This window comes from Chiloscyllium plagiosum, unplaced genomic scaffold, assembly GCF_037043375.1.
Source record: "Chiloscyllium plagiosum isolate Xiang-an unplaced genomic scaffold, Cpla_swu_hap1 HiC_scaffold_4, whole genome shotgun sequence".
Classification (NCBI taxonomy): domain Eukaryota; kingdom Metazoa; phylum Chordata; class Chondrichthyes; order Orectolobiformes; family Hemiscylliidae; genus Chiloscyllium; species Chiloscyllium plagiosum.
Genome location: NW_028270142.1, coordinates 98,380,659 through 98,524,837, shown reverse-complemented (window position 1 = coordinate 98,524,837; position 144,179 = coordinate 98,380,659). Strand labels below are relative to the sequence as shown.

Genomic DNA, 144,179 nt, shown 5'->3' with positions numbered 1-144,179 from the left:
TTACATGATGTCAAGATGGAAAACTGAAACTGCATGGATGAATTGCATAACTTTGCTCAAAGTCAGAATCAGCAGAATCAGATTGACATATTGTAGTTTGGGAGATAAAAAAGATAAAAATTCAGAGAGACATTGTCAACAAATCTATCAATTATAGAGAAAGTTAAAAAGGATATGACAGAGCAACTGATCTTGGTAGCTCGTGTTGGAACTGAGATCTTTTTTAATTTTGACACCGTTAACTTTCTAAATCAATATTGGTGTAAACAAATTATCAGGTCACTGTATGATTCTGACTGCTTTTGTTTTGAAATGAAAATACAGTTTATTAAAACCATAAAAGACAAATTTTAAAAATGATTTTAAACACATTTTTGAAAGCAGTATCACAACAGAAATGGTTGATCTCAGCACTGAATGCAATAGATTACATTACAGCATGGAAACAGGCCCTTCGGCCCAACAAGTCCACACTGACCCATACATTTACCCCTTACCTAACACTACAGGCAATTTAGCATGGCCAATTCACCTGACCTGCAAATCTTTGGACAGTGGGAGGAAACCCACGCAGACACGGGGAGAACGTGCAAACTCCACACAGTCAGTCGCCTGAGGCGGGAATTGAGCCCGGGTCTCAGGCGCTGTGAGGCAGCAGTGCTAACCACTGTGCCACCGTGCCGCCCACATGTGAGGAAACTGACAACATGAGCAGAAGTGATCATTAGCCTTAAATGCTTTAGGGATCTTTTGTGGATAGTATTTCTATAGTATATTTCCAGTGGGGTTGTAATTTTAGCCCCAAAGCAAACCATTACAAAACTGGTGCCTACAATGGTGCAATTTTCTAGAATTCTGATAAATCAAGGGAAAGATCAAGAAAAGAATGAAGAACTATTACTTATGCCGGGATGGAAAACATTTCCTGTTGTCTACATGCAGCTAGAGATTTCCCTACTCATTACCAGCAATCATTGTCACAGTGTGATGAGGATAGGGTTCTATACCAGACTGATGATGGTACAGCCAAAGTAAACATTCCAAAATATTCTGCAGCCAACATTTCAGTATCTTGAGCATGTAATTATTACCAACAATCGAGAATGGTTATAAGGCTTGAAACTTTGTTTTATTCATATGGAAATTTAAGTGCTATGATAATTATTACCACCATCCATAAAACAATAGAAGACCTATTTTCTGTTGGAACCATGAACGAATATTTCCACAGTCTCTCTGTACTCTAAACAAATACTGAGGTTAATTTTATCTCAGTCGTTTCTAGCTGCACCTTGTTATGCACCAAACACAGAACAGAAAGCTCAACAACAACCCTTCCATTGGTGCCCACTTGGGAATTTCTTAGCGCATCTGTTCACTAAAATTGTGTTCAAAATTTACTGTAGTTATTGCAGGGAGACATTACCATTTATTATGTTGGTGAATACTGACTAGTCATGTCAATTATGTATTTTAATTCAACACTTTTATTTTGCTCTGTTTCCCTGACAGTTCTTCATGGCATCCTTCTTCTGTTAGGTTGAACTGGTCAATCAACTATTTCTGTCTTCTTGGTGCTCCCTGTATCATCCAGTGGTCTTGCTAAGTATTGTGCATTCACTTCCCTTTTTTTTGTCAACATGAAATGAAGGAATAAAAGGAATAATATTATTGAATTGGGTCTCTTCTGACAGAAGGTGTTGTTTGTGGTTTTTTAGAATTTTACATTCAACTGCAATGCATCATTTGCATATTAATTATTTTCATATAATATTACTACAAGATCTGCTTTTGAAAAATATAATTCTGAAAGTAGCAACAACGAGAATTTATTTTTTAAGTAACAAGTAAAATCCATCGATCATGATGGAACAATGCGCTTATGGTGAAACTCATTGACAGTGTGTAGTGGAATATAGCTTTGCTCTGTGATTCACACATGAAATATGACTAGAGGGAACAGTGTCCAAATGATCTAAAAAAGGAGGCACAGTTCAATAATTTGCAGACTAAATGAAAGTGTAAGGTGATTTTATGGGAAGATAAACTAAACAATGAAATGGCTTATGGAATTTAGTGCCAGAGAGTATGAGATGCTACATTTTTGTAAAAAAAAATTGTAAGTAATGGCTAGAGGAAATCTGGGCTATGTTGAGTTTCAGAGAAATTATGGATTTCAGATTTACAATAATTATAGTGAGTAATATAAAAGTACTGCAGATGCAGGAAATCTGAAACAAATAGAGCATGATGGAAAAACTCAGCAGGTCTGACAACATCTGTAGAGAGAGAAACAGAGTTCAAGTTTCAAGTCCAATATGAATGTTCTTCAGTTCTGAAGAACAGCCAAATTAAAGAAATACCTTTAAATAGCCAAGACCATAAAACAATCTAGTGGAGTACTGGATTTCATCACAAAATGCATAAGATTTAACAGTTGAGATGCAATGATGAATCTAGACAATACACTACTATAACAATTACTGGAATTCTTTGCATGTTTGTGGATCTCACACAATAGGAAGGATGTTGAGACACTAAGGGAATAAAACACAGATAAATTGGGATGCTCCCTGTGGAAATACAAATATGAATCAAATCTTGAAAAATTGATTCAAATTTTATTGGAAAATAGGAGGGAAAGGATGATTTGACAATGGTTTTGTGTTTCGTGATTCCCAGGAGATGAAAGGAAAATTGTTTTTAAACTCAATGGTGGAACTTGATAGAATATATTTTTCTGGTCTCCTTCCTATCAGAAGGACGTTGTGAAACTTGAAAGGATTCATAAAAGATTTACAAGGATATTGCCAGGGTTGGAGGAGTTGAGCTACAGGGAGAGGCTGAATAGGCTGGTGTTATTTTTCCTGGAGAGTCAGAGGCTGAGGGTTGACCTTATAGAGGTTTATAAAATCATGAACGGCATGGATAAAATAAATAGACAAAGTCTTTTCCATGGGGTGGGGGAGTCCAGAACTAGAAGACATAGATTTAGTGTGAGAGGAGAAATATATAAAGGGACCTAAGGGGCAACTTTCACGCAGTGGGTGGTATGTGTATGGAATGAGCTGCCAGATGAAGTGGTGGAGGCTAATACAATTGCAACATTTGAAAGGCATCTGGATAGGTATATGAATAGGAAGGGTTTGGAGGGATATGGGCCAGGTGCTGGCAGGTGAGACTAGATTAGGTTGGGATATCTGGTCGGCATGGATGAGTTGGACCAAAGGGTCTGTTTCCTTGCTGCACATCTCTATGACTCTATGTATGATGGTCAGATTGTCATTTTTGATAAGAAGACTATAGTGCAGCAGTGAATGATGTAGCATTCCGGATATAAAAACGTACATGAACACAACTATTTAAATATTTTTGAATAAAAGAACAATATAACAATAAATATTTAAAATTATGGAAGGTTGAACAAGGCAGACTGTTTCTGATGGTTGAGAAGTCTACTTCAAGGAAACATAGACATGACTGAATGAAAACCTTTTTTATCACAGAGAATTCTGAATTGATGTACTCTTTACTGATTAAGGGAGAGGCTAAACATTCATTTAAGAACAGCTTGGATAACAGGTTGAAGGAAAAGGGGGATAAATGGGAGATGAGACAGGCTGGAATGTGGAAATAGATTATTGCTCACATGAAGCATAAACACTAACAAGAGCTATTTATCTCCCAGCCTGTGACCATGCATAGTATACAGAAAATAAACAGTGGTAAACAGCATGGCTAAAAATATAAAATAACTTAGACAAGAAAGAAAAATAATGCTGAATCCCAACTAGAATTGGAAAGTATATTCAAATGAGGCTTCTGGCTGTCATTCAAAGTCACAATCTTTTACTTGAGAGTTAAATCATCTTGTAGAAACTACAGGCACACTCTTAAATAACTTGTTATTTATTCATTGCATTTAAACAATAAAAGGCGGAATATTATGTAGGCAAAGATCAAATTGAATGTTAGGTTGTATAGTTTTAAAGTCATTTTTATAGTCATTGTACTTCTAAAACAACACAGATGCTGCTTTGGCAGTTTATCTTATGTTGCAGACTTGGAGCTGGGACAAAACTGAAGTACATTTCTACAAGTTCAAAAACATTGCAAACAGACATCGCTGCCAACTTTAAAAGGTGATGCAGAGCTTGCGCTGTGTCAGGGTTGTTGGCGTTGATTTGGAAGGGAAATTATGCTGTTTCAAGGTCTCCTGTGCCAAAACCTTACATAATATTCAGCCTTTATTTTTCAAATACATACTTTTTGAAAAGTACTTTCTTCATATCAAGAACTGTATGCTACATTTTACTAAAAATTAGCTAAGTGTCAGCTTTGGAGAGTTCCATGGAAGGTTTTTCTCCATGAGCCCTAGCGATTTCTTTTATAGCCATATTTAAAGCTCAGCTGAGCAGCAGGTCAATTCCAACAAGCCAGGAACTGCAGAGTAGGCAGAAAGGACACCTGATTGAGGTGTACAAGTTCTGGGGGTATGGACAACATTTTGTCTTAGTTGAGGGGTCAATATCCAGATGGGACAGTTTTAAGATAAGGAGTAGGAGACTTCGAGGGGATTTGAGGAAGAAAAGTTACATCTAGAGGGTGGTGGGTATCTGGAATTCACTGCCTGAAAGGGTGGTAGAGGCAGGAACCATCAAGACATTTAAGAACCATTTAGATGAGCACTTGAAGCTATGGGCCAAGTGCTGGAAAATGGCATTGGGATAGATGGATACCTGATGATAAGCACGATTACAGACATAACATGATGGGCCAAAGGGCCCTTTCTATGCTGGAAAATCTCTATAGCTGCAGAGGTGTTGGAGGCATTACTTGAAATATTCCAGATCTCACTGAATTCTGGAGGAATAGAAAAATGTTAATGTTTCAGAAGGGTGGGAAACAGCAAACTATAGTCCTATTAGCCTAATATCTGTTGATGGGAAAATGCTTGAGTCCATTATTAAGGACAAAATGGTAGGATATTTAGAAAAGCTTAACATAATAAAACAGAGTTAACCTGCTTTTATGAAAGAAAAATCATGTTTGACAAATTTGCTATAATGCTTTGAGAATAAAACAGGCAGAGTTGATAAAGGGGGACTGGTGGATATAGATAAAGTAGAAAATACAGATGTGCAGAAGGCAGTTGATAAGGTGTCACATTAAACGTTATTGTACAGTCAAGAGCTCATGCTGCTAGTAGTAATGTAATACCATGGATTGAGGATTAGTCAATACGCAGAAGACAGAGTTAGGTCATGATCAGGTCAGAAAGACATACCTATTGGAGTGTCACAAGGATTAGACTTCGGACCTCAATTATTTATTACTAATGACTTGGAGGATGGGACATAGTGTAATATATCCAATTTTGTTGACAATACAATAATAGTAGAAGGGTATGTTGTGTTGAGAACATAAGGAATCTGCAAGGGCATATAGATAGGTTGAGTTGGCAAAAATGTGGCAGACAGAATTTAATGTAGGAAAATGTGAGGTCATGCAGTTTGTAGGAAGAACCAAAAGGCAGACTAATATTTAAATAGAGAGACACTCCTGAAAGGTTCAGCACAGAGGTATCTGGGGGCTCTTGTGCATGGAGCACAAATAGCTAACATCTATGTGTAGCAAGACGATAAATTGAATTTTTGCCTTTATTACTAAGGGGTTAGAGTTTTAAAAAAGTGAAGTCTTATTACAACTGTACAGGGCATTGGTGAGGCCACATTAGGAGCACTGTGTACATTATTAAAAAAAAGGATATCCTGGCATTAGAGACAGTTTAAAAAATCACTAGTTTCATTCCTGGGATGCAGGGATTGACTCATCAAAACTGACTGAACAGGTTAGGACTTTATTGAATAGAATTTAGTAAAATGAGGGCTGAATTGTTGAAACATACAAGATTCTGAGGGGGCTTAGGGTAGATGTTGAGAATAAAAGCAAAATACCACAGATGCTGAAAATCTGAACTAAAAACTAAGCACTGGAGACACTCAACAGGTCTGACAGCTTCTGTGTAGCGAGAAACAGTTAATGTTTTGAATTTGATAGGAATTGTTCTTCAGAAGAAGAGTCATACTGGACTTTTAGATGCTGAGAAGATGTTTCACTATTGGGAGAATCTCAAACTAGGGGCATAGTTACAAAATAAGGGAGACACTCATTTAAAAATGAGGTGTGAAGGAATTTCTTCTCCCAGAGGGTCGGGAATTCTCTACCCCAGAGAGTAGTGGAGTCCAGATCTCTGAAAGTATTTAAAAGATGATGTAGAAATGGCACAAAAGAGGAGCTGTGGCCTGGGACAAATCAGCCATGATCTTACAGAATGGTGGGGCAAGCTTGAACGACTGAATATTCTACTCTTGCTCCTCTTTCTTATGTTCTCATGTTATATTATAAAATAAATCTATCACTCTGAGAAAAATATTCAAAATGCAACATGAACAAAAGGATTGAGCCAGATTGCAATCTCATTTCGCTGAATTCATCCTGAGGTTTAGGCACAAACTCCAGCAATATTAGTGATAATTTTCAAGCAAAAATTTGAACATGATTCTATAAGTGAATGTTAGCTATTTTATGAAGCAGTCTTTTGGAGCTTGATGAATTTCTGATTTATCTTTGCATGTTTGTGCACCTTTATGTCAGAACTCAACAAAAAAACAAAGGGATGAGGTAGAATTTAACGATCCCCTGCAGTGGGATTAGAAGGGCAGCGTTTAATCTGCCTAGTGGGTGCTGGATTTGGGATCTGCTGCCTTGCCATCTCAGCCCCAAATATTCTGGAGTGGGTAGGCATGCTGGGCAGTCTTCCTGCCCTGCTTTGAACTGGTGCCCTTTAATGGGCAAGGCCTCAGAACATTGCAGTCAAGGGTGGGGAAGGCTGTTGTCGTTGCTGCTGACCCCACTTTCCCCTGACCTGACTCCACCCTGCAGTGCCCTTAGTGCTCTCACTTGACAGTAACCTGGTTTCTTTGACATACCTATGTCTCTGTCTGGGTGCATTGCTGGCAGCTGCTGCCTTTTCAGCCAATTCCTGCCTTCATTGGACAGCTGCTGTCTTTTGATTAGCTGGCAGATTTTGGTGGGCAAGATTTCTGCTCCCAGGGTCTTTTATAGCAAAGAAGGAGGTGCATTAATTAATACCACAATCTCACCACAGTGGGTAACGCTGCTGTCTTGCATGCAAGAACCCTGATGCCTGCATTAAATACTGCACCAGCTATGGCATTTTTGGCTTACGCTTACCAAACGGACTGCAGCATATCAAGACGACAGCTCACCACAGCTTTTTCTAGGAAAACTAAGCATGGGCAGTAAATGTTTTCCAGCAAGCAACATACACATTCCATGAATGAATAAATAAAAAGAAACAGCAAGGGAATGAAATATAAGAAATAAGCATGGATGCTGAGAGAACAGCAAGAGATGAACCTGAAGAAAGTGCAGAGAAAAAACAACACAATTAATTTAAAGAATGCTCTTCAAATAATTGGCACAGGCGTATGATAAAAATAAATCAGAGGAAAGGGAGAGAAAAAGGAAGATTTTTTTACAATGAATGAAAGAAGTAAGAGGCATGGGATACATTAATTGGTTTCCATACTAATGTGCAAGAACCATTAGTATCAATTTTCCATTTTTTTTTTACTGAATTCACATTATTGAAAACAATTACAACAAATAATCCACAGGGTCAAAAATGAAATAATTTTCCTAACTGAGTCTAATCAGTGAAACTGTTTTGGAAGGATTATATAAGAAAATTCCAATTAAATAATAAATACTCATAACTGTGAATTGAATGATATTGATGTGTATCCGACTTCGTTAACTGCACGCTTATCATTTTCCCTTGATGGATGTTGTGCAATCTGTCTCGGATTCAGGAAACAAAGAACAATTTAACATTAGTTCTACCACTTAGTACAGAGAGAAGGTAAAACCCTTTTGGCCTGAGTCATTTTAAAAAATGGGAGTCCAAAGCCATAACAAAGAGTACGGTAATATTTTCAGGGGCTGGCGAGCTCTCATAATCATAACTTGCAGACATAGAATATGAGAACATCAATGGTGGAAGTGGTGTGTTCTTGCACCCTAATCCAGCCTTAAATCTAACGCTCACCTTAAATTCTGCCATATGGGCTGAATGGTCACTAGTATCACCCACCAAAGCTTGTATCATTTGACTACTCCTTTCGAAAATGTCAAAGAAGGTTAGTAAACAAAATGGAAAAAAGGGGCTGCAAAATCACATTATATTCACTTGCTTTTGGAATAATTACTGGGGCTAACCCATAAAATATGGATCATATAATTTCATTGAGAGATGTGTGCCCATATGGGGGTGGGCGGCACGGTGGCACAGTGGTTAGCACTGCTGCCTCACAGCGCCGGAGACCCGGATTCAATTCCCGCCTCAGGCGACTGACTGTGTGGAGTTTGCACATTCTCCCCGTGTCTGCGTGGGTTTCCTCCGGGTGCTCCGGTTTCCTCCCACAGTCCAAAGATGTGCAGGTTAGGTGAATTGGCCATGCTAAATTGCCCGTAGTGTTAGGTAAGGGGTAAATGTAGGGGTATGGGTGGGTTGTGCTTCGGCGGGTCGGTGTGGACTTGTTGGGCCGAAGGGCCTGTTTCCACACTGTAATGTAATCTAATCTAATATGGTGACTTTCCATCAGGCAAATTTAAACTTTGAGGAGTACTGGACAACACTTTCAAACATTTTGATCTGAAAATGTTTGGGTTTTATGCAGCCAAATTTACACTGGCTATATTTGAAGCTCTCTGTCAGCAACATTAGTTCATCAATTAAGTTTCTAACTGCAATATACTTAATCCGGATGTCGGCAGTGAATTTGTTTCTGCAACCAAAAAACTTGATTTATTTTTCTTGGCAGGTTTGCATTCCAGTCATGGATACAAAACGTTGCATGAAGCATAGACCGAAACCAAAGGCAAAGTTTGATTGTTATCTCAAGACACCCAGCACACAACTCATTGATGTAACCAGAACAAACTCCAACTGATTTATCAAGTATATTCAATTTCATTATTATTGATTTGAGTGTCACTGCAAGGTTAGCATTTGCTGGCCATCCCTAATTACCCTTGAGAATGTGGTGGCAAGCCACTTTCTTGAAATATTATTAGATGACATCTGGTGTTAGGGAATGAGTTCCAGCATTTTCATTCAGTATCAGTGAAAGAATGGAGTCATAATTCCAAGTCAGGGTAGTGTGTATCTTGAAGAGTAACTTGGTGCTTCTATCCATCTGCTGCTCTTGGCCTTTTAGATGATAGAGATCACAGGTTTAGAAGGTGTTGTTCAAAGGAGTCTTGGCAGTTTGCTGCATGCATCTTGTATATGGTACAAGCTGCTGTGACTGTACATCAGTGGTGGAGAGAACGAATAATGAAAGTGGTTGATCAAGCAGCCTGCTTTGTCTTGGATGGTATCAAGCTTTTTGACTCAGCTGCTCAATGACCTACTTTGATCTATGCTTTGCCATTAAGAGCAGATTCAATCAGATAATTTTTCCATAGTCCTTGGATGAAATTTGTCTCTATGGTTTAAAATACTTATATTCTTGATCATTGAAGTGGTGGTTAATTTTAATTTAGCTAGCCTGGTGGAAACCTTATAGGTCAGACCAGATGCTTGTGAAAGAAGGTTTTAAACAAGAATCTTATGGCAATTGAAACCTTGAGAGGAAAATCAGGTTTTTTCTTCTTGCTGTAGAAAATCACTTTTTCATATTCTCACAATATCTTCTAATGTTTCTGCCACTGTCCACAATGATCAGATGCAGGGAAAATTCTGACTTAAAGTCAGATTCAGAGACATTTGAACAGGGTCTGGGAGTTGAGGTGTGGGAGGATGGGGGTGGGGAATGCAGGAAATAACCCGTCAGAAGTTGAAACTTCTTGGCCAATTCCTACATTATTCTGTGTGTCAGAGCTCCAATAGGGTCCAATAGGGTCCTATCACACACCTTCATTCTCCAATGATTTAGAGACCAGATGATTTTGCACAAGAGGCTCAGAGAACCTCACAGCGTCAATGCAATGTTTACCATCTAGAAAATACTCTGCAGCAACTCACTCTGCAAAAATCATTCCTATCTATAGTTGTCATGTATAATAAATAAGCACTCATGACAGTTCCGGGGCAAATTTGATTTACTTTCTGTTATTAATTGAGTCAATCCTTGTTGGTCTTTCTGTTAAGTGGCGTCTCTAGAATTTGATTTTTTTGTCATATTGCCAAGGTTATGAATTGCAGGGAATAAACCATCAGAAGTTGAAACTTCTTAGCAAATTCCTATATAAGTCTGTGAGTCAGGACTCTAATAGGGTCCCATCACACGTCTTCATTCTCTGATGATCTAAAGACCAGATGATTTTGCACAAAGAGGCTTTGAGAACCTCATAGGGTCAATGCAATGTTTATCATCTAGAAAATACTCAGCAGCAACTTGTCAAGCTTTCTTTGACATCACCTTCAAACCCCACAAGTTCTACCACCTAGAAAGACAAGGGCAAGAGACGAGTAGGAAAATCACCATCCGATTCCCTCTAATCCATCCTGACCTGGAACTATAATCACCATTCCTTCATTATTGCTGGATCAAGATTCTGGAATTTCCTTCCTAATAGCACAGTGGCTGTTGATATAACACAGACTGCAGCGGTTCAAGAAGGCAATTTATCACTATATTCTCAAGGCCTATTATGGATGATTTATAAATGCAGCCTTGCCAGTGATACTCACAATCCAAGAATGAACTAAAATTTGATGCTCACAAGCTTTTTCCTTGGATGGAGAAGGTATTAGAGCTGAATGGAACTCTGGGGAAACAGTCTCATGATAATTTGGTAGAGAGATAAAAATATTTTTTTTACTCAGAAGCTGGGAACCTCAAATTCTCCAAAATGTGCTGTCACTCAGTCATTGAGTGTATTCCATGCAAAGATATACAGAGTTTTGAACTCAAAGCTAATCCTGTGATATGGGGATCAGGTAGAAAAATGGAGTTGAGATGAAATCCCAACAGCTCAACTATAACCTTTTTGAACAGCAGAGTAATCACGAGGTGCAGTATGGCTTATTCCTGTTTCTATTTCTTATTTCTCATGTTCAGTATTGTCACCAGTAGAGACAATGCCTAATTTGGTCTGACAAAGGCAAGGACAGAAATAGCACAGGAATCATCTGAAAAACCTTACAGAAAACATGGAGCAACATTTCCAAGGGAGAATGTATTGCTTAGTTATTTTGTAATAATCATTCCTATCTGTAATCATATCATGCTAAATAAATAAGCACTCATAAGAGTTTTGGCAGAGGCAAATTTGATTTACTTTTCATAATTCATTGCATGAATCCTTTGTCAGTCTTTCTATTAAGTGTGCCTCTCGAATTTGATAATTTTGTGATATAGCCAAGGTTATTAATTGCACACTAGGATTGAGTTCAGAGTTGTGAATTGTGGAGTTTATGGTTACTAAAGCAATGTATAAATAATAATCCATATATAATTAGTGTTACTCTGAAAATTGGTCTCATGCCCATTGATTCATGAACCACAGCATTTGATTTGGCTGGAATTTTCATCGGAACATTTTTTGTTCCATTCTGAAGAGCGGGGATGATATTATTATTAACAGGCAAAACGAAATTAATGAAAGCATTCAGAAAATGGCGTAATACAATTTCAAAATGGCAAATGGATCCAACAGGCCAAGGTCAAATTCTTACTAAAATAAAACAAAGATCTGCAGATACTGAAGCTCTGAAACAAAAACAGCAAGTGCTGGAGAAACTCAGCAGATTTGGCAGCATCTGTGAAGACTCAGAACTCAGAGGAGAGGTCACTGGATTCAAATCATTAACTCTGCTTTGTCTCCACAGCTGCTGCCGGACCTGCTACGTTTCTGCAGCAATTTCAGTTTTTGTATGAAATTATTTCAGTTTTCTTCTCATCTATATAATTTATTTTATTCCAAAGAGATAATTAATTTTGTTAGAAGGGTAATCAGTAAGATATTGAATCCAAGACAACTACATTGCATATCCATGGCTATGAAGTCTAGTCAGATGAGAGACAGTGAAGCAAAGCACTGTGGCAGGATGCATCTAATTGAAGGAGCCATGACTGATGAATGATTGCATTAGGTAAACACAAATCAGATCTCAGCATAGTCATAATTCATGAGATTCAAACCACATCCATTGTGGCAGAATAGACCAAACTTTGCACAAGTGAATCAGTCAACATTCTGAAAGGAAATTACTTTCAAATGGGATGTAAGCCAAGATGAATCTAAAACAAAAAACTGTGGATGCTGAAAATCTGAAACACGTAAAAGCAGAAATTGCTGAAGAAACTCAGCAGGTCTGGCAGTAACTCTGTTTTCTGTCCACAGTTGACGTTTCAAGTCCAGTGATCGTTCTGAATTAATTCTGTTTTCTCTCTACAGATGCTGCCAGGCCCCAGGTATGCTGAGCTTCTACAGCAATCTATGTTTTTGTGTATACCAGGATAATTACGTCTGACATTCTGAGCAGATTGTCCAACTCACACAAAGAGCAAGATATTCCGTTTGAACTACAAAACTGAGAATATTCTCAATGTTGATCTGCTTTAGTTTGGCCAGGATCAATATAAAGGGTTGTAAACCACAATCGCCAAATTTGAGCAACTACAAAAATTGCTAAAGTCCATCATCCAGGGATGGCTTGACATTACTAAAGAAGGTTCTGAAATGGTTTGTTCATTTTGACCATACAGAAATTATTTTGATATATTACAAGTTATTTTCAAGGGTAAACAAGTCCTAATTCTAATGCATTCCATCAGGATATCATGTCCAAGTTATTTCAGTGATACATTGATATTGAATCACCAGAAAGCTAGCATGTGAATCTCTGTATTTGCCAATGATAAATCAGGGTATTCAATGATTCATGAATGAAAATGAGGCACACCAAACACATCAACTTCAGCAGGGAAGGAAGCCTCTACATCAACACAGTATTCCATCAACTCCTTGGACAAAACTAATAGAGCTGTTCACATTGCATGGGCAAGAGTACATAGTTGTGATTGATTACTTCTCCAAATTTCCATTGTTCAGTGACTTACCAACACAATGGCCATAACATCACTGATACGATGACCGCAATTGTCAGTTTATTCAGTATTCTAAATTAGATAGTGTCTGGCAACAGAATACAGTTCATTGATAAACCAGTTCAAGAAATATGTACTAAGTGAGCAATATCACATCATTCTTCTTGCACATGCTCAAGCACTTTAGCAGCAGTTATGATACATATGATGAAATCAATGATCATTAAGTATCAAGGAACACAATAAGACTCCTGCATCGTATTGCTGCCTTTTTAATGCAATACAAAAGGAAAATAAATTACTATTCCCAGCACAACCTGTGCTCAGAAGACAAATGTGGGCAACTTTTCCAGTAACCAATTAGCAAAACCCATATCATCCAATTGAAAGATGAAGTGCTGTTCCTCAGAGCTATGTTAACTGTCACTGGGATAGTGCAGCAGGCCAAGGAAAAAGGCACCAACATGAGAACAAGGGGGAAATTAAAATGACAAAGTGTCCAAAACCTGAGGTCATGCCTATGGATTGAGTAGAGGTCATCTGCAAATTGAAAATCTTATGTGTGTTTGTCTTGCCTGTAGAGTCACAGGTGAAGTTTCAACATATCCATCTGCTCTGAATGAACTCACTGGTGACTTCAAAGATTTCAACTTCTCCTTCGTCTATTATTCCAGTGTTCAATTTTAGTATCTCCACTGTTTTATGAAGGTTGTGAACTTCATGAATGTCTACTTCATGACATTGGTTGCTTCAATGACTTTATCAAATTTTATTTCATGAGAACGTAAGAAATAGGAGAAGGAGTAAGCTATCTGCCCTCTGGAGCCTCATCTACCATACAATAAGATCATGTCTGACCTTTTTTGTGGTCTTAGCTCCACTTACGCACTCGCCTAATTCCTTTACTGCTCAAAACTGTACTACCTTTGCCTGAACTGCTTCACTCAGCAAGGAATTCCACAGATACACAACCCTTTGAGAGAAGAAGTTCCTCCTCAGCTCTGTCATAAATCTGCTCCTCCTTAATTTGAGGCTATGCCCACTTATTCTAATTTCACCTGGTAGTGGAAACAACTTTTCTGCTTCTGTCTTATCTATTCCTTTCATAATTTAATACATTTCTATAAGATCCCTCTCATTCTTCTAAATTCCAATGAGTGTAGTCCCAATCTACTTAATCTCTTCACATAAGTCAACCCTGTCAATTCCAGGATCAGTGTAGTGAAGCTTGTCTCCACACCCTACTGTGCCAATACATCCTTTCTCAAGTATGGAGGCCAAAACTGCACACAGTACTCCAGGTGTGGCCTCATCAGCATACTATACAACTGCAGTAAATATCATTCCTTCAACAACTATCTGTTATATACAATTCCAAAATTTCCACTATGTGAAGAAATATACCGTAAGCTCTCTCTCCACCTTTGTTAGAAATAATCTGAAAAATCAATGATTTCTCATCATTACCATCCCTGTAAGGAGAAATAGTCTTTTCTTATTTATCTAAGCCTTTAATTATTTCAAGTGTCTTTTGAATTTTGAAGCATGCTTTGCTCCACAGAAAGTAATCCCAGTATCTCATACTGTACTCCTAACTATAGTTTCCTATCTCTGTCACTAGCAAATTCAAGGCATAAACTAGACGCAGGTAGATTGTAGGACTGAAAATGAATGTGTGAATGTTAATGACTCCTTTTAACTTACACATCAATGATTGATGTTTGTGTTTTTGAGTTGAATCTACTGTGTCCAATTGCTGAAGGAGCTGTAAATTGATTGATTACTTTGATTATTTTTGTCACATATACCTAAGAACAGTGAAAAGCATTTTTTTGCAAGCAGTACATAGTAAGCAAGGACATGTAGATCATAGTGTAAAAAAACTTGGACAGAGTGAGGAATTTGTACAAACTTAAAATACAGGTTAGAAGGGTAGAACAGTTATAAGAAATGTTAGAGTTAGATCTATTGTAGGGAGCTGGTAAGAAGTTGCCAGGTGTTGGTGCCATCTTTAATCATCTGTGAGCTGGATGTGAGGCTTGGAATGGAATAATTAATCCACCAAAAGCCAGAACATGGGATAATTTACACCCCAAAGGTTGGGGGAATTCAAGTAAATAAAACTAATGCATTAAGAAGTCAAGATTGCCATAATGACTTGAAACTATATTGCTGTTGCTTCATTGTCAAAGGCAAAATCTTAGGGTACCCTCATGAACAGCAAATACATTACTTACATCAAGTATACTGCAGCGGTTCAAAAAGCAGCTCACCAACATCTTCTCAAAGATGGTTAGGATGATCAATAAATGCCAGCCTTGCCAAAATACAAACATATCCTATGAATGAATAAAAACAAAGTGAAGACTGATGTAAATCACAAAGTTGCAAAGAAATACTAATTTACATTAGAATGTTCACCTTTATACATTTCTTCCTTTTTAATAATTCAGTTTTATTTTATAATTTTTACAAATTATTAGCAGACCAAAGATGAGATTGCCCAAGTGAGTATGTTAAAATCATAGAATCCCTACTGTGCAAAAAGAGGCTATTTGGCCCATCAAGTCCACTCTGACCCTAAGATGAGTATCCCACACAGACCTACTTACCCTGCCCACTATCCCTGCATGAGTTTTTTGACCATGGCCATCTCTGGACTGTGGGAGGAACAAAGAGAGCTCTGTGCTCAGCAGCCTGAAGGAAGAAGGCTCAGTAAAATCATCTCAGGCTGATATCATGAGGATCAGCAAATCCTTCTATGCCAGTCTGTATGACTTGAAGCCAACTGACAGAGCGGCCTCCCAGTCATTCCTGTCCTCTATCACTGAGATCTTAGATGACAGAACATCGGAGAGGCTGGACCAGCCGCTATGTCTGGATGAGCTGACCAAGGCCCTTGAGTCCTTCAAAAAGAATAAAACTCCCGGAAGCGATAGCTTACTGGTCGAGCTCTACTCTACTCTGTGAGACTTGATTGGCCAGAACCTGCTGGAAGTGTATGTCAGTATGCTTCTGGCAGGTACCATGAGCGAATCCATGAGGAAAGGCATCATTACCCTCATCTACAAGCAGAAAGGGGAGAGGGAGGAAATTAGAAATTGGAGACCAATCTCACTGTTAAATGTAGACTACAAAATCCTGGCAAAGGTCATTGCCAACTGGGTCAGGTCTGCTCTAGGGTCGGTGATTCACCCTGACCAAACCTGTGCTGTACCGGGCAGGAAGATCACTGAGAGTCTCGGACTCCTCAGGGATACGATCGCCTACGTGCAGGACGGGGGGGTGGACACCTGCCTCATCAGCCTGGACTAGGAGAAAGCCTTTGACAGCATATCGCATACATATATGAGGGATGTTCTCTCCAAAATGGGCTTTGCAGAGGGAATCTGCAATTGGATCCAACTGTTCTACACCAACATTGTCAGTGCTGTCTCAATCAATGGGTGGGAATCAGAAAGCTTCCAAATCAGATCTGGAGTCAAGCAGGGCTGCCCTGTCTCCCTGCCTTGTTTGTGTGTTGCATAGAGCCATTTGCTGAGTCCATCAGGAAGCATGCGAGCCTGAGAGGTGTAACTATTCCTGGCAGTCAGGCCTACAGGTTAAGGCCTCCCTGTACATGGATGACGTCGCTGTTTTCTGCTCGGATCCGCTGTCCGTGCACAGACTCATGTGCATCTGTGACCATTTTGAACGGGCCTCGGGGGCCAAGGTAAACTGAGGCAAGAACGAGGCCATGCTCTTCGGCAACTGGGCCGACCAATCCTCTATCCCCTTCACTGTCAGGACTGACCACCTGAAGGTGCTGGGTATTTGGTTAGGGGGGCTGGGGCGTGCGCCAAGTCTTGGGAGGAGTGTATCAGCAAAGTGAGGCAGAAACTGGGCAAATGGGAGCAACGGTTGCTCTCTATCGTAGGTAAAAACCTGGTCATCAGATGTGAGGTACTGTCATTGTTGTTATATGTGGCACATGTCTAGCCTATTCACAGAACCTGTGCCACCGCAGTTACCCAGGCCATCTTCCATTTTATGTGGAGATCAAAGATGGACCGGATCTGGAGGGACACAATGTATAAAGATCTGGGCAACAGGGGAAAAAAACATGCCCAATGCCACCCCCACACTGTGTGGCTGCATCAAGCTGTGTGTGGATCTCCAGTATGCAAACACCAAGTGTCACTACATACTGAGGTTCTACATGTCCCCGGTGTTGGGCCTGGCCTCGCTGCCGCGGAACGCTCCAAGTAGTTGGACTGTTCCATATCACCTATCCTTCATGGAGAAATTTATGAAAAAAACTCACCTTTGACCACATGTCTATCAGGAAGTGGTCAGCGCGTAGTGTCCTTGAGACCCTTTGGGAAAAGGAGAGGGCGGATCCTATCGAGTGGTTCCCTGAGCAGACTGTCAAAGTCATTTAGCAGAATGCCTCATCGCCAGAACTTTCCAACACGCACCAAGATATGGCTTGGCTGATGGCAAGAAGGGCTCTGCTGGTGAGATCCTTCATGCACGCCCAGACTCTCTGCTGCACCGCATGCTGCCCTCGAAGCGGCTGCAGAGGGGACGAGACTGTCACACATCTCCTTCTGGAATGTGCCTTTGCAAAGGAAGTCTGGAGAGGAATGCAGTGGTGTTTGTCGAGGTTTGTCCTGAGCAGCTCCGTGATGCGGGACTCCACGCTCTATGGTCTGTTCCCTGGGACGCACACCGAGACGAACATCAACTGTGCCTGGAGGATCATCAACTCAGTCAAAGACGCTCTTTGGTCTGCCCAAAATCTGTTGGTCTTCCAGCTGAAGGAGTTGACTCTGACTGAGTGTTGCAGACTGGCACACTCCAAGGTCCAGGACTACGTGCTGAAGGACGTGCTGAAGCTTGGGGCAGCTGCCACCAAGGCGCGGTAGGGAAAGACCACCGTGTAAGGTCTGCCTGCCTAAGAAGAACAGTGGGCCCACTCAGTAATTGGGCTCCGCTGACGTCTCAGCTAAACATCTGGATGGTCAACAACAAGACTCGTATATACAAACGATTCAGTCTGATCTGTGTGTGCAAAGAAATGCAATGTATACACATGAATGGCATCACCAATTGTATAGATATCAAAATATTTTTATGAATAAAGTTTTTTTTGAAATAAAAAAAATCTTTGGACTGTGGGAGGAAACCAGAGCACCCAGAGGAAACCCACACACAGGGAAAACATGCAAACTCCACACAGACAGTTGCTTAAGGCTGAAATCAAACCCAGGTCTCTGGCACTGTGAGGCAGCAGTGATCACCACTGTGCCAGCATGTGTCCGCCGATGAGTATAACAAGTTAATAAGCTCACGGGTGTGGAAGGCGGAATGGGCTTGCCTTCTTTATTCATCAGTCCCCTTGGTTGTTTGCAACAAGGTCAGCTTAAAAGGCAGCCTTGTGGCTGCTCCCAGATCAAATTAATTTATGTCTTAAAACAAGCCAATTTAACTAGGTTTCCTTGAGTTAACTCAAGAATTAGTTTATTAGATATAGTTGAATTACTTGATGGTAAATTACTCTTCTAACATTAAAATATCAGCTTTGCTGTGATTGAAATAATTTTAAATAAAGTACTCAGTGCAACAAGTTGAAGCTTGTTTATTACGTGTTACAGGTTGAGAGTAAATTATTGCTTTCTCTCTCCACTAGGTGGCAGAATCATATGGGTCTCCCTCCTAACATCAAAAACAAAGGTGTCCAATTTCATGAAAATGATCTGAAAAATTCCATTTCATAATGCCCATTTCATAAGTTACACAAATTAACTTTGGGAAACTATTGCTGCTCATGATGTATTGTAAGGTAAACTTAACTACCTCTCTCCCAGATACCTCATAGTATCATTCACAGTCAAGAATATCCATTACTGCGTTTTTTTAAAAAAATCTTACTTCTGATTAAGCAATTTGTTCATGATTTGTGGTTTCGCACTTTCTACAACACAAACAACACAACTTTATTGTATTATCATGCTTGGATTAAATTAGATTGACACACATTGGTGATGATACACGCGACAGCATAAATTGTCTATTAATTGGTTAACTACCAATTAAAGATTAAAATGCAAATTTATACATGTTTACATTTTATACTAATTCTGTTCAAGTGTTAAAATATTGGAATGAATTAGCAAGAGCGAACCAAAATATATCAACAAAAGCTATTTTAGTTATTTTAATGCACATTATAGCCATTGTATAAAAAAACGTTTTCTTTAAGAGGGAGAAAATTAAGATTCTTAAATTAACATGTATTCCATATTGTGTATTTTAGACAACAGTACAGTTATATGTATTCAGGACATACCTTACCTGAATGTGTGTTATTTTACTTTTAAGGTGCTAAGCCATGGTTCTATTCATGCTCTCAAATGGACATAAAAGATCCCACCATATTAATTTGAAGAAGGATGGGGACTTATGTATGCTATTTGGTCAATATTTATCCCTCAACTAATATCACTAAAAGATTATTAAGATTGTCAGTTGAGCTTACAGTGTGAAATACTTGTGCAGACTGTAAGCTACATATATTAATAACAAGGCCTTGTTCTTTGCAGGCAGAAAGGAAATGTTTGCCTACTGCACCAGTTTCAACCCAACAAGATAAATTGCAAACATTTCCTTGTTAATTTCTCAGGGTAATACCTTGACCAATAGAGTCAACCTGTCTGGTTTAAAATTTAAACAAAACCTTACAGTTAACTGTCAATCATCATTAACTGATGCATTCTCCATGGAAACGCCTATACTAATCAGGGTCTTTTTGTCGATCAGTTCACATTCTTCCCTCATATAAATGCTGTTTTTCCCTTTAAATTAGAATTCTTGTGAATTCTTCTGATTAGTAAAAGATCTGAAGCTTTGATGAAATATTCTTTTTTCAGCTATACATCAAAATATCTAGTTATTAATTAATTGCTGTTTTGGTAATAAAGTGTTTGGGCTATCCTGAGATTGTGAAATATATATATATATATTTCCATTGACAAATAATTATGATATATTTTATATATATGTAGTTACGAAAACTAGTCTCTTTGAAATAGACGGATGGAGTCTTGGAAAATAGCTCCTAAAAAATCAAATGACTTCTCTTGTGGATTCAACTGCAGCCAAATTCAGACAATCAGACTTTGTCGTTTTAAGAGGCAATCACAAAATGTCATTAAATAATTCATGGATTCCATGACTGTCCATTGAAACCCCAAAAAGTATGAAGACTCAAAAAGTTCTGTCATGCTCATCACAAGACATTCAGCACACGGGTGGGGGTGGGGTGGGGTCCCTGATTTACGAATTTTAACTAATGACCTGCTCATGAGTGAGAGCTCATATTCATATCAATTTTAAAGATTCAACATGTGAATATTTGTATTTAAAAACAGCTATTTTATATTGTATTGCATTATGTTCCAATGTCGGAGGTGCAGGGGTGACCTTATAGAGGTTTATAAAATCATGAGGGGCATGGATAGGGAAAATAGACAAGGTCTTTTCCCCGGCGGGTGGGGAGGGGGGGGAATTCCAAAACTAGAGGCCATAGGTTTAAAGTGAGAGGAGAAAGATTTAAAAGGAACCTAAGGGGCAACTTTTTCACGCAGAGGGTGGTGCATGTATGGAATGAGCTGCCTGGGGAAGTAGTGGAAGCTGGAACAATTACAACATTTAAAAGGCATCCATATCTCATAGGAAGAATTTGGAGGGATGTGGGCCAAATGCTGGTAAATGGACCAGATTTATTTAGAATATCTGGTCAAGTTGGACTGAATGGTCTGTTTCCATGCTGTCTTTGACTCTAAACTGATTTATAAATGTACTCAAGAATGCAATCCATTTATAACCCGGGGACTGGCTGTAATTGACATTGGTTTGTGGAACAATGATTCATCAAAATTAAAATTTGCAGGTATTTTATTTCATTGAGCTGAACCTAGCAAAAAAAAGGGGGAAAATCACCTGAACACCATGAGAAAGAAATCTTGAAACCTCAAAAGCTATTTGTAACTGCTTGAGAGTCACATCACTGGGAAGGCGGAAGCTGTTTAGAGTCACTCCCTGCCCATTCTTCAAATACAGCACCACCACTCCCCATGCCCTCCAATCCCTCCATTTTTCTCTCATTCACCTATGACCCAGGTCTATCATCGGACCTCTGCTGAATACATTAATGGGAGCTTCCATTACTCCCAATGGTACTGACAAGCAATGGACAGCTAGCCAGTAAGTTTTGTATTGTAGGATTTCTGGCCCAGGACCCAGGAGAGGAGGGGGAGGTGTGAAGTGATATTAATCAGAGGACTCGGCTCCTTAGCTAAGTAACCTGTTCATCTGCTGAACTAGCATCCAATCATGTAAAAGACTATCCAGAATGACAGAGAATATCTTTTTATTTGTTCAAAGTCATGTGGGTTTGTCTGACTAGGCCAGCATTCCTTACTTGTCCCTAATTGCTCTGGAGAAGGTGGTGGTGGGCTGCCTTCTTGAACTGCTGGCGTCCTTTGGGTATATACAGAGGCTATTAGGAAGGCATTCCAGTATTTTAACCAAGTGAGAGCGAAGGATGAAGATCTTATGCCCGAAAGTTTGACTCTCCTGCTCCTCAAATGCTGCCTGATCTGCTGTGCTTTTCCAGAATCACAATTTTCGACTCTGACTCTTCAGCATCTGCAGTCCTCACTTTCTCCTTCAAAGGATTAGGGGCAAGTGCGTGGAAATGGGGTTATTGTGGATGGACATTTTGGTCAGTATGGACCATTTTGGGCCAAAGGGCCTGTTTCTGTGCTGTGGTACTGTATGACTCTCTATTACTCTATGTTGATCAACTCATAAAATGCTTCAGTTATATACAGTTTGATTGTGTGTGTTGTCAAATGTTTTCAGTGTCATTCGTAATGCCCAACTGGGCCAACAACCCTGCCCAAGCAGGCCAAACCACAGCACAGAAGCTAGATTGAACTCAAAGGAGCCTTAACTCAAAATTCCAACGTTCCATGGTTGTGTCCTTTTCCCAGTGAAGTCTTTGGTGAGGAGGCTGTATAAACTCTTCTGATTGCAATGGAAGGTCAGTGAGCTGATGGTATGTGGGCTGCTGAGTGTTGTAGTTGCTTTTCTGTTTGATGTGTGAACCCAGGCAGATGTGTGAAAGGCAGTACCGCTGTGGTACCAGTAATGCTATATTAGTATCTGCATTGAAGTGACGGGCATTGATTGCATTTCAGGCATCCAATGGAGATGCTTGGCATCCAACCTCTTGTGAGACAGTCCTCTGAAATGATCAACTTACAATGCTAACGCATGGTCATAGTCGCATACTTATTTCTTGCCTTTATTAATTTTTTAGTTACTCTTATTGCTTTTACATACTGTCAAATCTTCTTACCTGCCATTCATTTTGGAAAGATTGTGTGTTTTTCTTTCAATTTGATACAATATTTACTTTCCTTCATTAGCTATGGTCAATCCATTCTTCCTTTTAGAATCTTTCTTTTTCACTGTTTTCTGAGTAGTCTGACACAGCTCCTTGGATGTTATGCATTGTATCTTTACAAACCTATCCCTTACCCTAATGTTCCAGTTTACTTCAGCCAACTCTTTTTTTTGTGCCCTCATAATTCTTCTTGTGTAAGTTTAAAACATGAGTCTTAGACCCTGTCCCAGGCAATATCTACAGTATCGAGACACTGGTCACTCAGGAACACCAGCAATGGGCAGGTATTGTTTTCTGCATGCCTGACAAGACTCCCTAACCAAGTACTCAAATCCAAGCTCCACAATCGTAAGTGATCACTAGCATGACGGAAGAAATGCTACAAGGACAGACTGACTGTCTCCCTAAACAAATGCCTGATCCTGCCAACACGTAGGAATCATTTGCCCTTGAACATACAAACTGGAGAAGAAGCATCTACCCATTATTTCTATTTGCACTGTAAATTTATCTGTTTTGTTACATATTCAAAATCAGAGCCTTAGTTCTGTCCTTTTACTACTTTTGTAATCTCCTCCCTATCTAATGTTACACTCTTAAATTGGTGCAATCTGTCATTCTCGTCACATTCTGATCAGCATTTTCCTAATTGTTATCAAGCTCGCTCTTTCTTTCTTTATACATGATCCCTCACCTCCGCTATTCAGTTTAACGCTCTCTTTTTACTGCCCACAATATACAACTCACTCTAGTACTGATTGTAGGATGGTTTAGGTGAAAACTGTCCCAGAAAAACAAGTCTCACTTTGGTGCAAATGCCCAACAAGTCAAAACCCATTTCTCCTAAACAAAACATTGAGCCATGCAGTCATCTTTAATTTTATCTATCCTAATTTTATTCTTCTATCTAAATTCTCAAACAGTATCAGTCATGAATAGAACTTTGTGTAAAATCCAACTTCCATGTTGGAATCAGGAAGTAGCAAAAAAGCCTGAACGTGAAAGAAATGGCCAAGATGCTGCTCATTTAAAGGATGTTTCAAATTGAGACTAATCAGATATGACTGAGTACATGCAGGTGAAGCACCAAATGTCAGCAGACTGTTGAAGATACCAGTGGGTGCAGTGGAGAAAACTTATTTAGACTTCATTGAAAAGATTGAAGCCCACACATCAAAGTCATTAAATATTTGCTGTAAGAAAATTCACGAAATTTGTGGAGCACAAGTATGTGACAAACAGTGTATCCAGATAAAGAAGTACTGTTAGAAAGGCTGGCAAAATTATGCATCAAATAGTATCATACTATACCAATACTGTGAACAGCATAGACATCTCTCTATCTCAGACAACATGGTAGCCATCAGTAAAAGTTACCAAGAACATTAAGACTTGAGTTATTTAATGAATTCATCAAGTTCACATGGCTACTAAAATTAATATGCAAGAGTGCACAGTGAGTGTGGTGGTAAGGGCAGACTGCCTTAGAATAGAAAATGAACAATTTCATTTTGTGTTCAGTGAACAGCCAAGACAAGAAGGAACCCCTGCTACCATTATCTTTTCCATAAAGTGCATAAGAGTGCTTGGGAATGGATTTACTTGAGTTAAAAGACAAGATCTCCATTATTGTCAGAGACAATGATCCAATGTGGTTTATGTTTACACAAAATTACAGCAGACACAATGACAAAATCACTCAAGAAAATCTTCCAACAGAAATGTGGAACTACTTCTTAGAAGAAGTAAAAAACATTACAACCACCTAGGACAGAAAGACTCCATTCATAGAAAGGAAGAGACTAGACCATCCAAGCTTGCAGAATGATTCTAGAATTAGATCAGGTAGATATCTCTGGTCAGAACATCATGAAGACACATCCTGTGAAGTCAAAGATCTGGGGTACAAAACAGTTCATAAAAGGGATAAAGACTTGGGCAGAGATGTAGAGTATGAGAACTTCAGCAGAATCTGTGATGCTGATGTCAGTGTCACATGATTATGGAGTGAGATCAGAAGGAGGCATAACTCCGCTCCAGTTCAGAGACAATATACATAACTGTCAAGCTGTAAATAAAGAAAGTCGCTTGGACTCAAAGAGCAGACGAAATAGAGTTAGACCTCAATTACATGGTATAATGTTGAGCCTCACCATAATCAATTGATAATTATTCAATAGTTTGCTTTCGCAAGATTTGCTTTATACCAACTGTTATCAGCTATGTGATAGTTATTGGACAGGATTATGGATAATTTGAGATTTAGTCTTTGTTTGCACTAATGATGTCATGCTTCTAGTGTTAAAATGGAATGGTAAAACTATACTGAGACAATCCTCCTCTCATTGGGGCATGTTGATGTTAATTCCTGCTGATGCAAAACTACCAATGATATTGCTCAAATTCCTCCTTCACTAGCCATTCAAGGTCCTATGGTGGTCAAAATTTTGAACTTCATTGGTCTACCACTTTAAAAAATGAATCCAATTGTAGAACATTGTTTAAAAAGATGCAGTCAGTTAAAGGACAATTTCACTTATTAGCAAGCCACGAAAGTATCAGTTGTCATAAAAGCCCATCTGATTCACTGCCCCCATTTAGGAAAGGATATCTGCCATATCTGGCCAGTGTGGCCTACTCTAGACCCAGAACAGTGTGGTTGACTCTATTGTTTGAGATGACCTACTGAGCTATTCAGTTCAAAGGAAATTAGGAATGAACAAGAAATGCTGCCTTGCTCACAATTCCGGAAAGAATTAAAAAGTGCACTTTCATGAAGAGGGTCAAGGTGTCTTCACATTTTGTCACCTAAGAATGAGATCTAAGTTTACTGTGCAGCAGTGTTCTTGCTCTCCTATATGTTACTGGGACTATGATAGCCTTCAGCAGGCATCTGAAAACATCAGAGAAGTACGTCAACTGTAGCTTCTAAATCTATTGGCAACACAGACACAGCACTAACCTTTCACAAACCAACTTGCCCAGCATTGAAGCACTATTCCTTCAAAACCAGTTCCACTGGGTAGAACAGGTCACCCATATTCTGAAAGCAAATGCTCGAAGCAACAGCTCTATTGAGAGCTCAGTTATAGCAGGAGACTCCCAAGAAGACAGTGAAAAGTGTCCTCAAAGTATCTTGTGGAGATCTAACTACCTGCTGACTGGGAGACTCTCACCAGTGACTAACTAAATTTTTGCAGCATCCTTGAACAGAAGTGAAGTCCCTGAGGACTGGAGAATTGCTAATGTTGTGCCCTTGTTTAAGAGGGTAGCAAGGATTATCCAGATAATTATAGACCGGTGAGCCTGACGTCAGTGGTAGGGAAGCTGCTGGAGAAGATACTGAAAGATAGGATCTATTTACATTTGGAAGAAAATGGGTTATCAGTGATAGACAACATGGTTTTGTGCAGGGAAGGTCATGTCTTACCAACTTAACAGAATTCTTTGAGGCAGTGACAAAGTTGAATGATTAGGGAAGGGCAGTCGATGTCATAAACACAGATTTCAGTTTGATAAGGCTCTCCATAGTAGGCTGATGGAGAAGGTGAAGTTGCATGGTGTCCAGAGTGTACTAGCTAGATGGACAGTGAACTGTCTAGGCAGCAGGAGACAGAGAATAGTAGTGGAAGGGAGTTTCTCAAAATGGAGACCTGTGACCAGTGGTGTTCTATGGATCCATGGTGGGACCACTGATATACATAAATGATCTGGAGGAAGGTATAGGTAGTCTGATTAGCAAGTTTGCAGATGACACAAAGATTGATGGAGTAGCAGATAGTGAAGGGTGCTATCAGAGAATACAGCAGAATGTGGATAGATTGGAGAGTTGGGCAAAGAAATGGCAGATGGAGTTCAATCCGGACAAATGCAAGGTGATGCATTTTGGAAGATCCAATTTAAGAGCGAACTATATGGTAAATGGAAAAGCCCTGGGGTAAACTGATGTACACAGAGATCTGAGTGTTCAGGTCCATTGTTCCCTGAAGATCGCAATGCAGATCAATAGAGTGGTCAAGAAAGCAAACGGCATGCTTTCCTTCATCAGATGGGGTATTGAGTGCAAGAGTTGGCAGGTCATGTTACAGTTGCACAAGACTTTAGTTCGGCCACATTTAGAGTAATGTGTACAGTTCTGGTTGCCATGTTACCAAAAGGATGTGGATGCTTTGGAGAGGGTGCAGAGGAGGTTCACCAGAATATTGCCTGTTATAAAGGGCACTGGCTATGAAGAGAGGTTGTGTAGATTAGGATTATTTTCATTAGAAAGACTGAGGTTGAGGGGGGATCTGATTGGGCTCTACAAAATCATGAGAGATATAGACAGGGTGGATAGCAAGAAGCTTTTTCCCCAGATTGGGGGACTCAATTACTATGGGTCATGAGTTCAAGGTGAGAGGGAAAATGTTTAAGGGAGAGATATGCATGAAAAGTTCTTTACACAGAGGGTGGTGGGTGCCTGGAACGTGTTGCCAGAGAAGGTGGTAGAGGTGGGCATGATAGTGTCATTTAAGATGTATCTACGATACATGAATACGCTGGGGGCAGAGGGATACATATCCTTAGAAAACAGGTGACAGGTTTAGATACAGGATATGGATTGGCTCAGGCTTGGAGGGCCGAAGGGCCTGTTGCTGTGCTGTAATTTTCTTTGTTCTTTGAGGAGGCTCATCTCAGAATACTATAGACACATCAAGAGACCTCTTTGGTAATGGAAGGTGAACCTGAGGCCTCAGTTGGAGTGGACAACCTTATAAACGGCCAAGTAACCAACCCTTCAAGCACCGCCTACCTCACAATTTGCAGAATCTGCAGATAGTGCATTGGAATTATTAGGCATATCAGAACCCATCAAACTGAAATGGAAGCAAATCATTCTTGATTGCGAAGAATTGCCTAAGAAAATGGAGAAGATCCATGACAGTCCCAGATCATTAGTATTGGGTGTTTCCAGAGTTCCTGTCATGTACTCAGCAGCTTTGTCTTAGTATCTTATATCTACCAGCATCGACACAGAGGCATCTACTTGAAAATAATTATTTTCAGTCACAAGAGTTGTCATTGAGCACTAGTGAGGATGAAGACCAGAGAATAAATGAGGCAAGTATTGTTGAACCATAGGACTCAATCTTCAAAATAACTGATAAGAGAGCATTGATCTAAAATGATCCATCAAAACCTAAACAGTTGAAGTAATTGAGATGGTCCCACTTTTCTTTCTCCTGCTGTCTTATGTTGTTTTTATTAGCAATTGCCATAGTATGAGAAAAAAATCTATGGTATTTCATTATTTTGTCATAAACAATGATATTAGTACATTCTATTCTCAGCTGAAATATAATCACGCTCATTAATTTTACCATCAACTATAGCAGGAATGTAGGGTATGGGGTGTAGGTCGATCATGCACAAAATGAAAACTGATTATACACACACCCACTAAGAGATTAATTTATTGAAACAAAAAGTTCCATTTTTGTTCAATACAAAAACATGCAGCAAAAACCTATCACCTAAAGCCAATCTCAAAGTTATTATCAAGTAACACATAGTACACATACAACACAAAGGACTTTCGTCTAACTTGAATAATAAATTATTGACCACAGTATAAAAATGTTTGAGTCACACCTACACAACAAAACTAAACAAAAACACATTTATCACACTTTGACTATGAGAATAACAGTAAAAAAGACACCAAAACTGAACATGTATATCTCATTTTCATACAAATGGTACCTATTTAGATAATATTGACATTCCCCCATTCTCTTTGTACCTTCACTGAAAGGATTATGTTTTTGATCCATTTTAAAATTATGTCATTTTTAAACATTGACAGTTCAGGTTAAAGGTTGTTGCCTTCATTCATAAGCATTCTATTGGGCCTGCATTCTCTACAGTTTTGAAGAGGTGTAAGCTGATCTCATTGAAATGTACAAAATACTTGAAGGGATAGACAGGGCAGAATGTTTCTCCCTGCCTGCAGAATCTAAACACATGGGGCACAATTTAAGAATGTAGGGTATGCCAGTTAGGTCTGAGATAAGGAGCAATTATTTTACTAAGAAGATTGTGCAATTTTGACAATCTCTACCATAGAGGGCTGTAGAGGATTTGTCTTTGAGTATACTTAATGTACAGATTGATAAGATTCCTGATTACTGGTGGCAAATGGGATTATAGTGATGGGATGAGAAAAAAGGTATTGAATTTCATCAGACATAATTGTATTGAACGGCAGGACTGGCTAGATGGGCTGAATGGTCCATTCCTGGTCCATATGTTCTTATGAATATGGTCTATTGGTTCAGCCACTTTTGGAAGACTACATACAATTCTGGTTACCCTGCTATAGGAAAGATGTTGTGAAATTTGAAAGGATGAAGAAAAGATTTACAATGATGTCACTTAGATTGGAAGGTTTGAGCTATAGGGAAAGGCTGAATAGGCTGAGCCTATTTTTCCTTGACTGTCAGACTGTCAAAGCTGAGGGGTGACTTTATAGAGTTTATAAAATCATGAGGGTTATGGATAGGGTGAATAGCCAAAGTCTTTTTTCCCCAGAGTAAGGGGGTCCAAAATTAGAAGGCATAGGTTTAAGGTGAGAGAGGAAAGAAATAAAAGGGACCTAAGGGGCAATTTTTTTCATACAGGGGGTGGTGTATATATGGAATGAGCTGCCAGAGAAAGTGGTGGAGGCTGGTACAATTACAACATTTAAAAGGCATCTGGATGGGTACATGAATAGGAAGAGTTTAGAGGGATACAGGCCAAATGCTGGCAAATGGGACTAGGTTCATTTAGGATATCTGTTTGGCATGGATGAGTTGGACTGTAGGTAAAAACAATGACTGCAGATGCTGGACACCAGATTTTGGATCAGTGGTGCTGGAAGAGCACAGCAGTTCAGGCAGCATCCAAGGAGCAGCGAAATCGACGTTTCGGGCAAAAGCCCTTCATCAGGAATAAAGGCAGTGAGCCTGAAGCGTGGAGAGATAAGCTAGAGGAGGGTGGGGGTGGGGAGAAAGTAGCATTGAGTACAATGGGTGAGTGGGGGAGGGGATGAAGGTGATAGGTCAGGGAGGAGAGGGTGGAGTGGATAGGTGGAAAAGGAGATAAGCAGGTAGGACAAGTCCGGACAAGTCATGGGGACAGTGCTGAGCTGGAAGTTTGGAACTAGGGTGAGGTGGGAGAAGGGGAAATGAGGAAACTGTTGAAGTCCACATTGATGCCCTGGGGTTGAAGTGTTCCGAGGTGGAAGATGAGGCGTTCTTCCTCCAGGCATCTGGTGGTGAGGGAGCGGCAGTGAAGGAGGCCCAGGACCTCCATGTCCTCGGCAGAGTGGGAGGGGGAGTTGAAATGTTGGGCCACGGAGCGGTGTGGTTGATTGGTGCGGGTGTCCCGGAGATGTTCCCTAAAGCGCTCTGCTAGGAGGTGCCCAGTCTCCCCAATGTAGAGGAGACCGCATCGGGAGCAACGGATACAATAAATGATATTAGTGGATGTGCAGGTAAAACGAGTTGGACCGTAGGGTCTGTTTCTGTGCTGTACATCTCTATGACTTTAAAATCATACCTTTTAAGGTTATTGTCCACACGCTTAATGTGGGTAAAAATGAGGACTGCAGATGCTAGAGATCAGAGTCAAGATTAGAGTGGTGCTGGAAAAGCACAGCAGGTCAGGCAGCATCCGAAGAGCAGGAAAATTGACATTTCAGGCAATTCCTGATGAAGGGCTTTTGTCCGAAACGTCAACTTTCCTGCTCCTCGGATGCTGCCTGACCTGTTGTGCTTTTCTAGCACCACTCTAATCCTCATATGTTTATTATGTCTGACTCTGCTCCTTTAATTGTTGCAAGGATGTTTTAATAATGAAACCAGCACTAAAAAGACAAAGCAATATACAAAGGAGTATACTTACAATAATGGATTTCAAGTGCAGATATATAGCCCATCCCAGCTACATTCATGTATGTGCTATTTTAAAATAACACCTGGCTAAAAGTAGCGCACATATTCAAGTATTAGAAGCTATCACAGCAAATGAACTTCACTGATAGGAAAGAAATGTTGCCTTTTTTTAAATTCATTCATGGGATGAGGGCATCGCTGGCTGGGCCAACATTTATTGCTCATCCTTCATTGCCAGGAGGGCAGTTAAGAGTCAATCACATTACTGTGGGTCTGGAGTCACATGTAGGCCAGCCCAAGTAAGGATGGCAGTTTCCTGCCCTGAAGGAAGTTAGTTAACCAGGTGGATTTTTCCAACAATCAACATGGATTCATGGACATCATTAGACTCTTAATTGCACATTCATTTTTTTGTTGAATTCAAATTCCGTCATCTGCCATGGCAGGATTTGAACCCAAGTCCCCGGAACATTACCTGGGTCTCTGGATTAACATCGCATCCCTCTATATTTAGATCACACAGTATGATTTCTGAGCTATTGGAACATTAGGCAGTGGCACGTTTGAAGCTTTACAAGACTCACAAAACACAAATATTCGATGCTACTTAATGTCTGTCGGTTTCCTTAGATTTGCTTTAATTGTACAACAGACATCAAGTAAAACTGGAGGGCTGCAATTAGTAATGACATATTTAGAAATTGTTACCTTTTGATTCGTGCATGTCAATTGAAATTAAACATACTAGTGATAAATCCAAAACTTTTCAGCTGCATATCTTCAAATGGGACTTAAATATAAAGCTCAGGAAAATAAAAGTAGGCCATCTAAAAACACAGACCTGAACAAAGCCTGGTATTGCTCCCCTCCTACTCCCAAGGTATGTAAACAGATTAGTTGTTGACCGGATTTTTGGTTGTTTAGAGCAGGACTCCAGTTTCCCTTTCTGTAAACTTGAAAGGATTACATTAGGTGTCACAGTGCTGTTCAAATCTGCTCCCTTTCAGGCATGAATAATAAAATAACAACCAAAATAAATGATTCACAAAACAAAGGAAAACTCAGAAAACCAAATGATAATATTGCTATCTACCAGTCATAGTAATGTCTTAGTAATGCCCACAGAGAGTGCAGGTCAAAACTGGAGCTTCTCTACCAGGGCCATCCAGGCATGGACAAGACCACTGAGAACAGAGGCAGGCAACTAACATGACACCCTCTTGTTTACATTGGGCTTCATCAATTCTGGACCCTAAAGTACATTGAGATCCCGAAGAAGACCCCCTTCCCACCACCCCAAGATGGTTTTCTCCGCTTGCTTGACCATTCCAGACCAACAAACCAAACCAAATGGTTACTTTGAGATTTTTATCTTTTTTTAAATTTTAAGGTCACGAATTATCTAAACGTGAAAAGCCACCCAGAAATTAAACAAAGCAACACCAGTGCAATTACCTTGTAACAGCTTGAGGAATTTGCAATCATTTTCTGAGGGAAATTAATTTAGTTAAGTGGTCAAAATTCATTCATTTTATTTATGGTGTGCTGCTGTACGGAAGCAATGTACTTCAGTACAGACAATATATCAAAAAATGAACAGTCTTAGTCATTTAAATATAAAATTTAACCAACTCTAACATTTCTTTATTCATCCAGTTTGATCTTTCTCTCGAGATGTGATGATTAATTTTCAAAAACAGATCCATGATTGTCAGCTGACCTCTAGGTCTTTACCCAAATGATTAACTGTTTTAACAAGCAATTTGACTAAAAACTAATTCTAAATCCATATGACAGTTCCTAACAGGACTTTGAATGAAACTGGGAAATATGACTGATTTCACTCTTCCTATAATTGTTTTGGCTGAGACCAGCAACTGCAACACAAACCAGAGATTAAATTTAGATCTCGGAGCAAATTATTGCAGATGCTGGTATCTGGACTGAAAGCAAAAAATGCTGGAGATCACAGCAGGTCAGGCAGCATCCATGGAGAGAAAGCAAGCTAATGTTTTGAGTGTAGTTGACTCTTCCTCAGAGCTGAAATTTAGATCTTGTTTAATGACCTCAAATTTTACTTCTACAAGTTTAATCAAATTGATGAACTCTTCAGATTTTAACCTGAAAAAGAATAGAATTTACATTAACTTTGTGCATTTTTCACCATAGCTGGCTAAACCTCATTACACAAGTACTTTAAAAACATTAGCAGCAGAGCTTAGCTCTGAGTGGGAATTGGATATGTGGAGTAGGAAGCGTATTCCACACCTCTGACCTCCAAGAGTATAAAGCCTGACAAATTTTCCTGTTTTTCCTAGTGCACAGTTTATAAATAAAGTTTAACTTTGACCTACTATATATTTCATTATATTCCTCTAGGCATTATGGTGCATTCTAAAGTCTGGAATCAAAATTGCACTGGATGTTACACAGCAACATCGATTTTAATATGATAACAAGGACCCAGTCAGCCTGGGACAAGCTGTTGGCCTGACCATGTAGGAACTTTGTCTAGTTAAAATGAATAGGGAGGGCAGTAAATGATTAAGAAGGTAATGCAATTTCCAGTCTCGAGTCACATGCTGAGGGTGTACTGAGTAATCCAAAACTGTATAAACTGTATAAGGTAAAGAGAGCACAACAACGTACCAAGGTGACAGTGTCAAAACAGGATAGTAAGGAAGATTTTACAGATGCAGAACAGTATGGTGGGGTTACACGTACTGCAACATGAATCCAAGATCACGAATGAGACCGTCTTCATTGGTATGGAACTTGGCTATCAGTTTCTGCTTGGTGATTCTATGTTGATTTGTATCTTGAAGGCCGCCTTGTAGGATGGTCACCTGAAGATCGGAGTCTGGATGTCCTTGACCCACTGAAGTGTTCTCCCACTGGGAGGGAACATCCCTGTCTGATGATTGTTGCACAGTGTCCATTCATCTGTTGTTAAAGCATCTACATGATCTCGCCAATATACCATGCCTCGGGGCATTCTTGCGTGCAGTGTATGAGATAGACGTCATTGGCTGAGTCACATGAGTACCTGCTGTGTACGTGTGATGGTAGTATTCTTGTCGATGATCTGACCTGTCTTGCAGAAGTTGCCTTGGTAGGGTTGTATGGTGTTGTGGCTGATGTTGTCCTGAAGGCTGGATAGTTTGCTGTGAACTATTACGAACTATTAGTGAGACCATGCAGACTCTACAACAATGGATGAATGGACACCGCACAACAAATGCCAGATAGGGATGTTCCTTCCCAGTTGAGGACCACTTCAGCAGTCAAGGACATTCAGCCTATGATTTTTGGGTAAGCATTGTCCAGGGCAGACTTCGAGATACACAACAATGCAGAATGGCTGAGCAGAAACTGATAGCAAAGTTCCATACTCATGAAGATGGCCTCAAATCTTGGGTTCATGTGGTGGTACCTGTGACCCCACCACGTTGTTCTGTATCTGTAAAATCTCCCTTACGGCCCTGTTTTGACATCGTCACCTTGATAACTTGTTATGATCTCTCTATCTTAATTAGTTCATACATTTTTGGATTATTTATTACTTCAGTTAACTCCTCAGCATGTGACTCTTATACCTATCATGTTATTACTGTCATTTAGTTTATCTCCAGCACCACGTTATTTTACATTTTTTGTAGTTATCTTTCTGCCTCATTTAGTTGGATTAAAGGCCATCCCTTCAGTTGTTATTGTTGGACTTTGGCTCAATCTACCAGCTTACTTTCCTCTATGTGTGAGCCGAGTTCTGCGTGTTCTTTAAATGAAGCAATAGGAGAAGATATTCAGTCTCAAACTCTCAGTTTATTTTAGCAGTAAGTGGATAAAGTATACAGATCTCTGGGTCTAGGTCTTCCTGTCCCTAACAAACAGCACAGTGTGTCAGTTCATGAAGTCCAACGCATTCCTGTCCCTGACACAGTCTTTTATACAGTACAGAATGTAATGCAATCACTGAGGTGGGATTGTCTTCTGATTGGCTGTTGATCTGACTACACTCTCCACCCCCTCGCATTCCCGGATGTCTAACCCCACGTGACCTCCTTCTGCCCGCGAAACAGAGCACCACGTGACCTCCTATTGTGCGCGAAACAGATACATCATCAAAGGCTTCTGAATGCCGTGTGGACGAAGCCATATATTTACAAGTCCCCCTTTTGGTCTCATGAAAATGAGACCAACAAACCAGTTTTATACATCACATTCGCTCTCCGATGCATAGTCTTCCCTTCCTGCCAGAGCCATGATTTCCGTCTCCATCTGTGACATCTGGTAGGACGGGGGAGCCTTCCCTTCAATTGCTGTAATGATTACCCTGTTCAACAGAGATCTAATACAGGGGATACAACAACATCCACACAACACTAACGCAGTCATCATACCAATGAGGGACATAAACACAGACACAATCAATCCTTCCCATTTCCCAAACCATGAGTCGAAAATGCCTCCTAGAGGGTTATTAATACCTGAATGTTCATGCATTTCTTCAGACAAGGTTCTTAGTCCTTCCAGGGCTCTGGTTACCGAGCCATCAGGTGCTGTATTGTTGGGGATGAACGTACAACATTGATCACCGTACATAGAGCACACTCCCCCCTTTTCTGCTAACAACATATCTAAGGCCATTCTATTTTGTACTGTCATCAATGAGGTCACTGCCAGTTGTTCAGAGAGTCCCGCCACCATGTCTCTAGTTCTATTGGCTAGCCTGAGTACATTGTAATGTACATAGTTAATTCGGTCGACGTTTTTATTCGGCGTGACTGGGAATAGAACACTGATAATTGGGAGATTCTCAAATCTTGCTGCTATCTGGTCTGCCAATTTATATTCATCAGGTACACCGCGGGGAACACCTATTGCATCCATGTAAGTGGTTGAGCCAGAAGTGACATCAAACAAATCCCTGCGTTTTCATGCATGCAGATTCTCCTAAGAGGAATAAGGGTAACCCTGTTGCCGTTCTCCTAAGAGGAATAAGGGTAACCCTAGCCTGACCATTGCACAGGTTCCAGACCAATCTGGAGGCAGACTAACATGGAGTGTTCTATCTCCACAATACCAAAAAAGATCAGCTCTGGCCCAAAGCATTGTGCTAGCATTCTGCCAGCCGGTTACATCAATTGTGTCCTGACACCAGTCAGCGGGCATGTCTCCCATGATTGTATTAGAACTTCGAGCGAAACAAGTGTAATTGTTGGACCTTGGCGTAAACACTGGAGGTAACGTGGAATTCTTTACAGGAGGGAAAATAGCACTTAACGTGGTACAATTTGGAGGGTCCGCCTGCATGGTGAGTGCCATCATGCAGTGAAATCCTGCTGGGTCTATATTAGGGAACAATGGGGCTGGGGTAGTAAATAGGGTTGGCCTGGACGAGGAACACGCGACGCAATTATTCATATTCATTGAGGTTGCAGTCGCTGTCATACAGTCCAGCCATAGGTGCTTATCCCTGTACCCGGTGGCTAATTTAATAATGTCCCTTCTCGTGAGGTTGTTGTAATCTATTACCACAACTCCTGAACTTGGTTCTACCTCCATACTTGTTATGTTTTCGGTTTGTGGCTGGTTCATAGGAGGGTCCACTAAGGTTACCTTCACTAGTCCCATGGTATCCACTCCTGATTGATCTACACCTATTACAAAATAAAAGCTTCTGTCATCAATCCCACAGTAAATCTGTACCTCTTTGGGACCAGGGTTAATGTCGAATCTTGTCAGGGTTAACAAGAGTGGATTTTTTAACTCTGAGGAATAATCGAGTTGCCCCTTAGTCAGGCTCACATGGTCTCGAACTTTCCATCTATTATCCGAGGGTGATGACTTCTTGGGTGTCCATTGTACCCCAGTCCATGTTAATACATGATCCCACGACGGGCATGGGTCATAGTAAATGGCGTAGATGCAAAGATATACATCATACCCCCTCCAGCTCCCTGTATCTTGGCCACAGTCAATTACTTCGCATAAGTCAAACTGGTATGTTGTACTGCACTTCTTATCATGTCTGAGGTGTACCCGGCTCCCCGCCTCTCTTAAACATTTGTCCGCCTCTTGTCCTGTTGATCTTTTGTTCCTGGAACTTTCTCCCTCACCTGTGCATTTGTCCCTCGTGGTTGATACCCCTATTAACAGCGGCATAATACTTATACATAAAATAATAGCAAAAACTCCCAACCACAACAGCCTAGGGAAGTGTGGGCTTCTTACAGAGATGAACATTGTGTCCTTTACACGACTTTCCTATATGTTTTAAACAAAGTCTTCTTGTTGCTGTGGTTCTGTTCGCCGAGCTGGAAGTTTTTATTGCAAACTCCATCAACAAATACATAGACCTGGACCCAATATACTGGCCACTACAGCGGACAGCTGAAACTGACAACCGGAAGCGGCAGGGACAGGCCACTATAAACACCGGAGGAAACACCACAGAAGCGCTTCACAGGAGGCTCCCAAGCACTGAGGATGTCACCTAGACAGGGGACGAAACGTTTGCAACAAAAACTTCTAGCTCGGCGAACAGAACCACAGCAACGAGCACCCGAGCTACAAATCTTCTCACAAACTTTGAAAAAGTCTTCTTGTGTTCCGGTCCTCACTTATGCTCTCCAGAAAAACCTTTCCTTGGAGATCTTTAGAACCTCTCCCCCTTTTTCCAGAACCCTCTTCCTGCAAAAGTTAAAAGTTTAAGACCCTTGTACTCTTTTTCTGTACTTATTTGTTCTAGAGTTCTCGTTGGCGGTTCCGTGGCTGCACACTGGCTCCAATGGTACCAGCTTTCTCCTTTCCCCTGTAGTCTGACCGCATGAGATGTCCTCTCCACCACCTTGTAAGGTCCTGTTCACCTTGGCTCCGACCACTTCCGTTTGATCACCTTCAGTAGGACCCAGTCTGTGGTAGATGGCGCCTGGCTCTGTAGGTCCTCCTTTGCCGATCCAACCTGTTGGGAGAAAGCTGACACCAAAGCGGTTAGTTGGTCATAGTAAGGTTTGTACCTTAGAGAGGCTCCTCCTCCCTCTAACATCTTTATTCCAGCTCCCGGTCCCGGGAACTGCTGCCCTATTCTTAGCTTGTACGGGGTGAGCCCTGTGATAGTGTTTACTGAGCTTCTAATGGACATTAAAGCTAAGGGTAGGGCATCCACCCAGCTTAACTTTGTTTGTGCACACACTTTTCCTATTTTTCCTTTTATGGACTGATTCATTCTTTCCACTTTTCCCTGTGACTGAGGATGGTACACTGTTCAAACGCATGTTTCAGTCCTAAAGCTGCTTCAACTTCTTGCAGGTCTTTGTTCTTAAAATGTGTGCCATTATCTGACCTGACTCTCTTTGGAAACCCATGCATTGGAATGTATTGGTTTATCAAGAATTTGATCACTGTTTTTGCGTCTTCCTTTTTCGCAGGTATCGCTTCTGGCCAACCAGTGTATGCATCCACTGCTACCAAAAGGTACCGGTATCCGTTTACTCTCTCTATCATGTCAATCACTATTTCCTGACTTGGCATTCTTGGGAGAGGGAATTTTCCTTCGTGTGGTTTCACTGTTGCTTTTACATTGTATTCTGTACATGTTTTATCAACCCTTCACGTAAATGTGAAGGGCTGATAAACATCCCCCATATAAGAGCCTCTATAAATTAATGGCATTTGGTGGTGCTGATACTTTGTGGGTTGTTGTAATGTGTCTCTTTGATGCAGGTTATAACTTGTTTCAGGTAGGGGCTTCAGTGGAGGGCCATGTTCCGTGTGCATTGTGAATGAGCCTGTGAAAGTGACGGGGTAGGTATGTGGGTCATCATCTGTCAGGGATTCTTCGTCCTCAATTTCCGTACTATTTTGAGACGCCTCTTCATCCAATTTCTCTCTATCTCTTTCTTCCCTCAACTCTCTCCTTCTTCTAAGAACCCGTCATCTAGTAACTGACCTGAGTCATGTAATCTTCCCCTCTTTTCACTCTCAGCACTATACGGTGTCGAGTGAGCATCTGGCTCTTGCACTGATGAATGTCTCCCCTGTTTCGGCTGTTCTTTGTTTCTGCTGTGCGTCATTATCACCCTGCTTGCTTCCTCCGCTTCCTTAACTCTCTGTTCGGCTTCTAGTTTTAGTTTTTCTACTTTTCTGATGCTTTCTTCTACTGCTTCCACCAGTCTCTCTTGTTCCTACTTCTTGCACATCTAACACCCCTTCTTGAACATACATGAGTGGCATTTGTGTTACAGGATATGGGGGTGGTGGTTGTACCCCAGGCAGTTTAGGATATAATGGCAAGGATGGTCTTGCCTTTTCTGTCTCCTTTGCCAGTTCTGTTTTAGAGGTACCACCTACTCTCTTTTGTAATGCTTCTACCGCTACACAGGCTAACGTCATGTTGTGCAGATGAATCCTCCTCTCTTCTTTCTCCTCGCCTTCTTTCATTCACTTTCTTCTAACCAATATTGACCCTTTCCTTCCCTTCATGTGCTCTTCTACTTCTAGTTTAGCTTGCTCTTCTGCTTTTCCTAAAAATGGCGACAATTTCTTCCTCTCCTCATCTTTAGGGACTTTGCCCTGTTTTTGTAATTCTTCCCAAACCTTGTCATATTTCTCCATCATTGTTTTTTGTTTGTTCTTTGCGAGCCCACTGACTAACTGACTTCTGGCTTTACCCCACTGATGTTTTACGGGCAACATTAAGTCGGAAGAACATCCTCCGTTTTCTTCACACTCTTTATCAAATTCCCCTTCCATTTTATGTGTTTTTTTTTTGTTTTTAATCCTCCCGTCCAGTAGTCAGTTGGTTTGGATGTAATATAACCGAGCAACCAACCCAATCAGAGACAAATCCGGTGGCCAGTCAGTTTGTATGGAGTAAACCCGAGCAACTGACCCTTTCAGTGAGAATTATCAGCAATTTCGTTGTCACCGTTAGGTTTCCACTGCCGACTCTCTCTCGCTGAGACACCACCGTCTTTGTCTTCAAGACACTACTGGCTTTTCTGCCACCGTCCGTACATTCCCCAATATAATTTTAAAACTTACAACACATCAATCATAAACCAAAACTTGTGAGCGTTGCTTTTATGAGATCCTGCTCAATGGACTTTAAACCTCCTCACACTTACATACCTTGTTGCTTTTATGAGGACTCTAACCCCATGGGACTTCAAACCCGTACGTACCTTGTTGCTTTTATGGGGACTCTAACCCCACGGGACTTTAAACCCGTATGTATTATATCAATACTTTATCCACTTACTATTACTAGGACACTTGCAGTATAATGACAACAATCAATTTGGTATCTTCAATTGCAGAACTTCGATATAAACAGGTGTCTGCTCACCTTTTTATGCGGCGCCGCTTGTTGTTGTCATCAGACGTCAGTTGTTCGTTGTTTCTATTTTTGTCTCTTTTTCGTCACTTCTACTTCTTCATCATGTTGGGGTCACCAAATTGTTATTACTGTCATTTAGTTTATCTCCAGCACCACGTTATTTTACATTTTTTGTAGTTATCTTTCTGCCTCATTTAGTTGGATTAAAGGCCATCCCTTCAGTTGTTATTGTTGGACTTTGGCTCAATCTGCCAGCTTACTTTCCTCTATGTGTGAGCCGAGTCCTGCGTGTTCTTTAAATGAAGCAATAGGAGAAGATATTCAGTCTCAAACTCTCAGTTTATTTTAGCAGTAAGTGGATAAAGTATACAGATCTCTGGGTCTAGGTCTTCCTGTCCCTGACAAACAGCACAGTGTGTCAGTTCATGAAGTCCAACGCGTTCCTGTCCCTGACCCAGTCTTTTATACAGTACAGAACGTCATGCAATCACTGAGGTGGGATTATCTTCTGATTGGCTGTTGATCTGACTCCACTCTCCGCCCCCTCGCATTCCTGGATGTCTAATCCCACGTGACCTCCATCTGCCCGCGAAACAGAGCACCACGTGACTTCCTCTTGCGTGCGAAACAGATACATCATCAAAGGCTTCTGAATGCCATGTGGACAAAGCCATATATTTACATTATTTAGCTGTTGACACTTTACTCAAACCATCTAACACTCTTGGACACCTGCAGAGACTTATTATTCACTCACACCATTTGTATGATCTTTTGATCTCTCTGCCTTTGATCTCTCTGCCTATGAATTCAGGTCTATGTGCTCTTCTCTCTCACTACACCTGACCAAACGGCTATGCTCTGAAAGTTTGTGATTTCAAATAAACCTGTTGGACGATAACCTGGTGTCGTGTGACTTCTGACTTTGTCCACCCCGGTCCAACATTGGCACCTCCACATCATCAATCTTAGCACATCGTATGTTCTTTCTTTCAATTTGACACTATCCTTAACTTTCTTGATTAAGGATGGTTGATTACTCCCTTCTGTAGAATTGTTCTTTCTCAGTGGAGTACATCTTTGATGTGAGTCATGAACTGTTTTCTTAAACGTCTGCCATTGTTCATCAAATGTTTTTTGCTGCTAAACACATTTCTCAGTACACTTCAGCCAACTGTGCTTTCTTCTTGTGATTACCCTCGTTTATTAAACATGCCTCATTATACATTACCAGATCCAAAACAGCCTGATCCCTGGTTGGTTCCACTACATATTGTTTCAGACAATTATCCCAAATATACTCTATGACTTCTTGTTTGTGGTTACATCTGCCAATTTGATTTTACCAATCTACATGAAGAAGTTTCACCTCAAAGAGTGTAAAAACACTTGTTTACTGTTATGCAGATTTTCAGATGGAAGCTCCCCATTGTGTTAATGGATATGATTTAAAACAAAGAAGTGTTGATGCTGGAGATCTGAAACAAAAATTGCTGAAGAGACTCTGCAGGTCTGGCAGTACATGTGGAGAGAAAACAGAGTTAATGTTTTGAGTCCAGTGACCCTTCTTCGGAATTGATAGTAGCTAGGAAAAGTGTTATTTATGCTAATGACAGGGGTTGGGGTTGGGGGTACAGGAATGACAGAGCAGATAGTTGGGATGGAGCCATGAGACAGAGACAGAGAGGGGAAAAAGTTAGGCAGACAAAGGGACTGTTGATAGGAAGCCAGAGAAGAAGAAAAGCTAGATAGGTGATAATGGAGAGTATGAGTGGGGAGAAATGGGTTGTCTGTGCTGAAAGCAATCCATGGTATAACAGAAACTGGGGTGGGAGGTGGATAAAAGACATGGAAGGAAGTGTTCAGGGTCTAAACTTATTAAATTCGATATCGAGTCCTGAAGGCTGTAAAGTCCCCAGACGGAAGGTGAGATGGGTGACAGTGTTAATGGATCCTTGTCAAATCAGTCATGCCACATTAATCCAGTAACAGAAATCCGTGGGCTTAGGTCATAAAAACAGTGAAATAGAAAGCAATCTTTTTTTAATTCTCCAACCTTTTTGCACAGATTAAAAGGGATTGAGTTTTAAATAGCTTTGCAGTCTTGGCAGGTCTGTTTGACAGGTCTTCTCATCAATCTTACAGATTTTATAACTCCCTTTTGACATTTTTGACACTTGTTTGATGACTGACTCCAAAAGTATATACTGTTCTGATGCACTTCCTGGGAGGGAAAATATCCAGGTCTTTGTTTAATTTGGAATATTTGCCAATAGTGCAGCAAAACAACTACAATGATTTTTTTATATTTTAAAACTACCCACAAAATTCTCTGATGGGTTTGTTCAATATATCAATGCGATTAACACATTTGTAGTTTTGACAGACTCGTTTGATATTATGGACTGACTAGGCTCCAACTTAGCAAAATTATATCTAGGTCATCTAATTGCGTCAACATTCTTTACTTTCAGGAATTGAATCAGCACATAATTCTCAAAATGGTTGAACTTACAACTTGCGTGTCCACCTTTCTTGCTCAGAGACACTTTGGAGTTCATTTACTCAAAAGATTTTACTTTTGAGTACTAGCATATTTATGGAATTTAATTCATGTAGACCAGACTTTACTTAATTGTGTGAATAATTCATAAGCAATAATATTTGCAACAAATGTAGGATCATGTCTCTAGTCACCTAGTCAAATATTTAAATTATATTTCTATATTTGATACAAATACTTAACTCAGCAGATTCAGGATCATTTTTATCACCTGCAAAACTTTTAATGCATTTAATATAAAAAGCTGAAAGAGGTTAAGAACAAAGAAACTATGAATTTTTATGCCAATGAATAAGAAATAGTTTGCAAGCCAGGTTTTTTGAAAACTACCACTGTGAGAATATTGGTCCCGATTTTGGTCTGCGATGTTTGGTCAGGAATGGCACTGCCATGCATCCGAAGTAAAAAGGGTAGAAATCCCTAGTCATACTATCATTTTCACTGTCATTTTGACAGACCTGTGGCCAAAACGCTTTGGCAAATACATGAGAGAACCTCATATGAAAATACAACTCCTGGTCCCATGACATCAAAAAGACTGTCAAGTTCAAATACCATTGGGTGGAGCTTATGCTCCAAATGCTCTGTTTAGTGGTTTCGGATATGGAGCAGCAAAAATAGAACACCTTAAAAAGGACCCCATGAGGCGATTCCAAAAATGAGTTAGGTCTTAATGGCATTAATGCTCTTCTAGCTCTTGTTCCACTAAACTAACTGCTCAGAAGATAAGTCAACAGTTTTCCTATTCGATGGAATGCTCCGACAGCTCTAGAAATTAGGCTGACCATCAGAATGATTCAGGCCTCAGTCTGCTTTCATCCTGGGGGTAGCTGGCTTGCTTCCCCTATCTCCTGTCTAATAAAAATACTTACAATAAATTCAAACCCAAGAATTCTTAGTGCTAAATGGAAGTCAGAAAAGGTGAAAAAGGCTTTGAGTTTTACATTTGAAGGCAGAAACACATACATCCATCTTAAAGATGACACTGATTAAACAGAGTTGCTAAAATACTGATAAAACTATTTATTTTGATATGACATTTGTTCAACAGTGAGTTTAACAGCAATATTACGGCTATGTCTATGAATTGTTTGAACTTTATTTGGGCTCATTAAAATGGTCAACCAATCATTGAAAATCTAGATGATTCAATGATTGGTATGAAGAATAGTTTAATTAGCAGTAAGAACCTTGATTGACAGCCCATTGATCACTACTCATCAATATGTTGCTGGTACCACAGATTAAACTCCCGGATTTCCTTCTCATGTAAACGACGTGACTTGCTAGAACGGCTTGACTTGCTGGACTGTGCCGACTTAGAGCTTGGACTGTGGGATGATGTCCTCCGCATCAAATTCTGAGAGATTGACCGATGCAGGTTCTTCATAGAGGATGAAGCTGCCATTGTCACAACCCATGGATGTTTCAAAGCTTGTGCAGCTGCCATTCTCTCACTGGGGTCTATTGTAATTAGTTTATCAATGAAATCCTTGGCAAGGTTAGAAACGTTCGGCCATGGCTGTAACAAAAGTCGATTGTAAAGAAAGATCAGTATTACAGCAGAATGTGGTACAAAACAATTAATTGCTAATTAATGAACAACATTTGCTATTTATTAACAAAAAATATCTTGAACATCTGTAGCAATGGCATCTCTTCCCACCCTTGCATGCCACTTTAAGAGTCTGCCAAATATTCAAACCTCGGCCTACTCCTCCTCCCATATGCATGCTGCCCTTTGAAAACATCACTATTAACATGCACATCAATGATACTTAAATGAAATTTGATGGACACAAATGCAATACTTTCTTTGATTCTAGCAACCATCAAGTTAGGAAGGATGACCTGATTCCTTTCCACACTCCTCCACTGGTCACAACGAAGTTATAATTTGAAAAGAGAGATGATATTGCCAATCAGTCTATATAATATAGATATCCAGCCCAGTATAAGAAACAATCCAGGTCAGGTCCTTAAATACAAATAAAAAACTAGTTTATTGTAAACAAACTTAGCCAAGATAAGATATAAAGATTATTTTTAAAAATATTTAAACTATGCAAACACATACAACTATTCTTCCTGAAAAATAATACACACAACCACCAAATCTGGGACAAAATTTAAAACTCTGTAGAATATTATCCTAAAAGTACTATGGTTAAGTAACAATTACATTCAGGAGAAATAATAGTTCACAAATTATTTTTGTCCCTGGGGATCTTTAAAATCTGATCTGCTTGCTGCTCCTTCCATTTTGTTAAAAGTAAAAAAACCTTACTTTGGACCTAAAATGTTAATGCTGTTTTTCTCTCTCCACGTATGCTGCCAAACCTATTGAGTTTCTCTGGCATTTTCTATTTTGTATTCATTCCAATCCAGTTAGGGGTTTTCTTACTCTTCTACAAACATACTTTCAATGGGTCTTTTAGATTTGCTACGAAAAGCTTTTCCATCATCTGGTTGACAATCAGCTTCAAAACTATCTTCCATCACAAGTGATTTTGGCATTTCATTGTTTTTATTCACACCAATTGAATAATCTGTATTGAGGGAGTTTTATTCTTTTTAATCAAATGATGTTCTATTTTATGTGAGAGACCTGCCTTCTGCTGATTTTAATTTTCTTACTCTGCTTCAAATGTGTAACCCTCATTTCCCTGCCTTCCACTACTTCTTATAAATATTTGTTTCTCTTTTAATTTCCAATTAATTTTCAAGTTGGTTGATTACTTCATTTAGCTTAGCAACTGTTCAGTTGCCTTTGTTTCAGCCTTCCATAGAACTTTTGCATATGTTTGACAACTTCATATGAGCATTTCATTCATTTTTTATGTTTATTGCCATGGTTACTGGTTATTCTTTAATATGTTTCTTATATTTACTTTCTTTAACAGATTTTAAAGTTTGGACCTGTTCAGCAATACACCCATCCTATCTTTCTTATCCTGAAGATTGCATCGGAGTTTAAAATTTTCACTGCTCTTTTCATGTTGATGTTCTAGTAGACTGTCCATCTTGATCATTTTCTAACAGAAGGTCTATTTTTGTTAAACATGCGTTCGCAGATTTAGACTGAGACTTTTCAAGTTTTCAATCAATATATTTTACTTCTCAACACTACGCATTTAGCATTAGCAAACTCATCGTTTGTGCTCAAAATTTGATTCTCTACATTGATCAGTTTTTTTTTGAATTGCTCATCAGTAGCTTATTGTTTAGCCACAAACATTTTGTGGAGTTTAGCAACATCAATATGATGAACCAACTGTTGCTACAGCCACTGCCATGTAATCCACAGAATCGCTACAGTGTGGAAGCAGGCCATTCGGCCCACTGGGTCTACATCGACCCTCGAAACAGCATCTCACCCCGACCCACCCCCTACCCTATCCCTTTAACCCTGCATTTCCCAAGGCTAATCCACCTAGCTTGGACCAGAAACAGAACTGAACTAGCCATGTAAACATTGTGTCTACACAAACATGCCAGAGACTAGAAGTCCTACACCAAGTACCTCACCTTCTGATTGCTCAAAGTCTGTCTACCACCTGTAAAGCATAAGCAAAATGGAGAACAAAGGTTTCAAAAGCTGGACAAGCAGCTGATGAGTTTGTACACAAACCTTTACCTCAGTGGAAACCCTGGACACTAATGGCAATTTAGCATGGCCAATCCACCTAACCTGCATATCTTTGGACTGTGGGAGGAAACTAGAGCACCAGAGAAAACCCCCGGAGACATGGGGGGAATGTGTACACTCCACACAGACAGTCAACCCAGTCCATGGCACTGTAAGGCAGCAGGGCTAACCACTGAGCCACCGTGCCTCCCTAGTCCAAATGTTAATGTCTCCACTGGCCAAATCTTCATTCAATATAAAACTTATCCTTTCAAAGGTAAGCTGGGAACAATTCCACAGTACTGACACAGTTTACTAAGTCATTTCATGACTTCACTTGGTACAATGAAACAGATTCATAAGTGTCATGAATATTCCCTATCAATGCTCCTTTCATTAAACCTACTGAAATATGAATCAAATCATCAGGCATTATCAATGACAGTGTCTGTCAAATATTAATTTGTTTATTTGCTTCATTGAAAAAGTATAGGAATACTTCCACCTTACAGTCAAAACCTCCAAAATTCTAGTAACTTGACTCACTTTAGCAGCATTCATAGAAGAATCTCCATGACAAACCGAGGCTGTATCCCCCAATTTACTTGGTCCTGAAAGAACAATCTGCTTGTGTACCCTTGCCACTGGTTTATCATTCCACTTCCAAAATCAGCATGAAGGTCATCTATCTTCTTGCAATGCAAGTACACAGACACAGTACATCACTCCTAGTCTCAACATCTTCCTTTCTAGCTTGAGGAGAGATGCATTTCCATTCGCTGCTGTCCTTTCTTGCATCGGGCCCTTCTTCCTTTCACTATCCTTCTCAGGTTTGTTGAATGATGGAAAAATGGTTTCCACTGAGGTAAAGATTTGTGGACAGGCTCATCAGTTGCTTGTTCAGCTTTTGAAACCTTTGTTCTCTGTTTTGCATATGCCTTATAGTTGGTGGACAGACTTTGGGCAATCAGAAGGTGAGGTACTTGGTGAAGGATTTTTAGTCTCTGGCATGTTTATATAGACACAATATTTACATGGCTAATGAAATAAAAGCTGATCAGTATAGAAAATTAAATTTTGAGCACAAAAGATGAGTTTGCTAATGCTTAAATGCATACTGTTGATCATGTTTTAGCTTCAGTCACAGGAAGTTGTTTCTGGTCAGTGGTAATCCCCAGGATGCTGATAGACACAAACATCAGGTGCATAGCACTTTGTATTAATATCATATAGCTTCCTGTGACAATTTTGTTTGTTTTGCAATACTTTCAAATGAAATGAAAAATGTCTATCTCATTTGCTTCAAAGTTTGGGATCCCTTCAGCAAAATTAAGCAGCTCAATTGAGTCTGAATTGGGGATCATATCATTTCCTATCAATACCTTCCCTGAGTTTAAAGGGAACCTCCTTTCATAATACAAATATTTTGGATTGACATTCCATTCCCCCTGTTATTTATTATCTTCGCTTTTTCCTACTTTACTCTTCATTCGTCTTTTATTTTTTTCCCCAAACTACTTTTCTCTTTCCCTTCTTTTTCTCTCTCCTCCCTCTTCTTTCTTTGTTTGGAATTTCAATTCTAGTCTCCCTTTTTTGGGCTGAATCATTGCCAGGCTACCTTGTCTGCTTCCAATCCCACATGTCCCTCTGGCTCTCCCCAGTCAATGTCCAGATTATTTGTCATTTTTTCTTTTAGAATTTCTTGTTCCTTTGTTTTTTGTTTTGAATTCTATCCCAACCACACTTTCCAGTTTGTCAGTGAGGGATGGCTTTAATGTTCCAGTTCTGCTCTGCTCAACTGCTCTACCTTTACAATGGATTTTTTGGTTAGTATGCAATTGTAATCTAGCACAGGAGAAACCTCTATTGATTTAGCACATAAGGCTTCTGAATAAGGTTACAGCCTATGGTGTTTGAGGTACCCTGCAGTACTTTAGCTGACTAATAGAAGACTGAGAGTTGGGATTAAGGGGTGATTTTAAAGATGGTAACCTGAATCTAGTGGTGTACCACAGGGCTCAGTGCTGGGACCACAATTATTTACAATGTACATTAATGACATACATGATGGAAGTGAATACACTATTGCCAAGTTTGAAAATTGCACAAAGGTCGGTAGAAAGGGAAGTACAGGTAGTGAGGATGACACAATAAATCTACAGAGATACAGACAGGTTAAGTGAATCAGCAACAATTTCATAGATGGAATATAATGTGAGAAAATGTGAGGTTATCTGTTTTGGCAGGAAATATTAAGAATGGATATTATTCAAATGAGGAAAGACCTATGAAAGCTACAGCACAAAGGGATTTGGTGCTTCTTGTGCATGAATCACAAAAAGTGATTCAAGTGCAGTGGGTAATAGGGAAGGCAAATGGAATGTTGGCCTTTACTTCAAAGGTATTGGAGCATAAAAATGAGGAGGTTTTATTAAAATTATACAAGGCGATATTCAGGCCATATCTGGAATACTGTGAACAATTTTAGTCCCCTTATCAAAGGATAGGTAATACTGGCATTGGAGACAGATCAGAGAAGGTTCACTAGATTGACTGCAGATATGCGTAGATTTTCCTATGAGGACAGCTTGAGTAGGTTACATAGAAACATAGAAAATAGGAGCAGGAGTAGGCCATTTAGCCCTTCCAGCCTGCTCCACTATTCAACATAAGGCTGGTCATCCAATTCCATACCCTATTCAGGCCTTCTTACTATACCATTGGATCATTTTTAGTTCTAGGAGCTATATCTAACTCCTTAAAAATACACAATGTTTTGGCTTCACCTGGTTTTTCTGTGGCAGGGAATTCCACAGACTCATCACTCTTTCGGTGAAGAAATTTCTCCTCATCTTAATCCTAATGGCCTCTCCTTACCCTTGCACTGTGACCCTTGGCTCTGGATTCCCTGGTCATCAAGAATGTCCTTGCTGCATTTACCCTGTCTATTCTTGTTAAAATTTTATAAAATATGATATCGCCTCTCATCCTTTTAGTCATTCTTCTCAGTGAATATAGTCCTAGCTACTTCAATCTCTTTTCATATGTCAGACCTGCCATCCAGGTTGAGCTTGTACTCATTCAAGTTCAGAAGTGTGAGAAGGCAATTAATTGACGCATACAAGATTCTGAGGGGGTTTGACAGGTTAGATGCAATAATGTTTCCTCCCCATGAGAATCTAGGACCAGAAGGCATAATCTTAGGTTAAGGGGTCATTCATTTAAGACTCAGTCAACCTGTGGAATTATTTACTGCAAAGGACTATTGAGGCTGGATCATTGCACATATTCAAGGCTGACGTGGAAGATTTTTACTCAGTAAGGGAATTGAGGGTTACAGGTATAAGGCAGGAACATTGCTTTGAGAATCATCAAATCCGCCAGAACAGACTTGTTGGATAAATAGCCTAGTTCTGCTCCTACATCTTATGATCTGGAATTTCTTCCAGTTAGATACAGGGAAAATTGATCCCAATATAAACTCTGACCTCGTTGCTGACTCCATTATTCTAAGCTAAATTTTTAATCCTATGCCTTCGTAACCTATTTCGACATCTGTGACATTATTCACCCCTGCCCTCACTTCACCAATGACTTTGTTACCTCCAGAATTGATTATTCTAGTATTCGTTTGGACTGGCCTCTCATCCTTTATGCTCTGTAGACTTCAGTGCACCCAAAATTCTTTTACCCATAATCTATTCCACACTAGGTCCTAATTATCCATCATCAGTGTTGTTGGCTCCTAATCTCTGACTACACATCAAAATTTTGATCACTGTTCGAAATTGCATTCTTAACATTCTCCTGTACCCTCTGGAACTCTAAAATCCACACTCTCCTGAGCATCCCATTATGGTGTTTTTAAATTTCTTCTATACTCTCCTTTTTATTCCAACCTCTTTCATGCCCATTGGCAATCAAGCCTTCAACCACCCAGATGGCACTGCCTCTCTCTCTCTCTCTATTATTCTTCTTGAACCTCTTTAAAACTCTTCTTTTTTGACCATGCTTTGGTTACCATTTGTAATATCTCCTTCTGTGATTCCATAATGATTGTATTGGCTATGCTTCTGTGTATAATGATATTTTACCACGTCAAAGACAATATTTGTGCAAATTTGTGCTATGTCTACTGTGAATGCTAGAAATCGAAAATAAAAACAGATGCTGAAAATGTCAGTGCATCTAATAACGGAAGAATTTGGGCTTACATTATGATTGGATATGCAACTAGAACTCTAATGTAAATCCATCCTTCTCTTGCTGATGTTGAACAATTGGCTGTGCATTTTGTCTTAACTAAATTAAGTTAGGAATTTGAGATAGCAGCATTTAAAAATGTATCAAAGCATCTGTTGTTTCTTTCCAGTGACAATAACTGGTCTTAATAGCATTGACAATACATAATTCATAATAACTGTACATTTATTTATGATGGCGCAGTGATGCACTGAATGGTAGGAAGTAGGTATTCCCCTATGAATTTTAACACAGTAAGTTTCAAGCATAGGAACTTTAAAAAATAACATGGTCTTTCATTTGTAGTCATAGAGTCATAGAGATGTACAGCATGGAAACAGACCCTTCGGTTCAACCTGTCCATGCAGACCTGATATCCCAACCCAATCTAGTCCCACCTGCCAGCATCCGGCCTGTATCCCTCCAAACCCTTCCTATTCATATACCCATCCAAAAGCCTCTTAAATGTTGCAATTGTACCAGCCTCCACCACTTCCTCTGGCAGCTCATTCCATATATGTACCACCTTCTGCGTGAAAAAGTTGCCCCTTAGGTCTCTTTTATATCTTTCCCCTCTCTCCCTAAACCTAAGCTCTCTAGTTCTGGACTCCCCGACCCCAGGGAAAGACTTTGTCTATTTATCCTATCCATGCCCCTCATCATTTTGTAAACCTCTATAAGGGCACCACTCAGCCTCTGAGGCTCCAAGGAAAACAGCCCCAGCCTATTCAACCTTTCCCTATAGCTCAAATCCTCCAACCATGGCAACATCCTTGTAAAGCTTTTTTGAACCCTTTCAAGTTTCACAACAAGTTTCCGATAGGAAGGAGACCAGAATTGCACGCAATATTCCAACAGTGGCCTAACCAATGTCCTGTACAGCCGCAACATGACTTCCCAACTCATGTACTCAATACTCTGACCAATAAAGGAAAGCATACCAAATGCCTTCTTCACTATCATATCTACCTGCGATTCCACTTTCAGGGAGCTATGAACCTGCACTCCAAGGTCTCTTTGTTCAGCAACACTCCCTAGGACCTGACCATTAAGTGTGTAAGTCCTGTTAAGATTTCCATTCCCAAAATGCAGCACCTCACAGTTATCTGATTTAAACTCCATCTGTCACTTCTCAGCCCATTGGCCCATCTGGTCAAGATCCTGTTGTAATCTGAGGTAACCCTCTTCATTGTCCACTACACCTCCAATGTTAGAGGTGTAGTGGACCTGCAAACTTACAAATTGTACCTCTTATGCTTGCATCCAAATCATTTATGTAAATGACAAAAAGTAGAGGACCTAGCACTGATCCTTGTGGCACTCCACTGGTCACAGGCCTCCAGTCTGAAAAACAACCCTTCACCACCACCCTGTCTTCTACCTTTGAGCCAGTTCGGTATCCAAATGGCGAGTTCTCCCTGTAATCCATGAGATCTAACCTTGCTAATCAGTCTCCCATGGGGAACCTTGTCGAACGCCTTACTGAAGTCCATATAGATCACATCTACTCCTCTGCCCTCATCAATCCTCTTTGTTATTTCTTCAAAAAACTCAATCAAGTTTGTGAGACATGATTTCCCATGCACAAAGCCATGTTGACTATCCCCAATCAGTCCTTGCCTTTCCAAATACATGTATATCCTGTCCCTCAGGATTCCCTCCAACAACTTGCCCACCACCGACGTCAGGCTCACTAGTCTATAGTTCCCTGGCTTGTCCTTACCGCCCTTCTTAAACAGTGGCACCAGGTTTCCCAACCTCCAGTCTTCCAGCACCTCACCTGTGACTATCGATGATGCAAATATCTCAGCAAGAGACCCAGAAATCACTTCTCTAGCATTGCACAGAGTTCTCGGGTACACCTGATCAGGTCCTGGGGATCTATCCACCTTTACCCATTTCAAGACATCCAGCACTTCCTCCTCTGTAATTTGGACATTTTGCAAGGTGTCACCATCTATTTCCCTACAGTCTATATCTTCCATATCCTTTTCCACAGTAAATACTGATGCAAAATACTCATTTAGTATCTCCCCCATTTTCTGTGACTTCACACAAAGGCCACCTTGCTGATCTTTGAGGGGCTCTATTCTCTCCCTAGTTACCCTTTTGTCCTTAATGTATTTGTAAAAACCCTTTGGATTTTCCTGAATTCTATTTGCCAAAGCTATCTCACATCCCTTTTTTGCCCTCCTGATTTCCCTCTTAAGTATACTCCTACTTCCTTTATACTCTTCTAAGGATTCACTCGATCTATCCTGTCTATACCTTACATATGCTTCCTTCTTTTTCTTAACCAAACCCTCAATTTCTTTAGTCATCCAGCATTCCCTATACCTACCAGCCCTTCTTTTTCACCCTGACAGGAATATACTTTTTCTGGATTCTCATTATCTAATTTCCAGCCGTCCCTTTACCTGCGAACATCTGCCTCCAATCAGCTTTCGACAGTTCTTGCCTAATACTGTCAAAATTGGCCTTTCTCCAATTTAGAACTTCAACTTTTAGATCTGATCTATCCTTCTCCATCACTATCTTAAAACTAATAGAATTATGGTCGCTGGCCCCAAAGTGCTCCCCCACTGACACCTCAGTCACCTGCCCTGCCTTATTTCCCAAGAGTAGGTCAAGTTTTGCACCTTCTCTCATAGGTACATCCATACACTGATTCAGAAAATTGTCTTGTACACACTTAACAAATTCCTCTCCATCTAAACCTTTAATACTATGGCAGTCCCAGTCTCTGTTTGGAAAGTTAAAATCCCCTCCCATAACCACCCTATTATTCTTACAGATAGCTGAGATCTCTTTACAAGTTTGTTTCTCAATTTCCCTCTGACTATTAGGGGGTCTATAATACAATCCCAATAAGGTGATCATCCCTTTCTTATTTCTCAGTTCCACCCGAATAACGTCCCTGGATGTATTTCTGGGAATATTCTCCCTCAGCACAGCTGTAATGCTATCCCTTATCAAAAATGCCACTCCCCCTCCTCTCTTGCCTCCCTTACTATCTTTCCTGTAGCATTTGTATCCTGGAACATTAAGCTGCCAGTCCTGCCCATCCCTGAGCCATGTTTCTGTAATTGCTATGATATCCCAGTCCCATGTTCCTAACCATGCCCCGAGTTCATCTGCCTTCCCTGTTAGGCCCCTTGCATTGAAATAAATGTAGTTTAATTTATTAGTCCTACCTTGTCCCTGCCTGCCCTGACTGTTTGACTCGCTTCTGTTCTCAGCTGTACCAGTCTCAAATTGATCTCTTTCATCACTATCTCCCTGGATCCAACCCCCCACCTTACTAGTTTAAATCCTCCCGAGCAGTTCTAGTCTTAAATGTAACAATAATCTAGTGTTGAGTTGTAAGATAGCAACATTTGCATTGTTTAATCCTAATCAGTTTAAAACAGGAAGTATTGGAATAATAGTTGAAGATACAGACAATAAAGCTAAAGCTTAAGATAATGTAGAATAGTCCATAAATGCATTAAGAATGCATTTAGGGTGACATGGTGGCTCAGTGGTTAGCACTGCTGCCTCACAACACCAGGAACCCAGGTTTGTTTCCAACATAAGGTGACCGTCTGTGTGGACTTGCATATTCTCCCACGTCTGCATAGGTTTACTCCAGGTGCTCTGGTTTTCTCCCACAGTCCAATAATGTGAAGGCTAGATGCATTAGCAATACTAAATTCGCATGGTGTCCTAGAATGTGTAGTTTGGGTGGATTGGCCATGGGAAACGTAGGGTTACAGGAATAGGGTAAAGGGATGGGTCTGGTTATGAGGTTCTTTGGAGGGTCATTGTGGACTCCATGAGTTGAATGGTCTGCTTACGCACTGTAGGGATTCTATGAATGTACAGTGAACCTGTCCTAGGCATACTGCTGAGGAAGAAGAAAGAATTAGCTACATTTGTGGCTTCTATTGTAACTTGCTTTGAATATATTGTATAACTGCCATCTAGATTTAGATTTAGATTACTTACAGTGTGGAAACAGGCCCTTCGGCCCAACAAGTCCACACCGACCCGCCGAAGCGTAACCCACCCATACATTTACCCCTTTTAACCTAACACTACGGGCAATTTAGCATGGCCAATTCACCTGACCCTTTGGATTTAAAGAAATCCAAAACGTCCTTTATAAACTATGCTTTTTCGCATCAGAGAGCGGCGGGAGCTGGGCAAAAGTGAAGGCAGAGCGCAAAGCCGGTCGGGAAGGTAAGTGATTGTTATTTAAGAACTTACCTCGACGCCAACGGTCTTTTCGCATCAGAGAGCGGCAGGAGCTGGGTGGAAGTGAAGGCAGAGCGCAAAGCCAGTCGGGAAGGTAAGTGATTGTGATTTGAGTGGGTGTGTTCTAGACCCCAGGTCCTACAAAGTAGGGCCACCCTCCTCCTCTAACCTAAATTAAAAGTCCACAGACTTGCCCCAAAAAGAGGGTCCAAGGAAGTTCCTGTGGATTGAAGAGTGAGGCTTTAGCTCAGGAGTCTTTGACAAGGAGGTTGAGTGAAGTGATTACGCCACAGTTGAAGAGGGTGAAGACATGACTGCCAAGCTGGTTCAGTGCGCTACGTGCTTGATGTGGGAGGTCAACGACTCTGGTGTGTCTGGCTCATATAAGTGTGGAAAGTCTGTGCATGTTCAGCTACTGACAGAGCGTATTGCAGCATTGATGAAAGAACTCGAGGACCTTAGGCTCATCCGAGGGAACGAGATCTTTCTGGACAAGACCTTCAGCGAGGTTATTACACCAATCGTACCAGAAGAGGGCAGACGATGAGGAAGGCAGAGAGGAGACAGGTGCAAGAGACCCTGGGGGAAGTACCTGTCAGGAACAAGTTGAATCTTTTGGAAACAGTAGAGACAGATGACATTGCCAGTCCGCGAGGCAGCCAGGTCTGTCAATCAAAAGTTGGTGCAGAGGCAGAGCAGAAGAGTCGGACATCGCACAAAGCCGTGGTAATAGGGGAATAGGGGACTCCATCGTGAGAGGAACTGATCGGGGTTTTTGTGGCAGCAGATGGGATTTAAGGATGGTGTGTTGCCTTCCTGGTGCCAGGATTAAAGACATCACAGACAGAGTGCAGGAAATCCTCAAGGACAAAGGTGAAGAGCCAGAGGTGTGGTACATGTCGGCACAAATGATGTCAGGAAGAAGAGGAGGAACATACTACAGCGGGACTTCGGAGAACAATGAAGAAGGCTGAAAAGCAGGACGTCCAAGGTGGCTATCTCCGGTTTGCTTCCAGTTCCTCGGGCTGGTGAGGCCAGAAACAGGGAGATAATGAACGTGTGGCTGGGGAACTGGTGCAGGAAGCAAGGATTTAAATTCTTGGACCACTGGGGTATGTTTTGTGGTAAGCATAAATTCTACAAGAGAGACGGTTTGCACCTTAATAGGTTAGGGACCAGCATTCTGGCAGGCAGGTTTGCTACTGCAACACAGCTACGTTTAAACTAAGTAGTGGGGGGGAGGGGACAAACTGGATGTTTAAGAAGGAAATTGGAGGGAAAGTTAGAACAAGGGAAGTCAAGAAAGACAACTCTATCAATGAGGCAGAAAATTCAAAAAGAGATCATGCTGTAAGGTTGAGTGAAATAGGAGTTGATCGGAAGGGTGAGGGCAGTAACAAATTAAAAATACTATACATGAATGCACGAAACATTAGAAATAAGATGGATGAGCTTGAGGCTCTTTTGGAAATTGGCAGATATGATATTGTGGGGATAACTGAGACGTGGCTTCAAGTGGACAGGGCCTGGGAAATGAATATTCAAGGCTACACTGACTGACGGGCAGAGGGGGTGGGGTGGCCATGTTGGTAAGGGATGATATTCAGTCCCTTGCGAGTGGGCACCTAGAATTAGGGGATGTAGAGTCAGTGTGGATAGAGCTGAGAAATACTAAGGGTAAAAAGACCCTCTTGGGAGTTATCTACAGGCCCCCAAACAGTAGTCTGGATGTCGAATGTAAGTTGAATCAGGAGCTGAAATTGGCCTGTCGCAAAGATGTTACTACAGTTGTTATGGGGGATTTCACTGGGAGAATTAGGATGGTATTGGACCTCAAGAAAGAGACTTTGTGGAGTGCCTCAGAGATGGATTCTTAGAACAGCTGGTGCTGGAGCTGACCAGGGAGAAGGCAATTCTGGATCTGGTATTGTGTAACGAACCAGAATTGGTCAGAGACCTCGAAGTGAAGGAGCCATTGGGAAGTAGTGACCATAATACAATAAGCTTCAATCTGCAATTTGAGAGGGAGAGGGTACAGTCGGAAGTGACAATATTTCTGTTGAATAAAGGGAACTATGGAGCTAGCCAAAGTTCAATGGTGCGATACCTTAGCAGGGATGACAGTGGAGGAACAATGGCGGATATTTCTGTGTATAATGCAGAAGTTGCAGGATCAGTTCATTCCTAAAAGGAAGAAAGATCCTAGGAGGAGGCATGGGTGGCCGTGGCTGACGAGGGAAGTTAAGAAACATATAAAGTTAAAAGAGAAAAAGTATAACATAGCAAAGATAAGTGGGAAAACGGAGGACTGGGAAGCTTTTAAAGAACAACAGAGGATTACTAAGAAGGAAATACGCAGAGAAAAAATGAGGTACGAAGGTAAACTGGCCAATAATATAAAGGAGGATAGTAAAAGTTTTTTTTAGGTATGTGAAAGGCAAAAAAATGGTTAAGACTAAAATTGGGCCCTTGAAGACAAACAGGGGAATATATTACGGGGAACAAAGAAATGGCAGAAGAATTGAATTGATACTTCAGAGCTGTGTTCACTGGGGAAGACACAAGCAATCTCCCTGAGGTAACAGTGGCTGAAGGACCTGAACTTAAGGGAATTTATATTTGCCAGGAATTGGTGTTGGAGAGACTATTAGGTCTGAAGGTTAATAGGTCCCCGAGGCCTGATGGTCTACATCCCAGGGTACTGAAGGAGGTGGCTCGAGAAATCGTGGATGCATTGGTGATTATTTTATAGAGTTCGATAGATTCAGGATCAGTTCCTGTGGATTGGAAGGTGGCTAATGTTGTACCACTTTTTAAGAAAGGTAGGAGAGAGAAAACAGGAAATTATAGACCAGTTAGTCTGACCTCAGTGGTGGGAAAGATGCTGGAGTCTATTATAAAGGATGAAATTACGACACATCTGGATAGTAGTAACAGGATAGGACAGAGTCAGCATGGATTTATGAAGGGGAAATCATGCTTGACTAATCTTCTGGAATTTTTTGAGGATGTAACGCTGAAGATGGATGAGGGAGATCCAGTTGATGTAGTGTACCTGGACTTTCAGAAAGCTTTTGATAAAGTCCCACATAGGAGGTTAGTGAGCAAAATTAGGGCGCATGGTATTGGGGGCAACGTACTAACTTGGATTGAAAGTTGGTTGGCTGATAGGAAACAAAGGGTAGTGATAAATGGCTCCATTTCGGAACGGCAGGCAGTGACCAGTGAGGTACCGCAGGGATCAGTACAGGGATCGCAGCTTTTTACAATATATGTTAATGATATAGAAGATGGTATTAGTAATAACATTAGCAAATTTGCTGATGATACTAAGCTGGGTGGCAGGGTGAAATGTGATGAGGATGTTAGGAGATTACAGGGTGACCTGGACAAGTTAGGTGAGTGGTCAGATGCATGGCAGATGCAGTTTAATGTGGATAAATGTATGGTTATCCAATTTGGTAGCAAGAACAGGAAGGCAGATTACTACCTCAATGGAATCAATTTAGGTAAAGGGGCAGTACAGAAAGATCTGGGTGTTCTTGTAACCAGTCAATGAAGGTAAGCATGCAGGTACAGCAGGTACTGAAGAAGGCTAATAGCATGCTGGCCTTCATAACAAGAGGGATTGAGTATAGAAGCAAAGAGGTTCTTCTGCAGCTGTACAGGGCCCTGGTGAGACCACACCTGGAGTACTGTGTGCAGTTCTGGTCTCCAAATTTGAGGAAAGACATTCTGGCTATTGAGGGAGTGCAGTGTAGGTTCACGAGGTCAATTCCTGGAATGGCGGGATTACCTTACACTGAAAGACTGGAGCGACTGGGCTTGTATACCCTTGAGTTTAGAAGACTGAGAGGGGATCTGATTGAGACATATAAGGTTATTAAAGGATTGGACACTCTGGAGGCAGGAAACATGTTTCTGCTGATGGGTGAGTGCTGAACCAGAGGACACAGCTTAAAAATATGGGGTAGACCATTTAGGACAGAGATGAGGAGAAACTTCTTCACCCAGAGAGTGGTGGCTGTGTGCAATGCTCTGCCCCAGAGGGCAGTTGAGGCCCAGTCTCTGGATTCATTTAAGAAAGAGTTGGATAGAACTCTCAAGGATTGTGGAATCAAGGGTTATGGAGATAAGGCAGGAACAGGATATTGATTAAGGATGATCAGCCATGATCATATTGAATGGTGGTGCAGGCTTGAAGGGCAGAATGGCCTACTCCTGCATCTATTGTCTATGGTCTATTGTCTATGTTGCATGTCAGGCAGAGCACACAAAAGAAATCTCTTGCAGTTTAATATAAACTCTTGGTAAAATAATACCATGTTAATGTTGTAATGTTGCAACATTAGAAGCAAAAGCTTTTTTTGAATCAGGTTATCAAGTCCATTCAACAGATTACTTTAGTGAATCAAAGATGAGAAGAAAAATCCAACAGATATTCCCATGCCACATAGGAGTGGGTTACACAGAGATCCAATTCCTCACTGTCTTATATCTTTTGTTCAGTGTGTGTGTGTGTGGACAGGGAATGATAGGGGGGTTGGGAAGGAATGCTGGAAGGAGAAGTCTAAGCTATGTATGGTTGAAATACAGTAACCATTTTACTCATGATCATAGGACCTTTTTTTTAAGTGTTTCCAGTATTTTGCTGATGGCAATAATATTAAACAGACAATGGAACAACGTGAACAGAATAGTGCACTATTCATTGTTTGCAAAGGATGTCTGCTTCCCAATAACAGGATGAAATTTAGGTAAGTTAGAAGCAAATGAGGGTGGTGTTTGTACTGCCCAAGGTGTAGTGGCACAAACCCATTTTTAATAATTAGCATTTCATGCTCATTATTATCTTTAGATTTAACTACACAGCAAATATGCCTTCAGATTCAAAACTGGTTAAAGATCCGGTTCCATCAAATTTTCCTGGATGGCGAATTTTGTTAGGATGGGGAGAGGGGGATTCGGTGCATTGAGATTGGGTGCTGGCTGGGAAAGGGATTAAAGGCACAGCTTAATGCTGAGGAAGGCAAATGGATGTGAATGGAGTGAGTCCTTTTCTTCATTTATTGTTCCAAACTGATCTATTATTAAGAGTTTCTTCCTAAAATGCCCCATTAGTTTGCAAAACTCAAATTATCATGAACACATAACACACATGAATTAAATGCTTCAAATGGCAAATGTAACTATAGCTGAACACATCAAGAAATGATTGGACACAATGCAAGTTCACTCTTTCTTCGCTTATGCTTTGAAGCTAATTCAACATCCACAGCTGGACGCAGGGAAATGCTGTGTACTGTGTTGCCTGAGCTGGCTTTGGTTGCTACACTCTGGTGGGCTAAGGCCGAGAGTGCTCCAGGCTGGTCAGGGTCTCCTGCATAAGTGCTGGAGGCTTTTCATTTATGGTAAGGCCTGGGACGTATGGGACTTCTGAGCCTGTTGACCCGTGCAATTTTCTCTGGTTGTCACTCCTCACTGATAAATATCCTTAGATGAAGGCATCCTGCCATCCTTACATGGTCTGATCCACTTCTGGCTCCAAATCCACAGTAATGTGGCTGACTCTTAAATGTCTTTTGGTTCTCGGCCATAAACGTGGATAATAAAAGCTAGCTTTAATTGCCAGGGATATTCACTGCCCATGACTGAATAAATTGGCAAGGGAAGGAGGAGTGGCAATGCACCCTTGCAATGCCCTGAGTTGAAATCCCTGAGGTTGCTGGCTTCTCCCTGTTGCTGCATGATGGAGAAGGGTCACCAGAAGGCAAATCAAAGTGCTTTATTCCCCATCACCTAGCCACCTCTGTGCAGAGCCCATGGCTGGATGACGCACTGCAGGTTGAAGTGCATGTACGGCAACCACTGAGTGTTCTTCTGGGCTGAGGCACAACCCAAATCAGAAGGAAGTTAAGCTGGTAACAGAAAACAGAAAAGCTGCAAGGGAGATGTGAAGACAGAAGTAGAGCTGAGCATTGAGTATGTCTCAACATAGAATGATGTCAAAAAGACAAAGTTAAGGGCAATCTACCTGAATGCACATATCATTCACAACAAGGTAGATGACCTGAGTATGGAAACAGGCCCTTCAGCCCAACAAGTCCACACCAACCTGCTGAAGAGTAATGCACCCAGACTCATTCTCCTACCCTATATTTACCCCTGACTAATGCACCTAACACTATGGGCAATTTAACATGGCCAATTCACTTGACCTGCACATCTTTGGATGGTGGGAGGAACCAGAGCACCCGGAGGCAACCCACACAGACACAGGGAGAATGTGCAGGAATTGAACCTGGGACCCTGGTGCTTTGAAGTAGCAGTGCTAACCACTGAGCCATCATCTAAAGGCGAATATAGATGTAAATAGTTATAATTGTCATTACAGAAACATTGCCGCATGGTCCCCAGGATTGGGAACTGAACATTCAAGAATATGTGGTGCTTAGGATGAATGGACAAGAAGGAAAAGAATGTGGAGTTATACTGATAATACACAATGGATCAATAAATTACGAAGAGACTGGAAGAACAAGTGTGGAATCTATCTGGCGGGAACTAAGAAACTGCAAAGATCAGCATAGAGTCATAGAGACTTACAGCATTGAAACAGATCCTTCAGTCCAACCCGTCCATGCTGACAAGACATCCCAACACAATCTAGTCCCATCTGCCAGCACCTGGCCCATATCCCTCTTAACCCTTCCTATTCATATACCCATCCAAATGCCTCTTAAATGTTGCAATTGTACCAGCCTCCACCAATTCCTTTGGCAGCTCATTCCATACACGTACCGCCCTCTGTTTGAAAAGGTTGCCCCTTAGGTCTCTTTTACATCTTTCCCCTCTCACCCTAAACCTATGCCCTCTAGTTCTGGACTCCCCGACCCCAGGAAAAGACGTTGTCTATTTACCCTATCTATGCCCCTCATCATTTTGTAAACCTCTATAAGGTCACCCCTCAGCCCCTGCACTCCAGGGAAAACAGTCCCAGCCTGTTCAGCCTCTCCCTATAGCTCAAATCCTCCAACCATGGCAAACATCCTTGTAAAGCTTTTCTGAACCCTTTCAAGTTTCACAACATCTTTCTGACAGGAAGGAGACCAGAATTGCATGCAATATTCCAACAGTGGCTTAACCAATGTCCTGTACAGCCGCAACATGACCGCCCAACTCATGTACTCAATATTCTGACCAATAAAGGAAAGCATACTAAATGCCTTCTTCACTATCCTATGTACCTGCGACTCCACTTTCAAGGAGCTATGAACCTGCACTCGAAGGTCTCTTTGTTCAGCAACACTCCCTACGACCTTATCATTAAGTGTATAAGTCCTGCTAAAATTTGCTTTCCCAAAATGCAGTACTTCACATTTATCTGAATTAAACTCCATTTGCCGCTTCTCAGCCCATTGGCCCATCTGGTCATGATCCTGTTGTAATCTGAGATAACCCTCTTTCCTGTCCACTACACCTCCAATTTTGGTGTCATCTGCAAACTTACTAACTGTATCTCTTATGCTCACATCCAAATCATTGATGTAAATGACGAAAAGTAGAGGACCCAGCAGCGATCCTTCTGGCATTCCACTGGTCACAGGCCTCCAGTCTGAAAGACTGGATCTCCAGCATCTGCAGCCCTCACTTTCTCCTCCAGTCTGAAAGACAACCCTCCACCACCACTTCTGCCTTCTACCTTTGAGCCAGTTCTGTATCCAAATGGCTAGTTCTCCCTGTATTCTGTGAAATCTAACCTTGCTAATCAGTTGACCATGGGGAACCTTGTCGAATGCCTTACTGAAGTCCACATAGTTCACATCTACCGCTCTGCCCTCATCAATCCTCTTTGTTACTTCGTCAAAAAACTCTATCAAGTTTGTGAGACATGATTTCCCACGCACAAAGCCATGTTGACTATCCCTAATTAGTCCTTGCCTTTCCAAATACATGTACATCCTGTCCCTCAGGATTCCTGCCAACAATTTGCCCACCACCAACATCAGGCTCACTGGTCTATAGTTCCTTAGCTTGTCCTTACCACCTTTCTTAAACAGTGGCACCACGTTAGCCAAATTCCAGTCTTCCGGCACCTCACCTGTGACTATCGATGATAGAAATATCTCAGCAAGAGGCCCAGCAATCACTTCTCTAACTTCTCTAGCAGACATTGGTTCGGGTTATATATCGGCCACTGAGTACAAGTAGTAGTGAGAGGCATGATATAAATCAGGAGATGAAAGAAGCACGTAGCATGGGAAACACAGTTATCATGGGTGACTTTAATCTGCATAAAGACTGGGCAAAGCAAATGAGCACAAAAGCTGTGGAGGATGAGTTTCTGAAGTGTGTTAGGGATTTTCTTTACAACTGTATGCCAAGGAGCCAACTAGAGGACATGCTATTTTAGATCTGGTATTATATAATGAAATAGGACTAATTAATAAGCTTGTAAAAGAATCTATCGGGATGAATGAACACAATATGATAGATTTTTACATTATGTTTGAAAGTAAAGTAGAAACAATCTGAAGAAATGTTAAATTTGAAGAAGGAAAATTATGAAAGAGTGAGGCACATACATTTGTGGAGGTGAATTGGGAAAATACATTTTAAAAGATGACTGTAGATGGGCAATGGACAGTTTTATAAAGAACTGTCAGTGGATCACAGCAACTATACATTACATCAAGCGTAAAAATTTATAAAATGTCAATCAAACCCAAGATGGCAAGGTAAGCTAAAGATTGTGTAAGATTAAAAGAAAAGATTAATAAAATGGCCAGAAATAGTAAAAATCTGAGAATTTAGAAATACAAGAAATCTCCCAGACTTAAAGATCCAACCAATTAAGGAGAATGATGAGTTGAAGGAAATCAGTATGAGTAAGAAGGTTGTGTTATTAAAATTAATGGGCTTGAAAGATGAAGGAACCCCTGATAGTGCACATTCCAGCATCAATGAAGGGACAAAAACAAGAATAACAGACCCATCAACCTTACATCAATAGTAAGCAAAATACTAAAATCTATCATAATGGACTTGATAATTGGACACTTACATAAAAATGACCTGATAGTCAACGTGGATTTGTGAATGGAACTTTTTTGAGAATGTTACTTACGGAATTGATAAAGGGGAGTCAATGGATGTAGTATTGTTGGATTTTCAGATGGTTTTTGGTAAGGTCCCCCACAGAAGTTTGGTTAACAAAATTAAAGCATGTGATTTTGGATGTAATATACTGGCATGGTTTAAGGATTTGCGAACAGAGAAAACAATTGGGTCATTTTGCATTGGCGAGTTGTGATTAGTGCATACCACAAGAATCAGTACATAGGCTCAGTTGTTCCTTACATATATCAATGAATTAAATGTAGGGTCCAAATATAATATTTCCAAATTTGCAGATAAAACAAAGCAAATAAAGAATGTGTGTTGTGAATGGGCAAGAACATGGAACATAATGCGGAAAAAACGTGGTAGGAAAAACAGGTACGCAGAGTATTTCTTAAATGGTGAGAGGTAGTAATTGTAGATGTGCAAAGGGACTTGTATCTCCTTGTCAAAAGGCTCACTTGCAAGTGCAGAAAGCTATCAGGAAAGCTTTATCACAAGACGATTTAAGTACAGCAGTAGTGAAATCTTGCTTCAGTTGTAAAGGAACTTGGTTAGATTGCACCTGAAGCACTGTATGCAGTTTTGGTCTCTATCTCAGGAAAGACATTATTACCATTGAGCGGTTGCAATGACATTTGATCAGACTTATCCTTGGAATGGCAGAACTGTCCTATAAAAAGAGAGATTGGGCAAACTGGAACTGTACTCTCTACAGTTTTGAAGAGTGAGATCTCACTGAAATTTACAAAAAACTTAAAGGGATAGGACAGGGTAGATGTAGATAGTATATCTCTGCTGGCTGGGGAGTTTACAACCAGGGACACAATTTAAAAATAAGTGGTACGTCATTTAAAACAGGGATGAAGAAAATTTATTTTGTTCAGACTGTGGTGAATCCTTGGAATTCACTAACTGAGAGGACATGAAAATTCAGTTTCTGAATCTTTTTAAAGTGAAGGTTGATAAATTTTTGATTATCAATAGTGGGTCAAAGGAAATGAAGTTTTCTAACAGCTAAGACCTTATTAAATAGTGGAACAGACTTGATGGATTGAATGGCCTACTCATGTTCCAACGTTCCTATGCTGATGGTTTTAAAAGAGTTAGCAAGAAAATGTTTTCCAATGTTTTCACCTAGTACTGGAACATAGTTATCTAAAGGCTGAGGTAATTTATTCAATTTGAAGACTGTCAGCTAAATGTCCAGGAAATGGCTGATGGAATTTAACGTGAGCAAGTGCGAGGTCTTGCACTTTGGCAAAAAGAATAAAAGCATAGACTACTTTCTAAATGGTGAGAAAATTAATAAAGCCAAAGCACAAAGGGATCTGGGAGTGCTAGTCGAGGATTCTCTAAAGGTAAACATGCAGGTTGAGTCCGTGATTAAGAAAGCGAATGCAATGTTGTCTCTTATCTCAAGAGGGTTGGAATATAAAAGCAGAGATGTACTACTAAGACTTTATAAAGCTCTGGTTAGGCCCCATTTGGAGTACTGTGTCCAGTTTTGGTCCCCACACCTCAGGAAGGACATACTGGCACTGGAACGTGTCCAGCGGAGATTCACACGGATGATCCCTGGAATGACAGGTCTAACATATGAGGAACGGCTGAGGATACTGGGATTGTATTCGTTGGAGTTTAGAAGATTAAGGGGAGACTTAATAGAGACGTACAAAATAATACATGGCTTGGAAAAGGTGGATGCTAGGAAATTGTTTCAGTTAAACGAGGAGACTAGGACCCGTGGACACAGCCTTAGAATTAGAGGGGGTCATTTCAGAACAGAAATGCGGAGACATTTCTTCAGCCAGAGAGTGGTGGGCCTGTGGAATTCATTGCCACGGAGTGCAGTGGAAGCCGGGACGCTAAATGTCTTCAAGGCCGAGATTGATAGATTCTTGTTGTCTAGAGGAATTAAGGGCTACGGGGAGAACGCTGGTAAGTGGAGCTGAAATGCGCATCAGCCATGATTGAATGGCGGAGTGGACTCGATGGGCCGAATGGCCTTACTTCCACTCCTATGTCTTATGGTCTTATGCTCTTAAATGAACCTTAAACTGCTATTTTGAATTACTTCAGTAGAAAGGAAGCAGAACTGTTCCACAGATCACTTCCTGACAAATGAATTGAGTTTTAATTCATTTTATTGCGCTGGACACATTGAGCTGAATTTTACTAAAAAAAACAGTGAAGTGGCAATTTCGGGGAATTTCATAGATGGTCTCTCCCCATGAGCTCTAGTGAATTATCTAACCCAACATTACACTGCTGACCTCATTGTGTGTGTACCATGTCTCTATGAAGTGACACTCACACTACTTTGCACTGGCCAATAGTGGATGCACTCATCACTGTTGGGACCTTCTGAGATTCCCAGTCTGGGCACCATATTTAAAATGCCAGCTGTGCAGCAAGTTAATTGTTGCAAGCCAGGAGCTGCCATCTACAGTTGCAGTATGGGAAGAGATTGTGGACAGAAATGGGTTGGTACCCTGTTTTGGTAATCTATGGGCGACAGGCATAATTTATTTTTGATGGACTGCAACTCCTTACAACTGAAACCATCTAGTTCTGGCAATGTCCTGGTGAATCTTTTCTGAACCCTCTCTGATTTAATACAATCCTTCCATATTTAAAACACTGATCCATCCTCAATGGGAACATTTTATCCATTTATGGGCACCACATTTCAGGAAGGATGTGAAGACATTGGAGAAGGCGCAGAGAAGATTTCAGGGATGAGGAACTTCAGTTATACAAATTGATTGGAAAATGTGGATCCATAAATCAGGGCAGGTGACTGAGGTGTCAGTGAGGAAGCACTTTGGGGCCAGTGACCATAATTGCATTAGTTTTAAATTAGTGATGGAAAAGGATACTAAAAGTTTAAGTTCTAAATTGGAGGGGGCTAATTTTGACAGTATTAAGCAAGAACTTTCAAAAGCTGATTGGGAGCAAATGTTTGCAGGTCAAGGGACGGCTGGAAAATGGGAAGCATTCAGAAATTAGATAATGAGAGTCCAGCGACAGTATATTCCCGTTAGGGTGAAAGAAAAGGCTGGTAATTGTAGGGTATGCTGGATGACTACAGAAATTGCTGTTTTGGTTAAGAAAAAGAAGGAAAGAGATGTCAGGTATAGCCAGCAGAAATTGAGTGAATACTTAGAAGAGTATAAAGGCAGTGGGAATATCATTAAGAAGAAAATCAGGAGGGCAAAAAGGGTTAAGGAGAATCAGAAGATAGCTTTGCCAAATAGGATTAAGGAGAATCCAAAGGGATTTTATAGATATATTAAGGACGAAAGAGTAACTAGGGAGAGAATAGGGCCCCTCAAAGATCAGCAAGGCAGCCTATGTGTGGAGCTGCAGGAGATGGGGAAGATACTAAATGAGTATTTTGCATCAGTGTTTGCTGTGGAGAAGAATATGGAAGATATAGAATGTGGGGAAGTAGATGGTGACATCTTGAAAAATGTCCGTATTACAGAGGAAGAGATGTTGGATGTCATAAAATGCATAAAAGTGGATAAATCCCCATGACCTAATCAGGTGTATCCTAGAACTCTGTGGAAAGCTAGAGAAATGAATGCTGGGCCCCTTGCTGAGATATTTGTATAATCAATAGTCACTTTTAAGGTGCCAGAAGACTGTAGGTTGGCTAACATGGTGCCACTATTTAAGAAAGTTGGTAAGAACAAGCCAGGGAACTATAGACCAGTGAGCCTGACATTGGTGGTGGGCAAGTTGTTGGAGGGAATGCTGAGGGACAGGACGTATATGTATTTGGAAAAGCAAGGACTGATTAGGGATAGTCAACATGGCTTTGTGCGTGGGAAATCATGTCTCACAAGCTTGATAGAGTTTTTTGAACAAGTAACAAAGAGGATTGACGAGGGCAGAGTGGTAAACATGATCTATTTGGACTCCAGCAAGGCATTCAACAAGATTCCTCATGGGAGACTGGTTAGCAAGGTTAGATCAAATGGAATACAGGGAGAGCTAGCCATTTAGACACAGAACTGGCTCAAAGGTAGAAGACAGAAGGTGGTGGAGGGTTGTTTTTCAGACTGGAGGCCTGTGAGCAGTGGAGTGCCACAAGGATCGGTGCCAGGTCTACTGCTTTTCTTCATCAAATAAATGGTTTGGATTTAAACATAGGAGGTATAACTAGTAAGTTTGAAGATGACACCAAAATTGCAGGTGTAGTGGACAGCGAAGAAGGTTATCTCAGATTACAACGAGATCTTGCTTCGATGGGTCAATGGGCTGAGAAGTGGCAGATGGAGTCCTCAGAGTGTAGGTTCATAGTCCCTTGAAAGTAGAGTTGCAGGTAAATAGGATAGTGAAGAAGGCACCAATGGTCACCAACCTGAGGCAAAAGTGAGGACTGCAGATTCTGGAGATCAGAGTCAAGATTAAAGTGGTGCTGGAAAAGCACAGCAGGTCAGGCAGCATCCAAGGAGCAGGAAAATCGACATTTCGGGCAAAAGCCCTTCATCAACTGGCAAAAGAATAGTAAAGGCAACATGCAGAAACCTCTTTTTTTCCACACATTGAATTGTAAGGATCAGGAATGCACTGCCTGAATGTATAGTAGAGCCTGTTTAATTGAGGGCTTCAAAAGATAATTAGATAATTATCTGAAGAGAAAAGATTTGCAGGACCACAGGAAAATGGCAAAGATTGGGTCTGGGTGAGTTGTTATAGAAAGGTGCTGTGTATATGCTGCGCTAAATTGTGTCCTTGCTGTAGGCATTCTATGAATCTGATCATCCCTACACTGTCTGCTGATCCCCGTTATTAATACTTAACTTTTCTCTTTGCTGTTTGAAATGCTCCCAAGAGGCCATATAAATGCGATGGATGTGAGAGCAGATCAGAGCCTTGTACACATGTGAACATATTTCAGATAATCTGCCTTGCAGATAGCCATGTCCACAACAAGAGTTTTTTTTACTATTTAATAGCTTTGTTTCGCATTAATATCACACAAATGAACAAAATGCACCTACTTGGGTTGTCACTTTGTAAACCAGGAACCTGTTAAATCACATTTTTGTTCCATTTCTGGTAAACAGTCACCAAACTCAAACATTGGTTTTGGATATTACTGGCTCCTGGGAGGCAACAAGGAAGCTGATACAATGTCGGGAGTCTTCTTAAGATCCATTCCCTGATGTGTTTAGTCACTGGGCTGAAATACTGATTTCAGAGAGGTTACCCACTAATTAAAGATCCAAATAAGGAAGACTTTACAGCACCTTTGGCATTTGGCCAATGACAGAGTGACCTCTCCCTCCCCAATTCAAAGGAGACTAACAGCTAAATGCTCGTGACTACCTTCCGGCAGCTTGGTGGAAGTTGGGGAGGGAGGGAGGGGATATCTGATGATAAAGAGATGGCTGCAGTCCTGTGGCCCCCTTAATTGGATGGCCCACCCATAAGCAGTCAGCTCAGAGACTGTCTCTGGTAAAGTAGATGAGCATGTCCTGTTGCTGACAGGCTTGAACTCCACTTTTTATCTTGACATCAGGGTCTCCACTCCCCTTGTCAAACTCAGCCCAGAAACTTTGTTTCTTTTTCCAATTATGTTTTCTGAGCTGCTAGGCCCCTTACAACATTTTCAGTTTTAAGTTTACTTTGACACAGCTTCAGGCATGCAATTGGGAGCCAATAGCTCTAGGACAACATTAAAACAGCATTAATGTAATTTACAATATCATTTGCTTCTTGAACATTGCTTGTTCACACATGGGGTACAGTCAAGACTACACAACTTGCAATTTGCTGTTAACTCCATGGAAATGGAGCAGACATTGTTCTTCAGTGCAACAAAATATAGGTCTCCATTATTTCAATAAGCTCATATGCCATACTTTGGAAAAAATCTAGAAATGTCAGAGTTGATCCAAAGGCTGTGCTGACTATATTAAGAAAGGATACCTATTAAATGGTCATAAATTAGTAGCATATTAAATCTGAGATGTCTTTGTAATATTGCAAATCATTTCACAGCCAAATGGATAGAAGTGTAACAAGATTTTCTTTCTAAATTAGACAAACCCAAAAAGAGTTCCTGATTGGAGTATTTTAAACACAGTCAATTAATTAACAGAAACATATTTCAAATCAAAATTCCAATCATGCATTACTTTTAGGTTTGTCTGATTTAAAAGTATCTTTTAATTATTCTCCTTTTACATTCAATTAATACGTTTGTGTCCCTTTAACTTTCCAACTTTGAAGAAGGATTTCCACTTGAGATCTTACAGTGATGTTCATTCAATAGACTGACATTATTTTCTGTCTTCATTTTACAATTCCAGCATCTGCAGAATTTTGTGTTTTTACTTAATCTGGTCACGTTTTCACTTCATTGCTCTGCTGCTGCAGTGTAAATAACACAGTGTACCGTTCATGCAATGGATCTACTATGAAAACCGCTGTATAACACAATGCATTGTTGGGCTCTGAAATTAGCATTTTTATCTTAATCTTTTTTACTGAATGATTACAATGGCTTCCCTGTTTAACTAGACTGTACAGTGACTCCACTCACATTTCATATCACAACTAAGATCAAACTTCTGCAAATATTCCATGTTCGAGACATAATAAAGTTACACTTCTCAATGATATGAAGTTGAAACCATTTCTATGAGTAATCAGTTATAAAAGTCACAAAGTTAAAACAATCTCATCACCACATAATACTGTCTTCATTGCCCATTACCCTTATAGGAAGTAAAGTGCCATTTCTATGTAGGGGGGCTCTGAACTTTGGTGAATGCCAGATAGATACCAGAAAGGCCACAAATGTAACATTCAAGGATATCCAGGTTGGCTTGGTGATCTTGCTAAAATGTTTTTCTTCATTAAGACCTCAAAGCAAGTCAACCAAGTGCTTGGATTAACATCCACTGTTTCTTGGTACAACCCATGACATCGCCATGACATTCCCTTCAATCAATAACAGTAAAATTGAGGTAAACCTTGTGTGAATACAACATCAGCACAGCTCACGTGGGTGAATCATTTGTTACTGTACTTTGATGTTTTGCAGTTATAGTTTCCATGACTTTAGGACTTATCAGCTGCTTCCAGTTGCTTCATCCAAGTAACATGTTGACTTATTATAACAACTTGACTCAACTTTCAGATACTTTGGCTGGGTTACTATGCGAGATTATGAGCCCTGCTGTAATGTGCAGCAGAGCAGGATTGTGGAATTTTAATTTTGCTGTGTTTTTCAAAGAGACTGAAAACAGGTTGCAATTGAGAACAGAGGGGTAAAGCCAAGCCTTTGCAGATTGAGTTTTAACAAAGGAAAATTTATTTCTTCAAAGTATTACTGTTTACAGTATGCAGAAAATCCTTATTTTTAAAATAATTGTCAAGAAAACTTTTTAGAAAATGTGCCTTAGTATAGTCATGTTGCATGCAATTATTCATTAATTCAATGATGTTTTGATAGTAATTCAATAATATAGCCTTGATGCAGGCTATTTTATCAAAGAATGACTCAAAGATTAATCACGAGGGAGACATTAGATTATGACAAAAAGCTAGCTATAAATATAAAAATAGAAAGTAGGAGGTAATACTGGTATTCAAAAATGAAAAGATTAAGGAAAGTAGTATTACTCCTCCAGAGAGTGAGTTTAGGAATTAATAATGGAAAATAAGGAAATGGCAGATAAATTGTACAGATATTTTGCAAATGTCTTCACTGTAGAAAGTATGAATATGAACCAATAAATCATGTGATCAGATTATAAAAGGAAGTGAGGAATTCAAAACAATTACTATCACCAAAAGAATGTGTATTGAAAACATAATTAGAAATAAAATCTGCCAAGTCCCCTGGAGCAGATGGATTTCATCCTAATGTGTTAAAGTAAGTGAGCTACTATGAAATAGTAGATGTAGAAATAGTTTTATTTTCCCAAATTCCTTATATTCTGTGAAGGTCCCATCAGATTGGAAAATAGCGAAAGTGTCTCCTCTTTTCATGAAAGGAAGAAGACAGAAAGCAGGAAAACATAATCCAGATGTTGTTCATCTATCAAAGGGAACATGCCAGAATCTTTTATTAAGAAGCACACTATGAAAATCTTAATACAATCAAGCAAAGTCAACATGGCTTGAAAAAGAGAAATAATGTTTAACTAGTTTATAGGAATTACTTGAGGAAGTTGCAAGCAGTATGGATGAGAAACGGCAGAAGTACTTTAATTCCCACAAGGTGTTTGACAATGTGCCACATCAAAGGTTACTTGCCAAAACTCAAGAATTTCTTTAGTTAATAAGAAGTAGAAGGTGAGCATAAATGGATCATTTTTGGGTTTGCAGGATGAGAAGATCAGTGTGCCACAAGGAATAGTGCTGTGGCCTCAATTATTTCAAATCAATGTAAAGACTTGGATGAACGAACCTAATCTACGCTAAATGTGCTAATGAAACAAAAATAGGTAGGCAAGTAAGTTGTGAAAAGGATATAAGGAGTTAGCATAAATTAGCATAACGTGGAAAATTGTGAACATGTTTTTCATTCTATTTCACTTTATTTCATTTATTGTCACATGTATCTTGTTACAAAAAATAAAAAGTGCTGAATTGTCGCTACTCTCTGGCGCCATCTTAAACACTGAAAAATAAACAAAAACATAGAATATAAAGGCAGAAAAATTCAGAAATAAAGAAAAAGTGTTTAACTTTACATTCTTCTTGTTAATTGCTCTTCAAAGGCCATGGGCCTGGTAGCCAGGCATGAGTCGCCTTCATCACACTGCCACTTTTCAGTGCCCTTGCCCCATGAGTCCTTGATGGACCTCCCCAATGTGAAGCCACCGATACTGCGCTGTTCCGTACCAGCTCAAACTCGACTCCGCCACCACCATGAGTCTGCTGTGGGCCCACTTCGCCAATGCAGCCACTGCTGATGCCACCTGGTCTCATACTGAGCTCAAGCCCGCCTTCATGAATCTGCGCTGGACATAGACACCATCAGGAACACAAACACGCCACCGCTGCAGGAGCCATGAGTCAGCACCGGACCACCTCAACAATACAGAAGCTGCCGGAAACCCAAACCCGCCTCCAACATCATTGCCACCAGTTCAAGTTGCTGGGCCCACTTGTCACCACCAATGCCAACACCATGACCAAGCTCTTCACCAAAAGGTAAGAAGAATAAAATAAAAGAGAAAAAAAAGAGAGAAGAAAAAAAGAAAAGAAATGGAAAGAAAAGTGGATGGAGGAGATGAACTCCTGAGTTCAGAGGCCCGTCATCTTGCCAGAAGATTTGGCAGGAAAAATAGAAAATCACCACATTATTTAAATGGAGAGAGATTGCAGAGCTCTGAGGTACTTAAGCACCTAGGTGTCCTGGTATATGAATCACAGAAAAAATTATATGTTGCTCTTTGTTGCAAGTGGAATGGAACATAAAAGTAGGACATATTGCTTTGATTGTGTGGAGTGTTGGTGAGGCCACATCTGGAATACTGTGTACGGATTTGATCTCCTTATTTTAGAAAGAATCCTTATGTGTGAGAAGAAGTTCATAAAAGATTCACTTGACTGAATCCTAGGATGGGAGGTAGGGCAGTGGGTTATCTTATGAGGAAGATTTGGAGTTTAGGAGAACTCATATAAGCTTTGCAGACAAGATACTTGCTCATGAAGATGTTAGCATACTAGACCATGACCTGCAGCATGCTGGAGAGTTCTGTTGTAATTCAGAAATCCTGAGACTAAGTCCAACTTGGTCCCAAAAAGCTGACAATTTCATAGTTTAGCAAAATGCTGTTGTCAGTCAAGCCCTCATCTATCACCTCTGTCCAGTCAGCATGAGCAAAAAATTTAAAATCAATACCCCAGGGGCAACAAAGGTTGGTACAGTGGTGCTGAGACACAATGGTAGTTCATCTATGCATTCACAGTGAAACTATTCTATGACATGGAATAGGACAGTGGACAGATAGAAGTGAACATGTTAGGCAGTTAATCTTTTGAGAAGAAGATGTATGAATGAATCATCATAGAATCCCTACAGTGTGGAAACAGGCCATTTGGCCCAACAAGTCCACACCAAACCTCCGAAGAGTAACCCACCCAGACCCATTCCCCTACCCTATTACTCTACATTTACCCGTAACTAATGGACCTAACCTAAAACATCCCTAAACACGATGAGCAATTTAGCACGGCAAATTCAACTAATTGGCACATTGATTCATAGAGTCATAGAGATGTACAGCACGGAAACAGACCCTTTGGTGCAACCCATCCATGCCGGCCAGATATCCCAACCCAATCTAGTCCCATCTGCCAGCACACGGCTCATATCCCTCCAAACTTTTCCTATTCATATACCCATCCAAATGCCTTCAAATGTTGCAATTGTACCAGCCTCCACCACTTCCTCTGGCAGCTCATTCCATACATGTTCCGCCCTCTGTGTGAAAAAGTTGCCCCTTAGGTATCTTTCCCCCCCCTTACCCTCTCCATGTCCCTCATAATTTTGTAAACCTCTATAAGGTCACCCCTCAGCCTCCGACACGCCAGGAATAACAGCCTCTCCCTATTACTCAAATCCTCCAACCCTGGGAACATCTTTGGATTGTGGGTGGGAACTGGAGCACCCAGAGGAAACTTACCCAAACACAGGGCGAACATGCAAATTCCACGCAGACAGTCACCCGAGGCTGGAATTGAACCCAGGTCCCTGGTGCTGTAAGGCAGCAGTGCTAACTACTGAGCCATCACGCTACTCATTGCAGCACAAACTGCATAAAATCTTGTGCTCCATAGTATAGTTGCTTGGGAAGACGTTTGAAGGTAATTTTGTCAGCAAACATAAAATCCTCAAATGTTTCCTAACTGAAGTGTTGCTTCCTTAAGCCAACCTCATTTGTTACAATCCCAAGGAAACAATAATGATCTGTGAACTTTAGTAGAAGGGTAGTTCCTAGGTAGTCTTTTCCCTTTTCAGGTAGTCTTATCTTGTATGGGAATCCTCTACCTCCTGTTCTTGGTCTCACTCCACCATAAGGACAGAAACAAGTATTCTGAGTAAATCCCAAAGTAAGGATTCCACGACAGAAGGATTTTTTAATTCATTCGCTCATGAGTATTGCTGCCATTAATTGCCTATCAATTAAAAAATGGAGTCCAGTTCAGTCAGGAGTTGCAGTTTCCTTCCCTTAAGGGTATTAGTGAACTAGATGGGTTTTTCAAACAATCAACATGGTTTGATGGTCATTAGACTCTTAAATTTCATGTTCTTGTTAATTTCAAATTCCACTATTTGCCATGGCAGGATTTGAACTTGGGTCCCCAGCATAATCTCTAAATTAATAGTCCAGTGATAATATCACTGAGCTATTGCTTTCCTGAAATTGCTAAAGGAAGATTCACTACCTGAAATTACTGAATGGTAGATTGCAGATTTCTTTCTTAGCTTCCTAATTGTGAAGCCAAAGTCAAAATCAAAGCTGATATTGCTGACAAGGTTGTGGGTAAAGGTCAGTAGCGGTTCCAGTATAAATGGCAAAACCTCTGGGTCAGCAGCTTTTGATTTAATTTATATTCATGCACTTATTTGTAAATGGATGCATCATCTGCTAGCACCCAGTTTCATTAGAGTTTAATGTATTTTGAAACTGGTGGAATTTTCACATAATTTACACCTTATGCTCTGTATCTCTTATGCTCCAAGAAGTTCAGAAACTATTTTGGATTTCACTGTGGCCTTCTAGTCACTGCATTCACTTTTATAAATCATTCCCTTCTCTTGCGACTTCAGCCACCTATCGCACTGAACTAGCTTAGATCACATTTCTCCTTTGTCTCACATTTTATAATTAAAATCCATCAGGGCATGAAATTGACAAATGCTCATGTATTGCTTTCAATGACTGGTAAATGCAGGTTTCATTCTCTCTGCATGCAAGTACAACAAAGAGGACATACAACAGAGACATAAATCAATGTTAGATGATACCGATAACGAGGAGGTAAAACAATACTTGTCTGGAGGATATAGTCCTTATCTCTTTATCAGCTCCGCTACAACACAAAAGGATACAGTCTTTGACAGATTTCACAGCTAGATTTTCTAATGCACTCACTAAGAAATAGGGCTTTGTTAATTTAAAAGTTGGAGAAACCTGAGCAAGTATGAAGACAAGTAATAAAGAACTTTCTTTGTGGGGTGGCAGTGGGGGTGGGGAGGTGGTTGGGGGCATTAGGGGCACAGGAGATGGAATTAAAGCCAGCCAGATGTATTGTTACAGTCATGCAGTGACTAAATACACTCAAACAATAACTACAGTGTTCTTTTGTTTACATGTAAGCTCTATTCATTCAGTGGTTATTCTTTCTGGAAATGCTGCATACCTAACCTGTCAAATTATCCTACAGATCTTCAGTATGTCCTTAATAAATTATTTAGCCTGCAGAAGATACTTTTAATGTGAACTCTTCACTCCATTTCAATCTGTATCCTCCTGCATATAGTTTAAATTGCCTGAAGGCATTCTGAGTACCAGGATTGGGAAATTATTTCCAAATCATGGTGTGTGGCATTTGGAGAGGAACTTTCCGTAGTGATGTTCCCATGCAGCTGGTGCTCTTGTCTTTCTAGATGACTTATGCGCTGTGGAAGGAGACTTGGTAAGTTGCTGATGATCGACAGCTGCTGCCACTGTGTGCCAGTGGTAGGGGGAGAGAATGATCAGGTATAAACAGGGTGTTAACTAAGCTCTGGATAGTAGAGAACTTCTTGCATTGTGTGCCCATTGAAAACTCCTGTCTAGATTAGCACAACATTCCCTTTCACTTTATACTCATCAACAGTATTGCAAGTCGACCTACAGGAGACAGATTGTCTTGGGGTGGCACAGTGGCTAGCACTGCTGCCTCACAGCACCAGGTGACCCAGGTTCAATTCTGTGCTAAGTTGCCCATAGTGTTCAAGGATGTGTAGGTTAGATGCGTTAGTCAGTGTTAAATGTAATAGGATCGGGGATTGGGTCTGGGTGGGTTACTCTTTGGAGGGTCAATGTGGACTTGTTGGGCCAAAGGGGCCTGTTTCCACACTGTAGGGAGTCTATGAAAGACTGTAGTGGTTCAAGAAGGCAGCTCTCCACCACCTTCTCAAGGGCTTCTGGGGATGGGAAATAAATGTGGACAGCAGTAATGCCCATGTCCCATGAGTGAATAAAACAAAGTCCAGAACAAACTTCTTCATCTTTGGAGAAGGCCACACCAAAGGAAATGAATAGCTTTTGCTTTTCTCCCAAGACAGACTGGCAGATACGGATGCAAAGGATATGATCTAACCAACAAAAATCTATTCACTGCATCAAAGACCTACAACTTGAAAGGTATACACAATTTAATGGATCAATAGTTAATATCAATCATTAACATATGCAGATTCCTAGCACTTGTGCTTTCAAAACTCCACTCCAATCCCAGTTTGTCATGATGCTCTTAACACACTTACAAGTGATTCTAAAAGGTGCAACTCCAGTGTTTGCAGAGGGAGTGGAGAGAGCCTGTTGATGGGATTGCCCCTTAGCTTGGAATAGCTTTTGCAGCAGTCCGTAGGCTGCCTGAGGCCGAGAGGGCTGAAGGGCTCATGAGCATGTGCAGGACTCTGCTCAATCCGTGTGACTATTGGAGGTACTTGGGTTACTGAAAGAAGAACTGAGGAGCGACTGTCAGATTCTGAAAAGCTGGAAGTGAGGCTCCCAGTCTGCTAGGCAGCTGCTCTTCCTCCCTTTTGATGCACACTAGTCTGCTTAAACTGGCTTTCCAACCTGGCACCACAGTCACCAGGTTGCAGGTCACCATGTGCTCATATGCCTGTGTCATGGCAGCACACATTTCTCGAACAGATTTCTCCCCCTTCTGCACATGTCTGCTGGCAGCCTCTGGAAGCTCCATGATTTGTTTTCCTACCTTTCTTTGCAACTCTAACAAACACCAGCAGACCGTAAGCAGCCTATTCCCACAGTCCTCCGACTGTCAGGGACCTTAGCTATCACAGTCTCTGTTAGCTGTTTGATCATTATCTGTAATGCTCTCACCAGCGTGTGATCCTGAATCTGGTCGTGACTGCAGACCCACTGGCAAAAGATTCTCTGTGCTGGGGGAGGACACGTGGAAATGATGTGAAATTGCAACTTCTGAGCAATCCTCATTCTCATCCTCAGAGATGGATTGCAAAGCTCAGTTCCATATGGTTTACCATTCTTTGTAGTGTATAAACTTGCATGAGAGAACACAAACACTTAGAGATAAGGACCTTCCCATTCCTTCCTCCCTTCCAAACCCACAGTGAATCACCATTTGTCCAAAGGTGGACATATTAGCTTGAAGCTTCCTCATTCACTTTGCTCACGACTCTAATTTCAACATCCATGACTATTCTCCAGCCAGCTTGAGTAGCTCTTCTCTGTAGGCATCAGCACATGACTGTGGAGGCACTCCACTCCTGACCTTGACCCTCTCCTTTGTGCTGTGGCCCATTTCTCCTGCCGACTGAAGGAAGAAGCAAGACTCCACACAATGATTACCTGAACACACAATCTGAAGCAAACCTCTGACACATGATGGCTGCTCCTGAATATTTTGTCCATACTTCCACTGTCAGAGTACTTATAGAGTCATAGAATCATACAGCACGGAAACAGACCCTTCGGTCCACTTGATTAACACACAATTAAATATGACACCTATTGTTCAGGCACCATGGAGATGGGTGGAACGTTTTATCTTCTAATAGAGCTTCTTTGTTTGAGCTATCTCTGTGAATTCAATTAAGGCTTAACCAACAGGCAATCTGGATTGAGAAATTCAGATCAGAGACTGTGCCAACTTTATTTCTTATTTTGGTTATAAACACTTGCAAGCTGAGAAATAAAAACAGACCTGAAACAGAGTAAATGCTAGCTCTGTTATCTATGATGCAGCCTGTTGGGAGCTAGTATTCAGTAAAAGACAAAGTCAGTGAGGGGAAAACAACCAGAAGCTAAATGTGAAATCTACAGTCATCCTCACAATAAAAGGCAGTAAACTGAGTTGTAAATGGAGTTCTGGAAGTAATCTTGACTAAGGGTGTTTTCTGAGCTAGCGCCCTGGGGTCTCAGGGAAGACTATACTTGAACTGTGAAATTCAGAGTTGTGAGATCCCTTAAAGAAACTGGAGGATCACTGCTTATCCAAAAACTTAGAGAGACTTAGGCTGAAGTTGTTTTCCTTTCGGAGAGGAGGTTGAAAGGCTACCTGACTGAGGTGTACAAATTTATATGTGGCATAGACAGGGTAGATTGGAAAAACATTCTCCCTTTATTTGGGGATATAGGTTTAAGGTAAAAGACAGGAAGATTAGATGGGATTTAACAAAGAAATTTTCCACTCAGAGAGTGGTGAGTATCTGGAATTCACTCCTTGATAGGGTGCTAGAGGGAGGAGCAATCACAACATTTACAGTGCATTTAGATGATCACTTAAAACAACATACTGTACAAGGCTATGGGCCAAGTGCTGAAAATTGTACTAAAATACAAAGGTGCTTCCTGACTGGTATGGGCACAACAGGCTGGAGAGTGTCTTTCTGTGAAGTAAAACCATTGATCTATATATCCGCTGCTTTAGGTGGAAAAAGGGTTAATTTCTAAGATGGGTCGATTCAATCCTGTTCTTAGTCATGGTTTCTCCCTATCATCCTGGCAACAACATCTCAGGACAGGCTCCATAGGCACTAGGCATATGCAATCCATTTCCATGGACATTGATATTCACATGTATCATCCTCTAATAACCCTCATGGCACATCTTCAAACCACTTACAGGACACTTTTGCGCATTGATGCTGTGCCTGAGGTTGCACTTCAACTGTCATTATAATGTTGCAGTAAGGACATTATGCACTCAGGGGGCACACATCCAGCTCTTGGATTTGCAACTTTGGATTCTTCACTAGCTTTCACTCACTTTGAGCCAATCTGCATGTTCACAACATCCCTCCCTTGCCCTGCCTTGCCTTGTGTTTGTCTGCTTTGCCCCTTCATTTAGAGATACCAGGCTCTGAATTCTGTTGTCTTGCCAAACCATGTAGTGCAAGTACAAAGCGAGGAAGCCTGTCATAGTTGTCAGCAGCCCTCAGTCACATCAAGGGTACAGCCTTTGCTCAGGGATTCCTGGCACAGTAATTCAAGAGCAGCCTCAATCTTGGGCTTGGAGATGATCAGTCAACCACCTCGGGTGATTGCAGACAGGATCTCTCCTTATAAGGGGAGAGGAGCTGAATGACAAGCAGTCTCCATCCCTATTTCACTATTTCTGCTCTTTAGTGGGCTATTTTCCTCTTGGAAAATGCTTTTGATGCAGGACGGGAGGTGTCCTGAATGAGTGAGTAGGCAGCACAGAGGGTAGGCAGAGTTTGTAGCATTGAAGGTTGATGTGCATGAAAGTGAGTGAGGAAGATATTGTAGGCATTAGTGAGAGTGGTGGAGAATGAGCCTTGATGGGAGTTGGGATTAGTACCAATGAGTGAGTGAGTGGGAGGTATCAGAGGTGGTGGAGTGGAGAAGGACATTGACCTTCTTCCTTTGCTGGATATTCCTCCAGATGGCTAAGAGTTCTTTAATCTGTGTGACAACCTCAGACCAGACTGACATGATCTTGTGTTGTGATCAACAACTGCTGGTCCTGTGGGAGGATGAAGTCCCATGTTAGAACCATCCAGCAGGACCTTCTGGACCCTGCCCAGAACGTTGTGTGCTGATTTCTCACTGTCTGCCATCCCGATGCAAATATCAGCAACTGTGCTGGGAAGCTCCAGACGGACAGTGCTTCTCTGGGCGCACAGTGCGTCTTTAAAGATTATATTGATACAAAGGATGCCAGTGAACTCTGAGCTTTCTGCTGATTGGCAAGTTGTCTCCTATGTTAACTGTCAAGTGCTTTGGGACATTCTAAGATTGTGCAAAATTCTAGATGAGCAGAAATATTTCTTTCTTAAATTTCCTCACCTTCCACAGGTTAGTTGTTTTCTGGTAGCATGGTGGCTCACTGGTTAGCACTGCTACCTCACAGTGCCAGGGACCTGAGTTCAATTTCACCCAGGGTTTGCAAGGAGTTTGCAAATTCTGCCCGAGTGTGTGTGGGTTTCTTTTGGCTGCTCTGGTCTCCTCCCACAGTTCAAAGATGTCCAAGTTAGGTGGATTGGCCATGATAAATTGCCCATAGTATCCAGGGATGAGCTGACTACATAGATTAGCTATGGGAAATTCAGGGTTACAGTGTTAGAGTAGGGGGGGGGAGGTCTGGATAGGATTTTCTTTGGAGGGTCGGTGTGGACTCGATGGGCTGAATGACCTGATTCCATACTGTAGGGGATTCTATGATGAGGAAAAGAATGATGACAAATATTAGGGAAAACTGACATACTGTGGGAAGATGATGATTGAGGAAGACCTTCACTTCCTCTGAAAAACTAAATCTTCTCTCTCAAATGATGATACATTCATTACCAGTTACATCTGACAAATACAGCAGTTCAAAAAGTTTAGTCAGGGGATCCAGATAATGGGAGTGGGGATATTGCACCAGATGAATCACTTAGTGGGCGGTTGATGAAAATTGTGCTACTCTCCAAAAGCAGCTCCAGAGACACCTTTCTTGACTCAGGGAGACTGAGGTTTGAGAGTTTATGAAAAGAAGGACATTTAGTGAGCATTGCATCCACGTCCAGCGACTATGATCACCCTTGCATGATGGATGACATTTGAAAGGGTTTGTACAGTGACATCAGGGTAGCTTGTGGCAGCTAGGTTGATTATGACCCCCTCACACATTTACACACAGCATCGTCTTGCACTAATCTGTGCCTCTTCCCAGAAACATTTTCTCCAAAGATGCTAGCAAAGGAGAGATTTGCCATCGTGACCAGATAAACACCTGACTGATGTCAAATGGGGAACAAATGTTTCAGGAACTGTCACTTCTGAAGGTCATTCGTATTTCTGGATTAGTGAGAAGGTGGGTTCAGCAACTGAGACCCTAAATCAGTTGGGAAGATGCAGAGGTTGGGGAGTGGAGTGTTGTCCATGGGGGTTGTGGCAGGGGGCGGGGGGGGGGGGGGGGGGTGGGGAGGGTTGGGGTGCATTTCGGTGGGGGGGGGGGGTGGGTGCTTGGATAGGTGGTTAACCAAAAGAAAACTGGGCTCAGCAACGTTGGACGTGGACCTTAAAGACAAGTAGGAGACTCCAAATTGTATTTTGCTGAGAAAACACTCCAGACTCACTACAACATATACTGATTTTCCCGGCCCATAATTCCATCTCAATTTCCAGATGGTTCCAGATTTCATAGAACATAGATGTTGTGCCAAACAGGATGCCAAATTAGACTAATCCCTGTACCAGCCTTTGGTTGATATCCTTCCATTCCTTGCATGTTCATGTGCTTATCTAAACGTCCCTTGAATATGCCTATTGTTTCAACATCCACCACCATCCCTGGCAGTGGGCTCCAGACACCTACCACTCTCTACGTAAAAAAACTTGCCTCTCACATCCCCTTTGAACTTTCCCCTTCTCACCTTAAATGCATGCCCCTAGTATTAGACATTTCAAATCTGGGGAAAAAGATTCTGACTGTCAACCCTATCTATTCATCCCATAATTTTAAAGACTTCTATCAAGTCTCCCCTCAGTCTCTGCCGCTCCAAAGAAAACAACCCGAGTTTTTCTACTCTCCCATTACAGCTCATACCCTCTAATCCAGGTAGCATCCTGGTAAACCTCTTCTGCACTCTCTTCAAAGCCTCCACATCCTTCCTGTTATGTGGTGAGCAGAATTGAAAACAATATTAGAAGTTTACAGGTAAATTGTACAGCTATAAGAAATGACTGTCACGTTGCAATATATTAGATTAGATTCCCTACAGTGTGGAAACAGGCCACTTGGCCCAACAAGTACACAACAACCCTCCCGAGATCAACCCACCCAGACCCATTCCCCTACTCTATATTTATCTCTGACTAATGGACCTAACAGAATGGACAATTTCCCAAGGCCAATTCACCTGATCTGCACGTCTTTGGGCTGTGAGAGGAAACCTGAGCACCTGGAGGAAACCCACACAGGCCTCAGGCAGAATGCACAAACTCCACACAGACAGTCACGTGAGGCAGAAATAAAACCCAGGTCTCTGATGCTGTGAGGAAGCAATGCTAACCACTGAGCCACCGCACCACCTGTGTCACCAAAATTGCAGTGTGAGGATATGGTTCAGCATAGTCCATTCAGAATCTCACTCCTGCAAAATGATATTCATTAGTTTCCACAGGACACATCTCTGTACGGACTTGAACTGATTGGATTATTCCTGAAACAACAAAAATGAATTGTGTGACAAATAGAAATTTCTGAAGGTTGAAGGAGTGTTTCATGAGAAAAGAAAAGTTAATGCTCTACTGCTCTGAGTTAGCTCACATTTCATGGTGATTTCTGCACTGTGATGTCATACTGGAACAAACACAGGCTCCGAGTTTGTTTGTGTAGGATTACACCAGAGCATAATTACACAAGAATTTGAAGATTTCATGATACAAACAGTCCAACATTTCAAATGAAAGGGTAAAGTAATTATTGAGGACAAAATTGCTTAGAAATTGGATAGCCTGGCCAGTTGGTATGAACCGTGGAGCAGAAAATGATCTTCAAGGAATTTGGTCAAGAAGTAAATTTGAATTCTGGACAGGTAGGTCTTAGAAGGAGGGACAAACAGGAAAGGGGCCACATGAGAGTCAAAGCAGTAATCATGGAGGAAAGCAATCAGATTAAGGCAGTGGACAGCAGAGGAGTCCATGGTTTTAGTATGAAACTGAGCAGATTTTGTTCTGCACTTCCTAACTCAGTACTCAGATAGGTAATTTTTTCAAGTTACTTTTATGGTGCTAGCCTGGAGTGCTGGTAAGGCAGCACAAAAAGCTGGTTTTCCACCCGTACCAGATGCATCATCCATGGGATCCAAGACAAGTTGGCAAATTGGACCCAACATTGGCTTACAAATAGGAGGCAAGGGTGACAGTGGAGGTTTTGGTTTGCAATCGTGTTTCTGCATGTGAATAGCGGTGTACCACAGAGATTGGTGCTGACACCTTTGTTGCTTGTTATGTACATTAATGATTTGGGTGAGAATGTAGAAGGTAAAATTAGTAAGTTTGAAGATGACATGAAAATTGGTGTTGTTGATATTCGAACAACATAGAACATAGAACAGTACAGCACAGTATAAGCCCTTTGGCCCACAATGTTGTGCCAATCATTTATCTTAATCTAAGATCAATCTAACTGAGACACTCCTCAATTTACTGCCATTCATGTGCTTGTCCAGCAGTCATTTAAATGTCCCTAATGTCTCTGACTCTACTACCACTGTTTGCAGTGCATTCCACCCACCCACCACTCTCTGCATAAAGAACCTACCTTTGATATCTCCCCAGCACCTTCCTCCAATCACCTTAAAATTATGACCCCTCATCACAGTCATTTCTGCCCTGGGGAAAAGTCTCTGGTTATCTTCTCTATCTATGCCTCACATTACCTTGAACACCACTGTCAAGTCACCTCTCTTCCTTCTTCTCTCCACTGTGAAAAGCCCAAGCTCAGTTAACATCTCTGTATAAGACAAGCCCTCCAATCCAGCATCCTGGTAAATGTCCACTGCACCCTCTCTAAACCATCTACATCCTCCTATAATGAGGCAACTAGAATTGGACACAATATTCCAAGTGTGGTCTAACCAGGGATTTATAGAGCTGCAGGAAAACCTCATGGCTCTTAAACTCAATCCCCCCGTTAATGAAAGCCAAAACACTATACACCTTCTTAACAACCCTATCAACTTGGGTGGCAACTTTGAGGGATCTATGTATGTGGACTCAAGATCCTGCTGTTCCTCCACATTGCCAAGAATCCTGTCTTTAACCCTGTATTCAGCATTCAAATTCAACCTTCCAAAATTAATCACTACATTTCTCCAGGCTGAACTCCATCTGCCACTTCTCAGCCGAGCTCTGCATCCTGTCAATGTCTTGTTGTAGCCTGCGACAGCCCTTGACACGATTTAGAAAACTACGGACCTTCATCTCATCGGCAAACTTACCAACCCACTCTTTCACTTCTTCATCCAAGTCATTTATACAAACTACAAAGAACAGAGGCCCAAGAACAGATCACTGCGGGACACCACTGGTCACTGACCTCCAGGCGGAATACTTTCCATCCACTACCACTCACTGTTTTCTTTCAGCAGCAAATTTTGTATCCAGACAGCCAAATCTCCCTGTATCCCATACCTTCTAACTTTCTGAATGAGCCTAATGTGGGGAACCTTATCAAATGCCTTCCTGAAATCCATATACAACATAGCCACTGCCCGACCTTTATTAACTTGTCTCATCACCTCCTCAAAGAATTCAATAAGGCTTGTGAGGCATGACCTGCCCCTCACAAAGCCATGCTGACTATCTTGAATCAAGCTATGTTTTTCCAAATAGTCATAAATCCTATCTCTCAGAATCCTTTCCCAGGGATTTCCCTATTCCCTTTCTTGAACAGAGGAACAATATTTGCCTTCTTCCAGTCATCCGGTACTACTCCCATGGAAAGTGAGGATGTAAAGATCATCACCAGAAGCAAACTCATTCCTCACTTTCCATAGTAATCTTGGATATATCTGGTCCGGCCCTCGGGACTTATCTATCTTGATGCTTCCCAAAATTTCCAGCACATCCACTTCCTTAATATCAATCTATTCAAGCCTATTAACCTGGTCCATGGTGTTCTCACTATCAACAATGTCCTTCTCTGTAGTGAATAATGAAGCAAAAAACTCATTTAGGGCCTCCCCTACCTCTTCAGACTCCAGACACAAGTTCCCTCCACTATCCCTGATCGGCCCTACCCTCTCTCTGATCATTCTCTTATTCCTCACGTAAGTGTAGAACATCTTTGGTGTTTCTCTAATCCTTGCCGCCAAGACTTTTACATGCCCCCTCCTAGCTCTCAGTCCATTTTTGAGTTCTTTCCTAGCTACCCTGTAATCCTCTAAAGCGTGCCAGATCCTTGCTTCCTTCTTCCTCATGATAAGAAGCTCCTCTTTTCTTGTCATCTAAGGTTCCTTCACCTTGCCAATTCTTACCTGTCTCAGTGGGACAAAGTTATCCAACACTTGCAACACGTTCTCCTTAAACAGCCTCCACATTTCTGTTGTGAATTTCCTGTTGAACAACTGTTCTCAATTTATACTCCACAGCTCCTGTCTAATAGCAGCACTACTTCCCCTCCCCCAATTAAATACCTTCCCAAACTGTCAATTCCTATCTCTCTCCATGGCTATATTGAGCAAGATAGTCTCAGACAACAGTCTTATATTGATCAGCTGGTAAATTGAGCAAAGCAATACCAGATGGAATTTAATCCTGATAAGTGCAAGGTGATGTTAATGCATTTTGGGAGATCTAATGAGGGGAAGGATGTAGACAATGAATAGAAGGTCATATGACACTGAGGAACAACATACAAATCCATAGATCCCTGAAGGTGTCAGTACAGATGGACAGGGTGGTGAAGAAGGCATATGAGATGCTTACCTTCAATAGCTAGTGGATAGAATACAGGAGCAAGGAAATCTTGTTACAAATTTATAAGACAATGGTGAGACTACAGGTAGAATACTGTGTGCAGTTCTGGTCGCCAAACTATCTGAAGGACGTGATTGCACTGGAAAGGGTGCAGAGGAGATTCACCATAATATTCCCTGGGATGAAAAGACTCAGTTATGAGGAGAGACTGGATAGGCTGGTTTATTTTCTTTGGAACAGAGTGTGTGTGGATCTGATTGAGGCTTACAAAATTATGAGAAGCATAGATAGCGTAGATTGTGAGAATCTTTCCCTACCGCAGACATGTCTTCGAACAGAGAGCATAAGTTTAAGGTGAAGAGCACGTGGTTCCAAGGAAATATGAGAAGGAATGTTTTCACCCAGAGGTTGATAGGTATATGGAACATGCTGTCTGAGACAGTAGTGGAGGCAAGTACTTTCACAACTTTTAAGAAGTATTTGGATGAGCACTTAAAATGCGAGGGGATAGTAGGCAGGAAGATGGGCTTAGTGTAGTTTGTTGGCTGGCATTGGCATGCTGGGTCAAACAGCCTGTTTCTATGCTGTATCACTCAATGACCCCCAAAATAGTATGAGGCGGGGGGCATCAGAGAACAAATATGTACATACATTTCTGAGTGCAAAAACGATAATAGTTGAACTCTGACAACACTGAACAGTGCAACAGCACAGAGAGAACAAAATCTTGAACAATCAGTCAAGAGAGCTTTTTAAGCCGGCATGAAACTTCTTTTTATTGCAAGAATATATTCATTTAAAAAATCTTTATCTAAATTCACAGGTACGACATCAGTTCTGTACAGTCTCTGCGTATCAAGAAAAATAAAGACTGGGATTTGACATTCCCCGCTGTTGCAAAAACTAAAGGCATTTTTGGCCAACATGTAACGTGCCCAACAAGAGACAGGTGCAGTTCCTGATTTAGTCTTTAAAACTGATGCTGGGCAATTGGATGAAGTAGCAGTGGAGTGACCATTTTGGAGATAGTACACTTGTTTAAACAGAGTACAAGAGATGTGCCAAATCACTATAGGTCAGTCCACTAACCTCAGTGATGGGCTTATTACTGAAATCAATTCTGAGACATGATAAACTGTAACTTCAAAAGACATAAGATAATCAGGCATATCAGTATGATAGTTCTAAGGGAAGTCCACTGAATTCAGTGATAAGGAGCATTGACGAGGGTAGCGCAGTGGATGTTGGCTACATGGATTTTAGTAAGGCACTTGACAAGGTGTTACATTGCAAACTAGTCTGGAGTGTAAATTCAATACAGGGGACCGTGTTGGGTTGGACCTAAAATAGGCTCAGTAACAGGAAATGAAGTGTAATCATTGATAGATATTTTCACAGATGGAAAACCATTCCATCTGTTGCATTCCACAGGGCTCAAAGTTGGATCCCTTGCTGGTTCTTACAATTAATAATTTGGACTTAAATGTGGAAGGCATGATTGGACAAATTGCAGATGGCATAAAAAAAGGCTAAAAATGAACACAAAACATAGAACATAAAACAGTACAGTACAGTACAGGCCCTTCAGCTCAAGATCAATCTAACCTAGATGCCCCTCAATTTACTGCCATCCATATGCTTGTCCAGCAGTCGCTTAAATGTCCCTAATGTCTCTGACTGTACTACCTCCGCTGGCAGTGCATTCCACATACCCACCATTCTCTGTGTAAAGAACCTACCTCTGATATCTCCCCTACACCTTCCTCCAATCACCTTAAAATTATGACCCCTCATGCCAGCCATTTCTGCACTGGGGAAAATTCTCTGGCTATCTACTCTATCTATCAAAATCTTCTCAAAACTCACTACTCTATGCCTCTCATTACCTTATACACCTCTATCAAGTCACCTCTCTTCCTTCTTCTCTCCACTGTGAAAAGCCCAAGCCCACTCAACCTCTCTTCATAAGACATTCTCCCCAATCCAGGCAGCATCCTGGTAAATCTCCTCTGCACCCTCTCTAAAGCATCTACATCCTCCTATAACGAGGCAACCAGAACTGGACACAATATTCCAAGTGTGGTCTAACCAGGGATTTATAGAGCTGCAGCAAAACCTTGCGGCTCTTAAACTCAATTCCCCTGTTAATGAAAGCCAAAACACCATACACCTTCTTAACAACCCTATCAACTTGGGTGGCAACTTTGAGGGATCTATGTACGTGGACCCCAAGATCCCACTGTTCCTCCACACTGCCAAGAATCCTGTCTTTAACCCTGTATTTGGCATTTAATTTTGACCTTCCAAAATGAATCACTTCGCACGAAAGAACAAAGGATACTGGAAGTATGAAATAAAACGGAAAGTGCTGGAGAAACATAGCAGGTCTGGCAGCATCTACGGAGAGAAAGCAGAGCTAATGTTTTGGGTCCAGTGGTCGTTCAGAGTTCTGCACAGGACAGAGTACTGATGAGATTTATAAGAATGTAGTCAATACTTGAAAATAGCAGCCTTGATGGAAGTTTGGATACACTTGTATTGTTTTCCTTCGAACACAAATATCTGAGAGGTGACCTCATTGAGAACTACAAAATAATGAGGAGCCTAGATAGAGTAGACCAGAAAGAATTGTTTCCCCTAGCATAGAGAACATTTACCAGGGAGAACAGATTTAAGGTGATTGATAGAAGGATTGGTGGGGTATGAGGAAATCCTTTTTCATGCAGAGGGTGATTGGTGTCGGGAATTCTCTGCTCAGTTTGATGGCAGAGTTAGAAAAGATCAACTCACTTAAAAAGTAAATAGATTTGTATCTGAAATTCTGTCACACGCAAAGCAAAGACCAGTTGCTGGAAGGTGGAATTAGGCTCATTTCCCCCCCCCCATTTGTGACCAGTGCAAACACAATGAACTGAATGGCCCCTTTCTGCCCTTAACATTTCAATGGTTTCTATGGTTAGAATATCATAAAGCTGTAACTCAGGCATTCTTTACCTGTCTCCCCAGTTCTGCCAACTTTGGTAATACTTATGTAGCGACTGGACTCCCACCTGAGCATTACTATGCAAATTCTCCTTTTTCAAATTTTCCATTGGAAATTAAAGCATCTCCTCTGCCGTTAATCACATTCTGCAACTTGGGTTGTAAGAAAAATCTGGGGAAATAGAGTTGATATTTGGAACATGTGTGAGTGAGTGTCTACATTTAGAATAAGGGAGACAAACATCATGGAATTTCAGTAAGTGCTTTGTGTTGGCACTATAGCTGATCCTAAAGGGATTGAGTGTAAATCCGATGGTGAGACAAGATGCTGATGCAATCCACATTGGCAATGGAACATGAAATCCTAAAAACTGAAATACAGGTACACAATCCTTTATCTGTAATGTTTGGGACCAGCTGGATTTTGTAATTTGGAATTTTTTGAATTTTGGAATAAGTGACAGTTTAACGGTGAAATTTTAAAAAATCTTATTGAACAGCAGACTCACAGGCCCTGAGACAGAATTGAGGCCTGCCAGTGTGGGGCCATGCCCCCCACCACCCCCACCTCCCCCCCCCACCACACCCAAGTGACACACATCGAGTGGTTGTGCACGTCGAACAACATTGTTATGGAGAAGAAAAACAAAACTTCACGAAGAAACCTTCGGATTTTGGAGTTTTTCAGATTTCTAGATTTCGGATAAAGGGTTGCCTACTTGTACTTGACATCAAAATCTAAAGAGACTTATTTCTACAGTTACTTTCACAACCTCAGAAAGCCTCAGAGCATTTTTTAACCAATATTGCAGACGTTTTCTGGTTTTGTACATGCCTATACATTCCTTTTGCTTGAATGTAGTGTTGTAGGAAACAGAAGTAGGTAAACCCGAATTACTAGGCAAACTGTGATTGAACATGCCACAAGCTGCATATTAAATGGCAGATACAACCAAGATAGGTGCTGTAATTATTTTCAGCAGCCCACTCAAATGTCAGTTAATCATAACAATCTTTATCAGATTCTGTATCTCATGAGGAATTGGAGCTCTTCACTTTCAATGAGTTATCAAGTTCCGAGCTGACAGCATTTCTCCTTATTCTGAACTCCAAGTGTGCAACCTTACCCAAAGATGTACTGTTCTAGAATTCTCTCAAATCTGCTCCAGGGAATCGCTTCCTTGGTCGTCTTTTCCAGCTGAACTAACCTCCTACTGAGACTGTGCACAACCCCACAACCTGCCAGGCTACATACTTGTGTCTAAACACAAACATGGTCACAGCTGCCAACACTGTTTCTGGGTTCGCAATCCCAAGGACCCCAGTTATATTGAGCAAGCGCTGCTCCTCAGTTCACGTTAGCCTCAGGTCTTAGTAGCACTGAGCAGATTCTTCCCCTGGGACCTCTCTAAGTCCCAGCCCCTCTGAGCAGCATGGAGCTGACTCTTTCCTCCTTCTGTTCCTGACTAACTGAAAAATTGCAGACGTTTTCTGGTTTTGTACATTCCTATACATTCCTTTTGCTTGACGTGATCTGTCAGCTGTCTCTGAACCGTAAATGTAGTTTGTGAAAAATCCAAATCAATGAATCTGACTCACAACTGCTATTGTTCTTTTCTAGCTTTCATAGAATTTCCACTTCCAAGAGCATTTGCTTACACTGTACACATGGGAAATTAAATAAAAACCCAGATGATTTTGATCTCAGTTTGTTCGGATCTAAAATATTTTAATGTTGTCTTAAAACTTAAACACCATTCTGCCCACAAAACTGAATGTCTAAGCAAAGCATGAAAATTGAACTAGCTGAAGTGAACTGGCATACAAGGCTATGGGATAGATCAATAGAAATTATGGCAGACATTTGAGGGGATATGTCAGAGCACTCAACACATGTACATTCCTATTATGAATCAAAAATCTAACGGCAGAAGCCATTATCTGTGGCTAAATGGAGACGTGAGGAAAAATATCAAATTTAAAGTCAAAGGATATAACTGTACAAAGATGAGTAAAGGTTAGGATATATAGAATGGCAGAGAAATGTTAATCAAGAAATTAGAGTATGAAGCAAGGTTAGCTAGGAATGTCAAGATTGATAGCAACAGTGTCTATAAGAATTTAAAAAGGAGAAGAGTAAGGAAAGTGAATTTTGGTTATTTAGAGAGTGAGAATGGAGATTTAAGGAAACAGTCAATAAAATTAACAAATATTTTGCTTCTGTATTCACTAGAAAGCATCCAAAAATATTTTAGTAATACCTTAAAATCAGGAGGTGGAAGGGAGAGAAGAACTTAGTGAAAATGCAGTGACTATGTTGTTGTGGTTGAGTTCAGAACTAAGGGACATTGTTTTATAATTTAAGATAGAGATAAGAATTTATTTTCTTTCAGAAGGTTGTGCGACTTTGGACTTCTCCGCTTTAGAAGGCAGCAGATGGTTGGATCGCTGAATGTTTAAATATTTTGGTTGATTTATTGTTATGCAGGGGAATCAAAGGTTATGAGGATAGATGTGAATGTGGAATTCAAAACACAAACAACTCAGCCATCATCTGATTGAAAAGCAAAGCAGGTTGGAAGGCCCAATGGTCAGTTTTGTCCCTATTTTGTATGTTCATGCAACATGTTCAGCTTGCATTCATGAAATAGATGGCAGCTCAAAGGGAGGCAATAACATTTAGAAAGAAAACAACATGCACATGAATGTAACCCAAGCTCTCTGTTCCCATTCCCAGGCTTTATACACAGAAAACAATCACAGAGAAGTAAGAGTTCCCACTTGCTCCAGAGGTGTGTTGTTATATGTCTGAACAGGTTAACTAAAAATATCTATGAACAAATCCTGAATTTGAAGAGTGCACCTCCTTTCATGAACCTCACTACTGGCGAAGTCAACTTAAAATATACAATCAGTCCCATTAGCAAGAAGGTTCAAAGACACTTCAATTTGAAGCCAGATCAGAGACAAGCCTGGAATCTAATCATAAGCACATAGGGAGAGTTATACTGTAAGAAGTAAATAATAATATTGAATTAAGAGTGAACATTTTCCATGACGTAAAATAATGAACTGACCCTGAAATAACAGCAAAGAGGCCAATTGCCCATCACCAAGTCACCCTTTACTTATTTAACACAATGCTTTGTCTGTGGACGGTCAGCTCACGGTCAGTCCTCAACTGAGGAGATTCTAATCTCCTAATTATATTGGTCAACCAAGGCTTTCCTGATTGGCCCAGGTTAATAACTCCAATCAAGAACCTTGTAGTTCATAAAGTCCAACTGGTACCAATCACTTTTCGCTTGCAAGTTACTATTTCATTTTAATTTATTGCAGGTGCAAATTCCCAAATAGAGGGTAGAACTTGACTTAATATACTGAGATTTGGTAGCAGAATGACCAGGACTAGGGCTAAATATACTAAGTTACCAAGTCTACAGGAAGCATAGGGAACTTTCTGGTGGGAAGCGGTAATATTTGCAATTAAAAACTATGTTATTTCTATAATAAAAGACAATTTAACAAGAAGGGGCAGTGGAATCATTATGGTCAAATTACAAAACAGAAAAGGATTTAAAACTATTGGGAGTTCAGTTTAGGCAGGTTGGTAGCTATAAAGGGGCACAATACAGGAATCATAGAATATACATAGAATATACAAGAACGTAGTAAAGTCAACAATTTAGCAGGGTTTTAACGGAATAAAGAGACAAGCTTGTTTCTGAAAATTTCCTGTCCAACTCAGAATTTTGTGTCAAAATGAGATGCAACTAATACAATGAAGGTCATATTAGATTTGTTATTGAGTGATAAGCCAAATTCATTTAATGGCGTACAATTATGTGATTATTTATCCAATTACAACCATAATAAGATCAAGGTCAACATTGTACTTAAAATAGAGAAACAAAAAACAGCGAATAAAGTTCTGCATTTAATTAAAGAGACCTTCAATGGGTGACGTAGAGACTGTTCACTGTAAACTGGACAAATCTTTAAAATTAAATTTAAAATTGATGTTGATCCAGTGACTATTCAGAATTTTGCCTGACAACAAACCTAAGTAAATAACGGGAATTGTTGAGGGAGATATGGTGGCTCAGTGGTTAGCGCTGCTGTCTCACAGCACCAGGGACCCAGGTTTGATTCTAACCTCAGGCGACTCCTGGCCGTATGGAGTTTGCACATTCTCCCCGTATCTATGTGGATTTCCTCTGGGTGGTCTAGTTACCTCTTTCAGTCCAAAAGATGTATAGGCTAGATGGATTAGCCATCAGAATGCAGGGTTACAGGGAATGGGGGAATGTGATTGTGATGCTCTTTAGAAGGTTGGTGTGGACTCTATGGGCCGGATAGCCTGCTTCTACGCTGTAATGATTCAGTGAAATTCTGATACAGGAAAATATGGTCAGCTGTGCTAATAGTGAATAGACTTGCCAAATCCAAGCTTTGGGAGCAGAAGAAACAAAGAAAAAGGAAAAGAATACCAGTTAGGTGATCAACAGAGATAATGGACTACCAAGGCAGGAAGGAGATTGATCCTCATCAAAGAGATGCATTTGCAAGTCATCTACGGAATACAGCAGAATAATCCTGATGAAGTAATCTCTGAAATGGATTTTACTGCCTGTAGTAGATTTGAGAGACTTTCCAAAAATTGAGAGAAGAGCCTCCAGACAGTCACTCCAATTATTGGTGAAATGGAAAAATATGAATCTATTGGAAATTGAAAGCAACTTTAGAGTGTTTGGATTAAGGATTGTAATCTTGTGAAAAATGAAATGCGAAGAGGATATAAGTGAGGAAATTCCTTTCTGTAGTTTAAAATATGCTATCAACAAAAATACAAGAACAGTTTATAGATTATAAAGCAAACATAACACTTAGAGTAAGGTTTAAGATTAGAGATAATCCTAACAGAACACATTAGATTTCAACAGTTCCTAAAATACAAATTACTTCAAAATTGAATAGCAAATCAGAAATCAAACAAGTTAATATTCAATAGGTCCTATAGCTAGTGATGCCCACACACTCCCACATACACCTCCCCAAGACCCTGAGTTCAGCAAAGCCTGACCACCCCCCCCCCCCCCCCAGTTGAATGCAGACCAATCTGACCAATTCTCCCTCAGCAAATCCAATTACTCCCACCCATCCCAACCAACCCTAAATACTGCATTGCTTACCTTGCCACCCTGCATCCTGCTGGAAAAGCGCAGCAGGTCAGGCAGCATCCAAGGAACAGGAGAATCGACGTTTCGGGCATAAGCCCTGATGGCATTACCATCACTGAACCCCCTGCTATTAACATCCTGAAGATCACTATTGATCAGAAACTGAAATAAAAAGTGTGACTACTAGAGCAGGTTAGAGGCTAGGAATCCTGCAGTGAGTAACTCACAAGAAGGGCTTATGCCCGAAACGTCGATTCTCCTGTTCCCTGGATGCTGCCTGACCTGCTGCGCTTTTCCAGCAACACATTTTCAGCTCTGATCTCCAGCATCTGCAGACCTCACTTTCTCCCCAATACATGAGATTGAGGCCATAAAATCAGTGCAAGGAAGTGCAAGACATCAGAAGAGTTTGGGGCTTTAAAACCAGCATGAATGAGAGTGAGAGATTAGAGAAGCTTGGGCCTGTAAAACCGTGAGAGTGAGAAGTCAGAAGCGCTAGAGGCTATAAAATTAGTGTAAGAGTGAGAAATCAGAGGCACTAGAAGCTATAAAATCAGTGTAAGAGTGAGAAATTGGAGACACTAGAGGCTATAAAATCAGTGTAAGAGTGAGAAGTCAGAAGCGCTAGAGGCTATAAAACCAGTGTAAGAGTGAGAGATTGGAGGCGCTTGGGGCTGCTGCAGCTTTGAGACTGAGAACTGCGTTCAGAGCAGAAGTTAAAGTTTGACATCACATGAATGTTGTAGGTTCATTGGCTGAATTGGGTTCTGTTCTGGCATAGGGAAGGACTTATCTTGGCAACGCATTATCAGAGGAACACTGGGAGAGTGTGATTTAAATGATAATTTATACCTGGCAAAGGGAAAGATAAAAAGTTTACAGGCCCAGTGTGGGAGATAATTTTGTGATGGCTAAGAATTTCCACTTTCACTAACTTCCAACATATCATAAACAGTAAAATGTAAATAAGTTAAAGTCATTCAAATTATGTAAATTATAGTAAATTAAATGTAAGGGAAGCTAGGCCATATTGAATCATATGTGGGAGTTATGGACACTTCACGGGACCTCATCAAACATTTATGGAAGATGAATCAGCAGCTGCACAAGCTTGAGCTCCATGGTGTACACGTATAAAGTATCCTGCAAAAGTGAAATGAGGAAAATCTTTGTGACTCAGTGAATGGGTAGGCTATAGAAGCACTGCCTGGAAATGTGGTGGAGGCAGATTCAATTCTGGTATTCAAGAGAACATTAGATGATTACTTAAATAAAGCAACAACGGGCAGGGTATGGGTCAAAAGGCAGGAGATTAGCAGTAAGTCAAAATGTTCAGAGAGCTGATACAGTCATATTTGCCTGAACGGCCTCCCTCTTTACCATAATAGCTCTGCAAAAGCGTAATGGGGGATTTAATAAGAGTAAATAAAGAAATGATAGATGAAATAAGCAAAGGATTTGTAAGAAATATAGAACAGTGCAAAGAAGCAGTGCCCATAACTCAAATACTTGTTGTGACCTCATCCCCACACTGAAGAAATTGTGTTAGAGTGGGAAGAAAGTGTACAGCTGTAATCTCAGTCAGAGCTACACAATCATCTTGCCTCAAAGCCTGTGACCCAACAATTTCAGCCTGCAACCTTTGGAAGTCCTGCAATAGAGGATACAAAAAAACTTTCCAGCAATAGCTGTGAATCAAGAGTTGGAAGGGAGAGACAAACTTTCTTTAATTCATTCATGGAAAGTAGGCTTGCCCATCCCTAGTTGCCTTTGAGAAGGTGGTGGTGAGCTGCCTTCTTGAACTGCTATATTCCATTTGGTGTAGGTTCAAGCACAATGCTGTGAGGAAGGGAGCTCCAGGATTTATGTATGTGGTGCCGCATGTTGTCAAGCCTCTTATGTCTTATTGGAGTTGCATTCATCCAGGCAAATGGGAAGTATTCCACTGTACTCAAGACTTGTGCCTTGCAAATTGTGAGCAGGTCCTGGGGAGTCAGGAGGTGAGTTACTCACTGCAGGATTCCTAGCCTCTAACCTGCTCCAGTAGTCACACTTTTTATTTCAGTTTCTGATCAATAGTGATCTTCAGGATGTTAATAGCAGGGGGTTCAGTGATGGTAATGCCATTGAATGTCAAGGGGCAATGGATAGAATTTTTCTAGCAAGAGATGGACATTGCGTGGTCCTTGTATTTGTCACTTACCAGCCCAAGCTTGGATACTATCCAGGTTCTGTTGCATGTAGTCATGGTCTGCTTCAGTATTCAAGGAGTCATGAATGGTGTTGCACATTGTGCAGTCATCAGTGAACATCTTAAATTCTGACCTTACAAGAGAGGGAAGGTCATGGTCGAATCAGCTGAAGATGTTTGGACTTGGTGAGATTACAATCATCAGAGAAGTGATACAGAGAAAACTGATGGAGCTGTGGGCTGGCAAGTTCCTGGGTCTTGATCAACATCCTAGTTTCTAGAAAAAGTTTCCTAATGAGGTAGTCAATAGGTTTGTATCAAGTTTAAAGTTTGCTAGATTCAGCAAAGGTTCTGTCAGACTGGAAAGCAGCAAACATAATTCCTTTATGCCAGAAAGGGCCTGAAGCAGAAAACAGAAACTATAGGCTAGTTAGTTGAGTGGTGAAGATGTGGGAATCAATTCTTAATGAGGTATCTGGGCATTTGAAAAATTTCAAGGTAACTGGGGAGAACCAGCATAGTTTTTGAAAGGAAAATCATGTTTAACCAATTTATGGACTTCTTTGAAAAAGTAACACGTGACTTTTAGAACAATTTGGATTTCCATGAGACTTTGACAAAATGCAACATAAAAGCTTATTGTGTAATGCAGGAGCTCAAAGTTGCCAGGGGTAACACATTAGTCTGGATAGAGGAATGGCTAGATGGCAGTAAACGTAGAGTACATACAAAAGCTGTTTTTCAGATGGACAAAATATGATGAGTGGAGTCACACAGGGATCAGGTCGAGGCCTCAACTTTTCATATTTTATGTTAATGACCTGTATGAGGAGAGTAAACACATGGTAGGTGAATGTGCAGATGTCACAAAGATATAAATGTTTTGTGAAGAAGATAATAAGAAGGCTCCAGACAGAATTAGATGAAGTGAGTGGGCAAAACTCTGGCAGATAGAGGATAATGTAGGAAAAAAATGTAAAGCTGCTTACTTTTATATTGAAAAATAAAGAGCATTTCTTAAATGGAGAATAACTGCAGATATAACAAGAATTTAATATACAGATTAAGTAATTATAAAGGTGAATGGAAGGCTGAGGAATTGAACAGAAAACTAACAATGTTTTGTTTCAGTTATGCAGGGAATTTGTGAAATCACATCTTGAATACTGCAGTTTTGACACCCTTATTTGAGAAAGGATGGATATTTGTTTGAGGTGGTTCAGAGAAGGTTTACTAGCTTGATATTAGAAATAACAGGGTTGTCTTAATTGTACAGATTGGACAAGTCATAGAGTCATAGAGATGTACAGCATGGAAACAGACCCTTCAGTCCAACCCGTCCATACTGACCAGATATCCCAACCCAATCTAATCCAGTGTTGACAGGAACTTAAAGGAGTGAACGATGAAGTAGTTAAGATGGTCTTGACAAGGACATGGAGAGGATGTTTCTGCTTGTGCGTGAGTCCAGATCAAGGGGGAACTCTTTAACACATAGGAATCACACTTTGAGGTCAGAGTTGCACAGAAATTTGTCAGTTACCTGACTTTGAATTCTCTGCCTCAGAACATAATGGAGGAGGGATCATGAAATATTTTTAAGGCAGAGACAGAGAGATTCCTTTTAGATAGGGGAATCAAAGCTTTTAGGGGATAGAAAAAATATGTGGGATCTGAAATACAAACTCATTCATGATCTTGCTGAATGTTTGAGTATTCCAAGATCTTTGCAAATCATGTGGTGTAAATGAACATTGGGCTCTACGCTATAGGAATTCTCAACCCAAAAATGTTAATGGAGGTTACAGCAAGATGTAACCAAACAAAAATTACACGTGGCATACTGGTAGCAGTAATGGAGTCAGTCAGGGATCCACATAAATGTGGCAAGCCCATTCATGAGGTGACCAGGGTGAAGACTTTGTGTGAAAATATCTTCACTTGGAAACTGAACAGAATTCCCATATTGGGTACTTGACTAAATATGTTGATGAAGTCAAACACTGGAAACTTTTACTGATATCAATGTCACATGCTCAAAGAACAGCGGCTGGTATACACTCAGTCAATGCAGGAGAAAATGCAAACAATCTACCAGTCAATATCTGACCGTTAGGCTATTGGAAGATTGACTGCATACGTGTTGCCCATGGGCCATGCATTGTTACATAGATATTTAAATGCAGCTGCAGCCAGTCTACAGAGGAATCTCGATTATCCGAATGTTAATTATCCGAATTTTGGATTATCCGAAGAAAATCACAAGGTCCCGATAGAAACATGACATCAAAGAGGTGTTTCAACACTGATCGCATCTTTTGTTTACAATGATTAAAAATGAACTCGGCTTACTGAAATGCTGCCAAGAATAGTTCTGGACATCGATGGGAGCCCAGGCACTGTCTCCAAATGACTGATCTCCCGCCCTCTCTCTCTCCACACACTTTCCCTGGAGTTCTACACAGAGGTGTACCCCAAACCCCCCCCTTCCCCAGATAATCTCTCCAACATTGTCCTGTACAGGGCAGAGGTGGAACCTGTCAAAACGTTGCTGTAAAATGTTTTGTGTGTGTCTGTGTGTGTGCACGTGCGTACGTGTGTTGTGTGTGTGTATGCACGCGTGCTGTTTTGAGACTCACCCAGCAGTCTTATTGTTGGTGTCCATTCTGCTGCCCCGGTGAGGGGAAGAGGAGTGGAGGGGGGGGGGGGGCTCATGGAAGCTGATGGGGGCGGGAGCAGATGGGGGGGGTGGGGACGTGGATGTGGGGAGACATGATGGGTGGGGGCAGACAGGGTCAGTGTTGGATGGGGTTGGGGGCGCAGACGGGGGTGTGGGTGGGGGATGGGGTTGGGGTGGACAGAAGGCGGGGTTTGGGGTGGGCAGATGGGGGCTTGCATGTGCTGCTGTCTAGTCTCCTGAATGGGGAATGAACCTCGCAAGTGCTCGCTGTGTCAATCCCATTGAACTGATTTTGGGTGGGGGGGGGGGGTAGCTTCAGCAATGCTGCAGGTCCATTACACATAGGTGTGTGTCTGCTCAGAAACCCTGAGACAGATGGAGGGAGCAAGATAGGCAGAGCAAGGAAGAAGGAAACTTCAGAAAACTCTGAGCCCCAGAGGAGAGATTGAATCAATTAACCGAAAATCAATTATCCAAACGAAATAGTGCCCGCCCATCTCGTTCAGATAATTGAAGTTCCTCTGCATATGGAATTCACCAGCAGTCCCCCTGGTGGGAATGAGTGGTCCAGCAGTAGCAGAGCTATCGTTGTGTCTAGAATGCAAGCTTGTGACCATACATGAGAATCACCAAGAAGATTCAGACCTTGGACTTGCTTGGTTTTCAAAAGAGGTTTCTTATAGCAACAAGCCCAGTTTGGGCAACAATTGCTTCCTTACATCCCACAATGGACAATGATTCAGGATATTAGTGCAATCACAGGATATCCTAAAACACTACAGGTAATCAAACAATTTTTGAGTTTGGTCATTCTCTTTTCAATGTAAAAGAAATGGTAACTAATTGCCAACAGCAAGATCCACAAACAGCCATGAAAGAAGGAGAGATAGATGTGGCTTAAATGTTTATTCTTACACTTATTAGAACAAGTTCAGGTATTCCACATTGCAAACAAACATAATAATTTATATTACAGAAGAAAAGAGTGTTGATTGGTTGAAAAAAATGATTCTGATAAGCCCAGGAGTTGTTGTTAATATAGCAATGGAGAACTCGTGGGTGCAGAAACTCCTGGCTTTAATACACTCCTTCTGTTTATGGAGAATGTGTCCCTGGAAATGAATATATATCTCTTCTTGCAAGAGTAAATGAGCCAAGTTATGAGTTGATTGATTATAGCAGATTGGTTGTTAGTGTAGCTATTAGCACAATCCACATTGTTCAGAAAGTCCTGTCCAATTTCAAACTTATACTTAACAACAAACGTTTTAATTTAGGTTTGTGCAAGCACAGGCTGGTTGATCATAGCCTGTATTCTGTCTATTACGAACAACCAAAGGAACATGCTATTTGCTGTCTATCATTGCGGTGTATGACCTATGTACCTAGCACTGTAAATCCTACACAATGCTGTTCAATTGTGTGGTGTGCAGACCACAGTGACAGCAGAAAGTTAATGTTATTTGAATAACCATACATGAATAGGCATTGGCCAATCTATTGAATCTACACCCTTTTTACCTCACTTTTAGATTTTTGCTAAAATTATCATAACGTGCAATGTTGTAAAGAACTTAAAGTTTGTTTTAATGTATTGAATGTGCTGTTGGTAACATGTTGAAGTCAGCACTGTATTTTTTTCCTATTTAGAGTCTACTTAAGTCTTAAGACTGTGATAAATGAATGAGAACCATTTCTGACAACTTGATTCAGGAGATGAGATTCAATGGTTCTGAAGTCTCTAAATGCAGTATAATTACGAACTCAATGTCAAGTTCTATAGTAGCCTCCACACTTCTTCTAAGTAAGGATCACTAGATTTTAATGCAGATCAATTTTTTAAAATACTATTAACAAATGCATCGTTTTTACTTCATTTATCAGTGCAGCTTCTCCATAAGCATCCGAGGTAGATAGCTTATGAGAATAAGTGGCAATTTATTTGAAGATTTCTCCCACTAAGCAGCAAAGTGCACAAAAATACAAATATACATTGGGCATCTTTTAAAAAGCATTAACATGTTAAGAGAATTTTGCATGAATTCTATTTGTTTTATATATCAATTGAGCTTTTCTTTTCAAATATTTTTTGTTAACTTGACCTTATTTAGAATTGATATGTCAATTTACCAAATAATGACTATACAAGTTTCACTTTATTTAATTCTTTAATGAGAGCTTTACAAGAAAAAAAAAATCTACTAGTATCCCAGTTTTGTTAAAAAATGCCTTTCAGGTAATTTTGATTTTGGTGATGGTGTAAAATGAACAATATCTACTGACAAGTCTCGAACTGCTTAAAAAATGTATGTACTAGAATGTCACAAGATAAGTCTATATAAGTAGTTGTAAATTGAATTGCAAAATAAAGATAAATAAGAAATTTTACCTTAAGTTTTTAAGAACTTGAAAAGTGAAAGTTATAGCTTTAAACTAATAATTCAAGAAGTTTCACCTACCTCACCTATATAACTGTATTTGCATTTGAGAATCATCCTGTAAAGCCTGGTCCGGTTTTCATCTTCAAACGGCATAGTTCCACTCAGCAAAATATAGGAGATTACACCTAAAGCCCACATATCTACTGCATTGGTATAAGGTTTTCTCAACAAAATTTCAGGCGCAATGTACTCTGGTGTGCCACAAGTGGTCCTCATGGACCAGTCTCCACCTTTATTCCCAGAATTGGCTAGTCCAAAGTCAGTGACAAGGATCTTGGAATCTGATCCTGGATGATAATAAAGAAGATTTTCTGGTTTCAAATCTCTGTGTGTAATTCCCAAGGTATGTAAGTATCTGACCCCATCTAAAACCATCTGCAATACCCTTGTTGCATCTCTCTCTGTGAATGATCCTTTGGCAATTACACGGTCAAAAAGTTCTCCACCAGTAGCTAGTTCCATCACCATGTAGATACGATCCTGGGTCTCAAAAACCTCGATCAGCTGAATGACATTGCGATGGCTCACCCTCCGAAGCACGTTCAGCTCAGACTCACACACCTCCTTTCCTTCTTTAGCTTTTGTTTCAATCATTTTGATGGCAAAAGGCTGTTTGGTCGCTCTGTGTTCAACTCTCACCACTCTGCTGAAGCTTCCTCGCCCAATAAGAGCCTTGATGTCATACCTGATGAAGATGAACAGTATAGATTTATCAACGATGGTCACTGATGTAGCTGGAATGCTTTACAATACACCAGTTCTAAAATTCCATATGACGAGTTACTGCTGAGGTTAAATCTTTATGCAAACAGCATAGTCAAGCCATATTTGTAATATTAGACCACTGCATATAATAGTTAAAAGATAGAAACTAAGTCAACGGTATACAATTTGCTGGTTTCATTTGGGAAATCCATTCTAATAGTTAAGCTTAATTATATTTACATATCCAGCATTCATAATATCAAATGGAATGCACTTGTTAACCAATAACATATACTGCAGCTCATTTTCACTACTAACATGGAAAACAATTAGAGGTGTGTATATACACAGTAGTCCATAAGCAAATAAGATGATTTCTTTATTTTCCAAGATGTACCTGTTGTCACCATTACTGAGAATGCCAGATCACATGATTCAATTTCATAATGTTTGAGGTGTCATGTGTCTGAATGTTGATTATAATTTTAGATTTTGATTGGTTGATCAACCATAAGCAAGACTCTGAAATACTTTACCTTAGTGGACCTGCCTCTATTCTTTGATCAGGCTCCAATATTAAACTGTGGTAAAAACAATAACTGCAGATGCTGGAAACCAGATTCTGGATCAATGGTGCTGGAAGAGCACAGCAATTCAGGCAGCATCCGAGGAGCTTCGAAATCGACGTTTCGGGCAAAAGCCCTTCATCAGGAATAAAGGCAGAGAGCCTGAAGCGTGGAGAGATAAGCTAGAGGAGGGTGGGGGTGGGGATAGAGTAGCATAGAGTACAATAGGTCAGTGGGGGAGGAGATGAAGGTGATAGGTCAGGGAGAAGAGGGTGGAGTGGATAGGTGGAAAAGGAGCTGGGCAGGTCGGACAAGTCCGGACAAGTCAAGGGGACAGTTTTGCTGGAGGTTAGAAACTAGGATGAGGTGGGGGAAGGGGAAATGAGGAAGCTGTTGAAATCCACATTGATGCCCTGGGGTTGAAGTGTTCCGAGGCGGACGATGAGGCGTTCTTCTTCCATGCGTCTGGTGGTGAGGGAGCGGCGGTGAAGGAGGCCCAGGGCCTCCATGTCCTCGGCAGAGTGGGAGGGGGAGTTGAAATGTTGAGCCACGGAGCGGTTTGGTTGATTGGTGTGGGTGTCTCGGAGATGTCCCTTAAAGCGCTCTGCTAGGAGGCGCCCAGTCTCCCCAATGTAGAGGAGACCGCATCGGGAGCAACGGATACAATAAATTATATTAGTGGATGTGCAGGTAAAACTTTGATGGATGTGGAAGGCTCCTTTAGGGCCTTGGATGGAGGTGAGGGAGGAGGTGTGGGCACAGGTTTTACAGTTCCTGCGGTGGCAGGGGAAAGTGCCAGGATGGGAGGGTGGGTCGTAGGGGGGCGTGGACCTGACCAGGTAGTCACGGAGGGAACAGTCTTTGCGGAAGGCGGAGAGGGGTGGGGAGGGAAATATATCCCTGGTGGTGGGGTCTGTTTGGAGGTGGCGGAAATGTCGGCGGATGATTTGGTTTATGCGAAGGTTGGTAGGGTGGAAGGTGAGCACCAGGGGCGTTCTGCCCTTGTTGCGGTTGGAGGGATTGGGTCTGAGGGCGGAGGTGCGGGATGTGGACGAGATGCGTTGGATGGCATCAACCTGTCGACCCCCCTCCCCCACTCCAACCTCTCACCCTCACAACGCGCAGCCCTCCAATCCCTCTGCTCCAATCCTGACCTCACCATCAAGCCAGCGGACAAAGGGGGCGCAGTGGTAGTCTGGCGCACTGACCTCTACATCGCTGAAGCCAAACGCCAACTCGAGGACACCTCTTCCTACCGCCCCCTTGACCATGACCCCACCCCCCATCACCAAACCATCATCTCCCAGACCATACAGAACCTCATCACCTCAGGAGATCTCCCACCCACAGCTTCCAACCTCATAGTCCGGGAACCCCGCACTGCCCGGTTCTACCTCCTTCCCAAGATCCACAAGCCTGACCACCCTGGCCGACCCATTGTCTCAGCATGCTCCTGCCCCACTGAACTCATCTCTACCTACCTCGACACTGTCCTATCCCCCCTAGTCCAGGAACTCCCCACATACGTTCGAGACACCACCCATGCCCTCCACCTCCTCCAAGACTTCCGTTTCCCCAGCCCCCAACGCCTCATCTTCACCATGGATATCCAATCCCTCTACACCTCCATCGGCCATGACCAGGGCCTCCAAGCCCTCCGTTTTTTCCTCTCCAGACGTTCCCAACAGTACCCCTCCACCGACACTCTCATTCGTTTGGCCGAACTGGTCCTCACCCTTAACAATTTCTCCTTTGAATCCTCCCACTTCCTCCAAACCAAAGGGGTAGCCATGGGCACACGTATGGGCCCCAGCTATGCCTGTCTCTTTGTTGGCTACGTAGAGCAGTTGATCTTCAGTAATTACACTGGCACCACTCCCCACCTCTTCCTCCGCTACATTGATGACTGCATTGGCGCCACCTCGTGCTCCCGCGAGGAGGTTGAGCAATTCATCAACTTCACCAACACATTCCACCCTGACCTTAAATTTACCTGGAGAAAGTGAGGTCTGCAGATGCTGGAGATCAGAGATGGAAATGTGTTGCTGGAAAAGCGCAGCAGGTCAGGCAGCATCTAGGGAACAGGAGAATCGACGTTTCGGGCATTAGCCCTTCTTCAGGAATGAGGAAAGTTGGTCCAGCAGGCTAAGATAAAAGATAGGGAGGAGGGACTTGGGGGAGGGGCGTCGGGAATGTGATAGGTGGAAAGAGGTCAAGGTGAGGGTGATAGGTCAGACTGGGGTGGGGGCGGAGAGGTCGGGAAGAAGATTGCAGGTTAGGAAGGCGGTGCTGAATTTGATGGATTTGACTGAGACAGGCTAGGGGGAGGGGAAATGAGGAAACTGGTGAAATCCGAGTTCAGCCCTTGTGGTTGGAGGGTTCCTAGCCGGAAGATGAGACGTTCTTCCTCCAACCGTCGTTTCGCTGTGGTCTGACGATGGAGGAGTCCAAAGACCTGCATATCCTTGGTGGAGTGGGAGGGGGAATTGAAATGTTGAGCTACAGGGTGGTTGGGTTGGTTGGTCCGGGTGTCCCAGAGGTGTTCTCTGAAACGGTCCGCAAGTAGGCGGCCTGTCTCCCCAATATAGAGGAGGCCACATCGGGTGCAAAGGATGCAATAGATGATATGTGTGGAGGTACAGGTGAATCTGTGGCGGATATGGAAGTTTCCTTTGGGGCCTTGGAGGGAGGTGAGGGGGGAGGTGTGGGCGCAAGTCTTGCACCTCCTGCGGTTGCAGGGGAAGGTGCCGGGAGTGGAGGTTGGGTTGGTAGGGGGTGTGGATCTGACGAGGGAGTCACGGAGGGAGTGGTCTTTACGGAATGCTGATAGGGGAGGGGAGGGAAATATATCCTTGGTGGTGGGGTCCGTTTGGAGGTGGCGGAAATGGCGGCGGATGATGCGCTGTACATGGAGGTTAGTGGGGTGGTAGGTGAGGACCAGTGGGGTTCTGTCCTGGTGGCGGTTGGAGGGGCGGGGTTCAAGGGCGGAGGATCGGGAAGTGGAAGAGATGCGGTGGAGGGCATCGTCGACCACGTCGGGGGGGAAATTGCGGTCCTTGAAGAAGGAGGCCATCTGGGATGTGCGTTTTTGGAACTGGTCCTCCTGGGAGCAGATGCGGCGGAGTCGAAGGAATTGGGAGAATGGGATGGCGTTTTTACAGGGGGCAGGATGGGAGGAGGTGTAGTCCAGGTAGCTGTGGGAGTCCAACTTTCCTCATTCCTGAAGAAGGGCTAATGCCCGAAACGTCGATTCTCCTGTTCCCTAGATGCTGCCTGATCTGCTGCGCTTTTCCAGCAACACATTTCCATCTCTTAAATTTACCTGGACCATCTCTGACACCTCCCTCCCCTTCCTGGACCTCTCCATCTCCATCAGTGACGACCGACTTGACACTGACATTTTCTACAAACCCACCGACTCCCACAGCTACCTGGATTACACCTCTTCCCACCCTACCTCTTGCAAAAATGCCATCCCGTATTCCCAATTCCTCCGCCTCCGCCGTATCTGCTCCCAGGAGGAGCAGTTCCACCACAGAACACACCAGATGGCCACCTTCTTTAGAGACCGCAATTTCCTTTCCCACGTGGTTAAAGATGCCCTCCAACGCATCTCGTCCACATCCCACACCTCCGCCCTCAGACCCAATCCCTCCAACCGCAACAAGGGCAGAACGCCCCTGGTGCTCACCTTCCACCCTACCAACCTTCGCATAAACCAAATCATCCGCCGACATTTCTGCCACCTCCAAACAGACCCCACCACCAGGGATATATTTCCCTCCCCACCCCTCTCCGCCTTCCGCAAAGACCGTTCCCTCCGTGACTACCTGGTCAGGTCCACGCCCCCCTACGACTCACCCTCCATCCTGGCACTTTCCCCTGCCACCGCAGGAACTGTAAAACCTGTGCCCACACCTCCTCCCTCACCTCCATCCAAGGCCCTAAAGGAGCCTTCCACATCCATCAAAGTTTTACCTGCACATCCACTAATATAATTTATTGTATCCGTTGCTCCTGATGCGGTCTCCTCTACATTGGGGAGACTGGGCGCCTCCTAGCAGAGCGCTTTAGGGAACATCTCCGAGACACCCGCACCAATCAACCACACCGCCCCGTGGCTCAACATTTCAACTCCCCCTCCCACTCTGCCGAGGACATGGAGGTCTTGGGCCTCCTCCACCGCCGCTCCCTCACCACCAGACGCATGGAAGAAGAATGCTTCATCTTCCGCCTCGGAACACTTCAACCCCAGGGCATCAATGTGGATTTCAACAGCTTCCTCATTTCCCCTTCCCCCACCTCATCCTAGTTTCTAACCTCCAGCAAAACTGTCCCCTTGACTTGTCCGGACTTGTCCGACCTGCCCAGCTCCTTTTCCACCTATCCACTCCACCCTCTCCTCCCTGACCTATCACCTTCATCCCCTCCCCCACTGACCTATTGTACTCTATGCTACTCTATCCCCACCCCCACCCTCCTCTAGCTTATCTCTCCACGCTTCAGGCTCTCTGCCTTTATTCCTGATGAAGGGCTTTTGCCCGAAACATCGATTTCGAAGCTCCTCGGATGCTGCCTAAATTGCTGTGCTCCTCCAGCACCACTGATCTAGAATCCAATATTAAACTGTCATCCTGGGGCCAACCTGGCTAAAATAGACTCTGCCTACCTCTTCTTTTTCTAAATGGTGGTCACAAGTTGGACAACTAACAAGAACAAATATAAATTCTCATAAGATAAACTGCAGATACCAGGAATTCATCACTAGTAGCACAATTCATGATAAAATGTATGAGTATTATCATCCATTATCATCTAAACCTTTTCTTACACTGTCAGTAGTGGTAGTAGAATCAGATACATTAGGGACATTCTAGCGATTCTTGGATGGGCACATGGATGAAAGTAAAATGAAGGATATGTAGATTAGTTTAATCTCAGAGTGGGATAAAAGGTCGGCACAACATTAAGGGCTGAAGGGCCTGTATTGTGCTGTACTGTTCTATGTTCTATGTTCAATCTCTTAGAATGACTTACTTCCACTCTAATTGCATGTAGTTTGAGATGGCTGATAGATCCAATCTGCAAATTGGGGACTTTGCCACAAGCAGATTAAAGGATTAAAGGAATGGGAAATGAGTTGTTTGGAGATTTTGGGCATGCTTCTGATGTTTCACCTTATCTTTGTTTATTCCTGATGAATTCTGTCAATATATTCAGTGCTTTCTTGAATAAATCATTTCCATTTCGTTTAGTCACAAACCAGGAACTTCCAAGAGTAGTTGGGGATGTTTAATCTCTTCACTGATGCTTTGAGGACATTTCTAAGATGTATCTAGACTTCTAGGTTTCTCCTGCCATGACTGAATTTGAAGTAAATCAGCTACTTGAATAACAAATCTCGCCCTGTAGAGGTGGTGTTGATAACCTTGATGTGCCGACATTGGGCATGTTGACTTGCTGTTGGTCTGCCTTTCCTACCAACAGATTTGGAGGATCTTGTGAAGGTACCATTTCACAGAGGCCATCCTAAAAGCAAGCCAGTACTTCTCCAGTGTTTTGAGGCACCTGCTATTGTCCAAATCTCTGATGCATGCGTAACGGTCTTAGTCATGGTTTTGAGATTCTGCTCCTCCTTTTGCTCAATCACGTTCTTCATATACACCATATTCTAACAAATGGTAGATCTGTCAGCACATTTTTGCCTCCATGCAACCCTGTTATGGTATGTACCAAACACTAGATATAGGAAAGTCTGCTCTCATATCTAGATTCTGTACAAGTGTTGATAAAATGCTCAAGTTGAATTATACAACTACATCTCACTGACAAAACAGATGCTTCAGCATTGGAGAAGGACCAGCGATTAGAATACCAACCACCTTCCAGATTTCCAAACCTATTGCTTTCTGACTTAGTATTCACTGATTGCATGAGAATGTGGATCGGACAAGGTGCTTTACTAACCTATTGTTCTTATTGTGAGTCTAATTCACCTGCCAATGTATGCAATGACAGATTAGAATAAGCTGATTCCTCCCTCTATGCAACCATTTCTACTGTTTGCAAAGATCCAGCTTTGTCTGGTCCTGGATCTTAAGCTCAGGGAAACCCAAGGGAAACACTTCCGCCGTATACCAGAAAGATCTGACTGGTGAAAAAGAATATTTTAAACCCACCCAATGAGCCACAAAGTTAACTGCACCTGGATTTTTTTTTGTGAATGAAGAACATCATCATATATTTATATAGTGCCTGTAACTTAACAAGAGAGTTGTGCTGGAAAAGTACAGCAGGTCAGGCAGCATCCGAGGAGCAAGAGAATCGACGTTTTGGGGATAAGCCCCTCATCAGTTTCCTGCTGTGCTTTTCCAGCACCACACTCTCGGGTCTAATCTCCAGCCCCTGCAGTCCTCACTTTCTTCTGTAACTTACAAACATAGATGTCAACCAGAAATGAAGAAATATTCAGAGGCATGATCAAAATGCCCAAGCCAATGGGTTTTTCAGTGGGCATTTGACTGAAGGCAAGAAGGCAGAGAAATTGAAAAAAAATTCCAGAGGACTAAAGGCCGTGAAGGCCTGGAGAGATGTGTAAGCAGAAACGGTTGTATTAGAATAAGAAAGTGAGAACTGGAAGCAGGATTAGGCCATTTAGCCACATGAACTTGCTCCACCATTTATTGGCTGTTCTGACCATGGCCTCAACTCCACTTTACTGCCTGGCCCACATAACACTTGTCTCACTTCTCATTCAAAAACTTAGTTTTGAATATATTCAATGCCATTATTCTCCAGGGTGTAGAATACCAAAGATTCTTAACTCTCTGATGGAAGAAATCCTTCTCATTTCTGTCTTAAATGGAAGATTTAATATTTAATCTGAAGATGTGCCTTTGGTTCTGGACCCTGTCATGAGGGGAAACAATCCTTTCAGCAACTTACCCTATCAAGTTCCCCTAGAATGTTACAAAAAGATCACCTCACATTCTTCTAAATCATAGTGAGTAGAAGCTCAATCTGCTCAACTTCTCTTCAGACAATATATTTGTCACAGGAATCAATCCAGGAAACATTGTTTGAATTGTGTCCAATGCAAGGGCATCCTTCCTTAGGTAATTTGGAGATGCCGGTGTTGGACTGGGGTGTACAAAGTTAAAAATCACACAACACCAGGTTATAGTCCAACAGGTTTAATTGGAAGCACACTAGCTTTCGGAGCGCCGATCCTTCATCAGGTGATTGTAAGGCACAGAATTTATAGCAATAATTTACAGTGTGATGTAACTGAAATTATACATTGAAAAATACCTTAATTGTCTGTTGTGTCTTTCATCTGTTCGAATATCATGATAGTTTCACTTCTTTCATGTGTAAATCACAAAATCTTTTTTTAAAAGTTGCATTCTCAGGTTAGCTGTAAAATTTGAGTCAGCTAGACAATATGTTGAAGGTGTTGGCCCCCTGTTTTCTCTGTCTATGTCATGATGTTTACATTGATTCTAATGTAAAAAGTGAGATAACAGAGTTTTACATGAATTCATGCAGTTTTTGAGCAAAGTACAATGTAACTCTGCAAATACAAATTCACCCCACAAAATATATGTGTGCATGTGGGTCTTTGTGTTTGTCTGTGTGTCTGTCTGTCTGGGTTGGGGGTTATGAGTGTGAGAGAGAGTGTATGTGTGTGTGTAGTGAGTGTAGCATGTCTTAAGTCTGTGAGGGGGTGAGCATTTCTGAGAGAGCTTTTCATGGTAGATGTTGAGAAGATTTTTCCACTAGTGTGGATATCTTTAACTACAGAATGTAGTAAGAGGATACTCATTTAAAACTGAGAGGTGAAGGAATTTCTTCTTTCAGGTAACGAATGTCTGAAATTCTCTACCCCAGGAAATTGTGGAGGCTAGATTACTGAGACTATTTGAAGAGGAGGTTGATAGATTTATGAAATATTGAGGATTTGAGGGCCACGAGGAGAAGATGTGAAGGAAGAGTGAGGGCCTGGGGCACATCTGCACCCATCCTATAGAATGACAGAGCAGGCAAAAGATGCTTAATGGCCTACTCCAATTCCTATTTCTTATGCTCTTATGTACCACATATCCTGTGACAATGACCCTAGCCAGAGGAAGCATCATCCCTGCATGCAATTTGTCCAGTTCTGTCAGAATTTAATGTTTTATTGAGATCCTTCCCATTTTTCAAAATTCCAGTGAATTCAGGCCCAGTGTACTCAGACTCTCTTGAAATAAATAATTGCTTCCTGCATCTATTTGCTTGCTTTCAATGATTATACATGGAGACTCAGGTCCCTTTTACACATTAACATTTTCCAATCTATCATCATTTGAATAACACTGTCATTCTATTTCTCCTACTAATGTGGACAGCTTCACATTTATCCACATATACTTCATCTGCCATTTGCTGAGTACTAATGAGAGGTGTCACAGCTTCAGTAAGGTATTTAGAAATGCTAATTCTCTCTTCATTGGCAACTCGCCACTATCTAGCAAGAAACTCACAATACTGCTCGGCAAAAGCATTAAAGATGGTGAAGATGCTTCTGAAAATCCAAATGCAGCATTGGATTTTCCTTACTTTTAGTACAGCATTTTCTTTGCAATAAATACCAATATTCAACTTGCAATCTGCCTGAAGAATTTGCAAGTTATGCTTTAGTAAATTATGTACAAGCACACCTAGATGCCTCGGTACCACAGCATTCTGTAGTCTCTCTGTAGTAAATAATATTCTACTTTTCTATTCATCCTGGAACAGCCTGACATTTTTCAACATTTCACTCCACCTGCCACATTTTCACCACCCACTTTACATAGTTATATCCCACTCAATCTCTTTGGGGGGATTTTATGTAGACACTGGAAATGGGAATTGTGTGGGAGGTAAACTTTGAGCTTTCCGATGCTGGAATGAAAGTAACAAATTTAGGCAGCAACAGATTTAGATTAGATTAGATTAGATTCTCTACAGTGTGGAGGCCCTTTGGCCCAACAAGCCCACACCGACCCTCTGAAGAGTAATCCACCCAGAGCCATTTCCCTCTGACTAATGCACCTAACACTATGGGCAATTTAGCATGACCAATTCACCTGGCCTGCACATCTTTGGGCTGTGGGAGGAAACCGGAGCACCCGGAGGAAACCCACGCAGGCACGGGGAGAATGTGCAAACTCCACATAGACAGTTGCCCGAGGCTGGAATCGAACCCAGGTCCCTGGTGCTGTGAGGCAGCAGCGCTAACTACTGAGCCACCGTGCTGCCCGTTGAAGGAGAATTATATATATTTCTGATTGCAAGCAGCTGGAAGATCATTTAATGCATTCAGCAAAGCGCATATACAGCACTTTCCAAATCCACTATCTAAAACACAAGGGTAGTACACACATGGGTAGTACCACCTGCAAGTTTCTCTCCACACCACTCAGACATGAAAATATATCACCATTCCTTTAGTATCACTGTGTCAAAATTCTGGAACTCCCTTCCTAATGACATTGTAGGTCTATCTACACTAAATGGATGGCAGCATTCACGAAAGCAGCTCACCTTGTCAAGGGCAACTGAGGATGGGCAATAAACGTTGGCCCAGTCAGCGTTGCTCACACCTCATGTGTGAATTTTTAAAAAAGTCACGCATACTCAAGTAGCATCAATGAAAGCGGATCAAAACATGACTGACCACAGAAAGACATGGTGGGTATGGAATGGGATTGGGGTATGGTTGACCAATGGACCATGTTCAAGGAGATCAAGATATGGCTTCCTGGACATGTAGCATGGCCCTTTGAAAATTTGTTGGGGAAACATGTAGGAAGCAGGATCACAGTGGGAGGGTCAAGCTCTATAGGTGGGAAGCATGATTATAGTGGGATTATGGGTTGTAAAGGCCAGGTCAATAATGAGGACTGGTCTGGTGTGACAGAGGAAAATCACATGTTAGTCTAATGAGAAGAAGCTCTTGTCTTAATTAAGAAGTAGTTCATTGCATGTTAATGATTAGGAACAGGTTACATTAGTCTGATAGATATAGTTTTTGTATCTTTAACATTTTAAATCCCAATATATTATAAAACAGCTCACCAGTCAATTTTTTTTCTATTATTAATATTTCTACATTTATGAATACAATTACATTTACCATCATCCAATCTCCCCTCAAGTCTCTGACTTCAAAAAGATAGGCAGTCTAGGTAGTTTCACAACTCTGCCAGATTCAATTTCTTTGGACTTGGAATATTGGTCAACCTTTGACTTGAGGATGGTTCACTTTGATTCTGTTATTGATAGGAAGACCCTTAATCTCCTCACTTTCTTTCACTTACAACATATTTCTTTCTGCTCCCTTTCAATATTTGAAAAAACTATTAATCTCATGAATTCCCTTTGCAGAGGATGGCTGTCTTGTTGAAACTGATATTTTCTTTCTTTCTCAGCTTGGCAATTTCTTTTTAACAGCATTCTGGACCTCTGAGCCAGGGAAGTCTTTTTTGACTATGTCCTGCATATGTGGACATTGGTCCACCCATTTCAGAAGTGTCATACGTAGTCATCTATGTAGTCATATGCAGTCCATCTTCAATCTATGTGAACAAATATTGACTCTCTCTTGTCAATTCTGTGGTGGAGTATGTAGGCTGTGTGCCTCACCTTATTAGTTCGGTTGAATACTTACATTCTCTCACTTTATTGGTAATCTCAATACATTCACTTCCCCAGACTGGCTCGTGAGTGATAGTTCCTTACATGGCATGATCTCTGTCACTGGTATTGATAACTAATTCTTGGAAGATGAAGAAGTTAAATGCTCTACGTGAACTTGGGTCTTGTCAACACCTACCATCAGATTTAAGTCTGCCATAATGATTTGTCCTCTATGCCACCTTGACGTCTCAATAATTTCAGTTAATGACTCAGTGAACACAAGTGGAGTTCAACTGCTCATGGGCCTTCTCATCATTTGCATCTCCTCGCAAACTTTGCTGATACTTATCAACTGAATTTTTCTCTGTGATGTTGAGTAGCAAGTATTTCTATCAACACTTTACAGTCATAGGTTTCAAAATGTTAAAGGCAATCCTCAATATCTTTGGAGAGCCCAGGTCACCACATAATTGACTGAGCTTTGGTTCTGCACCTGACAATCCCCAGGTCTCCCTTATGCATCCTTTCCAGGACAACTTACCAAATTAAATAGGGAAAAAACAGTCTTTTATCATACACTAGTCAGTCATCTACAATTGTAAAATGCTGTTGACACTCAAAATATATTTTCAATGCCAACCCAGTAAACCTTTGGCCTGGCGATCCTTCAAAGGAATAGTGATAAATGGTGGCGCATCTTTGGTTACTCTTCTACTCGTGATGTATTTGGTGGAGCAGACTTTAGGTTGCAGGCACAATATCTTATCAACAGCATGAAAAAAAATTCTCCTTTGTGAACAGAGCTGACTTCAGTGGATTCTGCCAATGCTTGGGGCAATGCCATGAGTCTATGAGATCTTCTATCAGTCATCCTTTAAATGGTTGTTCACTATCTGACTCTTCCTTGGCCTATGGCTTCATGACCTACTATTCTGTGAACAGATGCACCATAACTGGTTGTTTCTTGACCAGTTATCAACTGACTGCAGATCGTTTACTTCCTTCTGCTACTTGAAGAAGCTAGAGGTCACGGCACATATTTAAGTTTGAAAGTAAGCACTCTATTTATAGGCTCACAATGATATGAAAACACTTACATTGGAAGGTTGCTTGTAGCTTTCATAGTGCTGCTCCTTCATCAGGTGGTTGGAAGCTAGTGCTTCCAAATAAACATGTTGGATTATAACCTGGTGTTGTGTGATTTTTAACTTTTATGCCCCAGTCCAACACCAGCACCGCCAAAAACATTTTCTAACTTACAAATGCTTTTATGGGAGTAGCGATTTAACTTTTTGCTGTTCTCTAACTGTCCTACTTCTGTACATCTTCTGGAAGCACCTGTTGTCTTTCTTCACTATTTTTCTTCATAGTGGGAGTGAGCCTAATCTAAGTATTCTGAAATGTTCCCTTAAATGTCTGCCACTGAGTTTTTGTTGATCTATAGCCTAATATACGCCAGTTCACTTTGACTATCAGATTTTCATTATTTATTTCTCCCTGTATATCTATCTTGTTATGAAAACTAGAAACATATTGTCTTGTTAATATTTTCCTCATCACTCTGATCTTATTTACTGGTGTACCTTTACTCTTTGTTCCTTCCTTTTACACAATGGAATCATTACCCAAATACTACCCTACATATTGTCATGTCTTTTTCTTTAACTTTCTAAATTTCCCTTCTCTTGAACTCTACTCCACCACCTCTTGCCTCATGATTTAGGTTGAAACCCTCTCTATAGCCCTAATTATTTGATTCACCACAGCATGGTTGAATTGAAACATGTCTCATGGAATAATTCCTCCATTCCTTATAATTTATGTCAGTATCCATTTCTCCCAAAACAATCTTTCAGCCACGCATCAACTCTTTAATTTTATTGACTCTGTGTCAATTTGTTAATTGCTCCGCTTGTAATCTGGAGGTTACTACTTTTGTAGTTCTGCTTTTTGATTTTTTTTCCCCCAGTTACTCAGACTCCTTCAGCTGAACGTGTTAATCCTACCTATGCCATTCGTACCTTTATGAATGATGATGATCCTTCCTCGCCAATACCATTCCTCTCTAACCCTGAGGAAATTACCTTAACTATGACATTAGGTGGGTAGTTTGATTGGAGTTTTAAGCCAATTTAGTAGTGAATATTTTGTATTTTGTCTCTGAAATCAATATAGATAAAATTAGACCATAAGACACAAAGGAGAATTACGCCATTCAACCCATTGAGTTTGGTACTGCCAGTTGTTCAGGCTGATGACCCCATTCTCCTGCCTTCTCCTTGTAACCCTTGATTCCCTTACTAATCAAGAACTATCTATCTCTTGTAACCCTTGATTCCCTTACTAATCAAGAACTATCTATCCCTGTCTTAAATATACTCAATGACTTGACCTCCATAGGCCTTCTGTGACCATGAGTTCCCTCTAGCTGAAGAAATTCCTCCTTATCTCAGTTCCCTTCACTCTGAGGCTGTGCCCTTAGGTCCTAGTCTCTCCTACTAGATGAAAACATCTTCTCCAAGTCCACTCTATCCAGGCCTCTCAGTATTCTGTATGTTTCAATCAGATCCCCCTTCATCCTTCTAAACACAATTGAGTACATACCAGAATCCTCAAGCACTCCAGATGACAAACTCTTCATCACCAGGATCATTCTTGTGAACCTCCTGTGGATCCCCCCTATGCCAATACATCCTTCCTTAGATACTGAGCCCAAAATTGTTCACAATATTCCAAACGTAGTCTGACCAGAGCCTTATACAGCCCCAGTAGTACACCTCTGCTCTTGTATTCTAGCTCTCTCAAAATGAATGCTGACATTGCGTTTGCTTTCCTAGCCATCAACTGAATCTGTATATTAACCTTAAGAGAATCCTGAACCAGATTTCCCAAGATCCTTTTGCTTCAGATTTCTAAAGCCTTTCCCCCTTTAGAAAACAGTCAACACGTCTATTCAACCTACCAATGTGCACACAATGGACAAAGTTATACCATAAGGCAAAGGAGTAGATTTAGGCCCTTCAGCCCATTGAGTCTGCTGTGCCATTTGATTATGGCTGATATGTTTCCCAACCCCACTCTTCTACCGTCTTCCCATAACCCTTGGTCCCTTACTAACCAAGAACCTATCTATGTCTTAAATACACCTAATGATTAGACCTCCTCAGCCTTCTGCAGCACTGAGTTCCACAGATTCACCACCCTCTGGCTGAAGAAATTTCTCCTCATCTCAGTTCTAAAGGTTCACACTTACCACATTGTACTCCATCTGCCACTTCTTTACCCACTCTCCTAGCCTGTCCAAGTCTTTCTGCAGTCTCCCCGTTTCCCCAATACAACCTGCACCTCCACCTATCCTTGCGTCATCTGCAGATATAGCAACAACATCCTCAGTTCTTTTATCTAGATTGTTAATGTATAACATAAATAGTTGTGGTCCCAACACTGACCCCTGCGGAACTCCACTAGTCACCAGCTACCATCCTGAAAAAGACCCTTTTATCCCTACTCACTGCCAGTTAGCCAATCCTCTATCCATGTCAGTACCTTGCCCCTAACACCATGGGCTCTTATCTTATTCAGCTGACTCCTGTGTCGCACTTTGTGAAAGACCTTCTGGAAATTCAAGTGAATCACGTTCATTGACTCTCGTCTATCTAACTTGCTCCTTATCTCCGCAAAGAATTCAAACAGATTTGTCAGGCATGACCTCCCCTTGATGAAGATGTGCTGACTCCGCCCTATAGAGTCATAGAGACATACAGCACGAAAACAGACCCTTCGGTCCAACTTGTCCATGCCGACCAGACATCCCAACCCAATCTAGTCCTACCTGCCAGCACCCGGCCCATATCCCTCCAAACCCTTCCTATTCGTATACCCATCCAAATGCCTCTTAAATGTTGCAATTGTACTAGCCTCCACCACTTCCTCTGGCAGCTCATTCCATATATGTAACACCCTCTGTGTGAAAAAGTTGCCCCTTAGGTCTCTTTTATATCTTTCCCCTCTCACCTTAAAACTATGTCCTCTAGTTCTGGACTCCCCCACCCCAGGGAAAAGACTTTTCCTTATCTTATCTTATCCATGCCTCTCATAATTTTGTAAACCTCTATAAGGTCATCCCTCAGCCTCCGACACTCCAGGGAAAACAGCCCCAGCCTGTTCATGCCTCTCCCTTTGGCTTAAATCCTCCAACCCTGGCAACATCCTTGTCAATCTTTTCTGAACCTTTTCAAGTTTCACAACATTTTTCCAATAGGAAGGAGACCAGAATTGCATGCAATATTCCAGCAGTGGCCTAACCAATGTCCTGTACAGCCGCAACATGACCACCCAAATCCTGTACTCAATACTCTGACCAATAAAAGAAAGCATACCAAACTCCTTCTTCATTATCCTATCTACCTGTGACTCCACTTTCAAGGAGCTATGAACCTGCACTCCAAGGTCTCCTTTGTTCAGCAACACTCCCTACGATCTTACCATTAAGCGTATAAGCCCTGCTAAGATTTGCTTTCCCAAAATGCAGCACCTCACATTTATCTGAATTAAACCCCATCTGCCACTTCTCAGCACAATGGCCCATCTGATCAATGTCCTGTTGTAATCTGAGGTAACCTTCTTTGCTGTCTACGACACCTCCAATTTTGGTGTCATCTGCAAAACTACTAACTATACCTCTTATGCTCACACCCAAATCATTTACATAAATGATGAAAAGAAGTGGACCCAGCACCAATCCTTGTGTCACTCCACTGGTCACAGGCCTCCAGTCTGAAAAACAACCCTCCACCACCATCCTCTGTCTTCTACCTTTGAGCCAGTTCTGTATCCAAATGGTTAGTTCTCCCTATTCCATGAGATCTAACCTTGCTAACTAGTCTCCCACATCTTACCGTGCACTTCCAAGTACTGCACAATCTCATCCTGAACAATGAACCCTAAAATCTTACCAATGACCAAGGTCAGGCTAACCAGCCTGTCTTCTGCCTCCCTCCCTTCTTTAGCAGGAGTGCTATATTAGCCATTTTCCAGTCTTCAGTAACTCTCCCTGACTCCCACCAATGCCTTTTCAATCTCCTCAGCTATCTCCTTCAGAATGTTGGAGTATAGATCATCTGGTCCAGCTGATTTCTCCACCTTCTGAACTCTCAGCTTCCCCAACACCATGTCTATAATGATGGCCACTCCACTCATCGCTGCCCCCTGACTGCTAAAGTTCTGCTATGCTGCTGGCGTCTTCCCCTTGAAAACTGATGCAAAGTACCTATTCAGTTCCTCCACTATTTTTTTTGCTCCCATTCCTATTTCTCCAGCCTCATTTTCTAGAGTTCAATAGTTTATTGCCTCAGACAAAATAAGCAGGAAAATATGAAGGAAATCATGTTCAGAGAATAAAAGAGTTCACGCACAGCAAAGTCTTGAAAATAAAGTGGAACCCAAGGAATTGGAAAAATCATCTTGGTGGGGGAATTATTTTTACTTTAAGTTATCGTTGATTCAGGAAAGTGGAAGGGCAGGAGAACTGGAATGACGATTTTATTTATTTAATATTTGATAAATACAAAGTAAAACACTTTATATTCAGAAAATCATTTTTCATAAGAAAACGAAATGTGATCGGGATGAAGAAAGATTAGAAACGCAATTGAAGCATGTTGTTCGAAAGTTCTGGGTGTCTCACAACCGATTATTTGGTGAAGAACATTATCAAATACAAATAGGAAAGTCAAGCAGCACAGATCTAGACGAGTTCATTCTGAATTTCTGAGAAACATTTCCATCTGTACTGATTTATTAAAACATAGCAATGCTTTGACGATCGGACCAAACTGACCCATGAATGCGGACATGATTTCAAGAGACACAGTAACGTATTAAAAATACCATTCAAATTTAGCAATTCCTCAGAAGCCTTGAATCTCGTTTTACTGTCAAACGCGACGCAAAAGGGCAGAAGCAATTTTATGGATAAAACCACAGTAATTGTTTCTCAGCAAAACATTACATTTGGAGGAAATTAAAGCGAAACCTCAGCATAAACCTGAGGTTTTCACTTTAAGTATCTAATTTCGGAATGAATTCGCGCTCCGATTTACCTTGCTGTGACTTTGGGATCGAACTTGGCTCTGTACTTGGCCACCCGGGTCCTCCTTGCTCCATTGGGGCAGCTCGCATCGTTTTGCCCGCTGTCCACGCCTTTGGATCCCGCTGTCAGTGGCCCCACCTCGCACACCTTCGGCTTGCACTTCACCACAGTCTTCACAAAATCCGCGTAGCAGTTCCTCGGCGGCTCTGGTAGCACTTTACTCGTCCCGCAGCCCATCACTCGGACATTGTGCGTTCACCGAGCTGCATCTGGCCGGTGTAGACCCAGACCTCACTCACCGTGTGCTTGCACACTGCCAGGTTAAAGCCAGCAGCAGCAGCACTCGACATTGTGCCATTGTACTGCCCCCAAGCGATCTGCCAGCCATCCTACAGGTGCCTCTATCATTCACTCATGAGTGGGTGGACCAAGTAATCTGACAGAAAGAAAAGTCAAAACATCCCCCAAAAAGAGTTGTGACTTAAACCACTTATCTCAACATTTGCAATAAATCATTGCCCAGCAGCAGAATGATACGTGTGTTTATTTTTGGCACTTTGTCTCAATTTCAGATTTTCAGCATCTGTGGTTGTTGGCTTTTTGCAATCCAGCAGCTAGCGCAAATTGCATTGGCTCCTTAAACTGAGCAAATTGATTGCCCCATCCAGCCCTAAACAGCTCACCCTGCACAAACTGTGGCTTCTACCCAGAACTGGTCAAATCCTGACGCCACTACATTGACTTCACTGACCTGTGTTGCAGACAATCCCTCTCAGAGTCACTGTTTTCAGATGGCCAGGGTTCATCGCCAAGGCCCTATTGGAAACAGTGAACGGGGAAAAATACTTAATGATTAGCATTAGGATGGAAAGAGCTAATCACTTGTGATTGTTGGCTCCTCAGGGTGATTCTGTTAGCCTGGCTCTTGCAGAGGGCTTTGTTTTTTGGGGATTTGTGTCTGCAGACTGTATTTCTGGAGAATAACCTGGTACAGTCTTTGAACCTGATGGGATTAGCAGTGTATTTAACTCCTCAGTACATTTCTATAAATCTTCTTGTCTCAATTCAGATTGAAAAACTGAAGGGTATTACTGCTACATACATTGCGGATTCTTACAGCCTTTCGCCGTTACCAAATCATGGATGTACTGGAGCTAGTGAAATTAATGTCCCAGGATTGAATTTACATGTTGCAGTGGGGGCTCACCTAGCGATGCACCATCCTCCAACTCCCACTCCCACCTTTTATTGATGCACTGAACAAAGTTGCAGCCAATTAGCAGCATTCTGGCAGGAAGAACGAAGGGTGAGCTATGCTGGCATGATGGCTCAGTGGTTAGCACTGCTGCCTCACAGCGCCAGGGACCCAGGTTCCATTCCAGCCTCAGGCTACTGTCTGTGTGGAGTTTGCACATTCTCCCTATATCTGTGTGGGATTCCTCCCATTGTCCAAAGATGTGCAGGTTAGTTGAATTGACCAGGCTAAATTGCCCATTGTGTTCAGGGATGTTTAGGTTAGGTGTGTTGGTCGAGGGGGGGAATGAGCTTGGGTAGGATACTCTTCGGAGGGTTGGTGTGGACTTGTTCGGCCGAAGGGCCTGTTTCCATACTGGAGGGATTCTATGTGGCCAAGAGGCATTTAGTGAGGAATGCCCAGTGGCAAAGTGGATCAGGCTTGAACTAGAAGCTGGTTAGCTGCGGAAGGAAAAACTTCTTGTACAGAAACCTGAAGTATTGGAGAGGAAAGAACATGTTTTCCACGTTGAACACACCGTGGCAGATGGTGAAATTTAAATTAGGGAAAAAATCTGGAATTAAAAGCTAGCCTAATGGTGACCTTGTAACCACTGTCAGTTGTCACTAAAATAAAACCCTCTCTTGTTCACTAAAGTCCTTTAGTGAAGGAAATCTGCCATCCTTACCTTATCTAACCTACATATGATTCCAGACCCACAGCAATAGGGTTGACTCTTGACTGCCCCCTGAAAGGGGCGATTCACTGAGTTGTGTCTAACAACTACAAAGACTAAAGAAAGGAAAGGAACTGGACAGACTAACTGGCACTGTCCTTGGCACTGCAAACAGCAAAAGTAAACACAACCCTATCAACCCTGCAAAGCCCTTCTTACCAACATCTGGGATGTTTGAGCCAATGCAATAGGTATACAGCATAACACTGTAAAGGAGTCAGAACAGAGAGAGTTCAGCTATGTTGTGGAGTAAGGTGAGAGTGGATGGCCTCTATTTTAATGCTAGGAGTATAGAGGTAAAATAGATATGTTAAAAGCATGGGCTGACATGTGAATTTGTGATATTGTTGCCATCACAGAGGGAGGGGTAGGACTGGTAACTCGACATTCAAGGGTGTTGGACCTTCAGGCAAGATGGGAAGTGTGTAAAAGAGAAGGTGCTGTTGCATTATACATTCAGGAATCAGTTACTGCAGTAAGGAAGGATGATATTTTAAAAGGGTCTTCAAATGAGGCTTTGTGGATAGAGTTTAGGAATAAAAAGGGGCAGTCACATTCCTATGTTAATATAGGTCCCTAAACAGCTTCCAGGCAATAGAGAGGCAGATATGCAGTGAATTCATTGAAGTATGTAATAAAAGTAAGATAATTATATTCAAGGATTCTGCAACATTAATTGGGATAGCCATAGTTTAAAGATTTTAGAGGGGGTGGATTTCTTGAAGTATATTTGGGAGAGCTTTTTATATCAACACCTAGAGAATCCAAAAAGATTTAGTGCAGTGCTGAACCAAATTCTGGGCAATGAATTCGGACAAGTATCAAGGTGGCAGGTAGGGAGCATTTTAACTATAATGCAATATGATTTAAGTTTGCTATGGAAAAGAAAAGAGATGGTCTGCAAAACATATTTTGGATTGGAGAAGGCAGACTTTATTAAAATAAGTCATGATCTGGCCAAAGTAGACTGGGAACAGCTACTTTTGGGAAAATCTTTAGTAGAACAATGGTGGGCATTCAAAAAGGAAACAGGGAAAGTGCACACCAAACATACTGTCTTTAGGGTGACATGTAGGAGCAATAAGCCTAGAGAACCCTAGAGGCTCTTCTGGAGTACTGTCCAGTTCTGGTCGCCATGTTATAGGAAGGATATTATTAAGCTGGAGAGGATTCAGAAAAGATTTACCAGGATGTTGCTGGGCATGGAGCTTTTGAGTTTTGAGGAGAGGCTGGGTAGGTTGAGACTTTTTTTCACTGGAAGTTGAGAGGTGACCTATCAAACTTTATAAAATCATAAGAGGTATAGATAAGGTGAATGGCAGGTATCTTTTCCCTAAGGTGGGGGATTTCAAGATTAGGGAACATATCTTGAAGGTGAGAGGAGAAACATTTAAAAAATTACATGGGGATAACTCTTTTTACACAGAGTTGTTCATGTGTGGAATGAACTTACAGATGAAGTGGTGGTTGTGGGTGGAGTTATAACATTTAAAAAATAGGTACATGAATAAGAAATGTTTGGAGGGATATGGACCAAGGGGAGGTAGGTGCGACTAATATCGTTTGGGATTATTGTCAGCATAAACTGGACTAAAAGGTCTATTTTCATGCTGTCTTATTCTAAGATTCTATAATCCTGGATGTCTAGGAATACTCAGGACTGGATAAGAAGGGAAATAAAGGCTTTTAGCTGGTGCAAGGTGAGCAAATCAACAGAGGGCCTACTGGAGTTTAGAAAGTGCAGGGTGGAGCTTAAGAGAACAATTAGGAGATCAAAGAGTGGGCATGAAGAAACACTTTATTCCTGATGAAGGGCTTTTGCCCGAAACGTCGATTTTGCTGCTCCTCGGATGCTGCCTGAACTGCTGTGCTCTTCCAGCACCACTAATCCAAAATGACGAAACACTGGCAGGTCAGATTAGGGACAATCCCAAGATATTCTGTAAGTATATTAGGGTGAAGGGGATAATCAGGGAAAGAGCAGGGCTTATAAAGATCAAGGAGAAATCTATGTATGGAGCCAGAGGACATGCTGGGTGTAAACTAAATACTTCATTTCTGACTTCACTGAAGGAATTTGGAGAGCTGACTTTGAAATTCTAGATTAACATTTGGAGTGAACAGATATTGGAGGTTTTGGGCAGCCTTAAAACTAGACAAATCCCTTTATACATCCATCTCCCAACAGGATGGTCTCAGGGCTCTCTACTTTTTCTGGCAAAAAAGGTCTGAACTGTCCCCATCCACCACCACCCTCCTCCATCTGGCTGAGCTCATCCTCACGTTGAACAACTATTCCTTTAACTCCTCTCATTTTCTTTGATTTATTATTGTCACGTGTACCTGAGTACAGTGAAATGTTTTGTGTTACATATAGTACAGGCAGATCATAACATACAAAGAGTGAATTGGCTTCTCCTTCTTTTCTCGATTTTAAGAAAATCACTGGAATACTCTTTTATTTGTTTTTGAGATGTGAGCATCACTGGCTATGCCATCATTTTTTACCTCCATAAGCACTTAAGTGTCAACCACATTGCTGTGGGTCTGGACTCAAATGTAAGCTAGACCAGGTAGGAATGATAGATTTTCCTTCCTAAAGGGCAGTAAACCAGATGGTATTTTGCAAAAATTGACATTGACTATATGGTCACCACTAGGCTAGCTTTAAATTCCAGCATTATATTCTTTTGTAAATATTAGATTAGATTCTCTACAGTGTGGAAACAGGCCCTTTGTCCCAACAAGTCCACAAAGACCCTCCGAAGAGCAGCCTACCCAGACACATTCCCCCACATTTACGCCTGACTAATGCACCTAACACTACGGGCAATTTAGCATGACCAATTCACCTAACCTGCATATCTTTGGACTGTGGGAGGAAACCAGAGCACCTGGAGGAAACCCACGCAGACACGGGGAGAATGTACAAACTCCACATAGACAGTCGCCCAAGGCTGGAATCAAACCTGGGTCCCTGGTGCTGTGAGGCAGCAGTGCTAACCACTGAGCCACCATGCCGTCCCGAGCCACCGTGCTGCCCCAAACTCAAATTTCGCCATCTACCATGACAAGATTTGAATGCAGACCATTAGCCAAGGTGTTTGGACTACCACCTCAGTAATATTACCACTAAACCACCTCCTTTCCCTTTATTCATACATTTTAATTATTTTTAATCAACCTGCTCAGAAAAACCCCGAACGTATTAGTAATTGAATAAGAGCAATTACAACAAACTTTGTTTTAACCAACTCCTTACAAAGCAGCATTCTCGATAAACTGGCAAAAATTATATACCTCAAATACCGCAAAGCTTACTCTATTATTCTGTACAATTATTATGTATTTTTAAAATTTATTTGCCTCAATGTAAATATACTTGTTCAATTCAATGGCCACACAAAACGTCAATGGATGATTTGATTTTGAGAGAGGAAGTGGTGGAGGGTGGTACAAATATGACATTTAAAAAGATCTGCATGGGTAAATGAATAGGAAGGGTTTAGAGAGATGTGGGCCAAATGCTAACAAATGGGACTAGATTAATTTAGGATATTTGCTCAGCGTGGATGAAGGGTCAGTTTCCATGTTGTACATCTCCATGACTCGATGACTTTAAGTACTGAGATGGTTGAGGAGTCAGTTGAAGGTGTGAGTAAGAAATCTCTCTGCTGGTAAGTTTTATTTGAGGGGAAGTTGCATTATTATTGAAGTGATTATGCTGTAAATAAAGTAAAACAGTGATGAGTATACCCCCAGATTCTGATTCTGTTACTTAATGTGTATTTTTATGTTGATTATGTGGACTTATTGATTATCAGAGTATTTGACCAATTGGCACACTCCTAATCTCATAGATACTGGATTATAAAACGTTGACTGTACTTTGAAAATCAGCCAATTTACTATCTTGAATATTCAATGATTAAAGTAATGAACTTCTGCCACCCAGTGGCCAATGTTTTTAGTTCAGGTAGACATTGCAAATAAAGCAGCAGGCAAATACAAACTTTGAAAATTCATTTGGACTAAGTAATGTTTTTCTGGATTAGTTTTTCCCTGTTATCAATGCAGTTACAGGGAAAAGCTAATGAAAATGTTACTAAATGACTCTCAGCATTTAGCTATATAGTGTGCACAATGTCAAGACGAAATTCTTTGTTATCACGTTTATCTTGTCACTACACATCGTCAAATGAGTTCTTTGCTTCCCTATGAACCCATTGGCTCCCACAGTTACCTGGACTATACGTCCTCATACCCTGCTTCCTGTAAAGACTCCATTCCATTCTCTCAGTTCCTCTGTCTCTGTCGCATATGTTCAGATGAGGCCAACTTCGACAAGAGAGTCTCTGAAATGCCCACCTTCTTCCTCAACTGAGGATTCCCCAGCACCATGCTTGACAGGGCCCTCAGCTGGCTCTGATCCATTTCCCGCACTTCCACCCTCAGCACCTCCCTTCCCTCCCACAACAGCGATAGAGTTCCCCTTACCTTTACCTATTATCGCACCAGCATCTTCTTCCATAAGATCATCAGGCACCAGCGAGATGCCACCACCAGATACAGATTCCCTTCCCCTCCCTGTCCACCTTCCACATGGACCATTCCCTCCAGGACACCCTGGTCCACACTCCCTTCACTCCCAACACCCTTCCATAGACTCACAGCGTGGCAGCTTACCCTGAAACCACTGAAGGTGTAACACCTGCCTATTTATGTGCTCTGTCCCCAGTATCCAAGAGCCCAAACTTATCTTTAAGGTGAAGTAGCATTCGCTGCATTCTACTGCATTCGCTGCTCACAATGTGGTCTCCCCTACATTGAGGAAACAAAGCATAGACTGGGTGATTGCTTTGCAGAACATTACATTCTGTCCACAATAAATACCCTGAGCTTTCAGTTGTCTGCCACCTTGACACAACACCCTGTTCCTTGGCCAGCATCTCTGTCTCAGGCTTGTTGCAGTGTTCCTCTGAAGCTCAGTGCAAGCTGGAAGATCAACATCTCATTTTCCACTTGGTGATTCTGTAGCCCTCTGGACACAATATTGAGTTCAATCATTTTAGGGCCTGAACTGTCCCATGTCCTCGCTCTCTACCCTACACACCAGGCCTTGTTACCACATAGCCTGCCATTACACCTATATTGTTAGTCAATAACAGTCTTCAGTAACAGCTATTCAGCCTTCTAGCCAGATTGTTATCAACTCCTTGGTCTGTCCAACTATTCTTCTCTCTCTTTGGGCTCTATCCCTACCTATCATTTACTTCTTAACTCCTCCCCCAACCCTTTCTTCTGCATATAAACCAAAATTTTCCTCACCACCATCAATTCTGAGGAAGGGTCACTGGACCTGAAACGTTAACTCTGATTTCTGTTCAGAGATGCTACTAGACCTGCTGAGCTTTTGTTTTTAGCAACTTCTGTTTTTATTCTTTGCTTCCCTGTTTATGATTCTTTTCATTGTTTGGAGGGAAGCTTTATATTTCTAGTTCAAAAAGTGCTATAGTACAAATAGACATCACCTATCCTGCTCAGTAAATTCAAATTGGTAACCAGCTCTTAACATTGATAATATTTAGTCAGGCTAATGTTTGATATTTTTAAGTTTGATTAGAAGTAAGTCATTGGAATGGATACTGGCAAACTGCATCAGAGAAGTAATAGAGTTTACAGTTTGTAGGTGACAACATTACACAAGATAATAAGTAGTACTTAATTCCACTTCAATTTTTTAAAAAAAACTTGCATTTTACAGAATAAAACACAATAAAGTGTATTTGTTTTACACCATTTTGGGCTGAAAACATTATTATTGTAAAAAATAATTCTTCAGTACTTTGCAGTAGTGATCCCTGTTCCTTTTATATCCTTTTCTTACATTTCCCTGACATTTACAAAATTGCCTTGCACTTTATTGTCTTATGATATCAATCTGTGCAGTTATGATTAAGTTCCTTTCCCATTTGCTTAAACAATTTCTGGGCAGTGGTTTTTATGTAATGGTTTTGCTCTCAGCAATTTAGTCACTAACATCCAGACTGTTGTGATCAATTCATTCATTGCATTTTCTCCAGGGGGAATAACCCATTTTGGCTTTAAGGATATCCTGATCACTGTGCTCAAAGAGATCCCATCATCCAAATTTACTGCTGAATTTTCATAATAAACTCAGCTTTACTTCTTCAACCCCTCTCTAATAATCCGGTTGGCTATTGTGCTACGTGTTCTTTATTTATTCTGATATCAGCTGGATTCCTATTGCCTTTGTAACTCATGACAAGGCAACTAGGCATTACATTTTAGAATGCAAGTTACCTGGATATAACTTTCTACAAATGATGACTGAATTTTGAATTCAAAGTCTGAATTGATCTGCAGATTTTTGAAAAAATCTTGCCTTCTTTTAAAAAAAGCAGTGTAGCACTATCTGACAGAAAGTTGTCATATCTACAACTTACATTGTGAGAAAAGAAATGGCATTTAAGAAAAACATGAATATGCTTGTAGAAAAAGTACATGCAATAGCATACTTTTGCCACTAGTGGGATGTTTTGAATACTAATTTTCGAGAATAGAGGTTTGCAACAAAATGAATCAAAAATATTAGAAACCATGGCTTGAAATGTTTGCTGTCATTTTAAGTTGTCCCAAAGTCTCTTACTTAAAGAAGTAGAAGATATTATCCAACTGTCCATTAATGCGAATTAAGGACTCAACAAACACTCATTGCTGATGAAGGGCTTTTGCCTGAAACGTCGATTTTCCCGCTCCTTGGATGTTGCCTGACCTGCTGTGCTTTTCCAACATCTCCAGCATCTGCAGTCCTCACTTTCACCTGGACACTATTAATCCTTTTCCAGCTGATTTCAGCATTTGCAGTCATTTCAATAATGTGACAGTGGAAGGGAGGTGGGACTGGACTTTGTGCTCATTGTCATAGAGTCATAGAGATGTACAGCATGGAAACAGACCCTTTGGTCCAACTCGACCATGCTGACCAGGTATCCCAACCTAATCTAGTCCCACCTGCCAGCACTTGGCCCATATGCCTCTAAACTCTTCCTATTCATATACCCATCCAGATAACTTTAAAATGTTGCAATTGTACCAGCCTCCACCACTTCTCTGGCAGCTCATTCCATACACCCACCACCCTCCATGTGAAAAGGTTGCCCCATAGGTCCTTTGTATATCTTTGCCTTCTCACCCTAAACCTATGCCCTCTAATTCTGGACTCCCCACCCCAGGGAATTTCCTGGGAATTGGGAAATTGTTTACTTTAGGGCTGATGAGGAATTATATAAATTTTCTTTTGTGAGTTGTGTTGTTTTGATTTGGTTTATAGTAGTTCTCTCTCTTCACCTGTTGACCCTCTGACCATCTCCTGAATAAAGCCCGGATTCATGTTGTCCCTACAGCCTACTATTCCAACTCCAATTTCTCTTTTCTCTCCAAATTCCTTTAAACTGCTTCCCAAATTTGTTCCTATCTTTCCCTGGACTCTGTGTTCAAATTCATCCAATCAGATTTCTGTCCACGCCACACATTCAAAACAGCTCCTATCAAATTTGCAAATATGATCATGGCAAATGAAAAAAATCCTCTTTATATTTCTTAATCTCTTTGCAGTCTTTGCCATGATTCCCATATCATCTTCCATCAATACTTCCAAATGTTTACCAGTTACCAAGATGGGTGGAATTGTTGTCAGCTGGTTATGTTTTACCGATCTTATTTTAAAAATTTGTTCATGGGATGTGGGTATATGTAGACCAGTATATATTGCTAATCCCTATTAACCTTTGAAAAGTGACAGTGAGCTGACTTCTTAAACTATCTCAATTCTTGGTGTGTAGTTATGCATACAGTGCTGTTGTGGAGGGTTTTCTAGGATTTTGACCGGGAATAGTAATATGTTTCCAAATCAGGATAGTTTGTGGCTTGATTTGTGCATATTGCAGCTACTGAGCATTATTGATTGATAGAGTGAATACTGAACATGATGGATGAGGTGCCAATATAGCAGGCTGCTTTGAATTGGATAGTATCATGCTACTTCAATGTTTTTGGAACTGTATTCATCCAGGTAATAGGGGAGTATTCCATTACACTCCTGACTTATCATCAGATTACCACTTGCAATGGCTTATTTTCATGCATCTGCCTCATTACTTGTGATGTTCCCCAAGGGTCTTAGCCCCCTCCTATTTCTGATCTACGTGCTGCCCCTTGACAAAATCATCCAAAAGCATGTACATTAGTTTTCAAATGTAGAGTAATGACACTCAGCTCTACCTCACTCTTTCACCTCCTTCACTGTTGCTAAATTATCAGACTGTTCACCTAACATTCTATTTTGGGGAGTAGGTTTCTGCCGGATGCTCCGGTTTCCCCCCACAGTCCAAAGATGTGCAAGTTAGGTGGATTGGCCATGGGAAAACCCTGATTTTGTGGGAGCTTGATCAGATTCATTCATGCTGCTTCTACTGTTCCAACGTTGAATAAAAAACACCCAATACCTCACAGTCATTTATCTTCTCATAAGCTGTATGTTCCCTATTCGCCAATCGCTCCCTAAAAAAAGCCAAGTCAAAACACACCTCTTAAAGCCCCCCACAATATCATCATACATTCACCATCAAATTTTCTTCCTGAAGCCAGTTAAGGAGCGTTGTTGGCATTACTGCATTGTTTAAGGCACCTACGTGCGCCACAATAGCAGCTAGCCCAATTAGAGTGTTGGCAACTCAGCAGCTTGACCAGGAGTGGTGGCTATTTCAGAAGAGGTCCCCTGTGATTTTATTGGTTGTCCCTACCATGCACCCATGTTGTGCGACTGGTAAAATTCTCCCCATTATAGAACATAGAACAATACAGCACAATACAGGCCCTTCGTCCTTCGGTGTTGTGCCAACATTTTATCCTACTCCAAGATCAAACTAACCTACATCCCCTTCATTTTACTGTCATCCATGTGCCTATCCAAGTGTCACTTAAATGTCCATAATTTACCTGACTCTACTACCACCGCTGGCAGTGCTTTCCACGCACCCACCACTCTCTATGTAAAGAATCTACTTCTGACATCTCCCCTAAATCTTCCTCTAATCATCTTAAAATGATGCCACCTCATGATAGCCATCTCTGCCCTGGGAAAAAGTCTCTGGCTATCCAATCTATCTATGCCTCTTATCACCTTGTACACCCCTGTCAAGTCATTTCTCATCCTTCTTCACTCCAATGAGAAAAGCCCTAGCTCCCTCAACCTTTTTTCATAAGACCTGCCCTTATCTCCTTATGTGACTTAGTGTCATTATACTACTATAACATAGACATAGAACAATACAGTACAGAACAGGCCCTTCGGCCCACGATGTTGTGCCGAACATTTGTCCTACCTTAAGCACCTATCCATGTACCTATCCAATTGCCGCTTAAAGGTCACCAATGATTCTGACTCTGCCACTCCCACAGGCAGCGCATTCCATGCCCCCACCACTCTCTGGGTATAGAACCTACCCCTGACATCCCCCCTATACCTTCCACCCTTCACCTTAAATTTATGTCACCTTGTAACACTCTGTTGTACCCAAGGAAAAAGTCTCTGACCGTCTACTCTATCTATTCCCCTTATCGTCTTATAAACCTCTATCAAGTCACCCCTCATCCTTCGCCGTTCCAATGAGAAAAGGCCTAGCACTCTCATCCTTGTACGACCTATTCTCCAAACCAGGCAACATACTGGTAAATCTCCTCTGCACCCTCTCCAAAGCTTCCACATCTTTCCTAAAATGAGGTGACCAGAACTGCACACAGTACTCCAAATGTGGCCTTACCAAGGTCCTGTACAGCTGCAACATCACCTCTCGACTCTTGAATTCAATCCCTCTGCTAATGAATGCTAATACACCATAGGCCTTCTTACAAGCTCTATCCACCTGAGTGGCAACTTTCAAAGAGCTATGAACATAGACCCCAAGATCCCTCTGCTCCTCCACCTTACTAATAACCTTACCGTTAACCCTGTATTCCACATTCTTATTTGTCCTTCCAAAATGGACAACCTCACACTTGACAGGGTTGAACTCCATCTGCCACTCCTCAGCCCAGCTCTGCATCATATCTAAGTCCCTTTGCAGCCGACAACAGCCCTCCTCACTATCCACAACTCCACCAATCTTCGTATCGTCTGCAAATTTACTGACCCACCCTTCGACTCCCTCTTCCAAGTCATTAATAAACAATACAAACAGCAGAGGACCCAGAACTGATCCCTGCGGAACTCCACTTGTAACTGAGCTCCAGGCTGAATATTTACCATCTACCACCACTCTCTGACTTCGACCGATTAGCCAGTTCTCTATCCAACTGGCCAAACTTTCCACTATCCCATGCCTCCTGACTTTCCGCATAAGCCTACCATGGGGAACCTTATCAAATGCCTTACTAAAATCCATGTACACTACATCCACTGCTCTACCCTCATCCACATGCTTGGTCACCTCCTCAAAGAATTCAATAAGACTTGTAAGGCAAGACCTACCCCTCACAAATCCGTGCTGGCTGTCCCTAATCAAGCAGTGTCTTTCCAGATACTCATAAATCCTATCCCTCAGTACCTTTCCATGACTTTGCTTACCACCGAAGTAAGACTAACTGGCCTATAATTTCCGGGGTTATCCCTATTCCCTTTTTTGAACAGGGGCACAACATTCGCCACTCTCCAGTCCCCTGGTACCACCCCCTTTGACAGCGAAGACGAAAAGATCATTGCCAACGGTTCTGTAATTTCCTCTCTTGCTTCCCACATAATCCTTGGATATATCCCGTCAGGCCCAGGGGACTTGTCAATCCTCAAGTTTTTCAAAATGCCCAACACATCTTCCTTCCTAACAAGTATCTCGTCTAGCTTACCAGTCTGTTTCATACTCTCCTCTTCAACAATATGGTCCCTCTCATTTGTAAATACTAAAGAAAAGTACTCATTCAAGACCTCTCCTATCTCTTCCGACTCAATACACAGTCTCCCACTATTGTCCTTGATCGGACCTATCCTCGTTCTCGTCATTCTCATGTTTCTCACATACGCATAAAAGGCCTTGGGTTATCCTTAATCCTACCCGCCAAAGATTTTTCATGCCCTCTCTTAGCTCTCCTAATCCCTTTCTTCAGTTCCCTTCTGGCTATCCTGTATCCCTCCAACGCTCTGTCTGAACCCTGTTTCCTCAACCTTATGTAAGCCTCCTTCTTCCTCTTTACAAGACATTCAACCTCCCTCGTCAACCAAGGTTGGAAAAGCACACTACCATCTCTTTCTTGCCTGATAGGTACACACATATCAAGGACACGTTGTAACTGTTCCTTGAAAAAGTTCCACATTTCAACGACATCCTTCCCTGACAGCCTATGCTCCCAACTTATGCTCCTCAGATCTTGTCTTGCAGCATCGTATTTACCCTTCCTCCAACTGTAAAACCTACCTTGTTGCATGCACCTATCTCTCTCCATAACCAAGGTGAAAGTCACAGAATTGTGGTAATATATTATGTATATTACTGTGAATCCTTTGGGATGTTTCATTACATTAAGGTACTATATAAATATCAATTGTTCTTTTGCCTCTCTTCAGTGAATGCATGACTACTCATAAAAGGAACCATCATATTTTCTTGCACGATGACTGAACCAGACTTGTTACATCAGCAGTTTTGTTTGCTCCTCCTTCTATTTATATGCATGTTTGTTCCTAAAAAGTTGAGCTGGAGTATGGTTCCTACGGCAAACCTGAAAACATTACAGCAGTTTTTTTAAAAACTTTCTTGTGGCAGAAATTGGGTGAGTAGGGAAAAGAAACAAAGTCGCGCAGGAAGCTCATTAATAGCTGCAGAAATCCCCTCTGATGACAAGTGTACTGGCCAAGGCCGGTTACCCACCGCGAAAGCAAGTTATTTTCAAGCAAGGCATCAATCAGCAGAAACCTGATTAAAACTGTGATGAATATAGCCCCACAGTTAGCTGCTGAGGGTGCTGACCTGCTCCTGCCCTGCTCTCATAAATTCTGAAGAGCCGCTCATGTTATATACTGTATACAGATTTATTTCCACAAATCCTGAAATGACTGAAACTTTCAGCAGGTTTTAATTTTAATGTATTTGGAATTCTAGGGCTCAATTTCTCCCTGCTCACTTGATCTCAAAGGACTTTGCTGGAACAGAAGTTTCATCCTCTCTATCTTCAACTTTCAATCTTAAATGTCTTTACATCATTTTCATCTCTTCTTCTAAGGTCATTTAAAAAAAAATTACAAGTCATGGGTATCGCTTACTAGGCCAGCATTTATTGTCTATTTCTAATTGCCCTTGAGAAGATGGTATTGGGACACCTTCTTGAACTGCTGCAGGCCTTGGGGAAGCCCACATGCTGTTTACCCAATGAAGGAACGGCGCTGTAGTTTCAAGTCAAAATGATATGGGGCTTGGAGAGGAACTTGCATGGTGAAATGGTCATGTATCTGCTGCCCTTGTCCTCCAAGGAAATAGAAATTATGGCTGTGAAAGGTTCTGTCGAAGGAGTTGTGACAATTTTAAAATTGTGCATACTGCTGTTATTGTGATGTTGCGTATGTAATTTCCCATAAAGAGACTTCATATATAGGGACTCTCAGTGTAGTGTGTATACAATGTTGTGACTCTGCCTGCCAATTTGACTACTATGAATTTACAAGCTGAGTGTTCAGAAAACTGTTGGGTTTGTGGTAATGTCTGCATATAACGTATAATGAGGTGTTACTATCTTAAACAAACTAACCTCAAAATTAAAATTTTTGACAAGCAATTGGTTATTCGACAATAATCAATAATATAGCATGATGGGCAGCAGTGAAAACATCTTGCTGATGAAGCATATCGTGCTTGAACAGTCAGCAAATAAGTTAATCTACAGACAGAACGAATGGGTAAAAACAAGGACTGCAGATGGTGGAAACCAGATTCTAGATTAGAGTGATGCTGGAAAAGCACAGCAGTTCAGGCAGCATCCGAGGAGCAAGAAAATCGATGTTTCGGGCAAAAGCCCTTCATCAGGAATAGAGGGGACAAATAGACAGGAATAGACAGAACAAATGGCCAACAGTCACTTAAATCATATTGAAGTCTATGAAAAAGCCCTGAATATCTTTATTCATGTACTGTGTTATGAAGATGTGGGTGTACTGTACCTTTAAGAAAGTTAAAAGCTCAAAGAACTACCTGACAGCACCAAGTGTTCTGAACAAGATATAATGTAACCTTATGCAGCTATGTAGCTGGTTGCCTGGAGACAAAAACAAATTTGAATTAGGCCAATCAGTTTAAATTATACCCCAAAAAAACCAAAAGCCAATCAGGTTTGAATTTAGTATATTGACAAAATTAAAAGCTAATGACACAATCTGATGCTCTGGGGGTATAAGACCGGGGAAAACTGAACAGTAGGGGAGAACTGCCAAGCCTCCAACATCTGCAGACTGCCCAGAAAATTAGCTCTTTTAAAGGTACCTTTATCAATCATTGACCTGTGAAACAGAAATCCCTAAGAAGAAAAGAAGACAGAGGAAGATATAAAAGGAGGATTTAACAGCTTGCTGGTTTTGAAAGTTGGATTTTTGGTAAATCTTAATCAGGGGTTTTATCGGACTAGTATTGTAGAAGGGGAAGGTAAAAGATAGGTTAGAAAAAGGAGTTGCAAATAGTTGCTAGTTAATTATTCTCTATTATACTTTAAGAAATAAAGTTGTTAACTTTTACTTTAAATAGTGTCCTTTGGGATAGTTCTTGGCCTCTCGAATTTTCACAGATTATTGCATGGGATAAATCTTTTCTGTGTTGCTGGTTTAAATTAAGTAGGAGGGTATACCCTGTGTCATAACAAGTGTCAGAGAGTACTGAAAACACAGCTTGCTGGTAAGCTACCAAATGCCTATCGAAAGGCAACTGATTTGGAGGTGCCGGAGTTGGACTGGAGTGGACAAAGTTAAAAATCACATAACACCAGATTGTAGTCCAACAGGTTTATTTGGAAGCACTAGCTTTCAACATTCTGCCTTTTGTTGAGTGTGCCCAGTTGATAGCAAGTAAGGGAAGGTGACTGTCAGAATGCTCACAAAATTCCCTGATTTAAATTGCTGTTATGGACCAGGCCAGACCCCCTCAAAACATTTCAAGAAAGTAGCCCAGATCCTAACTTTGCTAGTTGTTTTAAGCAGGTATAACATGAATATTCCAGGAGGGATGCAGTTGGTCAAACCACTTAGTTTTAAACAAAAATAATTTATTTACATGATTACTGAATGAAACACAAACAGAACACAACAGAGAATAACTTAACCTATCCAAAAATACAACGGATCATCCCAACTCAATGATGCTGTTCCAAATACTTGTAACAATCCCTATAAACATCCCTTGGCATAAAAGGTAAAAATAAAACACATAATCATACAGGAGAGAAGTCAGAGAGACTTCTTTGAGTCCAGCAGCTTTTACAACTGCCTGACTGCTTTCAGTGAATAGCCAAACCAAAGCAAAACTGAGCTGGGAGAATGAGGCACTCCCTTCTCATTGTACAAACTTTTTTTTAACTTAAAAGTCTTTTGCTTAAGGCAGTACCTATTAGCTTTAATCAAACTGGCCCTAAAACCGATCCAAACTCAGGCGTTTTGGAGTCCATTTCTTTTACAACTTCCTCTGAAAAAGGCTAATGCCACCTTAACCTTGTCAAAGGAGAAGCAATGTCACTCTGCCTAACATGATATAAGATATTTCAACAGTGTTCAGAGCTCTGGTTTGTAGATTTGGGTATGTCTACACAAAAAAAGGAAGTCACTAAGATTTGCTTAGCAATTGGGATTGAATAACTACACAGACTTAGCATTAACAGCTTGTCACAATGGGGAAGTACTGAACCGTAAGGGATTGAAGATGTCACTGTGCAGCAAGGTGCTGCATTAATGTCTCAGTTGCAGTCCGTGCCAGCAGCCTACGAGGGACATATTGCATGCACTTCAAGAAAACGGCCAAATGTAAAAATCAAAGGGGAACAGTCTTCAGTGTGGTGAAAAAGGATGATAGTCAGTTGGAAGATTGAGTAAACATGATGCTTATACTACAGTGGTTCATCTCCAAACGGATACGACTGAGTTACCCCACCACTTACTATTTCTATTTCAGACCTTCAGCACTCGCTGTACTTCACTTTCATTTTGTTTTCACAATCATTTCTTCACTCCATTTCCAACTTCTGATCTATAACTGTATTTGTTTCCTGACCACTTAAGTTACTATTATACCTCTCCTTGGTTTCACCTATAGCTATAGCTATTAACAGCGCACAGGAAATAAACACAGAAAATCACTCAAAGCTAGACAGGAACACTGAAAGATATTTTGGTAAAAAGATCCCTGATGATTTGTATAAATTCCAATCCAATTTTCTTTTGTGAATACCACCATAAGGTAAATGAACACTGGGCAGTGATACATGTTTTCAATTTTTCAGATAAACTCAACATCAGGAAATTCAAAGCACAGAATAAAACACTCTTCCTGCCAAAAGTAAACTCCCTGGGCTTCTTGTACTGACATTGCTAAGGGAATCCCAGGCTAGATGTTTCTACATTTCTGAACTTTTGAAAAGTTGTGGATTAGGAGGAAAGCAGATAAAGATGTAGATATTTGCAGATTCAAGCCCGGGGGCATCCAAACTTTAACTATGAACTTGGCCTTTGAAGGCGTGGGAAATCAGCTTACCTTTTTTGCCCCTCTGCTATCTTCTTGCTGGTACTGTTTGAATTTCATGTGTCTGGAGACTTGTGTGGGAATGTTTATGACATTCGCTTCACGAGTGAATAAATGATAAATTAGTCTATCAATTGGTACCAGACGCTTGAGATTTATACAAGAATGGGAAAACTTAGTTTGGCTACATTTGGAGTTTTGCATGCAGTGTTGATCACTACACTATAGGAAGGATGGGGAGGCTTTGGAGGGGATGTAAAAAATTTACCAGGATATTGACTGGGTTGGAGAATAGGGTGGACAGTCAGAATCTTTTCCTCAGGGTGGAAATTTCAAATACTGGGGTGTGTAGTTTTAAAGTGAGAGGGGAAAGTTTAAGAAGATGTGTGAGGCAAGCTGTTTTACACAGAAGGTGGTAAGTACCTGGAATGTGCTGCCAGGGAGGATGGTGGAAGCAACATTCAGAGGCATTTAGACAGACACATGAACAGAGAGGGAATACAACAGATAGGATTAATTTAGAATGGCGTCATGGTCAGCAGAGACATGGTGGGCCAAGGGGCTTGTTCCTGTGCTGTACTGTTACATGTCATATGAGACTTCATTATATATACCATACTGACTCCAAAAACCCAAAAGCTTGGCTAGTGCCAGATGCATGTTTTGCTTCCAGCAGTGTACCTTTACCAGATGCTCCAACACTTACGTTTTCCCTTGTAGCATAATAATTAGACATAAGTAATGTGATATTAAAAGATCCAACAGATATTTATAACATCTCACTAATATATTCAATACTGCATTCGCAGGCACATTAGTTACAAATAGCAGTGCTTTCACCAGTGTGCTATGTTTTCAAAGTGTCCCAAGTTAACATGAAGTCTGAGATACTTATATCCTCAGGTCACCTGCTATGTTTCAGTGATGATACTTTGAGCCTAAGAGTGTAATGAGGTACTATATGTGAAACATAACACAACAACCTCAATCTGTTCACACTCTGGCATTACACATATGGAAAATTAAGAGATTCCTTGAATGCCCCATGAATGGTTTATAATTGTGCATTATTGCTTCCCTCACCTTTTTCTGAAAATTGTAAGTCAAGACCAGTCCACCCTGAATACATATCTTCAACTTTTCTGAACACCAGGGAATTATGTACTTTCTGAAATCCTTGTAGGTTTTATAATGGTGCAAGGCAAAGCTAAACCTCCCCCTATGAAATGAAATACTTAACTAATTTGCTATGCAGTGATAAGTACAATGTAATATGTGTTATGACAGCAACTGGGCTGGGTTCATTTATGGATAACAAATGTATAAAAATTGATTTGTGTTGTTAGCTACCACAATGGCCAAGATTAAATTTAATGCATATTAGGTATAATTGGAACAAATATCAGGAATGATAAAAAAGGTCAAACTTCAATAATCCGTTTCTATTATGTTCAAAATATCTATCTATCATGACCGATTCTGTACTTAAATGTCATGTCAATAATTTGATCACTTGCACAACGTGGAGAATTGCCAAAGTTCTTCCTTGATCAACTCAATACTGAATCCAACCAGCTGTTGGTGCCAGTCTGGACTTCCTTGTGGACTACAGAAGACATTCTGTAACATCTTTGGCATTTGACTGCACTCAGTCAAATTAATTTTTAAATCATAGGAGTCTAGAAATAGGAGTAGGTCATTCAGACCTGAAAAATATGTTGGAACTGAAAGCTCAGTGTGGTGCTGAATTGGCTTCGCTAATAGTATTTGCTTTTCTTTGGTAGAAAGGATACTTGTGCTTTACATATGGTTGTGAGCAAAAATGATCTTGGCTGCGTTTTTTTACAATGATCTGGACAGAAGTACATTTGCTTTCCAGATAGTAAATGCACTGAAGCAAATTGAGTGTTAGTATGTGAAGGCTTCCTGATTCTTGAAAAAGCTGTAACATTTATATTAAAGGAAATTTGAAATTTTATTAGAGGGCTTTAGCAAGCTTTCCATACACATAACAAATTAAGTAGCCTCACAAAGAGATTATCTGCATCACAAATATACATTGTCACATGTGTGTGACATTTTGATAAATATAATGCGTCTCATCTGAGATGGTTTTGCCACTCATCAGAATGGCAACAATTCCCCATAAAAAGAAATGTTTCATTTGGAATTCATAGTTGGAATTATGGAACTGATAACTGTGGAATATTGTGACCTTAATTTTGATTTTGCTTTAGTGGGTTGGTGATGGGTCCAATTGTTTTTTTTAATAGATATTTTTATTAGAAATTTAACATTTTTACAAGTTTACAAAAATAAACAAAACTCTCAGATATAAACATTGATATACAATTAGCTCAAATATACAATAGCCAAAATTTAACAAAAAAAAACACAACAACAAAAAAAAAACGAAAAAACGAAGAAAAAAAAATAAACAAAACTCAACTATTTACTAATCTAACCTACAACTAACCAGAGTGTATATTTAAGTCTCTTACATGCTCGGGATGTGTTAGCATCAGATATAATAAAACCCGTATTCGTGCGGGATTCCTCCCCCGAGGGGCCGCGGACCAGCCAGGTCTGTAATCTCAATTAAATAAAAGCCCTTGTTAGGATAGCCGAAATATCTGTATTTATGTAATTCAAAAAGGGCTGCCAGATTTTATAAAATAATTCGGTCTTTCGGTGCACCATATTTGTAAGGAAGTCAAGGGGAATACATTCCATAATTAGTCTGTGCCAATTTGAAAGTCCAGGGGGGCCCTCAGCCGCCCAGTTCACCAAAATATTTTTCCTTGCACAGAAAGAAAGAATAGAAAATAGTCTCTTCCCGTACGTGTCCAGGGAGGGAAAGTTCGAAAAGCCCAAGAGGAGAGATACAGGGTCCACTTTAATTTCCATTCCTAAAATTTCTGTCAGGGTACTTGCTACTTTAGTCCAATATCTACGGATCTTATGACAGGTCCATAAGCAATGTACAAGAGTGCCCACCTCTATTTTGCATTTAGGACACATTGGAGATGCTCCTGCCTTAAATTTTGCCAATCGAACCGGTGCTATATGGGCCCTATGAAGTATCTTCAGCTGGATAGCCTGGGTTCTGTTACAAATAGTAATTCTTCTAGCATTTTCCCAAATATCATTCCACGTTTCTGTGGAGATTTCTAGTCCCAGATTCTGATCCCATGTTTTAAGCAGATTATCCATATCTCCCGATACTTCATCATGTAGTAAATGATAAATAGTACTGACGGAAGATACCCCCACTGGTCGTAGGACACTACATTCTCTATCGGATTTATAAAGACTATCTAATAACATAGTCTTCTTCTGTATATAATCTCGAATTTGGAAGTATCGAAAGAGGTCTCCATTGGGTAATCCGAATTTCTGACGCAGCTGTCCGAAAGACATCAGGACCCCATCTTTAAATAGATCCCCTAGACATGAGATACCCCTGGATCTCCAGAGTTTAAAAGTGGCATCTGTTAACCCCGGTTGGAATCCCCATGCTCCCACTATCGGTGCATAGGGGGATGTTTTATGTGAATTGCCCTCATTTTGCCGCATTATATTCCAAGCCTTGATTGTATTTAGTATTATAGGGTTTTTACAGTGATCTGTAATGATTTTCCTCTTGTCTGAGAATAAAAGGTTAATAAGTGGGTATTTTACTTGAGAAGCCTCAATGTCCAACCAGATTGATTGTGGATCAGACAAGACCCAATCAGCTATGTAACTTAATAGGGAACTTAATTGATACTTCCTAAAGTCTGGGAAGTCCAATCCACCCCTTGCCTGTGGAAGCTGAAGCTGTAGCTTCTTCAGCTTAATGAGGGGCTGCCTATAATTCCAGATAAAGGAACCCAGCCAACCATATAATTTACATAAAGCCGTCCTCGGCAGCATCACCGGAAGCATTCTCATAGGATATAGGAGACGGGGCAGGACATTCATTTTGATTAATGCTATTCTACCCAACCAGGAAATCGGTAGGTCTCCCCATCGCTGGAGGTCCTGCCTTATCCTTTCCAATAAATACACAAAATTAGCCTTATACAACTGACCAAATACTGGAGTAATAAAAATGCCTAAATATAAGAAGCTCTCCAGGGACCAGCGAAAGGGAAAAAGGGATCCGTCCACTAAGCGGGGTATCATAGCAAGGCCACCCATTGGCATAGCCTCCGATTTTGAAAAATTAATTTTATAGCCTGAGAATGCACTAAATGTATTAATAACTTGGATTAAGCGAGGTATGGACATCAAAGGGTTACTGAGGAATAGAAGAACATCGTCTGCATAAAGGGTAATTTTATGTTTACCTGTACCAATCCTTGGGGCCACTATATTAGGATCAGCTCGTATAGCTTCTGCTAGTGGTTCAATTATTAGCGTAAATAACAATGGCGAGAGGGGACATCCCTGACGGCAGCCCCTACCCACACTGAAGCTATCCGAACTTAATCCATTGGTAACCACAACTGCTTTGGGATCACTATACAATGTTGAGACCCATTTGGTAAACACCTGTCCAACGCCAAACCTCTCGAATGTGTAAAACAAATATGACCATTCGACCCTATCAAATGCCTTTTCCGCGTCTAATGAAACCACTACTCCTGGTATCTTTCCCTGATGACAGGCTTGAATCATATTCAGAGCCCTTCTAACATTATTGGATGATCTACGGCCCTTAATAAACCCCGTCTGATCCTCCTTTATAATATGTGGCAGTATCCTTTCTAGTCTCAGTGCTAATGTTTTAGAGAGGATTTTAAAATCTACATTTAGAAAGGATATTGGTCTGTATGATGTACAATCTTCTGGGTCCTTTCCTTTTTTAAGGATAAGAGAGATATTTGCCTCTTTCAGCGAAGGCGGGAGACAGCCCTGACTATATGCATAATTATACATGTCCATAAGTGGACCAGCCAGTATTTCTGTAAATTCTTTATAGAATTCAGCTTGAAAACCATCTGGGCCCGGCGCCTTACCATTTTGAAGTTGCCTAATTGCATCAACTATTTCTTGGGGTGTAAGAGGAGCATTTAGGACCGATACTTGTTCCGGAGTTAGACCTGGAAAAGTCAAATTTTTAAAAAATGACTGCATCCTCTTCATCCTATCTTCACAATCCTGTGATTTATATAACTCAGAATAAAATTCTCTAAAGATCGCATTAATCTTTTTGTGATCATGAGTCAAAATACCCGTACTTTCTTTGATAGACGTAATAGTCTGAGGGGCCTTTTTTTTCTTTGCAAGAAATGCTAAGTATCTACCCGGTTTGTCGCCATATTCATATAACCTTTGCTTTGCAAATAATATTTCCCTCTTAGCCGTTTGAGTAAGCGTAGTGTTTAGAGCTGTCCTAAGAGCTGTAATCCTTTGCAATTTAATAATAGAAGGTCTATCAGTGTATGCTGTTTCAGCCGCTTTTAAGCGGGCTTCAAGCAGACGCTGTTGTTCTCCCTTTAATTTCTTCTGGGTCGCTGAGTAGGAGATGATCAAGCCTCGCGTGTAAGCTTTGATGGTCTCCCACATCATTGACGGGTTGCTAGCCGTACCTGAATTAATTTCTAAAAAAGTTTTAAATTCTTGAGAGAAGCACTTTACAAATTTACTATCTTTCATTAGGAAGGGGTCTATACGCCGAGGAGATGTCCCATTGTTCCTCGCCTTAGTTTCCATATATACAGCAGCGTGGTCAGAAATTGCTATACTACCTATTTTACAGGATGATATGGAATTTTAAAAAATCGAGGGGGCAAAAAACATATCAATTCTGGTATGACATTTGTGTGGATTAGAATAGAAAGAAAAATCTCTACCCTGTGGATGAAGACATCTCCAAACATCTACTGATCCTAATTCTTTGTTCAGATCCATCAATTGTCTAGATCTGGGAGATACTCCTGCAGTACTCTTGGGAATCCTATCTATTTCCGGATCCATAATACAATTAAAGTTTCCCCCTATAATTATATGACGGGCATCAAAAGCCATCAATTTTGAAAAGGCTTCCGTTATAAATTTAAAGGGGTGTGCCGGGGGGCAGTACAAATTTAAAATCCCATATTCCTCTCCATTTATGAGGGCTTTAATCAAGATATATCGTCCAGATTCGTCTTTTATCTGCTTTAGGATTTTGAAAGGGAAATTCTTCCGAACAAGAATAACAACTCCCCTGCTTTTTGAGCTAAAAGAAGAAAAAAAAGGCCTGATCAAATCCGCCCTGTTGTAATTTCAAGTGTTCTTTATCTGACAGGTGTGTCTCCTGTAGGAGAGCTATATCAACTCTTTCCTTCTTAAGATTTGATAATATTTTCTTCCTTTTGACTGGTGCATTACTCCCCTTGACATTCCAGGTGCACCACTTAACCGACTGATCAACCATAATCCTCTGGGCCAATCCGAGACCCCTCGCGATGGGGAACCCTATCCAGAACATCCCGAGCGTAGAACATGTAAAATTTACAAAAATAAAGCCTCTTTAATACACCCACAACAATACAGTAAAAAACTATTTCTAAACAAAAAAAATATAAAACGTATCTAAGTGGAGACTTTCCCCCTTATTCCCAGGGGGCGTCACTTCCT

The 144,179-nt window shown here is 41.2% G+C and overlaps 1 protein-coding gene across 1 annotated transcript; it reads right to left on the bottom strand.

The window, feature by feature from the left end:
* Positions 1–43,410: 43,410 nt before the first annotated feature.
* Positions 43,411–120,140, bottom strand: LOC122549552 (serine/threonine-protein kinase H1-like). The gene is made up of 3 exons (XM_043689398.2): positions 119,829–120,140; positions 101,810–102,476; positions 43,411–43,940 (listed from the first exon to the last, which is right to left on the bottom strand). Exons 1-3 carry the CDS (start codon positions 120,053–120,055, stop codon positions 43,632–43,634), a joined length of 1,203 nt encoding a protein of 400 aa, XP_043545333.1. The 5' UTR covers positions 120,056–120,140; the 3' UTR covers positions 43,411–43,631.
* Positions 120,141–144,179: the final 24,039 nt, after the last annotated feature.

Bases quoted from the DNA above. Each gene is read 5' to 3' on its own strand.
- LOC122549552 (XM_043689398.2), bottom strand. From the start codon at position 120,055: ATGGGCTGCGGGACGAGTAAAGTGCTACCAGAGCCGCCGAGGAACTGC. The intron at 102,477-119,828 runs GTAAATCGGAGC...CATCTTCATCAG, and splicing joins GATCCCAAAGTCACAGCAAG to GTATGACATCAAGGCTCTTA. The intron at 43,941-101,809 runs GTAGGTGAAACT...CTTTTGTTACAG, and splicing joins AATACAGTTATATAGGTGAG to CCATGGCCGAACGTTTCTAA.